The sequence below is a fragment of the Podarcis bocagei genome (assembly GCF_964188305.1).
Source record: "Podarcis bocagei genome assembly, chromosome: 9".
In the NCBI taxonomy this organism is placed as follows: Eukaryota; Metazoa; Chordata; class Lepidosauria; order Squamata; family Lacertidae; genus Podarcis; species Podarcis bocagei.
In genome coordinates, this window is record NC_138134.1 from 21109487 (window position 1) to 21253665 (window position 144179).

General features: G+C 46.3%; 3 protein-coding genes across 4 annotated transcripts; 1 reads left to right on the plus strand and 2 right to left on the minus strand.

Moving 5' to 3' along the window:
- Nucleotides 1-2959: 2959 nt before the first annotated feature.
- Nucleotides 2960-28419, plus strand: BEND4 (BEN domain containing 4). 2 transcript variants are annotated; one of them, XM_081208918.1, is made up of 5 exons: nucleotides 2960-3506; nucleotides 17701-18267; nucleotides 19868-19959; nucleotides 23175-23415; nucleotides 27473-28419. In XM_081208918.1, exons 1-5 carry the CDS (start codon nucleotides 3026-3028, stop codon nucleotides 27688-27690), a joined length of 1599 nt encoding a protein of 532 aa, XP_081065044.1. In that variant the 5' UTR covers nucleotides 2960-3025; the 3' UTR covers nucleotides 27691-28419. The 2 variants fall into 2 exon arrangements, with proteins under 2 accessions (XP_081065044.1, XP_081065045.1); XM_081208919.1 differs by having other exon boundaries at nucleotides 23175-23344; nucleotides 27473-27610.
- Nucleotides 28420-36399: 7980 nt separating this feature from the next.
- Nucleotides 36400-71126, minus strand: SLC30A9 (solute carrier family 30 member 9). Its single transcript, XM_081208916.1, has 19 exons — nucleotides 70832-71126; nucleotides 65811-65984; nucleotides 59879-59926; nucleotides 59043-59142; nucleotides 57746-57838; nucleotides 56813-56895; nucleotides 55327-55385; nucleotides 54492-54559; nucleotides 53653-53755; nucleotides 51081-51136; nucleotides 49075-49210; nucleotides 48397-48436; nucleotides 47456-47527; nucleotides 47002-47109; nucleotides 45118-45283; nucleotides 44757-44886; nucleotides 43279-43392; nucleotides 39978-41357; nucleotides 36400-39685 (listed from the first exon to the last, which is right to left on the minus strand). The coding sequence occupies exons 1-18, from the start codon at nucleotides 70947-70949 to the stop codon at nucleotides 41313-41315; spliced, it is 1713 nt and encodes a 570-aa protein (XP_081065042.1). The 5' UTR covers nucleotides 70950-71126; the 3' UTR covers nucleotides 36400-39685; nucleotides 39978-41312.
- A 4576-nt stretch (nucleotides 71127-75702) lies between these two features.
- TMEM33 (transmembrane protein 33) lies at nucleotides 75703-93199 on the minus strand. Its single transcript, XM_081209107.1, has 7 exons — nucleotides 92900-93199; nucleotides 88350-88444; nucleotides 86290-86477; nucleotides 84294-84361; nucleotides 83595-83728; nucleotides 81866-81949; nucleotides 75703-80669 (listed from the first exon to the last, which is right to left on the minus strand). The coding sequence occupies exons 1-7, from the start codon at nucleotides 92954-92956 to the stop codon at nucleotides 80540-80542; spliced, it is 756 nt and encodes a 251-aa protein (XP_081065233.1). The 5' UTR covers nucleotides 92957-93199; the 3' UTR covers nucleotides 75703-80539.
- Nucleotides 93200-144179: the final 50980 nt, after the last annotated feature.

The following is a 144179-nucleotide window of genomic DNA, read 5'->3' on the forward strand; positions in this document are numbered from 1 at the left end:
CTCTGGTTCGCCAGAAGCGGCTTAGTCATGCTGGCCACATGACCCGGAAGCTGTACCCCGGCTCCCTCGGCCAATAAAGCGAGATGAGCGCTGCAACTCCAGAGTTGGTCACAACTGGACCTAATGGTCAGGGGTCCCTTTACCTTTACCTAAATGAGCAGAATCAATTCTTCCATAAGATCTAGAGGAATCGGAATTAGATGAACCCAAGAGAAGGGCCACAGCTCAGGATAGAATCAATTGTTCCATTCGATCCAATCATAGAACTGGAAGGGACCAACCTCCTACAAATGCAAGAATCTCAACATGTGGTTCCCCCATCCAATTTGAAACCACACCAGTCCCTGCCTAGTTTTGCAAATGTGCTAGCATTGCTGCACCACTAGAATTAGCTGAACCAAGAGAAGGACCACAGCTCAGTGTTAGAGGGTCCCCATTGCATGGAGAATGCCCAGGCATCTCCAGGCGGGGCTGGAAGAGATCCCACCCCTCTGAAAGCTTAGAGAGCCTCCACCATACAATAGTGAGCCAGACAGACCAGCAGTCTGACTCCGTGTGAGGCCACTTTCTACATTCCTATGGGATTCCACCACAGAAGCAGGTTAGCAAACTCCACGGGGCATCACCTGGAACAACACAAGGAGTTGGGCAGCCTGTGGTTTGACTTTCAAAAGCCAAGGGGCTAATTGTGAACCTGATAAATGAAAGCAGTGAAATAAAGGTGGGGGGATGTTGGAGTGTGTAAGTGTAGAGCATAGGAGCCAACTCCTAGGGGCCGATGGGTCTCTTTGGGCCCCCTAATAAAATATTTGAGGGGGCCATCACCCCCCCCCAGTTGATGGCCATTGCCATTCAAATGGTGTGTGTGCACTGTGACATGTGATCGATTATGCAAGGCGGGGCTTCCCTGGGCCCCCCAATATTTTATTCAAGTTCTAACCCCCGTGCAGAGACAGGAAATGATAATGCAGACCATGCACATGAGACTGCGTGGCTGAAAATCGGGAGAGCCTGCGTTTGGGTCTGGCTCCTTTTCTTCCCTGGGCCGTCTCTCCCCAGGCTGGAGCTGCTATGTTGTTGTTGTTTAGTTGTGTCCGACTCTTCATGACCCCATGGACCAGAGCACGCCAGGCACTCCTGTCTTCCACTGCCTCCCGCAGTTTAGTCAAACTCATGCTGGTAGCTTCAAGAACACTGTCCAACCATCTCGTCCTCTGTTGTCCCCTTCTCCTTGTGCCCTCCATCTTCCCCAACATCAGGGTCTTTTCCAGGGAGTCTTCTCTTCTCATGAGGTGGCCAAAGTATTGGAGCCTCAGCTTCAGGATCTGTCCTTCCAGTGAGCACTCAGGGCTGATTTCCTTCAGAATGGATAGGTTTGATCTTCTTGCAGTCCATGGGACTCTCGAGAGTCTCCTCCAGCACCATAATTCAAAAGCATCAATTCTTCCGCGATCAGCCTTCTTGATGGTCCAGCTCTCACTTCCATACATCACTACTGGGAAAACCATAGCTTAAACTATACGGACCTTTGTTGGCATCTCTGCTTTTTAAGATGCTGTCTAGGTTTGTCACTGTCTTGCTGTGGCGAAGGGGCTTGAATAACTCAGAGAAGCTATGAGCTATGCCGTGCAGGGCACCCAAGATGGACAGGTCATAGTGAAGACTTTTGACCAAACGTGATCCACCTGGAGCAGGAACCGGCAAGCCACTCCAGTATCCCTGCCAAGAAAACTCCCTGGACAAAGACAACAGGCATATAAAGAGATCTCCGTTATTCTTCAGCAAACAAATCCGGAGAGCCGATGCTTCTTCTTCTCGGGTCTTGGGAGTTCGGCCTGATCCGGGCGGGGGGTCCAGGGAGCCACGTGTCCCGCCCAGTCGAAAGAGTTTCGGAAGAAAGAAAAGACCAAATCGAAACCCGCCTCGCCTCGCCTGGCCAGGCCAAGGAAGACGAGCGCGCTTTCTTCTCTCCCTCCTCCTGCTCCTTTTGTGCAAACCACGTCGAGCGACGTGATTAATCTCTCGGATTCCTGGAAATCTGACATGCTTGAGTTACAGCCCCGCCGCCTCTCCGATTTCGCCAGGGAACGGCTCGGGCATAATGAGAAACAAAATGTCCTCTGCGCCGCGCTCTCGGCGGCCCTGGCGGTTCCCTTGGACCCCCGAATACTTTTATCTCTCGGCGGCCTCCATCCCATCGCTAACACGGGGGCCGAGGGGCGCGAGATCGAGGCGGGAGAGCGGGGGGAGGAGAGATGAGAGAGACGCGAGAGGCTCCGGGGTGAATGGCAAGTAGGTCGTCGGGAAGGTGCCTGCGTGATCCCAGTCCCGTGAGGGGGAAACGAGACCCGTGTACACCCTCCTCACCACCCATACACGCGTTCATAAGGGGCGGCAGCTGGAGGAGTCAAACTTCCTTTCCCGCTAGAACGCGAAGAAGTGGCGCGCGAGGGCGCGAGCGGGGACCCTCTTCAGGATTCCTCTGCGCCCTTAAAATCTGCCTGCCTCCCCCCCCCCCCCCGCGCGACGTCTCTGAGGAAACGTGCCTGCCTGGAGCGCGGGAAAGTTCCCGCGCTGCGCTAGCCTTGGCGCGCTTTTACGCGGGAGTCCCGCGGAGTTGCCCCAGGAGGCGCCGGCGGCGACGCCCGGACTCCAGAGAGAACGGAGCGGGTTTGTCGTGGTCCGCCCGGCGAGCGCCCCCGCGGGCTTCTCGGGCAAAGCGGCGGCCGCCACCGCCGCCTGAGGCGCAGCCAGCAGCGCCGCGCTCCCTGAGGCGCTCCCGCCTCCCCACCCCGGGCCGTTCCCATTAGCGGGCGGGGCGGGGTGGGGGCTCCCTCGCTTGCTCCTCGCCGCCCTTCTCCCTCCAGGCATTGGCGAGGCCGCCTGTCAATCAGCCGCCAACTCCCCCCCCCCGCCCGCCCGCCCGCGTCTCCCCCAGCGCCGCACGACGGGGCTCCGGAGCGCGAAGGCGGCGGCGGCGGCGGCAGACGGGGCTCTGGAGAGCGCGAGCGAGCGGGCGCTGCCGATGGAGGAGGCGATGCAGGCGGTGGCGGAGGAGGGCCCCAGCGTGGCCAAGATCTACAAGCAGCAGCGCAGCCCTTACAGCGCCCTCAAGACCTTCCCCAGCAGCCGGAGACCGGCGCTGAGCAAGCGCTACGAGAGACCCACCATGGTGGAGATCCCTCAGGTCAGGGCGGGCGTCGGGCAGCAGCAGCAGCAGCACTTCCAGCCGCTGCCCGCCGTCGGCTCGTCGTCGTCGTCCCTCAGCGAGCACCCGCTGCCTTACCAGGCGCACGGCTCCTACCCCGGCGCCAGAGCCTCGCAGGGCCACCCGCCCCGGACGCCGGCTCCGCAGCTGGGACACCAGGCAGCGGCTCCTGCCGCCGCCGCTTCGTCGTCGTCCTCGTCGGCCAGGTACGGCCACGGCCACCAGGGGGCAGCAAGCAGCAGCAACAGCAGCGGCAGCAACAGCAACGAGGGAAGCGGCAGCCTGGAGCTCAGCGCAGGTACCAACTTTGGCCGAGGGGGCTGGCCAGGGTCGTTGGCGTGTGGTGCCTCTTCTGGCACGCCTTCGCGGGGAGAGAAGTTCAGCTTCCTCCCTCTGACACCCAGACGCACACGCCCAAGCTAATTCTGAAGGGCGCTGTGCAAAGTAGCAAGGGTGCCTCTGGGCATGTACAGAGCACACGACAATCCGTTTTGTAGGGGGAGAAGCGCGTTTGCAGTGCTGAGAGTGATCGCTAGCCATCATTTTAACGACCAGGGGTGCCAACTTGAAGGAAATAATCAATCACATGATGCGCATAATCAATCACATGATGTGGTGCAGGCACACCATTTGAATATCAATGCCCATCAACTCGGAAGGGGGTCTGGCCACCTCAGATATTTTATTGAGGGGTGTTGAAGGGACCTTGACCCTAGGCTTTGACTCCTGCGCTTGCAACAGTATAGGCTGGTCCAAGGGTCCCTGTACAGTACTGCAGATCAAAGAGGGAACTGAGAACGAGAGGAATAATTCATTGTTCAGGTGAGATGGGAACTGGAAGTCCCCTAGCTAATGCTCTTGGCAACTGCCCTACACCAGTCCTTATGAGGAACTGGTGCCATTGGTTCACACACCAAGGAGGTCACCTCTGCGTTTAGGCGTCATGTTGCTGCTGAGTTGCATGTTGATGGACATCCCTTGGAAACGGCCTTGCAGCTGACAAAGCGTTAGGCAAGCTGACTATGATCCATCTTGGCTATTGGGCTTTGAGTTGCTTGTCCTGCTATTAAAAGCTGTAGGGTTCTTTGGATATAGCTGCATCCCCACAGCTGGAGAGGGGAGAAGTGTTTATAATTTGACAGAAGGTGCGCGAAAGAGAGATCAGTGAAGCTAAAGGTTCAAAACTGTGGTTGGAGGTACCGTATTTCTCGCTCTATAAGACGCACCAAGACCACAAGACGCACCTAGTTTTTGGAGAAGGAAAACAAGAAAAAAAATATTCTGAATCTCAGAAGCCAGAACAGCAAGAGGGATCACTGCGCAGTGAAAGCAGCAATCCCTCTTGCTGTTCTGGTTTCTGGGATAACTGTGCAGCCTGCATTCACTCCATAAGATGCACACACATTTCCCCTTACTTTTTAGGAGGGAAAAGGTGAGTCTTATAGAGCAAAAAATACGGTAAGTCTGAGTATCCCACATAGGTGGGTTCTTAAAATATTAGAGGGAAGGTCTTCCTCTCCCTCCCCAACTTCATCTCAAACCCACAACCCTTCAGAAGCTCACCCTCTGAACTGGTTTAAAATTTCCACTGCCGGAAGGCAAACATCGATAATATATAGCAGAATGGAAAAAGAGTCTCTGCCCATGCACAAAGCACCTTAAGCCTGCTGATGAATAACCACAGCCTGCATCTTACCCACCCTCTCCAAGAATTTGCATAAAGGGTTTTACGAGCCAGAGAGTCTAGACTCTCTTCCTTTAGAAATGAATAAATTGGGAAAAGCTAGGGAGTAGCCTCTGGGGACTGCAAGTTACCTGTCGGCCAGCCTTCTATTGCGAGGGAGTGTGCAAAACACCCTACAGATTGTGGGGTGCTTTAGATCCTAATTGTGGGGAACATTTCCTGGTGTTGGGATCCGCATCTGGATTCAATCTGCTGTCTTCAGTATCACCATTTTTCCTCTCGTCGCACAGCTGCTAGCCCAGAGGGAAGAAGGGCATGGAGGGCGACTGTAGCAGCAGGACTTAATCTAGAGGTGAGAAAACTCAGGCCAAAAGGTCAAAATGCAGTCCTCCATGCCTCTCTGTCCATCCCGCAGGACTCTCTCCATGCCACACCTTCTCTTCCAAAGCCATGCCCCTCACAGACCCTGCTTTGCCCTCTTCTCTGGCCGAAATGCCTCCTGAACTCTGACAGTGCCTTTTGTTCACCTGTGTGATGAAGGATAGAAAGGGGTGTGTGAATGTGCGTTGAAACTAGCCCACTTGTTGCTCCACCGGTTTCCCCCCCTGGGCATGTGGCCTTAGGAAGGTTGCTGCCCAGGATGGGCATCAGCAGGCATTTTTCAGGAGTGAGAGAGAAAAAACCCTCAAGGTGGGCAGCAGATTTGTTGTTGTCGTTTAGTCATTTAGTTGTGTCCGACTCTTCGTGACCCCATGGACCAGAGCATGCCAGGCACTCCTGTCTTCCACTGCCTCCCGCAGTTTGGTCAAACTCATGCTGGTAGCTTCGAGAACACTGTCCAACCATCTCATCCTTTGTCATCCCCTTCTCCTTGTGCCCTCCATCTTTCCCAACATCCAGGGAGTCTTCTCTTCTCATGAGGTGGCCAAAGTATTGGAGCCTCAGCTTCAGGATCTCTCCTTCCTCAGGGCTGATTTCCTTAAGAATGGATAGGTTTGATCTGCAGCAGATTAGTTTCTCACAAAAAAATTTGAGAATGCTGTGTGCACATTTTGTCTCCTACCTAAAATATTACAAATGCTAGAAACTTTTTCTCTTTTTTTAATGGAAGCTGGGACCTGGGGGATTATGGTTTACCAGTGGAAGGAAGGGACAGTGGGTGCCCATATTCCCCAAAAGGGAGTGTGCCCCCTCAGTTCTCTACCCCTGATCTCCTCTGACCAGTCCTTGCTGCCGTCCACAATACTCCCTTCCACGATACTAATTGCTGAGCAGGATTCTGGACTGTTTTCACTGAGTTTGGAAAAGGCTTTCTTGACTTTGCAAAACAAGTGGTTGTAAGAATTTGTGGCTTGGGGGCACTCTGTGTTAGAAGTGGGCTAGGTGGCCGCTACATGCCCCCATCTGCACTATACACATAAAGCAGCACCAGAACACTTTAAACAGTCATGGCTCCTGGGAACTGTAGTTTGTTACAGGTGCTGAGAGTTCTTAGGAGACCTCCTATTGCCCTCACAGAGCCACCATTCTCAGAGTTCCCTGGGAAGAGGGATTGATAGTTAAACCACAGTTCCCAGGATTCTTTGGAGGAAGCCATGGCTGTTTAAAGTGGTATAATACTGCCTTAAACATATAGTATGCAGGCTGGGCCTCCGATTCCCTCTAAGAACCAACATGGAAAGGAGGCAGGAGAGGAAGAAGGAAGGCAGAAGTCCTCATCTGATGCCTGCTCATCTCTGCTACTTCCCATGGTTAGCAAAGCAGTCTGGGCGGTAGCAAGAAAAGGCTCTCTGTTGGCTGTGTGACTTCCTCCTTCCATGTCCTCCTGTGCGCCCCCTCCAAAAAAAACCCCATTTGCACCTGCCTTCTAGGAGTCTTGGACCATCTCCACGTCCCCAAGAGGACCCACTCACATTTTCAGAAGCACTGCCATAGAGAGCCAACCAGGGGAAAGCTGAAGGACTGGGCTTTTCACCCCATTCAAGTTTATCTCGCTTCCTCTACCAGGATCTACTCTGATGCCTGGGAGTCGCCTCCCCACTCATTCTGATACGTATCAGGTCTGGTCTTGTGGAATCTTGCAATTACAGCATCCAGGTGTCCAGGGTCTCCTTCAGTTTTCCCCAAGAAGGACAACCTACTCTTGAAGTCGCCTCTTCCACTGTTAAATAGCTCTTGCCGTTAGGAAGTTTCTGCTCATGTTCAGCCAGATTCTGCTTCCCTGCAGTCTGAACCCACCTCAGGAGTGACAGATTATGTCTGCTCCTTCAAGATATTTAAAAGCATCTATCCTGTGTCTGCTTTAATCTTCTCTTTTCCAGGCTAAACATGCTCATCCGTTACCAAAAGTACAAACACAAGCTTGCTTGCATATCTTGTTTTGGACCTTATTTAACAAATTAACTCCCCTGGTGCGCATTCGACCTTCAGGTGAGTAATAGGATAGAACTGAAAATATGGATGTAAAAAAAAAGGTCAAAGGGTTCAAGGTGTGGGAGGAGCTGGCAAAAGGCTGTGCTCTTGTAAATGATTATAATAACAGATCTTAAACGGTTCTTGGGAAATAGGGATGAGCTTAGCCTGAATCCTTGGAGAGATGCTACCAACAGGAATAGTCATAGAATCAGAAAATTGTAGAGTTAGAAGCCATTCCCAAGTGTCATCTAATCCAACCCCTTGCATTTAAAAAATCTCAACATGGCCTAACTGTACAGTACAGGCTCATACGAAAGGCTTCTTATATTACTTTTTGTCTCCATCATGCACATATGACTTCTGCCCCCAAAGGGGACTTTTTCTTCATTTTGTAATAACTGTTGTAGATACTCTTGCTAGATAAACATTAAAAAATAAAAAACCTAAGACACCCTCTGAACAAAGTTTTCCATGCCCTGCCTCAACCTTTCTGTTGAAAATGGGTTAGCATTTGATAGAAATTTCTTATTGCCGCTGCTTTGTGATCAAGATTATTGCTTTTTTGTGACCTGATCTTTTGGATGAGAGCGGCACACTGCTTCTCCAATGAGGTGAGAAAAAACACAGGACACAAATGACCATTGGAGTGACAGCTCACTCTTCTGTGACTGGCTTTCTGTAAAATGTACAGACTCTAGATACAGCCCGTTAGCAGAAAACAGACTGTTTAAAAAAATCCCCCCAATAGATGTGTGCATGTAGATTTTGATTTTTTAAAAATATATACATATATATAAATAAATTTATTGAGCCTTGGTGTGGGAGTGTTAACTGAGATGTAGATCAAAATATTTTCTCTCTCTCAAGGTATAACCTACTAAGATGTTAAATGAATCTCTCCCTCTCTCTATCCCTCTCTCTGTTCTCCTTTTCCTACTGATGGCTTGGTGTTAGAGCTCACGTAGTTCTTGATATGCAGCCTAAATTTGGCACCAGGAAATGGGAAATTGCATCTTTAAGCAGACTACAATCAAAAATGAATTACAATAAATCCTATATAATTGCATAGGTCATTCTCTTTAATGAGATTTTATTAACCTGACTGTCAAGCTTTTGAGTCAGGCAGATATTTTATCTTCTTCAACTGATAAAAGTGTCAGCTATAAACCACCGTATAAATATTCATAAATCTACACATCTGTGGCAGCCTATCAGCATCATTCTTTTGGACATTAAAAGCATTCTAATTACTTTCTGTCTAGCAGAGCTGAAAGGCTGACTGTTATAGTATGTGCTTGGCAGGCATGATTGCTTTTGTTTGCCATCACAAATAACAGCATCCCCATTTTATATACTGAGGGTCCAAGAAAATAGTCAGGGTTTGACTGAGCAGGCTGAATACTGGGAGGCAACCATCTGGTTTTGATAGCAATGGGCATCTCAACTCATCTGTTCATTTTGACACAGCCTTTGCTTATTTATTTATATAGGAGAATGCAGTGGGGGGGGGATGAAAGCCTGGTTTGGTCGCTTTGATGGCTGCTTGCCTTTTTCCAGCAAATGCAATGGTTTTTCATTTGTTTTTTTTAAAGGGCTGCTTCCTTCAAATTCATTGCACCCATCAGATGCCCCTCCCTTAGTGTGCAAGCTGTATGTGCTGTGAGCGGCCTCCTTTGCATGCCCCTGGGGAATTTGTGTGAAGGAACTAACCATTTTGGTGGGGCTAATAATATGGAGGAGTTTTTTACTGCCTGACTGGAAGGGAGGTTGACAATAAGCACTCCTGTGATTTGCCTGCCCATGTGCATGCACAAATTGCCCTGTGGTGTGAGACTGCTCTGCGAGGGGGACCACCTCTAACTCTGCTACACAGGTGTACCCCAAACCCTTTCCCATCCAACCCCCGCTTGAAAACTTCCAAGGAAGGAGAGGCCACCACCACTCATGAGAGTCTGTTCTGCTGCCAAACAGCTCTTACCGTCGGAAGTGATGTGCTTCATGTGAGTGCAGTATGTGTGTGTTGTGAAGAACGTCCTAGATCGCTCAGGGTGTTCTACACATGGTAGGACCAAGACATGCAATTCAAAGAGCTGTGTCACATCACATCATCACATTCCAGAGATCTGTGTGTAACCCATTCTGTTGCTTACAGTCCTATCAATTTCCTCTCTTGTTCTCTCAGGGAGTATCTACACCACAGATATAAACTGGTGTAATAGTCGTTCTTTCCCAACAGAATCACAGTTCAAGGGTGATTGGCAAGCATTCTTTGCACTGTCATAATGCTACAGTTCCCAATAATTTTTGCAAAAAGCTGCAAACATTTTCAACAGTTATGAAGTTCATATAGCTCATTGCTTTCTTCAGTTCCTGCAGATCCCATGAAGATCTCTTTGATTTGCAGAATGGAAAAAGTAAATGATTAAAAATGTGATTATTCTTTCTGCCCTGCCAATAAAGCTTTCTGAATATCCGCATTCACTGTCACATCTTCTGTGTAGATCCCCCCATGTACATTAAATAATCAGGTCTTCTAAACTTGTAAATTATTTCTATTCTGCTTTTCATGTCCTCGAGGGAGTTCAGATTGACTGGGTCGAAAGGAAGGATCAGAATATTGTTTCATTATCAAAACACCAGTGCTGTCTTTGCAGAATTGGAATGCCCTTCAGAAGGCATTTAACTGTCTGGTAAATATGATTGGATACAGAATGTCATTGCATTATTAGTCTAAGAGAATGGAAGGTACGCTTAGGTAAGAGATATGCAGAGCTGCTGTGGAAAGTAGCAGCAAAACAGCAGCACACCAGCTGAATATTGAAGTTGCTGTTATGATTTTTCACTTTTGTACAACTGCTGTTAAAATTTTTCAGTGTGTGTGTGTGTCTGAAGGGACACAGATGTTTCAGCATTGCAGGATTGTTTTTCAAGGAAGAATGACTTGTATACAAAACGAGGCTTGTTAACAATGCAAACATTTTAGTCACTTCAGGCAGAGAGTTACCTAATTATATAAAACCATTGCTGGCACCAGAAAATCAACCCACAGGGAGAGTAGTTACACAGACCTGAAGAATAGGGAGAGCTTGGTTTTGGAGCTGAAGCAGGGATACCTTGTGATTTTTTCAGGTGATGGATTAGTGTGCGTTTCAGAAGTTGCTCTCCCCTACCTTCCTTGTATGCATGGTGAGAGGCAGAGATTGCCCTTTCTGTCATTTCCACTTTTGTCCTATCTCCAGCACCTCCAGAACAGCCCATGTCACTGTAATGTTTGCACAGGGTCTGCCTGCACAAAATCCAATGCACGCAAGGCCAAATCACAAGGTAGATTCAAAAATATTTTTGAAGGGAGGAGGGAAGAGAACTGATAGCACGATTTGGACTTGTGCATGAAGACAGAAGTGTCTGGCGCGCTCTGGTCCATGGGGTCACGAAGAGTCAGACACGACTAAACAACAACAACGTTAGTTTTTAGGGTGTGTGACCCTGTTCAAACATTCCACAGAGCTGTTGCACAAAATATGGTTTGACGTTACAGGCCTGTCTTAACGAATGACACTAAGCCACCCCATCACCCAGTGATTTTTATTCCCAGTTTGTTCATCTTGCATTATAGCTGGGTTGCATGTTTTACTTTATATGCTGTTTGCTGTACTATTTGTTTCCTGTCTTTCCAGTGGCCGATGGCCAAAAGCTCGTATGAGATGCTGAGTCAGTTTCAAAAGTGGCCCATATAGGCATAGATCCGCCCTCCTAATAAGGGCCTTGCTTCTTACCTAGAAGTGGGCAGGGCAGGCAGGGCAGTGGCAAAGGTACTTGTTTCATATGCCAAAGATCCCAGATTCAATCCCTGGAATCTCCCAACAAGAGACTGCCACATGAAATTCTAGAGGGGTATTTCTAGAAATGTACAACTCATGAGCTATATAAACCCAATGCAGCCTCTTGAAAGACAGTCCCTGTGGCTGTAGTCATCTCATGTTTCCTTTTGTGGGGTGCCAGGTTGGATTGGGACCAGGAGATTGGGGTTCTAGTTCGAATCCCCCTGCATGTTTGCAATATGGTACCAATGGGAACTTTCCTCTCATTGCAAACTGCAAGCATGCAAGGTAATTCCAGTTGAGATGCTGGGTTAAAGCCTTTCTCTCTCCGTGGTCCTGATCTGGCTTGATCTCTCCTACCCAACTTCTTTATGGCTATTTGTTAAACCACAGAAATGGCAAACCACATGACAAATATCGCCTCTGCCTCAACCCTAAGTTAGTACTCTTACCATACCAGAATGTTCATTGGACACATGGTTGTATCACACCATCTGTCTTTTATGACAGCTTCTGCAGTTGCCTAGTTAACAGGGCTGTAGTGGCATCTGAGGTCAGATCCACACCTTTGCCACCAACTAACGCCATGTAAAATAAGCATGTATGTTGAAAAAGCTAAGAGTAGCTGCACTTCTCCCTATTGCTAGTTAGCCAGGTGTCAAGTCTGAGATGTTGGGACGCGGGTGGCACTGTGGGTTAAACCACAGAGCCTAGGTCTTGTCGATCAGAAGGTCGGTGGTTTGAATCCCCGTGATGGGGTGAGCTCCCGTTGCTCGGTCCCTTCTGCCAACCTAGCAGTTCGAAAGCACGTCAAAGTGCAAGTAGATAAATAGGAACCGCTCCGGCGGGAAGGTAAACGGCGTTTCCGTGTGCTGCTCTGGTTTCGCCAGAAGCAGCTTAGTCATGCTGGCCACATGACCCGGAAGCTGTACGCCGGCTCCCTCGGCCAATAAAGTGAGATGAGTGCCGCAACCCCAGAGTCGGCCACGACTGGACCTAATGGTCAGGGGTCCCTTTACCCAGTGGCGTAGCGTGGAGGGTGCAGGGGGGTCCGGCCGCACCGGGCGCAACATCTGGGGGGGGGCGCTTGCACTCGCAGCTCTCTGCCCCTACCTGGCTCACTCACTCTCTCTCACTGCAGTGCTGGCTGTGCAAATCCGATCCGAGCCGCTGGGTCGCCGTCCACTGTGGAGGGGGTGGGTGCCAGGCGTGCGGTGCAGGACCTACCTCAGTGCAACCACACTCTTCCCCCTTGTTATTCCTATCAGCTGGTGCACAGAGGCATACTGCTTCCAGTACTTCAGAACTCTTAGGTCAAATAAAAGGGAGGGAGAATGATTCCCCCTTTTCCTCCTTACCCTTCTGCTGAACTCACACATACCTTCATGCTTTGTCATTGGGGCTGAGATACTTCATCAGCTGGGGTTCCCTCTTGCTCAGCCCAAGACTGCCTTTTGTTCTTCTGAAGCAACATATGGAGGGGAATACGTACACATTCTCTGCTGCAAGCTCTGTGAGTTGTCTCCATATCTTGACCACATGAGAAACTCACAAGTTCACCATTTGCACATGACCCCCGAGGCTCAAAAGGAGGAAGTGTGAATCTCCAGCTTGCCTTGCCTTCACATGCAAAGCCACCTTGAGCTTATTGGTTTCATGACATCAGTAAGAGACTATTTTCATGAGGTGTTGAGTTGACCTATAGGACTTCCGACCACTATCAAGGCAAGGATTGCCTCTTTGAAAGTCCCCCAGGGTTTAAAAACAAAATGCCACTTTCCTGCACTTGGAAGGCTAGTGAGTTGGGTGGAAGGGTTCTAAGACTTGCTTGATGTATTAACTTTCCATGTGCAAGTAGTTTTTCTTTGATTTGTTAAAGTTTTCAGTTCAAGAAGGAATGTGCCTTTTTTCTGCACGTTTTGAGCAGGGTTGCAAAATGCCTCTTCAGTAAGTGAAAGGCTAACTCTCAGACCTTCTGCTCTGTAGGTTTCTCCTACGTGAACATTCAGTCTCCAGTTTACAGTTTTAGTTTTGGCAAGATAATCCTTTTGAATCAGAACAGTGCACCCAAGCACATAAATAAACACCATGCCTCTTTATGTTCTTTTTGTGAACCTTTACACCCACACAGTTGTTAATAGCACTGGATTTGGAACTGTTATCCAGCATCCAGTTGAGGCTAAGATCTGAGGGATTTTGGTATGTAAAATGTTGCTGAAACTACCCAAGACTGTTTTAAGTTCCGCCTTGTTACCTTCATTGTACCAGCTGGTGCCATTCCTACAGTAGGACAAAAACGTTCCCCACCACAAGCTGTAATTTTGTTTGGGCACCTGCAGTTTTCAGAGAAGATGCACTGGTACATGATTTAAGAGTCTTGCTATAAACAATTGTTCCTAAGAATATCACCCCAGGACCTGTGAGGATATGACACTTAGGGAAATGTTCTGGGTTCCTTTGGTCAATTTTCTTCTTCAAATAAAATCTCTTACTAGCCCTCTTACAAAAGAAAACATGCAGATATTCTACTGGGTTGCTTCATAAGAAATAAACATGCATTGTCTGCCTAATGAATGTAAATATATCAAGCTGCATATAAATATATGTGTGTGTGCGCGCGCATGCTTGCTCTTTTACCATGACTTATGCCCATTAGGTCCATCTACCACTGCAAAATGTATAGCTAGAGATGCTCATGGGTTTTAAGATTTGCAACAGTTGGAGCTGGGGCAGCCAACATGGTTACTTCCAGATGTTGCTGGATCTCACCTCCCATCATCTCCAATCATTTACCATGATGAGTGGAGCTGGTGAGAGATGGGTTCTTCCAGATGCCCTGTTTATTGCACATCCACCCTGGTGACTCTGCAGAAAGGTTTTACAGCATTGCTTATTTCATGAGCATTTATTCTGATTCGTTTGTCTGGAGGTTAGATGGTCTTGTGTCAAAACAAGTGCTACCAACACTGTTCAGTGTGTTTTCCCATCATTGCCTTATCACGGAAAGCCTGATCTTAGGGGAAACATGTTGTTTGTGCAGGACCTCCAGTCAACCATAATGGCGCAGCTTGAATTTGCCAAAATGCGACTGAATACCAGCTGAAAATAGGAATAGGCTGGAAACACCCTTGGAGCCCAACAGTGTCTAGAGAGCGCCATGTTGGTCATCCCGGTTTAAGCTATTGGTTGGAACATACCCAGCATAGTCTGATAGTATAAGTGGTGTCGTTTTTTCAATATGTAAAAAATAAAAGAGACTCAGGACAGCTACAGCTTCCATACTCATTTGGTGTTATATCTCCCCGGAAAGCTGTCTGTGGACAAACACCAGCTCCCTCGGCCTGAAGCGAGATGAACTCCACACTTCATAGTTGCCTTTGACTGGACTTAACCTTCCAGGGGTCATTTACCTTTACCTTTTACCATATCTATAAATTTATCTTTTCCTGATTTTAAAATGTGATAAGTCATTTACATTTAAATTTGCGGCATCAAAAGTAGATCATTCCTACAATCTAGGGGAAATCATAATATTTAACGCAGCATATATAATGTTATTTGAAGTCTCCATTCATATGTTTCTTCTTCTGTGGAATGGAAGGAGGTGCAGGGGAGATACAAAAGGCAGAGAACTTCTGAGAACTTGGGATCATCCTGATTAAAATGTGCACAGTAAATACAGCTTCAGGTCTAGAATCTGATTATAGGATTAAAACGGATGAAAAACTGCTGTGTATTTGAATTACAAAGTTCCAATCAATATCTTCCTTTGATATTTTTCAAAAGAGAAATGGAGTGAGTGAATAATGAGGGAAGGCAACCTTATATTGAGGCTGATACTGATATTTACATTTTCATTATTCTTTTATCATCTGATCATGATGTTAGCAGGAGTCTCTCGTTAGTTTTTTGTTTCCTGTTGTCTCATTCTCTAGAGCTGTGTGACTCCTGTGGAAGCTTCCTTCCACCAAATGGGTCCAGGATGGGTTTAGAGCTGTCTGTTTTCAGGTGGGCTTTGGTTTAGGGTTGGCATTGAGGGAAAGCAGGCTTCTTCTGCCTTTAACAACGGTGTGGCAGGCAGAAATTCAACAGGCTGAGCTTGGAAAGTTTCATTTGTTCACATTCTGTCTGTCAGACATTTTATTAACAGTAAGAGCTGTTTGACAGTGGAATTTGCTGCCAAGGGGTGTGGTGGAGTCTCCTTCTTTGGAGGTCTTTAAGCAGAGGCTTGACAACCATATGTCAGGAGTGCTCTGATGGTGTTTCCTGCTTGGCAGGGGGTTGGACTCGATGGCCCTTGTGGTCTCTTCCAACTCTATGATTCTATGAAACAACTTATTTTATTTTTGGGTCCTCCACACCACCTGCAAAAAAAGGACACACATTTGCATATGACGCAGAGCAAATGTGAATGTTATGCAAATCTGTGTCCTCTTTAGTGAGTGGGTTGGAGGGTCTAAGCTACATACAATGTACTGGACTCTTAAAATCTGTTGGCACCCCTGGACACATTCCAGAGTCTAAAATGACAGCATGCTGGGTGGTGGCCTTAGAGCTTTAGAATCCATCAGGGCTAGAATAAGGAATAGAGTTTCTGCAGTTCCTGGGAGCTCTCCATGGTCCTGCAGTGTCTTACGTCTGGATGGGTACCTGGGCCAAAGTAGACATTACATTCACATGGGGTGGGGTTGATTATGAAGGAAAGGCAGCCTGGAGGAATGACTGGTTGAAAGGGGGACAAACTAGCCATTAGTCATATTGTTCACCCTGCAGGTGTATGTCTCCCTATGGAAGTTTTCATCAGATGTCTGTAGACTAGACTGCTGCAGATGTGTGAGATCTACAGAGTTCTGCATCCGAGTGGAAGACTGACAACACTTACCTCCATTTGTTCAGTAAAATGGAATTGAAAATGACATTTTTGCAGTTGGGTATCTTCCACCTTTGGTCCGTGGTCCCTCTGAACAAGTGCTGGTGCGAGCCAAAATTTACGATCACCACACTGATTGTCAGCAAGGGGATCAGGGCATGCATGAAATATGTTGAATGTTCACGCAGAGCTGCCACTTGGGGGACAGTTCCCTCTCTCATATGCTTCTGTCTACCGCATCTGTGTCCTCTCCTTTTTCTTCATATAGGGTGTGCATAACCTTATTTTGTTTGTGATTGTTGCGGCAAACAAGTTAATGAGGTTGAGTCATAGGGGCTTGCCCAAGGCCACCTGTTGAGCTTCATGGCCAAAGCAGGGATTTGAACCCAAGTCTTCCCAGCCCAAAGCCATCATGTTGTGCAACACATCACTCTGGCTCTCTGGAATGCTCTTTAGATACTTTCCCCAACCAAGTGAGAACTATTTATCCAAAAGAACTGTGTGATCAGCCCTACTTGTGTGGCTGACTTATTTAAGAGTCTTCTCTGCCACACAGGATCTTGTCATGGAGAAGCAGCTTCTGCATGGGCTGAGATAATGTCTTTAAAGTTCCATTATTCCTCTCCAACATGCTGATGATGCAATACACCAGTCGTCTGGATGTTCTGCACAAACATGTCCCTTCCCTACTGAAAGTTAAGATTGTCCTTCACCAAAGCATTGCAGATGGCATGTGTCCCCCCTCTCCCACCCCATAAGAGACCCGCTTGGCTTTTTTCCCACCTTTAGAAAGCAGGCTTCAGACCTCTCCTCATCAAGTATTTGGGGAGTGAGGGATGCCAAGAACACATCCATGCATATAAAAGGCAGGTATAACTGAAAGGGGCCACAAATATCTAAAATGCTTCAAATTAAGGGCCAGTTTCCTGGTTAGAGAAAAATGTGTTTGTTTAGCACCTGAAAGTAGATAGTGATGGTGCCAAGCATAGCTCCCTGGGGAGAGCACTCCATAAGTGGGGAGGCACCACTGAAAAGGCCTGTTCTCTGTTGCCATCATCTGCACCTCCTTCAGAAGGGGCACAAATAGGAGGGCCTTGAGTGCCAGACACAGGGCCTGGTTTGGTTCATGTGCAGAGAGGCAGTAATGATTATTATGATGCTGATGCTGATGCAGGACCTTGGTGAATTCAGTGTGTTTATGTGATGTCTTGCTGTTTTCATCCATAATGTATTCTGGATTTTTGTTGTAATCTACTTCCTCATTCGGGACGCAGATGGCACTGTGGGTTAAACCACAGAGCCTAGGACTTGCCGATCAGAAGGTCAGCAGTTCGAATCCCTGCGAATGGGGTGAGCTCCCGTTGCTCTGTCCCAGCTCCTGCCAACCTAGTAGTTCGAAAGCACGTCAAAGTGCAAGTAGATAAATAGGTACTACTCCAGCGGGGAGGTAAACGGTGTTTCCGTGTGCTGCTCTGGTTCGCCAGAAGCAGCTTAGTCTTGCTGGCCACATGACCCAGAAGCTGTATGCTGGCTCCCTCAGCCAATAAAGCGAGATGAGTGCCACAACCCCAGAGTCGGCCACGACTGGACATAATGGTCAGGGGTCCCTTTATCTTTACCTTTACTTCCTCATTCTATCCAGCTAGCCAACTAGACTGTCTCTACTTTGGGTTTCTGTGATTTGTCTCCTCTTCTGTTTCAGAGAGCCGTATGATTCTGGATGCCTTTGCCCAGCAGTGCAGCCGGGTTCTTAGTCTTTTAAACTGTGGTGGGAAACTTCTGGACAACAGCCGCACTCAGTCTTTGGTTTCCTGTGTTAAGCAGGAGAGCCTGAGCTTTAGTGAAAGACCAGAGCAGTGCCAGATTGGGAAAATGGTCCATAGCCAAGCGTCAGACAACTTGGACCTAGAGCTGCAGTACATGCACAAGAAGCAGCAAACCTCTGCTTTTCTGAGAGTCTTTACTGATTCCCTTCAAAACTATTTGCTTTCTGGAAGCTTTCCATCTCAGAATGCTTCCTCCTTGAGTGATTTTGGCCATTTGGCCGACATGGATCCACTTTCAACCTCTCCAGTGCACACGTTGGGTGGATGGACATCCCCAGCAACCTCCGAGTCCCATGGCCACCCGTCCTCTTCCACGCTTCCAGAGGAGGAGGAGGAGGAGGAGGAGGAAGGTTACTGTCCTCGTTGCCAAGAGCTGGAGCAGGAGGTAATTTCATTGCAACAAGAAAATGAGGAACTCCGACGGAAGCTGGAGAGCATTCCAGGTAATCCTAACCGAACCATTTGAGACATCTAGTGCTGTAGATATATAAGGTGCAAGGCCCAATGACTACCATCTATAAATCCTGTTAACATCAGTTTGTGCTGTTTGGTTTAAGGGTCAAGGCCACCATGGATGTTTGATGTACCAGAATGCAGAGGCATAGTTCAAAATAAACACGTTTCGTGTCAGGATATTGTTACTTGTCACTTTGCAGTAGCGTAACTAACATAAAGTGTTCCGTCCTTAAAACATCATCCTTCATAATTAAATAAATGGGTTAGCATGCTATCAGTACTATTGTTCAACAGAAAGGTTGGCTAGGAATATCTATTTTTTCCAAGTCCAGAGGGCTGTTCCCTCCTTTTCAAATAGGATGGCAGGGCCTCTATGAGTGTAGCACCCACCCTTTGGAAACCTCTACTTAGCTAGTTTCCTTTAGCCTCCTACAAATTCCAGTGAGACAGGCGTAAATATACTCCAGTACATTTCTTTGGTGTAACCTGTGTCCTCAGATGACTTAACATAGACCAAGGGTGGTGGTGTCAGACTCCCAACTCCCATCATCCCTGGTTGCATCAGCCATCCCAATATAGACGATGCTCTGATAACTCTCATCCTTTAGAATCAGTATCTCAAGGCCCCTATTTAATGAGAAAAGGTGTCAGTGGCCAGGTAGCATTTGGTAGCCTGCTGCCCTCTCTCACTCTCCCACCGTTGTTCTAGAAGACCCTTGCCTGAAGCCCTGGAGAGTCACTGCCAACCAGTCTATTGAGCTAGACTGAGCAATGGACTGACCCTGCTAAATTTGACGTGCAGTGATGTAACTCTATCCACCCGCTTGCCATTCACATTTCCCCCCTGCTTCTCCCTACTCCTGCCTCAAACTTCGTCTTACATGTTAGAGTTCCTACTGGTTTATTCATTGTCCGTTCCCTTTCTTGCTCGCAGTGTTTGGGTACGCCTGCTGGCAGCTGGCATGAATAGCCTGCCCTGAACTGCTCACTCAGTGCTTTCCTCACCCACCTGTACTTAGTGACTTGCCCATCTACTAAATTGCACGTAGCTTGAAGGGTCTTGCTAGGTGTAACTGCTCTGCCCACATCCACCCCAAATGATGGAAATTAAGAGGCATGCTTCATGCTGGAGATCGAGGGGCTGCTGTGAGAAGTGGGGGAGGTGGCCTTGTGATTGACACATGGGTGAGCCCATCAAAATCATGCACAGTATGGCTGGCTGCAAGCCAACTTCCCCATGCTTGATCCACATTTCCTGCCACCACATCTCTGACTCTCTCTTTTTAAGGATCTCTGTATTCTCTTCTCCCTTCTCGCCTTTCCTGTATTTTACATTTCTGTCCAATATTTACCCCACCTTTCTTCCAAAGGAGGCATTTCTTTAGTCTTGCAACAATCCCGGGAGGGGTTGGTGAGGGCTGTCCTGCTGAGGGTTTCTTCGCACATCACAAAGGAGCAAACCTCAGGAAGGAAGAGTAAACAAAACTGTTCTGGGGATTTTCTGAAATGGTGTTTGACTCGCTGATATGTTTGCCTTTTTAATAATAAGCAGCAGATGTGCACTCACTTCCCCTCTTTTTCCTACAGTGCCCTGCCAGACTGTTTTAGATTACTTGAAGGCTGTTCTTCAGCATCACAATCAGCTTATGATTCCTCAGCCAGCAGAGCAGCCAGCAGAGGTACTGTACAGGGGTGATAAGAAGTGCCTGGAGCCTGGCTACTTCAGTGGGCAAGTGGGCACAGGGAAATAATGCAATGCTGGATGAATATGCCTTTTACTTTAAAAAAAAAGAAGTGTAACAGCAAAACTCTTGTTTATCTTATGTAGTGCATTACTACATTTACAAGACACTGAGAACCATTCACTCTCAGCCTAGGTACATTGATAATACACACCCTAGTGCAAGATTTGCTGTTTACATGTCCTTCCCCCACCAAGCCAATAATAATAATAATAATAATAATAATAATAATAATAATAATAAATTTATTTATTTATACCCCGTCCATCTGGCTGGGTTTCCCAACAGAATTGAAAGCATAATAAAATATCAAACATTATAAACTTTAACACGAATGATAACATCTCATTGTGGACATTATTGTGTAATAGGCCCCAGCTGATGTTGAAAGTTATACATACAGTGGACAAGCATTAGAAACTTGAGACTTACTCCCTGTTACTGTGGAACCTCGGTTTTCGAACGCAGTCCGTTCCGGAAGACCGTTCAACTTCCGAAATGTTCGAAAACCGGGAATCCAAGTTCGAAAACTTACATGCCCAGTTGATGTGACCATTTCAGCTGTCATCCGGACTTCTCTCCACATAGGATTAGCTGATGGTGTGTTTCTGCCATTGGCTGAATTCATCATTTGAGATGGTCCTACAGAAATGAGCCCTTTTCACTGCAGCTATGGGAGACATCTAGCATGTTAGCACCAGCTAAACATCTTCCATTGCTGTGTTGTGGTGAACAATTGCAGCCTTTGGTCCATGCCCTCTCTACAGGCTAATTTAACAGTGATTCCCTCTTTGTAGGGAATTGTAATTAGGTGAGGGATCTGCAACAGCAAACACTCGGCATCTAACTGAACTTCAGTTCACATGATTTTTTAGAGGAAGCTGTGACAGTTGCTAAAATATATAAGCACTGTAAATTGACAGTGTAGGTGAGGCCTCTCTGAAGCGGAACGCAAGGCACATAACTGAACATTGCCTTTTTTTACATATTTCCACATAAGGTTGTGTTAGAAGGTTTTTCATTCTGTTTTGTAAGTCTCTGTCTGGCTCTGTGGATAGATAGCATCCTATGCTGGTACAGAGGTTCAAACGTGCTTTGTTCAGTTGCTTAACTACATCACATGAATTTCTGCCAAAACACAGCATACTTTTCACAAAGGGTTATTGTGTCCAGAAACACACCACTTACAGAAATCAGTGCCATTAAGTCTAGAGTGCTGTGCAGCAAGTTGTAATTAGATCACTGTGCGCACACTCAACAATAATTGAGGGGTGGGAATGTTAAAAGAGGGAGATATTTGAGTAGCGCCATTTGTAATTAGGTCAACTTTAATATCCTCTCCGAGAAAAAAATGCGGTGAGATCTGAACACCCCTCCCCCAAAAGCCATATGGACATAGGGTTTTACATTACACGTTGAGGCTTAAATGTCCACAGGCGAAGTGACCTAAATTTTGTGCTGACCAGGAGGGCAATTTGCTGCATACTCTTTACATGAAAAAGTTAAGCAAACATCAATGTTTCACACACTTTCCCCTTCCCAAATCGTGAAATATAAAGCTGCAATTCTCGACACCTTCCTTACCTGGGAGCAAGTCCCATTCAACTCTGTGGGTCTTGCTACCAATCAAGCATCCTTAGGATCTTACTACATGTTTGCCACAGGAGATGGTATTGGTTTACTTTTTACAAATATATAGGTTGAACAGCTTTGTATGGGAGTGTAGGAAGAAATGTGCAGGTTATACGAGATTCACAGTAACATAATCTTAGTGCCTCCAACTCCAGTGCCCAAAGCCCACCTATTCATCACTTGCTTTGTACAGGAAACAAAACTCCCAATAAGACTCGAAATGCCACCCAATTCAGCTCCTTTGAGATGAGTGAAACTTTGTTCCAGGTGCTTGGAATATCCTGTTCTCCCTTCAGTGTCCCTCACCTACAGTTAGACCCACACCAGAGCTTCAGGAGATAACTATTTCTCCACAGCCGCATGGCCCACTTGCAGTTAAGCGTTACCCTGAATCATTAGTGTGTGTCAAGATTTACCTTGTTGTGTTTAAGAAAGGGAGGCCAAGGTCCAGGGTAGTTCATGGGGGCCCAGCACCCCCTGGTTTGGTATATTCGCTTTCTACATGGAACCTTCTCTGCTTTGACTTGTCTGCTGAGGAACTAGTTAGCATCCAGCATGGAACCTTAACCTGCTATTGGGGATTCTGGGCTGCGTTCTGAGTCACACAGGCTGTTTGAGCCAGGCCTGGTGGACCTCAGCGTTGCTTCTCTTCAACTGTTCCCTAAGAGTGTGTCCAATAACATATTCATAGCACATCCTTGTAACTGGCGGTTGAATGCAAGCCTTGATTAGGCGGTTGAGTGCAAGCCATTGTACTGATCGTCTCATGGAGGAACCCCACCTGAAGCTTCCATAGAACCCCAGATGTTTCTATCAGGGTGAATGCCTGCTTTTGGGCTTCCTTAGCTGGGCATTCTAAGCCAACAGCAACCAAGAGATTTTGTGGGGCGAATTGTCCACCCCACAGAGCTGTCACCTGCCTTTACGTAGAATTCATTAATAGTCATGCAGCTCTGGGAACTGAGGGTTTGTAACTTTTGTTTATTTGCTTTAGAGTTTCCCCTGCAACTTAACTGCTGTCAGGTTCTAAGGGTGTTAAACAAAAGGTAATACGTTAATTATGTAAATGGAATTATTATAAAAAGTAGCGTCTGAAGTAGCTATCCATCAGCTGCCATTGAAAGGCCTGTTTGATCACACTCTTCAAAAGACATTTTTGCACATTCTAATAGATGAAGAAAGAAAATTATATTTAAATAGCTTTCCCAATCACTGGATCTTGACACTTTTTAACCTACCTGCGAAAGTACATTATAAATAGCTTCTTTCCTCTCAAGGTGTTCATTATACCTCACTGGTTCTTGTTATAGAAAATGCAAATGATTTCTTATTTTTTTTAATGCTCATTCTCAGTATGAGCAAGTCCTTGTTCCCGTCAGCCTATGTTTTCACTGTCAGCATTTCACAGCTGCCTAATTTCTGTTTTATTTTATTTGGCAACTGACTTCATCTTCTCTGCCTGTTAGCCTGCTGAAAACCAGGAAACTGTTCTGCTCTCTCTCTCTCTTTTATTTTTTTAGGGGAGCAAACAGTTGCTTAACAACTATCCTGTCTACATCACTAGCAAACAGTGGGACGAGGCAGTGAACTCCTCAAAGAAAGATGGGCGGAGGCTCCTTCGATACCTCATCCGATTTGTCTTCACCACCGATGAGCTTAAGTACTCGTGCGGCCTTGGGAAAAGGAAAAGGTCAGTGCAGTCAGGAGACACTGGTCCTGAAAGACGCCCTCTGGATCCAGTAAAAGTAACATGTCTCAGAGGTACTGCACCTTCTCACTCGGTGTCCACCATACGCAATCTCCATTTCACCGCATTGGCTTTGGGCTTTTAGGCAAGAAGGCTTAGCTTCCTGTTCTCATGTGGCCCGGTGCCTTCCAAGTGCTTTGGACAACAACTGCATCAGCCCCAGCCAGGATACCTGTTTTGGTTGGAATGGTTGTAGTTGTAGTCCAAAACCCCTGGGGAGCACCAGGTTGGAGATGTCTGGTCTAGAAGGAACAGGGAGCTTCCTGTAAACATGGGGTTCATGGGGCTTAGGTTCCGCCATCAATCGATGGGAGATGGGTTGACTGATCACTTACCTGTCTAATCAGTTTATCCAGCAGTTTTCAGACTGTGCTCTGGGGAACTCAAGGGTTCTTCACTAAGACAATTAGCACAGGTTGGAAAGTGTCTCTGGAAGACTGCCTCCTCCTGCTCCTCCTCCTCCTCACCACCACCCATTTCCCCCTGCAGTGCACAGATGTGAGGATGTTTTCAAGGATGCGTTCTCAGTTGTTGCTAGGTGACAATGAGGTCCCAACTGGCCTCATGTGAACAGAGCATGTGCCCTAGACAAGAATATGCCCCAGAATTTACTGTAGGCTGCTAAAGGGTTCCTCAGTAGACAATGCAAAGTGTTCATAAATATAGAAAGTTTGAGCAGCATTGAGAAGCATTCTTCCCCCTCCCCCGCCGCCAAAACCTCAAAAGAGGTCCTCTTTTGGAGATAATTAGCATTTCCTGCACTAATTTACTATGTAATAAGCCCAAGCAGCTGCTCATTACATGACAAGGCCATCTTTAATATTTTCTTTTTCATTCTCCAACATCGTAGGAAGCCAAAATTAAAACAGCCTCCATAGCAAAAAGGGTGTTCTTACCCAAGCCCCTCTCATCAAAACGCAGTCCAGTTGCTTATAATTGACCCTGCCTAGTCAAATCAACTAAAACTTTAATCAGACTTTAAATTAAACTTGATTATAAAATAGATTCAGGTTGATTAATCTACACATTCAAATCTAATTACTTGGATTCACTGTTTGAAAAAAATTCAGGAGGCTTTTCTTGTCCCGATTAATCCTTGATTGAATGAAAAGTGGTTCTTTGTTGAAATCAATACACTGTCTTCAGAATAAGAGATAGAATTGTTTCCAAAGTCCATTTTTAATGAGATATGGAAACCATCTGTAATGGAATGGAACAGACGATATCCTGGTCTTATGGCCACAGTCTAGCCGTGGCTGCATACAACTCACTGTACACAACAACTAGCAAAAGATGCAACCAGCAATACCAGGGAGAGATGGATGACTGGCATAGATGACGCCCTTGCAGAGGTTTCTCTGCAGCAACTGCTCATGTCAATGTGCTTCCACCCATAAATCTCTCTTGACAGGTCAGGACGTACTGTATTTACTCGAGTCTAATGCGCCATCGAATCTAATGTGCACCTCAATATTCAGAACCTTGAAACAACAACAAAAAGTATTTGCTGGCGGATGTAACGCACTTCCTCTGCAAGGATCTTGCATGTCTTCTCGGTAGCTTTTAAACTGCTCCATTGAGGCCTGCAGCTGCTCACCCCTCAATGGAGACGTGGGACAGAACCTGCACTTCACTGCCGGCTAGTATGAGCTCGCAGTGAGGTACGTATTTACCTGAGTCTAATTCTGCCATTGAATCTAATGCACACCCAATTTTTCGCAGCTTAATTTGGCAAAAAAAGAGATGTGCATTAGACTCGAGTCAATACGGTAATGGGTTTTATTACCTTCAAAGAGCAACGGCGAGATTATTTCAGTGTTGTTTTTGTGTCACGCTATAGCCATGTGAAGCAGCAGATCGTTTCAGAAGAGAGAAAATTCTTTCTCTTCCACCTCCCCTTTATGACATCTAAATGTAGAGGCACCAGAATGGAACTTTTCAAATGCCAAACACACTGGCTCCAGTCGAGCGCTAAGGACTAGTGGCTTTGGCAGGCCTGCTATTAGCACTAGGCATTTGACTGGCATTTGCAGGACCCAGGTATCCCTTGCAGGGCTGACACCTTGTGTGCCCTCCCTCAGGTGACTGCTGTCACCTCAGTTGCCTGACAGACACACTTGCTGCAGCTGTCAAGCTCCTGCTTGCTTGAGAGCTGGCTTGCCCTGAAGCAGCACTGTTAACAGCTCAGGAAGATTAGCACCTGCTGAGCTGCATGGGTTATTGCAGCAGAATCTCCCCTCAGAGGCTTGAGGAGCAGCAGATGTGAGTGCGGTGGCAGCTTGGGCTCCGAATGGGATGCACTTTGAAAGATGCATCCATCTGCTTCAGTGGGGCCCGGTTTGTGGTGCAGATGTGGATCTGCATCTAGGTGCACAACTTGCACTGGCTGCACACAGGCACGGGAGTGTGCTTCAGCATGCTGGTAACCATCCCTTGCTGGATCGAGACCGTCCTTAAATGTCAGCACTGGGGCGCTCAATTGCACACTAAATAAAAATGCAGGTGCCAAGCCTTTTTGCACATAAATTGCATATATACCTCACCAGTCAAAGCATGCAAGCATTAAGTGGGAGAATTAGGCAAAACATAATTTAGAGTTTCGAACACATTTCTGTTGGTTTGGTGGCTACCCAGCATTTGAGACTGTTGAAGGGAGCTTCCACACAGTCCCTGATAGTAGACTTGGTATGGCTTCTGCATGCAATTTTCCCCCTTTTTTGCAGCGTCTGCACAACATCATCTTCATCAAAATGCCACCCCATATTCCCCACCCCACCCTCTGTCCCATTTAATCTGGATTTACTCTTTCTGCGAGTTTTATTTTTACTTCTCAGATTTTCCCAGGAAACAATAATCCACGTTAAATGGGAAGGTGATGTGGGACAGCAATGCTGAGGGCATTGCATGGACACTGAGCAAATCTCGCTCGGCACGAACCCCACAGTAGGGTACTGTGTGGAAGCACCAAACATTTGAAATGGATTATACCTATTGCTCCAAATGGCTCGCTGAGGCTTTTTGTTATTTTGGAGGAGTTTTAATTTTAATGGGGCCCAAGCTGTTAGCCATAGATTATATTTCTAGAACACAAAGTAATCCTACAAGGGGGAGGGAGAAAGCCACCTTTTCCTAAGCCCTGCCAGTTTGTGCAGGCAGAGTAGAAGGCTGTGTCTCTGTGTGGCTCCCCCCCCCCTTTTACAGCTCTTGTTAATTTCATCCTTTATAACTCAATTTCTGGACAACATGTTATTAAAAAAAAAAAATATTGAAGCATTTCACAGTAAGAGTCGTTCAAAATTCTGAAAACTTCATTAAACTGCAGTCACGTATGTACAATGGCTATGAGTAACAGCTGAAAAAAATATATCCAAAGGAGCATAAAATTAAAATGGCAAAGTAAGCACTCTGTCTTGGGAGTGCTGCATAACTCCATCCCACATCAGCAGCAAAACAAGGATCGCAGAATTGTGGAGTTGGAAAGGGACCACAAGGGCCCAGCCCTCTGCAGTGCAGGAATCTTCTGCCCAACATTGTTCAGAATAGCTTGACTTGGTGAATAAGTTGTGCAAAATAAGAAAAGTCATGCCAGTGTGTTCTCCCTGTGTTAATTTTGCAGAATCAAAATGTCCACTTTTCCGTGCAGTATTTTAATTTATTTAGTATGAAATCAGCACTGTCCTGGTCAGTAGACGGTTTGTTTCCAATGCAGATGTTTTCTACCCCTTTTTCCTGCGTTCCTGCTGCTGTTCCTTAACATCCCACGCATCCCATCACTCCTTTCCCTCCCAAACACCTCAATTGCTAACCCAGAAATGCTTTTGGAAACCCACACTGTGCAGCCGTCCAGTACAAACTGTGTTAATTCTCACGGTGTGTTGAAGCCCCTGGTGGGAGCTGGAGAAAGGACTACATGTTGCGGGAGTTAAAGCTATGGGGTTGGCTCTCTTAGCATTGCCTCCAAGAATATATACCCGGCGTATGAATGCGATGCATCCGCATGCCACTGCCCAGTTTGCGAGCGAGCTAATGGTGCCAGTGGGCCGCTGTTGCTAACTCCACATTTTCCTGCAGAATTCATTAGGATGCACTGCACGTCCAACCCTGATTGGTGGATGCCTTCTGAGGAACAGATAAACAAGGTGTTCAGTGATGCCGTGGGACATGCACGGCAAGGTCGTGCGGTGGGGACGTTCCTCCACAATGGCAACTCGTATTACGAAGGGATTGAGCAACATAGTTCGCAAGACGACCTCTTCAACAGGGGCATCCACGATGGATCTGGAGACTGATGGCAAAGGGGAGGAAAAACACACACACACACGTGTGTGTATTGGGGCAGTGAAAGAGACTGTGTGTTTGATGTGCTGTTTGACGTGACTTAAGAACCCAAAGCATGTTCAGAGTCTTGTTTCATCCAAGGCCTTCCTATGAAATCCCATAGTGTCTAAGCCCAGACTTCTCAAACACAATATAAGGACGCAAACCTACTTCTGAGTGGGTGGGTAGCAGAATTCTCCTCCACGCAAAATAATAATAATAACCCCGCCACACACACCTTGAAAGTTGGCATGTCAGGAAACAGGCCAGGCTAGGAAGAGTCTGCCTTACATGTTAGTTTTTTATGTGAAGGATTTCCTCTCCTGTATTTTCCGTATTCGAGTCTCCACCTGCCATCTTAACACACAAAACTCAGATGCGGTTTTATCTTGCCACCTCACGTGTGGCAATGAAAACCAGCCTCACAACTCTATATATCTTCACAGTGGTCAAATGCAGTCACAGCCCCCACTGACACACAACTTTACACTTCTGAGTTCATGTGCAATTTTAGGGATTAGGAATGTGTTAGTGACATTTCATTAAATCTGGAAGGCATCTAAATCAGGAAGAGTTTTGACATGTTGCATTTTATTTTGGAATTTTTCCTACCTCTTCTGGGGGCGGGGGCAGGAATGTCACCTAAAGATGCTGGAACTAGTCTATACTGCTAATAGATTAATAAATGTTCCAAGAAATAACTTGTTACTTTTCAAGCTTTCTCTGTCACTTTAAATGTTTTCTGTATAGCCTTGCTTTTGCTTGTGCCACGCAGTTTTGTGTACAATCACTAATTCAGGAATACACTCCTGCTCTCTGCCAGGTGTGCAGTGGCCCCTACATCCCTAGGTGGCATAATGTTAACATTTCATATTTTAAGCTGAAGAAGTGTCACCGACTCAGTCCCACAGGCCAAGACCAAACAAGTCTCTCTATGAGTGTCCTGCACTCTGGGAGTCCCCTGCTTATTCACCTCAGCCATTTGCTTGTCAGTGGAAGGGTCCGAGGTGCGAAAGAGCAGCTGTCCCCCCCCAAAAAAAAACCCCAAAGAGCTAAGACCCTCATGGTGGTGACTTGAAACACTTCAGAGCTGCTCTGTGTGAAATAAAAGAGCAGTCTAAAAATACGTCAGATCTTGCAATATCAAGTTTGGGAGCTGCTGCTTGGGAGTCTTAAAAGAATAATCTGTAAATGTATAACACTTCTAGAAATAACTTATTTTCGTTATTACTTTGGGGTTTTGTTGTTTCAAGTTCTTCCTCGGAAGTGTATTTGCCTCACAAGGCACTCAGCAGGGGAAAAAACACACTCTTTCGTAGGTGAGGTTGACACCACCACCCTCGATTTGTGTCAAATATCTCTCCCTCTTCTGGCAGCCCCCTTTGCCACATGACAACCAACGCCATTCCAGAGGGTCTCTGAACCCTCATAGCATCATAGTGTTGGAAGGGACCCTGAGAATTCTCTAGTCCAATCTCCTGCAATGCAGGTATCTCGACTAAAGCATCCATAGCTGATGGCCACCCAACCTCTGCTTTAAAACCTTCAAGGAAGAAGAGTCCAGAACCTCCTGAGGGAGTCCGTTCCACTGTCAGAAAGTTATTCTTGGTGTCGAATCAGAATCTTCTTCCTTGTAAATCGAAGCCATTGGTTTGGGTCCTGGTAGGCTTGGGCAGGCTTCCTCCTGGCAGGTTTGGTTGGCCAATCAGCACCAGCCGGGCCTGTTCCCAATGGCAGGGAATAAATTGAGGCCTGACTTGGAGGTCATTCCTTCTGCCTGCCTTTGCTGGACTGCTGCAGGGTTACGGGGTCTTGGCATGAGAAAGCTAAGCGCTTTTAAACCTCATGGGTGTCAAGTACACACTCGGCTCTCTTCCACTGGAACCTGTAGGACTTTAAAAACTGAGCGTAGCTCACATCCTTCGTTTATATTTTTTATTTGGCTACGATGCCATCTCTGCGTATTAACATACAATCAACATTTCAGTGCCGTCCGTTTCTGAGACAAATCTGTTGTAAATCAGCAGGACACCAGGTGGCCTGATGAGAAGAGAAACACTCCCATCCTTCAAAAATCACGGCATTTCTGTCCTATTTGTATAGTGTTGTACGTAACACATCCGCTGCCACAATGCTAACATAGCGCAGGCCTTGGTGTATGTTTCCTGTGGTGACACTTGCTGATCTTTTTGGTGGAAAAAAGAAGTCAGATGGAATGCATGAGTCCACGTTTGTCTACAGTATAATCTCATGATAGTGTATTTTTGTAATAAGCAGTGTGAAATCCAATATTTGTGTATGAATCCAAGTAAAAGTGTTTTGTTCGAATTATGCACACCAGATTCACATAACAGACCTCACTGAAGCAATACCATTTGGGGTTTGCTAAGGCAACGGGTAAGCCTGGCTATTTTAATGGGAAGGGTAATCTGCAGATTTCTGCTTGGGCCCCACTCGTGCATTGGGAAGTGCCACACAGAAGTTGCTTCCCTGCAGCCTAGCTGGGGGTGGGCGAGGAATTGGTTTGAGCTGCTTTTTGCTGCCAGATTTGAGATCCCCAAGCTTCCTGACAGCTGGGAATGCAACCTATCCGTTAGATCAGTGTTTCCCAACCGGTGTTCCGCGGCACACTAGTGTGCCGTGAGACACCGGCTGGTGTGCCGTGGGAGGGAGGCGGGCGAGTCGGGCGCCTAGGAGAGAACAAAACCAAGTGAGCAGCGCGCGAGAGGGAAGCGACCCGAAAAAGAAGCGCGTTCGGAGTCCGGAGGCACTTTTGGGGCTGCGTACGAAGGGAGGGGGGGCACGGACGGCGGAAGGGGGCGGGGCGCGGTTGCAGAAACCCGCCAATGCTTCCACCTCATTGGGAAAGGGAAGGGGTTGGGCCACCTAAAACTCTCCGCCGGGGCCACATCCTGCCTCCCAGCCCCCTTTCCTCCACCCACGGAGGGAGGGATGTTTTTAACACACACACCCCCCCCCGCTCACAACCCTTTGGTAGCGTTTCTCCAATCTGAGGCGAGCGCCCGCCGACGCCCCCTTCCCCTGCTCAGTCGCGCAAAAACCGAAGTCTCCTCCCTGCCCCTTATTCCCTCAAACCCCGTTTCCATAAGGGGGGGGGAATAACCCCTTCCGTCGCGCGCAAAGCCCAGCTCCCTCCGCCCTTCGCGGTCTCCTCAGCACTTCAGCCAGCCGTTTACACTCTCGGAGCCACTGGGCAAAACTCGCTCTCAGAAGCGCTCGCGCGCGGAGAGAAAGAGAGAGGGAAACAAAGTTAACTTGTGGGGAGAGAGAAAGAGCGAGCGGGAGCTAACTTGTGTCCAAAGGCAGATACAAAGTAGCCCCCCCCGCCCCGAAGGCGACCTCTCTTGCTCTGCTCCTCTGGGGTGGGGAAACCAACTCCACCACGCGGAGCAGCCCCGAGGCGGGGAATTTCGCCCCTTCGTAATGTATGCATGTAAATGAGGCGGGCGCAAGGGGTGGGCGCGGAGAGGAACTCGCGCCTCTGAGGCCGCCGCCTCCTTCTCCTCCTCCTCTGCCCCCCCCCTCAAACCCAGGCGGCGGCGGCGGCAGGAGGCAGCAGCGGCAATAACAGAAGCAGCTGCGCTGACAACAACACGTGTTCGCTCGGGCACCATGGAATTCGAGGAGCTGGGGATTCGGGAGGAGTGCGGCGTGTTCGGGTGCATCGCCTCCGGCCTATGGCCCACGGAGCTGGACGTGCCCCATGTGATCACGCTGGGGCTAGTGGGGCTGCAGCACAGGTAGGGGACACGGCGGTGGGGGGGGGGAGACGGTCTGGGGAAGCGGGGGGAGGGTGGGTTGCTTGCGAGACAGCGGAGGAGGAGGAGGCTGGCATGTCCGGGCAGCAGCAGCAACAGCAGCAGCAGCAACTCCCGGCGACGGCTCCTCCTCCGCCCGCTATTGCCGCCACCAGCACAACAGCCGCCGCCGCCTCAGCTGCCGCCGTCCCTCAGTCCCTCGCTCTGCTGCCTCCTCCCACCCCGGCAAGGGGAAGGGAAAAAACTTTCACTTTTGTGCGTCCCTCCCGGCGTGACGCTGCGCGCTGACGTCACGGGGCGGGGCTTTAATGGTGGTGTGCCGCGAGATTTTTTTCCGGTAAACAGGTGTGCCGTTGCCCAAAAACGTTTGGGAAACACTGCGTTAGATTATGCACTTCTCTGAATTTTGTGTTGCAGCTTTGGTCCCAAAAGTACAAAAATATGCATCTTCAACAACGACGAAAAGAGAGGATACATATTTTAGGAGGAAATACATTTAAAGGGTTGTGGTGCAATGGGGGAAAAATGCACATTTGATGGAAGGAGTGCATGCGATTTACATGCAGGTATTTTTGTGTGTGCAGTCTTTGCAATATCCATAAAAATGGAAGGGAGCAGACCTTGGCCTAGTGTTAGTGTAACTGGCACAAAACTGACATAGGTTGATCATTCATCCATCCATCCCTAGCCTCATAGTAACATCTATAAAGAGGAACCATTTGGGTCAAGTCAGAGAGATGGCTGCGTCTCACCACAGGGTTTTCACTCCATGAGGGCAAGTGATCTATATGATGCATGTGAATACTCTCAACAGACATTACTTTTGTGGGCAAGGCTAGAGCAGCTGCTACATCATGCTGGCAACACAGTAAGATCTAAAGGATCCTTTAAGTGTTACTTTAGCAGTGTGTGCTCCTCCCACAAGGCTCCAGTGATGTCAGCAGAACTAGGCCACGTAAATGGAGCCAGATGCAGCTCCTTTCCATCCCTTCTTGGGAACTGGGTCCATGGTGTGGTGTTGGCAGGTTATCAATCAAATAAGCCTATGCTATTCCAGCCTCCACACCATTGAGGCAGCGCAGGAAGGCACCCTTCGTTTGGACAGTAACCATGCACTGCCGCTTCCAGCATTGCAGAAAATTGTAGCGATAAAACCTATTGCTTGCTTCCCAAAGCCTCATTGCAGCAATGCTAGCCACTCCATTCAAAACCTTTTGAAGGTAGAATGCCTACAATATTTAAATTGGCAGCATAAGCAGTGTTTAATCCAGCTGAATGATTCAGTCGTGAAAGTTTGAAAATTCAGCACAAGTGACAGACCTCAGTAGGAGAGCAGTTTCAAAAGCCTTACTGTCAAAATTGGCCATGAAATCTACTTCTCTCTCATTTAAGGTGCTCCACCCTTTAAACAGTTTGCCTGAACATTGACACTTGTTCAGCTTTCTTAGCTGTGCTCTTTTAACATTAGTGTAAACATGCACACACTCAGACATGGGGAAATACTCTTTTGGAGCTCATCTTGTACAAAACCACTCTTGCCTCCTTATTCTAACCACAGAACATATTCTCATTCACTGTTAAGGCCTTGCACTGAGAACGCAATCCCAATGCCTCAGAGCTCAGAAATAGTAATAGGATAACTATGGAGCCGATCATTTGCTGTCACCAGTGACGTAGCATGAGTTGCCAGTGCCCAGGGCACCACTTGCCAATAGACTGGAAAGAAGGGCAAAAGCTTGGTGACCTACGCTAGTGGCAGCCCCGTGAGCATTAAGCACAGTGGGACGGGGGATTGGTTGGGAGCAGGTATCTTTCTAAAACCTTTGCAGAGGATGCCCTAGCAACTGGCCCTTGCCCAAATCCTCTCCTCAGTCATATGTGCATTTGCAATATGGAGGAAAGAATGAAAGCCCCCCACCTACAACCTGAAATGATCAGTTTTACCACTTACATAATGCTTGGCAAAGTCAGAACAGCTTACAGTGTTGAGCTGCTGTTTTCTCTCTGTTCTGCAGCATAATAATAATAATAATAATAATAATAATAATAATAATAATAATTTATTATTTATACCCCGTCCATCTGGCTGGACTTCCCCAGCCACTCTGGGCGGCTTCCAAAAGAATATTAAAATACTGTGATACATCAAACATTAAAAGCTTCCCTAAACAGGGCTGCCTTCAGATGTCTTTAAAAGTCTGGTAATTGTTGTTCCCTTTGACATCTGGTGGGAGGGTGTTCCACAGGGCGGGCGCCACTACCGAGAAGGCCCTCTGCCTGGTTCCCTGTAACTTGGCTTCTCGCAGTGAGGGAACCGCCAGAAGGCCCTCGGTGCTGGACCTCATTGTCCGGGTAGAATGATGGGGGTGGAGACGTTCCTTCAGATATACTGGACCAAGGCCGTCGGTTTTACCTCAGTTAAACCACATTTAGCCTTCTGTTTTACAGCACCGCATCTGGTTTGGGCTTTCTCACTAGAATAGGGATAGCCAGCATACCGTGGATACAACTCCCATCAGCCTCAGCCAGCAGCTAGGGATGAGGTGAGTTGTAGTCCTCAACAGAGCAAGATGGCTGCCTCTGCTCTAGGACCTCTTCGATTATCAACAGACTTTAAAAAAATAATAATATAAAAAACCCTCAAATTACTTCCTCCCAACCCACAACTACCACCTTTCTTCCCAGTACATTTGACTGATTGCCCAACCCTTTCATGGCAGCCTCTACTGTACATACAAGCGACAGCAATTCATGGGTTCAAATGCCATAGCAATTCCAATGGCCTCTGGGGAAATATGTCATTTGCCTTATTCTTTCTGAATCTTCCTCCCATTTCTGTAGCAGCTTTTGAAGCTTGTGTATCACTTCTGCACGGACCCCAGTGCCGACATGCCTTTGCTCTATTTTCTATGACAAAATATTTGTGGCCATACTGTGACCAAGAACTCATTACTCCTAATATTCCTCTCGTTCTCGTGTCGTCGATTCTATTAACAATTTGTCCTGTGTCAAGTAAATGAGACCTAGGGATAGACAAATTCCTGATGCTGTACAAAGTGAATAGTGTAATATAGGCTAGTATGTTTTGGTGAGGATTTCTATAGGACGTGTGAATTGTTTTCTATGTGACATCAGGCTACACCTTTCTTTTAAGGAAGTAAGTGCATAAAAGTTTAGACAACTTTTTAAAAACAGTGAATATTTTTTGATTATAAAGAGACATTTGTTACTAGAGTTTACTATTTCAAGTGTTAACTCTTATTTAAATATTGGGTTTTTATTACTACATGCCTCCATTTGTTCTGTTGCATAAGAGTGCACAATAATAATAATAAAAATAAAAACAGCCTCTGCCTTGTGTTTGGTGTGCAGAATGTTTATCAAGCATTCCACAAATGGGGAGACACCGCAGAAATGGCCCATTTTTGTGCTACCACCTTCCGGACCTCACTTGGAGGAGCCACACAAAGGAAAGCCTCAGGTGATGATCACAGGGTTTGGGTCGGTTCACATGGGCAGAGGCAGTCCTTGAGGTATTGCAGTCCTGAACCGGCTTTATAGGCCAAAAGCAGCACTCTGAATTGGGCCCGGAAACTAATTCGCAGCCAGTAAATTTGGGGCAGGATTGGTGCAATATGCTCAAACCATCTTGCCCCAACCTGGTCTTCAAATTGAGGTTTTCGAACCGTCTTCATCAGAGGCAGCCCAACGTTGTCCAATTCACTCAAAAGTGGTGCCAAACACCTGCAAGGTCTGGCAGTGCAAAAATCTAATCTAGAAGTTACCAGAACATAGACAACAGAAGTCAGGCTATCCCTGTCCAGATACGGGCGTAGCTGGGCCACCAGCCGAAACTGATGGAAGGCACTCCAGGCCACTGAGGCCAACTGAGCCTTGAACGACAGCAAAGGATCCAGGAGGACCCCCAAGCTATGAACCTGCTTTTTCAGAGGAAGTGTAACCCCATCAAGAGCAGGCAACATCCCACCCATCTGGTCTAGGGAACCACCCACTAACAGGGCCTCAGTCTGATCTGGACTGAGCTTCAGTTTGTTGATTCTCATCCTATCAATTGCCGAGGCAAGACTGCTGGGAGTAAACACAATAACAGTCTAAAAGTGTTTTTTAAAGGTACAGACCCCCACCATCTCCTTATGGGGGTGTCTGCATATGTCCTAAGTACCACATACTAATTTTGCTATTCAGTTCAATATACAATTTAAGGGGATTGCCTCAGTAAGCAAGTTTTTGCAGAAAGAGGGAGGTTTCTGAGCTCAGGTGGGCTCAGGCTATTCGCTGAAGCCCAAACAGAGGCTGCCACAACATGAGCAAATCAACTGTCAGAAATGCTATTTCATTACTCAAGCATGAGTTACGCATGTGCATTGGACTCTGACTAAACCCATGGTGAAGTGGGGTGCTTCTGAGATATCTAGGACTTGGCAAAGGTCAAGTGGCATCCCTCCAAGGTGACACAAGTCAAAATGAGGAACCCTGAGTTGTTCATAGCACAGTGGCAATCCAGACATAGGAAGAAAATGGTGCAGAAAAGGATCCGCTGGAAGCAAAAGCAAGCTTAATATAATGCCATTTGAAAGATACCAGGGAGGGACAGGTCAAGAGAGTGATCCAAGGGGAGTTATTTGATTCAGAAAGTTAATCCCTTAGTTGTTCCCAGGTCTGCATAAAGTGTGTACATGCTAATTTTTATCTGTATAGGTGCAAATCTAGGTTTCCCCCAAATTCAGCTCAGAAAGACTGTGCAATGCTGTCCAAACTCACCGTCACAAGTACGGCACAATTACATTCAATGCAACCCCTTGGAAAATGAACGGGACTTCTGTAAACGCAGGTGTGAAGCACATCAGACTTGCGGTCGATTTTACAACATAAAAATATATCTGCAGATTCACCATTTTATTCCATGTCTTCAGTACACCAGATGAAGCTTGTTTGGCTAAAAAACATAAATACATATCCTGAAATTTGGTCTGGCTGCCATGATTGGTACACAGATGGGAGAAAAAGGAAAATCAAGGTGTGTCTTCATAAAATACTTTTGCATAGAAACCACATCGAATGCATTCATGAAAGCAAACCAAAAATGTGTGATGAAGTGGACTGGAATCCATGAAAGGGTATGCCATTATAATAATGTGTTTTAAAGTGCCACAGGACTCTCTGTTGTTGTTTTCAAACCAAAAGCACAAAAACTTGTCAATCTAGTTAACTATACTAACTACAATACTGCATGAAAACCGTCGTTAACAGTTTTCACAGACGGTTGGGAAATATCTTGTTAAAATATTGTACCCAGGAAATTACGCTGTGACGTGCAATATCAAAAATTTCAGGTATCATCCATCCAAAATCTCCAGAACTGCTCACAAGGTGTCATTCAAAAACTCATGGCATTGAGCCAGTATTTATGCTGTTTAGCTGCAGTTGCTCATAGCCTTCAAGATTCCAATTCTCAGGTTCCACCATTGCCCCACTTGACATTCTGCTGCCTAACCCAAGGCTCTTCAGGCTTCTATAACAGAGATGCAGAATGTGTGGTTCTCCAGATACTGCTGGATTACAGCCCCTTCATCCCTTGCTATTGGCCATGACGGAAGGGATGATGTTTTATTGGCAGTCTGCGACATCTAGAGGACCACAGGTTAGCCTTGCTTGCTCAACAACATCAGAACCATCCATGGCATCAATAAAAAGGTAGGCCAAAAGGATCACACCTTAACAGCGCAAAGAGCTAAGACCACAAAGCACAAGACAAACATACGAGTACCAAATACAACCCCAGTTCTGCATACAGTCTATAAAAAAATATTTTGTAGATCTTGGGCCAGTGCTCATTGTGCATCATAAAGAACAACAACTCAGAGAATCCCGAATAAACATTCTTTCCATTATTATGCTGGTACACAATTAATTCCATGAAAAGTGGATTGCCAGTATGACTGGTCAGCAAAACTATGTGCAAACTTCTATTTCACAGTGGTTTGGACATGAGACGCATGGCCATCAGAAGATTACTGTTCACAAATATCAGAGGGTTCCCCCCCTCCTTGTTGTTTGTTTCATTCAGATGTCAGTACCACATCAACAGTCTCTTCCACGGTGAGGCATGTGCAGATACCTAAATGCAGTTGTGTGCAACTTTTTACTGGAAGCAAGGATTTGTGGAGTGGAATCTTTACCCAACAGATTAGAATAGGGATAGAATGAGCAGGGACACTTCTACCCAAGCAGACTCTCTTCTTCCCAAGGCAGGTTGAGATGTTGAGACAAGAGATGAGCATTTATCCCATAATCCCAATGAGAGTCAAGGGTGGCCCTCATTTCAACAGCCATTCAGCCCGCTCTAGTCTTGGCCTATGCAAGGAGGACACTCCAGCTCAGGGGTTTCCCAAACTTGGGTCTCCAGCTGGTTTTGGACTACAACTCCCATCAACCCTAGCTAGTGGTCAGGGATAATGGGAACTGTAGTCCAAAAAAGTTGCAGACCCAAATTTGGGAAACCCTGCTCTAGCTGCTTCCCAATCCTATCCCCTCCCAGGCACTTTTTACACCCTTGCTCAGGCATATAACTAAGAACGACCTGCCCCACACTTGGAGAACCACTGAAGAACCAACCTTTACAGATCAGAACATGCTGTGCTGGCTGGGCCAATGCAGTTCAAAACATCTAGAGGGCATTCACAAGCGCAGGAGAAGACCACTCACCAGCAGGAGATCAAAGGCCACTGCTGATTGATTACAGTGCACTACAAATAAGAATTCACTGTCTATTAAAGTTTATACAGATATTTACACCTTACCTTTAAACAGAGCACTAAGTTACATTTTTAACAATCACATTTGTAACTGTATTATTAATCTAGTATGAAGTCTAAAGCTAGCCTTGCAAGTAAGTCTGCAAAGGGTAGCAGCCCAGACAATTCATCCTGGTCTGCCTCCATTTACTTGGAACCCAAAACAAACAACTTTTAAGTTTCCCTGCCCATTTGCCTAGAGGAGATTCCTACCTGCCACGTGTAACCAACTGAGTGACCATTTGCAAACCCACCCGAAGCACACTTTGCGAGGAAACGAAGCTCCCCTTGAAATAATGTCCCTATACTTCTCTTGATCCATAAGACGCTCTCAGCAGACAGAACCATTCAATAGATGTGCATATGTAACTGAATGTTACATCTCTGTTTTAATGTGCATACCTCTTTAACCTTTGCTTCTACCAGAGGTGTGTGCAGAGAAGCTCCTTGTATGCTGGAAAATGCCTGTTTGAAGCGCAAATGATTGAAAAACAGGTTGCCCGTAATATAATTTGGGGGTGAGGAGGACACTCAGCTGCAATTAAGCATTTACTAAGAAATTGCCCTTGAGAAATCAAGATTTAAAAAACCAAAGAGCGCCTTTACTTCTAAATTTATGTACTAAAGTTATCGTTATGTATTAATTACAATATGTACATTTCTGAAACCTAAAATCCAAAACAGTACCATAAAAATGCATGCTGTTGTTAATTTTCATGTTGTCAAGAGGCATGCTAGTTCAAAGTTACATTTACTTTTGTCATTGGCCTTTATTGGCATAAGTTACGTTTACTTTAAAAAGCGACATTTTAAATTTAGAAAGTAAGCCAATGCTGATCCATTTTGGTCTCCAGCACAGTTAAAAATTATTATTATCCATATATCTTGCTTTGCACAGCAGGTTTATGTATCATTGTTCCACGGCACTAACAAGGCCACTGAATCTGGGGATTCAGCCTTCGGGCCAAAGTCATTCCAATAAGCAACTCCTATTTTTTAAAAGTACCTCCCTTACAACGCAACTTTACCACTGAAGTTTCGCTTACTGAGAGCTGGCTGTCACATGTGTGCACATCACATTTGCAGACATCAAATGGTGACACATTTCTATAAAAGTCATCACAGATCCAGGACTAAAGACGGATAAAATTGCATGACATTACCTAGCAACAAAGTCAGCTTACACACCGAGTGCTGAGTGATGCATATATGCCTATGTGAACCAGCCCCAAACCTGCATGATTCATGTTCAGTTTTAGCCTCTGCTAATGATACAGGTTACAGCCCTCTTATACCACTTACCTTCAGAGTACATTTCCTCTGACTTTTACAAAATTCGTCCAAGGTAAATAGTGCCAGGATTGTCATCCAGCCTGAAGAAGAAGAAGAAGAAGAAGAAGAAGAAGAAGAAGAAGAAGAAGAAGAGGAGGAGGAGGAGGAGGAGTTTGGATTTGATATCCTGCCTTTCACTCCCTTTAAGGAGTCTCAAAGCGGCTAACATTCTCCTTTCCCCTCCTCGCCCACAACACTCTGTGAGATGAGTGGGGCTGAGAGACGTCAAAGAAGTGTGACTGGCCCAAGGTCACCCAGCAGCTGCACGTGGAGGAGCGGAGACGCGAACCCGGTTCCCCAGATTACGTTGACTACCGCTCTTAACCACTACACCACACTGGCTTGCAATCTGGAGTCCCGCTTCTTCCTGACTCCCATTGCAAACAATATTCAAAGCCCCAGTACTGAACTTTCTACGTTTAAGTGAACTGTCACTGTTTTATTCCCCACAGAAGTTTCATGTTATAAACCATAGCTTGCCATTCAGAGCTACATAAGCAGTGCAAGTTATAAATAAATATTCTAGCTGGAATCCAAATGGTTGCTTCCAATTCTGCTTTGTGATGTTTTAGAGGGATTTTGGACTGTGTCTTCTTTAAAAAGCAGAGGCATTAAATTATTGTGAAGCTGTTGTGTTTTTTTTTATAAACTACCCTCTGTTTTGAAAACAGTTTGCTGTTTAAGAAACACAAGTCTAAAGTCATCTTAGGTGTATGGAATTGGTTGCACAGTTGTTTGGATTTTGGAGCCTCTTTATAAATAGCCTCAATGCATTTTAGAGCATGCTAAATGTTCTACAGCAAATGGATGATAAAACAATACTACCCTAAGATTCTGAATAGAAGGTGATGCCACCCCACAATTGCCCCCCACACCATTCCAAGTGAAACCTGCAACTTTCATCCAGGGGATTGGGCTGAACTATTAGGGAGACGCAACACAGCAGTGGCTACAAAACAATGCCATTTCCCCCGATTCCACAGGTGGAATATTTGCAGGCTTTGGTGGGAGCAACTATTGGACCACAACGCTAATGTAAGGAAGGAGCCATAGGACAAGTTTCTATTTACTCATACACTCTCTGCACGTTTGCTCTAGAACAACGAATGGGATCGCTCGAGTGGGTCTGATCAAATTGTCAAGGACCATCAAAACACTACAAGGAGGAAGGTTACCAGCTCATGATACTGGGGGAAAAGGACAGAATTCTCATTACGTTCATAACATGAAAAGCCAGAGAAGGCGACAGAATTGGAACACAGCCATTTGACTCAAGGAGGGGCGAAGCCTTTAAAATTGGGCATGGAGCTCTAATATACGCTTAAGAATAGCAGCTGCATCAGAGCTAATGTGCAAATGAGATACAAAACCTTGGTCTAGGGCAGCAAATTATATAGTGTGCATTTTCAGAAACTGACATTTCAATAACTTATTTAAATTAAAAGTTTCTAGTCCCAAGTATTCCTCTCCGCTACGCTTTCACGCGGCAACCAGCTGTCCTGGAAAACCAGTTCAAAGGAAGCCGTTCACTCTGGGAGGAAAACCAGCACTGAGAGAATCGGAAAGCTGAAATGTGATGACATCTTTTGAGATCCCGGCAGTTTCAGATGCTGCTCCGTTCCTCAGTTTGGCCGATCCGGAAGACTTTAAAAGCTGCTTCCGTGAAGACTACAATATTTCCAGATCCACGTGGCGCACCTCAGGATTCAATTTCTGAAATGAAAACCATAATGCTTTTAAACAAGCACGTGGGAAGAATGTCAACACCGCACAATGGATCAAATCTTGGATTTGAGTTGAGGCAAGGACCCGAGTTCAGAGCTCTGCTCAGAGGCTCTCTTGGCAGCCTGGAGTGATTCATTTCCCCAGGCTGAGTGAGGAGAGGATAAAAAGGGAGAATCCCATATACACAGTCCCGAGCTCCCTGGAAGAAGCATGTGATCAGTACTGAACACATGCAAAATAAATCATTCGGATTTAACATTTTATTATTCCATCCTGTCTCTGAGCAGCTCAGGGTGCTTTCCATGGTCTTCTCGGACTCTCATGATACCATGAAAAACTGCCTGCGAGGTGAAGAGATAACAACTGACCAGAGGCCATATAACACGTTCCACAACTGAGCAGGGACCTGAATCCAGGTCTCCCCTTCCAAATTCAACACTCCACTCACTGCTCCACTTTTGTCCTCGTGGACTTGCTGATTACGTTTCTGGGCAAGTAGAATCATAGAAGAGTCGGAAGGGAATCTAAACCAAAGCATCCATGACCGTGAACAACAAATTCTTGATGTAGGCATCCTCAGCTACTTCTTCTGAAGTGCTCCCTTCCATCGCAGTGGGGCTTCTTCAGGAGGCTGTTCCCAAAACGAGGGGGCCAGAGAAGCCAAGCCAAGAGCCTTGAGGCCAGTCATGGGGAGCCTCCAGCCTCTGGGCCTCTCACATTCTGTACCTTAGGGCTCTTCCCAGGCCACACACCATCCCTGTACTCTCTGCCTGGCTGGAAGGTGTCCCTGAACTTTGATCATGCATCTTTCTTTGCCTGGCTTTTGGAGGTAGGGCAACTACCATATTTATCGCTCCATAAGACACACTTTTTTCCTCTTAAAATCTAAGGGGAAATGTCTGTGCGTCTTATGGAGCGAATGTGTGGTCCCTGGGGCTGGGGGGGGACGACCTGGGCTTCCCCCGCCAGCTCCGACAAGCTCTGGGAGCACTCACTGAGCTGCTTTTTGGGGCGGGGGGGGGCGGGCTTCCCCCATCAGCCCCGACAAGCTCCTGAGCAGCTCTGGGGTAGCCTGCGAAGCCTCCGCAGGGCAGCGGGGAGCCTTCATCTTGTTGCCCTGTGGAGGCTTCGCACAGCTATCCTTGGCTTTTGCGGGAGGTGGGGGAAGGGACAGAGTGAGGCTCTCTCACTTCCCCCACCTCCCGCAAAAGCCCCCAAGAGCCGCGTTCCCTTTAAAGAGCTGCGCGGAGTGTGTGTGTGGCTCCTGGGGGCTTTTCCCTGAGGAGGGCTGCCCTTTTCCCTCCACGGGGAAAAGCCCGCAAGCGCCGCACACACGCTCCACGCGGCTCATGAAAGGGAGCGCTGAGCAGAGCCTGGGATGCATACAGGCTCTGCTCAGCGCTCCCTTTAAATAATTTCCCCCCCCCTTGAATCCCCCCCCAAAAGTAAGTGCGCCTTATGGTCAGGTGCGCCTTATGGAGCGAAAAATACGGTAGCTTGCTTTTGCATCTAGCCCACCACCAATGTGCGGCCCCCAGAATGTTGTCCATAAGGGAATGTTCGCCCCTGGACAGAAACAGGGTTCCCATCCCTGCTCTGGGTCTTTGTTTACAACTTTTTAACCACCCGTGAACCTGAAATGGGCATATTCACCTAACGAAGCCTCAATTATGGAAGGAAATCATTTCCTGCAGAGGCCAGTTCAGCAAAGAAGTACATAGAAGACACACAGAATCACTGAGTTGGAAGGCACCCTGAGGATCATCTAGTCCAGCCCCCTGCAATGCAGGAATATGCAACTGTCCCTTGCGGGGATCGAACCTGCAACCCCAGTGTTATCAGTGCCACACTCTAGCCAACTGAGCTATTCAGCTGATTCCTTCTCCCTTTTCACCAGCCAAACTCTTACCTTCAGCTCTTTCTCAAGCCGGTCGACTTCTGCCCCTAGCGTGTCAATTATATTTTCGCCATGTTTCAGCATGAAATTCTCTAATTCTTCAGGAGTCGTCACCTGCTGGATTTCCTGCCGTGAAGTTAAGCAAGCAAGCTTTAAAAAGCGGCAAGGGGGGAAATAACAAATATGCTTTCCTATCTTGTAAACGCAAAGACTTTTTCACGTAACGAGTAATGCCATGCCTCAAAAAATGGAAGCACGAACCTATTTTCACTAACTGCTTAAACTCAAGTGTTGGCACAGAACTGGACTGTCAGCTGGCAGTGATATCTATTAACTGGCTACATTCATGTTGTGTGTATTCCAAGTTTGTGAGCAGGTGCAGAAAATCCACAGAGCTAAGGACCCTTGAGAACCTCAGGCTTTTATTTACTTTTTTTTAAAAGCAAGTTTCTAATGCTTACAGGTGCAAGGTTAAGCTTCAAAGCATCGCCTGGTGAAATCTCCAAAGCCAGAATTTTATTTGAACTTTTGGTAGGGAGGTGATAAAGCATGGGCAGCTTGCTGTCCTTCTCCAGAAATGCAGAAACATGCTTACAACCACTAAGGAGAGGAAGACAAACTTGCTTAAACTGCACTACTCACTCAGGCTGCAGAATCCCCAGTGCAGAATATGAATTAGCTTAGCACAGCTTTCTGTTTAACTAGATGTTACAAGTAGACCCCATTATTATACACCGTTCACAATATCCTTCATTTTTAAGAACACACTTCTTAGAAGTTAATAAGGCTTCCTTTTAAAAACACACACACAAAAAAAGGATAAGTTTTATGGTAATGAAAACCATACCACGTTAAAAACTGAATTATCAGAGCAGAACTAAATACAAAGGACACGATCCAGGCAAAAGTTAGCCTTTTACATTCCATTTGTTTTAACTTTCCTAGAGCTGAATGTTTGTGAACATTCTAAGGCATCACATCAGCTCAGCCAAAAAATAATCCCCTTCTCATTAATGTAGGATTAAACAATTCCTCATTTATGTTGTTGTGAGCTGTGAAGTAAAGCTACATTGTAAATAATTCCCTGTTGTATTTACAGTGGAACCTCGGTTGTCAAACATCTGTTGACAAATGTTTCGGCTTTTGAATGCCAAAACCCCATAACTGCTTCAGTTTTCGAACGATTTTAGGAAGCCAAACATGCTCCCGTTTTGAGTTTCCCTATTTGTACTGAGGCTTCCGCATTCAGTTTTCAAAAGTTTCGGAAGTCGAACGGTCTTCTGGAACAGATTATGTTCGAAAACCGAGGTTCCACTGTACTTGTCAAAAGTGTTCTACGCCAGCTTGGAAACCCACAAGGCAGATTTGTATACAGCCTATAAACTTTAGAGGAATTGTGTATAAATACAAAGTACATATACCACTGATCTGGGGGTTTTAAGTGCACTTAAGAAAAACTACTGAAAACAACCACACGTATTTATGCATACTTGTAGCAGCTGTTCAATGTCTTGTTTCTCCAGGTAAGACCGAGTAACAACCCGTCCATCAAAGTCGACTTCTGCTTTGAATCTCACTTTACTCATTCCCATATCTGTGGCTTTAACATCATGAATGGCTCTGAGATAAATATTTTGTAGGATGTGGTGGGACAAAGCAAAAACAATTAGGCATTTCAAACTGCCCAAGCAAATGGCCACATGACCCAAAACTGACTTTCTTCCCATAAAAATAAATAAATTCCAAAGTTAACTTGAAAGAAGAACTCATCATTCCACCCATTACATGCTCTGTCTTTACTGTTGATGGTTTTTGCCATCAAATAGGTCCTTCCCCACCCAACTCTCTTACCTTACAGCAGGATCACTTTCCAGTAACTCTGTAAGTTTCTGTAGCTGGTCAGGTTGGATGGATCTTCCCAGCAGAGCTTCAGTGTTGGTGTAAATAAGGAAGGCTGATACAGCTCCCAGCAGTGTCCCCACACCAAGGGACCCAAGACTGTCATAGTATGGGTTACCTGAAAGGATACACACAGACACAAATTCATTTCTCAAAAGGGATTCCTGTTGTGTGCCTTCTCCATTTCTCTCGGTGGAGATGATCACTTAGGGATGAAGCTAGCCACGCTATGCGGCACTCACACTTTTCGCTAGGTAACCTGATGTCGTGGATTGGTTGGGTGCAGAGGAATGATGGGAAGAACCAGCTGGGGAAACACCAAGGGAAGAAGGCTCAGAGCCCGGGGATTGGTGGCGGGAGAACGATGAGTGGGCAGATGGAGAAGACTGGGGAGGGAAGAGGTGCTGGAAGCTGAAGAGGCAACAGGGCTTAGTGAGCTGGGAGAGTATGTGGCAGAGAGGAGCCCAGAATCAGAGGCAGAAGCTGAAGCAGAGGAGGAGGGAGGCCAAGAGGCAGAAGGGAGTCTGGCTGGTGAAGACTCACAGGTGTCTGCAACAAGCTCCCCTCCCCACTTATCTCCCAGGACCAGAAGAGGCATGAAACGGGTGGAGGAGAGGTTGGCTTCATATAGGCACAGTCTCCAATTGCTTGGGGGAACCCTGGAGAGGAGGGAATTTAGACGGCTGCGTGGAGGTGGAGACTTTCACTCTCAGCAACTGATCCTACTTGCCCAGTAGGGGCAAGACTGAATGGGGATGAGCTTCTGTGGTCATTAAAAGGTAAAGGTAAAGGGACCTCTGACCATTAGGTCCAGTCGTGACCGACTCTGGGGTTGTGCGCTCATCTTGCTCTATAGGCCGAGGGAGCCAGCGTTTGTCCGTAGACAGCTTCCAGGTCATGTGGCCAGCATGACTAAGCCACTTCTGGCGAACCAGAGTAGCACACGGAAACGCCGTTTACCTTCCCACCAGAGCGGTCCCTATTTATCTACTTGCACATGATGTGCTTTCGAACTGCTAGGTTGGCAGGAGCTGGGACCGAGCAACAGGAGCTCACCCCATTACGGGGATTTGAACCGCCGACCTTCTGATCGGCAAGTTCTAGGCTCTGTGGTTTAAGCCACAGCGCCACCCGCGTCCCCTCTGTGGTCATTAGACTCCAACAGGTCTGTGCAGACTGTATTCTTGCTAAAAAAAAAGTTAACTCCAACTTGCCCAGTGTGATTTACTGCCGGCTTGCTCCCAACGCCACTTAATGGATGGGACAAGAGTGAAAAATGTAAGTTACAGTATTACGCAATTCACACATCACTAACCAGAATTGTGAGGAGGGAGTTAAGGATGTAGGAGCAGAAATGGCCAATTAAGGTCTCCATTTAATTAAAATTACTCTAACCCGCTCTTCGGGAGAAAAAGTTGTATTAATCATGATCAATAATCATGCTTAAAAAACACACACAGCCAAGATAGCCCCTGCCCGCAGACTTACAGTCTAAAAGTCATGACGAAAAAGGAAAAATGCATGAGAATGGAAGAGCAAAACTAGAATGCTGTCAGAACATTGCACAAGATCAGTGGGGTTCTAGACTAGCCTTGACCCCAACATGCAATTTTTCTATGTGCAAGGGTTTTACAGAAGCAGGATTCAAATCTCCAACCTGCAGCACTCCAGTCCAATAAAGTTTTGTCTACTTATCCTCAGTTTGTTTTAAGCACTTGACTATTACTGGGGGTTTTTTTGCCAATTGCCTTAGAAGAAGATTAGCTTCTTCTAACTTGCCCTGCTTGCAAGTTAGAAGAAAGTTCTGCCAGGACTCAAACTCACAGAAAGGCTTACCTGTAAGAGAAGTCAGACCCATACAAGTAGCAGCTAATGTCACGCCCAGAACGGCTGCGGTATCTTCTAGCAACACAACATTTGTGCTGGGATCACGAGCCTGCATGACTGAAGATTGAACATGGGTGCAATAGTGAGGTGCTAGCATAGCCACACAAGAGTTAAACAAATGAAAACTTGCCAAAGCTTTTAATAAAGTGTTTGCTGCAAAGTAGAGTTAAATGTTGATAATGTTTTAAAATATGATTCTACGGACATCTCAGAGTTCAACAGTTATTATTTCCTTGGTAGCAACAAATTCCAGGAAGCACTAATGAACGAAAAGGCTTTTCTTCCCATTTATGAGCAATACAGGAGACATTTAGCTGTACAAATTCAAAATAAGTAAAAATGACACCAGAACAGCTTCTTGCTATGTTTTACAAAATGAGTAAATTCATCTCATGTTACGTACCATATTGGTAGAAGGATACATCTCTGGCCCGAGCACTCCTTCGAATTTCATTTATAGCTACAAGAAGAGTAGCTGGAATAAAAGCGGTGAAATAATTGTTTCAGTAAGAGAAAGAACACAAGGGAAACATTTCAACTCCCGATGAAAAGAGAATGATACCGGGTAAAACAGCAAAGAAAATACAATATAAGAAATAAAAGAAGCAATGGAAACACGAGTAAAAAATCATACAGCATACAGTGTACTGCAATTGCTACAACAGGCAAATAATAATAATTAAGTGGTCCACTATCAGCAAACTTTCAAATGAGGAGGGGGGAGTTGGGGAACCACTGCTCTAGACTGAGTTAAGATATACAGCTCAGACTGACTGAACTGCCTGCAACTAAGGTTCTATATCCAATTCCTGCCTGTGACTTGACGACCGACTTGAGATGAGCCTAAGAATTTGGGGGAAACAGCCCTTCTTTATTCCTCTGAATTGCAGATATCCATGCCAATATCAGAGACTTGCTTTTTTCATCTGGTCTCTTTCAAAAGATGTTTGCTGTGCAATCCAAGAAGCTCATCAACAAAAATCCCCTCTCACAGCACCAGCTGTGCGTTTCTTTGCGTCAAGTTCTTTAACTTAAGTGATTTGATCAGCCCACCTAGATGCCAAATCACTAGTTTTATTTATAGATTTAAAAAACGCTCTCCGTGTCAGAAGTTAGGTGGGTGAGGCAAGCAGGAGTTTTATCCCCCAGCACACACACACACACACACACACACACACAGCACTTTAGCTTTGCATGCTAAAGAGTTAAACTATAATAGCTTGAAATGTTATGTGCTTAATTTTGTATGCTCACTTAGAAGCATGTTCAAGCCTTAAAAAAATTATTAATGCATCAGCAAAGTAATGGCAGAGTAATAATGCATTTTCCCACTGGAATACATACCTCCTTCAGACACCAGTGATCCTGCTAAAATACAATAAGCCTAGAAGTAATAGGGGAGAATGTAGTTATACAGTAAGAGAAAACAGTAGTTTGTTTTTTTTCAGGAATAAAAAACAACTTCCTATATTGTGAGACGAGACAGAAGCAGGAGAGCCAAAATATTAAAATTGTGGTAATCTCAAGAAGCACTCTAGTCTCCTGACTCATAGGCTAAAGGCCAGGACTGTGTTTTGCCAAACTGGTCAGACTATTACAATGGTGATACTCTGTAGCAGTAGTGACTTCCTAGTTCTGAAGCACACGTAACTCAGGCATACCATAATATGCAACACTATTGACATACTGCATCCAAAATCAAAATGTTATTGCATCAAAAAAAGAGGAGACCTAGCAGTAAGGCGTGGTCTCTGTCTTTACAGCCTGAAAACATGCCCTACTTCTTGCAATACTTACTTCAAGACCAAGATGGATTGCTTTTTCTGCAGCCTAAATGCTGCCAGTTTACCCATTCCCCTGCCTTCCCCCCCAAAATAAAAGAAGTTATCGAACACAGCAAGGCGAGCCCCGCAAAAACTACCCACTGTCTGTGTCCAACACTGCTGTTCTGCTAGCACAGCAGGCTAACGAAACGAAACTTCACTAAAGCATTGCAATTTTCAAAAGACGGCGACAACTCACCCAAAGAAGAGATTCCATGGGCTGAGGATTCATCAGACCTATGATGCCGTGATACCATGAAAGCCCTGCGCCCATCATGAAAATGCCAACGCCACTGATCAGGGATGCAATGTAGCGCATGTTTGTGAAGCCATATCTGGGTGGAGATTTGGGAGAGGGAGGAGAGAGAGAGAAAGAAAGCATGCAATATTTGCGCACAAAATTCCTTTGTATGGAGGCAGACTGTTGGGTCCACCTAAGTCTGGGCTGTCTCTATACTGACAAGCAGCCAGCTCTCTAGGGCATGGGTAGGCAAGCTAAGGCCCCGGGGGCCGGATCCAGCCCAATTGCCTTCTAAATCTGGCCTGCAGACGGTCCGGGAATCAGTGTGTTTTTACATGAGTAGAATGTGCCCAGTCCCAGACACCAACGCACCCAAAATCACTATCTCCGTGATGCCATTCTCAGTCATCTTGGCTGCATCACAGTCGCTGTGGGGGGTGGGGGGAGGCTAAAGAGTGTGTCTGTGCAAGAAAGGGGGAGGGCGAGTTTGTGTGTACATGCGCAGAGGAGGAAGGTATGTGCCCGTGTCTGCATTTCTGTGTTAAAGAGTGTATGTAAATAGATATCCGATGGACTCCAGCGAAGGACTTGCCCACTGCTTGGTCTGGCTTGCCCTGTGGCATGATCACCTGCTGTCATATATCGGCCTTGAAAGCAACGTGGCTGTCTGTCCCTGTCTTACAAGAAAAGGCAGAAACCTGATGTCTCCCCATGGTTTGGAGCCCGCTGGGTGGCTAAAAATCGTATCGGCTCTCATGTATTTTGAGGATGTTTAAAAAAAACAAAAACAAAACCCTACTTAAGTGGGGTGTGGGGTATTCCCTGGTCCTGAATGGGGTAACTGTGCCCCTGAGGTGCGCAGCCTGGGAGTCAGTCTGGACTCACAGCTGTCCATGGAGACACAGGTCAATTCTGTGTCCAGGGCGGCTGTCTACCAGCTCCACCTGGTACGCAGGCTAATACCGTACCAGCCCGCGGACTGTCTCGCCAGATTGGTGCATGCTCTAGTTATCTCCTGCTTGGACTACTGCAATGCACTCTATGTGGGGCTACCTTTGAAGGTGACCCAGAAACTGCAATTAATCCAGAATTAGAATTAATCCACCAGCTAGACTGGTGACTGGGAGTTGCCACCGAGACCACATAACACCGGTCCTGAGAGATCTGCATTGGCTCCCAGTGCGTTTCCAAACACAATTCAAAGTCTTGGTGCTGACCTTTAAAGCCCTAAATGGCCTCGGTCCTGTATACCTGAAGGAGCGTCTCCACCCCCATCGTTCTGCCCAGACACTGAGATCCAGCGCCGAGGGCCTTCTGGTGATTCCCTCATTGCGAGAAGTGAGGTTACAGGGAACTAGACAGAGGGCCTTCTTGGTAGTGGTGCCCGCCCTGTGGAATGCCCTCCCTTCAGATGTGAAGGAAATAAGCAGCTATCCTATCTTTAAAAGACATCTGAAGGCAGCCCTGTTTAGGGAAGTTTTTAATATTTAATATTTTAATAGTTAATACTGTATTCTTTTTAACACTCGATTGGGAGCTGCCCAGAGTGGCTGGGGAAACTCAGCCAGATGGGCAGGGTGTAAATTATTATTATTATTATTATTATTATTATTATTATTATTATTATTATTATACAAAAGCTAACACAACCTAAATGGAAAACCTCAAAGACCGTAGTCCATCATTGAAACACAATACTTTAGAACTTGTCATTTGCCACAAATCGCTTTCCAATATTGGCAGGTGCCAAAGAGAGGCGCACATGGACAAAACTGACCTTACATGTGAAAAGCCCAAACTACCAGCTGTTTCCATCAAACCTGGAACCTGAACATACGCAGCAATACGTCGCAACGTTAAGTTGGAAACACTGAAAAGGTGTCCAATTTGGGCTTCGAAAGACATTCTAAACTACTTTAGAAGTTAGGGACTTTTAAAACTAAAAAGGAAAAAAGACAACATACGGATGACTGGGATCTGGCGTCCTCACCGACTGACTGATTCCCAATGCTAGTAAAGCCTGGATATGAAAAGAAAGAAGAAGTGGACAATTTCGAAATCATCAAAAACTTTTGAAAAAGATTAAACAGAGAATGCCACTCTCTACACCGAAATGGCAAATATGACCGTGAGGATCAGGCACCAACATGACAAGAAATTCAGTCAAGAGTGGAAAAAGTTTATAGAATATCTTAAAGACCACTGTATATAATTAAAAACATTAGCAGGACTGTTGTGACACTTATAATGTAATATGAGTTAAGGTAAAAAAGGAGATTATTATTCATAATAATGAAAAATTGGAAACTGGGGGCGTGGGGGGAAGTCCAAGGGATCTGAGTAATCCCAGAAATATAGAAATTGAAAAGGATGTGAATATTGTCTTTAAAAAAATAAAAATCAAACTTTTTAAAAAGAGAGAGAGAGAATGCCACTCTAGTAACTCAGATTTACCGCAGACAAAAATAATACCAATTTTAATGTTTGGGGAAGAAATCAGGAAATTTTAGTTGAAACAGAACCTGGCAAAAACCCATCAGGAAAATGCTCATAGGAAGTATTTCAGATCTTCATTGTGAACCATTGTGGTTTCAAGGCATCAAGAACATCATTGGTGGCACGCTACTTTGTCACTACGTAAAGAAGACATCCATCTCATTCAGAAGAGCAGGCACAGGTGGCCTGCACCACATGCTTGCCAGAGGCCTCACACAGCCCACCAGATGCTTCAACAAACCTCATTTCTACCTGCGCTCAAGGCAGAACGTCTCAGCAAAAGCAAAAAACTCAGCATGCATGTGCGACGCCATAGAAATGTCTCTCCACTACACATGCTCTTTCAAACAGCAATCCATCACACCAGCAATTGGGATGTGAAGGGGCTTTGCCCAAGCGTATTTTGCTCCCTGCAGCTTGGCAGATAGTGTCAGCACCAGTCACTGTTGGAAAGCTGGGCGGCTCACTAGAATACGTCTGCTGATGCCAAATGAACTGGCCTTATAATTTTACAGCCTAAGGAGGCTATTCTTTTTTAATAGAAAGCGCAATGTTTCAAGCAAAAAAATGTTAAGCCACCCTGGCGGGTGTGCAAATGTCTCAGTTCCAGTAAATAGCAGATTAGCTGCGAAAGAAAGTGTGCTTGAAATCCTGAAGGAAGCTGTTTGTAGATTCGCAAAAAAGCTTCAACCTCGGCCAGGCTGCTGCTAACCCAAACACCCCACTACTTCAAGGGCCAAACCCATATAGAGAATTAAACCAAAACGTTGTGAAGACAAACTCAAATTCTCAATTGTTTGAAAGAATGAAATTGCCTTAAAGCTTTAGATGTTGGGGGTTGTTTTTCATTATTTAAAACTGTAGGGATGTTCTTATCTAAATTTGCAAGCCAATTCGCCTTGACTAACATATTTGAAAAGGCAAGGCAGTGATTTGTGTTTTCCCTGCTATCTTCAGTTACCCTTTCCTATTCGTTCTAGCCCTATTTAGGGCATGAGGGAGTGGCAGGAGGAGTCGTGTTCTTGGCCCCGCCCCCAGTGTCTCATCTTATTCTTTCAGCAACCAAAATATATATATAAAAAATTGTCCAGTAGCACCTTAGAGACCAACTAAGTTTGTTCTTGGTATAAGCTTGCGTGTGCAGCAACCTCACGTTGAATGCAGTTGTGGGAGAAGAATGAAATGGTTTTAGAATAAAATACAGTGATACCTCAGGTTACATATGCTTCAGGTTACAGACACTTCAGGTTACAGACTCTGCTAACCCAGAAATAGTACCTCGGGTTAAGAACTTTGCTTCAGGATGAGAACAGAAATCGTGCAGCAGCAGGAGGCCCCATTAGCTAAAGTGGTGCATCAGGTTAAGAACAGTTTCAGGTTAAGAACGGACCTCCGGAACGAATTAAGTACTTAACCCGAGGTACCACTATAGTTGCACTGCCCTTTTTTTACTATTATTCATTGTAAACGCTCTGTTTTGCCATGCACCTTGGAAGATATTTCTGTTTTGAAAAGTGGCCTGGACACAAAATTTTATTAAATACAGTGGTGCCTCGCAAGACGAAAATAATTCGTTCCGCAAGTCTTTTCGTCTTGTGATGTTTTTTGTCTTGCGAAGCACGGTCCGTCGCAACTGCGCCTCTTCAAGCGGCTTTTTAAAAAAAGCGCAAGACGTTTTCGTCTTGCGAAGCAAGCCCATAGGGAAATTCGTCTAGCGAAGCAACGCAAAACCGAAAAACCTTTTCATCTAGCGAGTTTTTCGTCTTGCGAGGCATTCATCTTGCGGGGCACCACTGTACTTGACAAAGCAAGCATAGTTGCTGCATATAGACCACCATTCGTAGAAGGAAATACAAAATACTGCAAAGCGCAATGGACAGGCTCCAGCAACCCGTGGCCTGTTTGCACTTCCTGGCAAGTCTCCCGGCCACTTTATGCTTCACACTTTGCTGCGCTTATAGTGGGAAGAGCAGCCAATGAACAAGAGGGTCAACATATAAGTCCGACACAGAAACGGCCAACAAAAAAGAGAATACTCACTTGATTGCAAGTGTCTGCTAAAGAATGGATGGCTTCGGAGAACATGCTTGCAGAACCCGTGTAGACCCAAGCAAGGAGCTTAAAAAAGAAATTCAAGCCATTTCTGAGGATAGAGAAAGGGGGGGAAGTCTTATTGATAATGTGTTGACAGTTTTCTAAGCACCATACTAAGATTAAAATGCTACGATCGCTGCCTTTATCGTATGAGAAAGAAGGGAATGAAGAAACAGTCCAAATTACCAGGCTATCGGGGTTAGTTTGGGGTGGGGGTAGCCGATACAGGGAACAGTACATCAGAACTGAGTGTAGGGGACTGGGAGCATGTTGCAAGCTCCCTCTCCCTTTCATGTTTTGCTTTCATCGTGGTGTAGCACTATGTCTGCATCAGCATTAACCACAAATGGTATTTACAAGATTCCCCCATCATCAAGCTTAGAATAGCTAGTTATGGGTCTGAGAGGGGTGGGGGTGGGAGGGGGACTTGTTGGCAGACACCAATGCTAAACCCTGGAAAGGTCCAATCTGTGTGGGAGAGGGAAGGATGAAGGGCACATCTACAGCACACATCCCTGATGTCCAAGCGGAAAGTTACAGCCAGAATGGATCACGGCAACTTTGCAGTCATGAAGTAGAAATTGACTGGAGACCCCAAATTTAAAAATGTACATCCAAGCTGGGCATACTACTAGCAAATATGCTAACTGAGCTCTCCTTATAAAAGTGAAATTCTGCTTTCCAGGATATGACCCACAACTGAAGCAAAAAACCCCACCAATTAACCTTAATATGCATGCCGGAACCTAGAAACATGTACGCCTAAAAATTAAATAAAAACTTACATGCAAATAGCAACCATGACAACTTTTCCTGGTCCACTCAGAAACATAGTTGACGTGCTGGAACGTGGCTAAATTAAACACAAGTACACCGCTTAAAATTCATTGATTACATTATGAAAACCATATATGCAGAATGCTAAGTTCTACCTCTGTAATAATAGCTAGTCCTACAAGATATAAACCAGGTTAAATAAATTTTAAGCAAGTTTATGTGTGAGTTGCAATTAATTATGGCTATTCAATTAAGTCTAAATGTATCCCCAACTGAATTTATTTTATATCCCACCCACACTTTATTTACAGATTCCCTTTAGTTTTAGATGAATCACAGAATCATAGAGCTGGAAGGGTCATCTAGTCCAACCCCCTGCAATACAGAAATCTCTTGCCCAATGAGGGGCTCGAACCCTGAGATTAAGAGTCTCATGCTCATGAAGGAACGCAGCATTTTAGAAGTGACATTCCTTCCTGCAAAGAGAGAGAAAGGAGGAATGCTTTTTCTAAGGAGATGCCTGTCACCTCAGTTTTTGGGGAATACTTGTGTTTTGTAAAATAAACCTGGCGCCTGGCTCAAGGGCACATTGCAGTGAGGCAAAAGCACTCGAGAAGGGGGTGGAGCAAGATGGTGAGGGGAGTGGCCTGGCAAGATGGCCGGACAGAGGCCTGTAAGGGTCAATTTCAATCTGTTTGAGGTTCCCTACCCTCATCCTAAACCAACTTATCCCTGCTCGCCAGGCTATTGTGTGTTTTTCTGTACTCCTGCAAAACCACAAGACGCACAAAACTGCAGCTTTTGCCTATAAAGGAACAGCAAAGATGGAAAACATTCACCCACCTTAGTTTCTCCTAGGAAATCTTTGTATTCCTTCAACAACCTCTGGTTTCTAAACAAATCTGAAAAGATAAATAATTATGAAGTGGGCACTGCGAGCGGAGAGAGAAGCAGAATATAGACCCATTTCTTCCTGACACAATACACAAAACTATGCAGCATCCCAAGGCATCTGCATCAGGGCAAGCCACACTCCTCAGCCCCCTTCTTCCTCTGCAACCTGTATGGCCCTGATAATTTCTGCAGAGTTTTGCACTATGTTCTATAAACCCTGGCTTGTTATGTACAAAATAGGCACCATGGCTTTTTCAGTGACTGGGGGCGGCCGCCGAGACCACATAACACCGGTCTTGAAAGACCTACATTGGCTCCCAGTACGTTTGCGAGCACAATTCAAAGTGCTGGTGTTGACCTTTAAAGCCCTAAACGGCTTCGGCCCAGTATACCTGAAGGAGCGTCTCCACCCCCATTGTTCTGCCCGGACGCTGAGGTCCAGCGCCGAGGGCCTTCTGGCGGTTCCCTCATTGCGAGAAGCGAAGCTACAGGGAACCAGGCAGAGGGCCTTCTCGGTAGTGGCGTCCAGCCTGTGGAACGCCCTCCCATCAGATGTCAAAATGATAAACAACTACCTGACATTCAGAAGACATCTTAAGGCAGCCCTGTTCAGGGAAGTTTTTAATGTATGATATTTTAGTGTTTTTTGGTTTCTATGGAAGCCGCCCAGAGTGGCTGGGGAAACCCAGCCAGATGGGCGGGGTACAAATAATAAATTATTATTATTATTATTATTATTATTCAGTTAATTTGTTTTTGTGACTGTGTGGAACTCAGTTCAGCTACTGATTGATTGTGTGACTGCGGAAAAGGATAAAAGCCCCCGATCCAGACAATGACTATCATCAGTGCAGGTAAGAAAAAAAATTAATTAATTTTAATTTTATCATCTACAATACTGTCTTATTTGTTTCATAGTACAGTACATTAATTATTGCTTTCATTGTGTGGATCAATGGTCTCGATAGATAGTAAAATTCATGTTAAATTGCTGTTTTAGGGCTTGTTTGTAAAAGTCTGGAATGGATTAATCCATTTTGCATTACTTTCTATGGGAAAGTGTGCCTTGGTTTTGGAACACTTTGGTTTTGGAACGGACTTCCGGAACAGATTAAATTTGAGAACCAAGGTACCACTGTACATGAGGTACGGCATGGAGACTGACTGCTGGGCTCTGTCAAATGTACACTTGGGGGGGGGGGATGCATTGCAAAACTTTCCACAAATACTTCACAACCACACTGAAACCTGAGCTGAAAATAGAAATGTTCAAGACTTTGTCCACCCCCATTATTCGTGATGAGAACACACAACTAACTTCAAGCCCAGAGGTGACATTACAGAACGTGCATTGATCAAATATACTGTACAGGAGTCAGAACTCTTACACTCTTTCCCCCCCCCCTTTTTTTTTTTGGTAGCATTCCACACTTACTCTCTCTGTATTGTATTTCTGCTTCTTTACGCCTTTTTCTTTCACGTGCAAGAGCTTCCGGGCTCCCCCAAACTTCTAAAGACCTGTACCAGGAGGAAGGAGAGAAGGAAGAGAGAAAGTGATAGGAAGTGAAGAAAAAACTTCATTTAACTTGCATGACAATGATGATAATAATAATATGTTGTTCTTATATTTATACCCCACCCATCTGGCTGGGTTTTCCCCAGTCACTCTGGGTGGGTTCCAGCACAGTTAAAAGATCCTTTATGAAATAATACACTTTGTTTTCTATTGCTTTTGACCCCAACCTGTAGTTTGGAACTGCAACTATCATCAGCTCCAGCCAGTAAACCAGACCAAACCATCTGCCCCAAGTCAGGGAAGCCAGCTTTTGACTATGGAAAAAAACGAAACAGCAAAGAATTTGCATTTTCTGCCTCTTGCAATTCTAAACACAGGTCGGTGTGGAAGTATGACACTACCCCAAGCTGAACTGAAGAGAGAGGCTTTGCTGATTCTGAAAGTTCTTGTTGAAATTAATTTTCTCATAGTAATATAGCATGAGGTCTTACTCATCTAAGCCCAGGTACCCCCAGCAACACAGGGAATGGCAAAGGCACTAAAACCAACTATAATATATGGGAAAGTGTTAGAAGTTAAATACAGTTGTACCGTGGAAGTCGAACAGAATCCATTCTAGAAGTCCATTCGACTTCCAAAACATTCGGAAGCCAAAGCACAGTTTCCGATTGGCTGCAGGAAGCTCCTGCAGCCAATCAGAAGCCCCGGAAGCCCCGTCGAACATTTGGGTTCCAAAAGAACGTTCGCAAACCGGAACACTCACTTCCGGGTTTGCAATGTTCGGGATCCAAGGTACGACTGTATATATTTTGGATAGCCAAACCCAGGAAATGTTGTCAGACTCGCCCTTACTTTGCCTCCACGTCCGTCCTCAAAAACACAGTGAAAGCCTCTGTGTCGTCATGGGGGCTTCGTCGCCTGATTTTCCTGAGCTGATCTAGGTCACTGTTGGGAAAACAGAAACAGTTTTGCGGAGAGGAAGGCAGTATTACCAGCAGGCATTAATCTACTTACTGAAAAAGTAAAGTGATCGTCACAATATGCGATTTCTGGATCACTAACATCAGGTGGCATTTTTTCAACCTCACCACGTTCCAACGTGCGGCTTGCTCTCGTATTAAAAGTCAGAAAGAGATACAGACCAATTCTTTTCATTCCCCGTACCAACCTGCCAGCTGCCTACGATCTGGCGAAGAGGCTCTTCTCTGCTTTGGCAGAGGCTCGGTTGACAGGGAAGAGAGAAAAGGCGTTCTCTGTAGCCACATGGCCAGTGGTCAGGGATGATGTGGGCTGTATTCCAGCAAAATCTGGAGGGCTACAGATTCCACAGCCCTGCTATCAAGTAGTGCTGTTCACATGTTGCTCACATTCAGGGCACAGCACTATCCAAGAGAGGCAATGTGGTGTAGTAGATAGTGTTGGACCCTGAGAGATCAGGGTTCGAATCCGCACTAAATCATGACACTCCCTGGGTTATCTGAGGACAGCCTTACCTGTCTCACAGGGTTGTTGTGAAAATGAAATGGAGGTGGTGGAAGAGCCATGTTGAGCTCAGGGGAGGGAAGCTGGGACATAAATGTAATTTTTGAAAATATGGCGGTGGAGCAGGGCCACACTTTTCCTCCCTGCCACTAAGTCTTTTTTTCTGCAACAAGTGACAGTCAAATGTGAGCACCTACTCGTGTGAAGGGGCTCAATACAATGAGTCACTGTGCCACCAGGTATCCCGGAAACCATGCACACCACAGAAATACAGACACGGAGCGCTAAACCATTGTTTGCTCAAACCGTGGTGAATTCTTCATTATAGTTAGCACAAGCCATTGTCTGGCATGATAGCTGAACTGAGCCTCTCTTCTAGAACGTCTACATAATATGGAACTGTGCTCACAGTACCCATTAACCGTGAAGTCCTTAGGTGGTGTCTCTACTTTATTATGAAGCTGACCACTCTCAACCCCAGTGAAAAGTATATGGTAACCAAGAGAACAGAGCTGTCCCCCAAACCCAAAATGTTACCCATAACCTCTGGTATCATGATCCTCCTCACATTCCTCTGGCTACTTCATATCCTACCGGTTAGCTTTGACACACTGCAGCAGTTCTTACAGAATTTCAGTCTAATTTTTAAAGAAAGAAATGATCATACCTGGACTTAAGGCAGAACTCATTTATTGCTCTGACACCAGTGATGAAGTTATTCTTCATGTATTTTGGTCCATATTCTCTCTTTTTAAGTACAGCTTTCACTTTAAGAGGGAGGAAAAGGGCGAGACTCAGTTACGAGCGCCACCAAAGGACCTCTCTACCGCGGGGAAGCCAGTATGCATGAAAATATACAGGCGTTCACCTATTCATCTCACCTCAATTGAAATCTGGTAGCGGACACCCAAACATGACAAAATCATTGCAGAAACAAAGCAAATGGTAAGCTCAAGAAGTGAATGGGAAGCTGGATACATACACATAGTAACTGGAGATGTGGGAATTATAGATAATTACCCGTTAAAGCGGCAGATTATAGTGTGAACATTAAATCATTTATAAAACAGACTTATTTGAGAATATTTCACTCTATGAATGCACTACATGATCTGATCACGCAGAATAAAACAATGGGAGGCATTCCATGCTAGGCTAATGGACATGATTAACTTAGGTTTACTGATTTCAATGGGCCTACTCTGTTTAGAAAGGAAGTATTTTGGAACAAGGAGGTCCCCACAGCAATGTCTCAAAGGCACTGCTATTCCTCACTGCCCAATGGCCTTGCAGCTCTGGCTTCTCCCGCCTCCATCTCCTGCTCAGCCAATCACACTGTTCTCAGAGTAATACTTAGTTGACTACAACCCAATGACTCTAGATGCTGGCATGAGAGCAGTTGATCCAAACAGGTGTCTGTCTTCAGCAGCTGCTCCATGGAGGCTGCAGCAACCTCTATACACACACCCACACCCCAGTGCAAAGCTATGTCATAATAATTACCTTTCACTTGAATCGGAGTTTGCGGCAAAGGTGGCGTTGGACTGCTAGCTGTTAAAAAACAACAATTAATTATTAGTCGAAGTTAATCCTACTTACTGCTTTCCAAGACAAAGACAGAAAGCCGGGGGGGGGGGAGTACATATTTGAAATTGCCACTGTTGCTTAAAGGAGGGGAAATAATACATGTGTTAGCCCACTGCTTAAATTTGACCTTTTGTGACATTTGATTTTTTAAAAAATATTTTTTATTGAATGATTTTATGTTACAAAAAAAATACAACCATACTACCACTAAATATAGTTAAGAAATAAAAATTATATACATCAATATTTAGTTTGTTATTTGTTATTTGCCGTCTTATTTCCTCCCAAACGTTTCATACAAAAACACACATATGTGCAGACACCCACACACCCGCACACAAAATGATAATAATGAAAGTAAGTATTTTTCCTTTTATCTTCCAAAATCTTTTCTTTATGGTGGAGACGGCTCAATTGAAAGGGAAACTCAAAGCAAAAATTTGCGGAAAAATTGGATGGTTATAGAAGATATGTTCAAAAATACAATAATAGTTTTGACTCCGTGCTAGCATTTGAGTGATAAAGGAACTGAAAGGAGGTGGATAACAATTAAGGATTTATTTTTTCAGAATGTATTGGAAAATTTATATAGAAAGGTTTATTGTTTTGTGTACATTCGATTGCAAGATAAAATATATGCAAAGGGACTCGACAGGAAGTCAAAGTTGTTGCTTTTGCGACATTTGAAACAATTTAAAGCAGACACCTAACTTCTGGTTTTCAAAAAGTGTTATAAATCCGAACACATTTAAGCTAAAGATTTTATTTAGAAGGATTTACATCCTGCCTTCCCTACAAGGCATTCAAAGCAGTTCAAAGTGGGTTTCCCCCACCTCCATTTAATCTCACAACAGCCCTGCGAGGTGGGTGAGGCTGAGAGACAGCCATAGGTGTTCCCCACTAGGAACAGAATCTGCCATGCCTGCAGATGGTCTCGTGCACATCTCTGTCTTAATTAAGTATATCAACGGAATTAAGTTCTTATGACTTCAATAACAACAGCCAATATACTGAAGCTTTATTCTCTGGCGTTTGGATGCTCGCCAGACATCCGCTACCAGTAAAAGAGAAGCTAATTTTACTGAAACTGAAGACATTAGGATTAGCCTTCAGAACCTGACAACGCTACAAAGGGAGCTGTGTTTTATTAAGAGAAGGCTTGGCAAGTGGCTTGAATTATTCAAAAGTTAAGTATTATTAAAGCACTCTTGGTCTATGCAACTTTTTTTAAAAAAAGAATCAAACAATTAGTTCCTCCTGCCTTAATTTACAAAAAAGGGGGGGCAGGGATAAAGTAAATTGCTTCCTTAAGAGAAGGAAACTCTGGATAATGGCTTTCCATTTATAATGTATACAGAGAAGGCCTAGTGAATACACAGCAGCAACTTTTTTTTGATACACTTAAAAACAGACTCCAGCAAAAACTGTTTCAAAGTTACGCCTGTCTGCCCCCTTCCTCCTTATCTTCAGAGCCCTGGGCTGGCAGGCTGTGTTTATACTGATATACCTTGGCAAGGTCACAGTTTCTCCAAGGTTTGCCGAAAGTCGCTGCCTGTAGCAATGATTCCTCCTTTCCTTTCCCCTCCCGTCGCCCGTTGTAAAATGGACACACAGTGACATTATTTAATAAAAAGGTTAAGCCATAAACTTTCATCAGGGGAAAATAATCACATCTCAAATGTCAAGATTTACTACTGAAGATTCAGGCAGCGTTATGTGCCCTTTAAAAATATATATATATACTGGGTAACAGTGGCCAGGAGGCCTGACGAAAACACGGTGCTTGGAATTAAGCAGAAACTGACCTATTCTCTGTTCTGTGGGTCAAGATGATACTGTTTAAAGCCTTGAGCAAATTATTCTGTAGAATATGGATATACCATGGCAGGGGCTGGGAGGACAAGCCATAGTTCAGTGGTGGTATTATTATTAAATTTAGGAATCACGCTTCCCACAAAGCCTCTCAAATGACTTCGCAATACAATAGAGACATACAGTGGTACCGCGGGTTAAGTACTTAATTCGTTCCAGAGGTCCGTTCTTAACATGAAACTGTTCTTAACCTGAAGCATCACTTTAGCTAATGGGGCCTCCTGCTGCCGCCACGCCGCCAGAGCACGATTTCTGTTCTCATCCTGAAGCAAAGTTCTTAACCCAAGGTACTATTTCTGGGTTAGCGGAGTCTGTAACCTGAAGCGTATGTAACCTGAAGCGTATGTAACCTGAAGCGTATGTAACCCGAGGTACCACTGTATATAAAATAAATGCATATATAAAAGCAATTTCAACGACAAACCCGCTGACATGCCGTGGGCCACCTGAATGAAGCTTGTGGCCGAAGGGTCAGTGTTTGGGGAGCTCTGCTCTAAAACACACTCAGCTCTTCCTTGAAGTTACCGTATTTTTCGCTCTATAGGACGCACTTTTTCCCCTTCAAAAATGAAGGGGAAATGTGTGTGCGTCCTATGGAGCGAAGACGCCATAGCCCCGCGCGCGCTCTCCCGGCTGGAGAGGTGACGCGCGGCTATGGCAGGAACCTCTACAGCCCCGTGTCACCTCTCCAGCCGGGAGAGCGCGCGCGCGGGGCTAAAGCAGTCCCCCGCGACCCTCTCTATGGCAGGAGCCTCTATAGCCGCGCGTCACCTCCCCAGCCAGGAGAGCGCGCGCGGGGCTAAAGCAGCCCCCCGCGACCCTCTCCCGGCTGGAGAGGTGACACGCGGCTATGGCAGGAGCCTCTCTGCTGCGCCTTTCCGCTGCTCCCTGACCTGCTCTTTGGGGCTGGTGGTGGGCTTCCCCCCGCCAGCCCCAAAGAGCAGGTTGAAAGGAACCTGAAGCCTGGAGAGCAAGAGGGGTCAGTGCACACCGACCCCTCTCGCTCTCCAGGCTTCCAAGGTAGCCGCCTGAACGCACCTTAAACGGCACCTTGTTTTAGAGGGGGAAAACAAGAGGGGGAAAGATCTCCCCCTCTCTGTGCATCGCCTCCTGCCGCTTCACTGAAGGGGCCCTGGGCAGAGAGGGGGAGATTTTTTTTTTCTTGTTCTCCCCCCTCTAAAACAAAGTGCGTCCTATTGTCCGGTGCGTCCTATGGTGCGAAAAATACGGTATATCAAGGAAGGGCTTGATATATCACTGAAGGGGAAAGTTGGGAATCAGGGAGAAGTTGGGATTCATACCCAAGACTCTTGATCTTCTCTTCTCCTTGAAGAATTCTGAAAAGGTTTAGAGCAGGGATGGGGGAACTGGTGCCAGAGAGAGGCTGCTGGACTCCAACTCCCATCAGCCCTCAGTTGGCGTGGGAACTGGGGCTGATGAGCACTGGGAGTCCAACAGCTGGAGCTGGGTGATATATTGGCAAATTGCCCGAAACTGGTATGGGGTTCGGATCACGATACCAGTTTCGGACAAGACATTACGCCAGCTCGAATTGCCTGCAGATGGTATTGGCACAGGCAAGCAGGCAGGCAGATCCTGAGAAGGTTCTAGGTGAGGACCTTCTTGGAATCTGTCTGCTTGCCTGCCTGCATCTTTGAGGAAGCCCCCAGCTCATGCAAGCCGGAGAGATATGGGGGCCTGCTCAGCTGAGGGGCAGGAGGCGTCCCACCCACCCACCCAGCTGAGCTGTTTCACAAAGCCCCAATGCCTCTGCGGCTCATGTGAGCCAGAGAGGCATTGGGGCTTGGACTGAGCGATGTATCTGGGCTGCTGCTGCTTCCTCCAAGGGGGCGAGGAAAAAACAGCCAAGATACATTCTAGACATCATGCTAAATCAGCATATTGCGGTATTCATCTGACTTTTAGAAGACACCTGAAAGCAGCCCTGCTTAGGGAAGTTTTTAATGTTTGATGTTTCATCGTGTTTTTACTATTCTGCTGGGAGCCGCCCAGAGTGGCTGGGGAAACCCAGCCAGATGGGTGGGTATAATAATCATCATCAACAACATCATCTGCTGATATAACACGATGTTGAAAACCAGATATTGCCCACCTCTACCAACTGTTAGAATTTCCTGCTCCATGATTGCAGTCATGGGATTGTTGTCTTTCACATGACGGTATATGTGTTGACTCCACAGAGTGGGAAATGACGGAGACAGGATGTTTGTGTTACTGTGTTCCCTGAAGTGGAACTATTGCCCTTTGTTCTTTTTTCTCTTTGCTGTCTGATGCTACAGAGAGAGGGAGCCATGTTGCAGTGCTGTGTGTGTGTTTATATGTAAATTAAGTATATTAGCCAAAATGCTGAGTTGCTGAGGTCTGTCACACATGTTGCGCAAACTCTGCGGATCCCTAAGTGTGCCGATGTCAGTTGGCATAGGTCGCTGTTATGTTTGGGCTGAAGAAAGCTCCTGAACAATTGTCCAGGAGGGAGGGAACATGCCAGTCAAGTGTAGGCTGAACTCTTGACACCAACAACATCGGGGGCCATAGGTTGTCAATTCCTGCTTCAGACCTGTCTTTTATTTACGCTTGTTTATTTCTCTTCTGTTTCTATAGCACTTTGAGTCATTTTTATGGGAAGCAACTAATAAATACTACTACAAATAGAACTGTGTGTTTCCGTGGATCGCATCTCAACTAGTCTTTTATTTGTGTTTGTGTCCATCGAGTGTACATAAAGAAGGGCCTCAGATGACGATCGTAGGGTCCAGGTCAGTTCATGCTGAAGAATCTTGGCACACAGCAGAGGATTCTGGGACATGTTCTAAAGCAGCCTTCTCCAACTTGGTATTCTCTAGGTCTTTTGTATTATAGCTGTCTTGGCTAGGACAGAGGAGAAGGGTAGCCCAACAATTGTTGCTGGACCTTGGAAACAGAGTACAGCCAAGATGTTGCAGTCCAACCACTTCTGGGGACTCAAGCTTGAAGAACACTGCTCCAGAGGATGCACCCAATTTATGTGGGAATTGGGCAAGAGCTCCTTATGGAAGCCATTTCCTTAATCTGCCGTTTTACCTTCAAAAACAGCTGCCTTGCAAGAACTAATTTAAACCAGGGCCAGAAAAAACTGAAACCAACAAGCTTTAATTCCAAGCAAGCACATTTAGAATCTGAACATTTAGAATAATGGGGGATTCTGGAACGCCCATTTCAAGCCAATCAACAACATAACAATACTTAAGCAGCAGCTTTAGTAGCTTTTGTTCTCACTTGGCAATCATCTTCACATCAAGCTGTGGTTCAGCAACAGACCGTGGCTTAAATGCCTCGTGGAATCATTTGAATTAATCGCACACATACAGCAGATGTGTGAGGTTATTACAAACTGTCTCTACAGTCATTAGGTTATTTTGATCTGATTTTTTTAAGACACTCGGAAATATAACCAGAAATATTGCCACTGCATGAACAAATTAATTAGAGGTACACACAGAAGGGGGGGAAATGCTTTGGAACACTTTGGTAATTCAGACAGGACGTCAACTCACCCCAAACCTCTTTGGGAACAACCACTCTCCAAGATTTACTTCAGTAAGGTGCAGTAAACAGGCTGCTTTGAAGCGAGATTCATCCCTCGCAAATTTACCCCCTGCCCACACCCCCAATTAAAATCTACAAACCATTAAAATACCGTATTTTTTGCTCTATAAGACTCACTTTTTCCCTCCGCAGCGATCCGTCTTGCTGTTCTGGCTTCTGAGATGCAGAATTTTTTTTTTTCTTGTCTTCCTCCTCCAAAAACTAGGTGCGTCTTGTGGTCTGGCGCATCTTATAGAGCGAAAAATACAGTAGCTCTAGTACACTATCCCGCAGGGGAATTAAAGGTTGAAACCAAAGCAAGCTCAGGGCTGAAAGCTGGCAACTCTGCTAATTTCTGCAAGAAGAAATGTTAAGCCAAGATGGTGCCTACCTGTTGCTGTTTTCTGCGCACTGCCTTCAGCAGCTGAGGAGCTTGCATCTTGTGCCCGACTGTGGTCCTTCTGACCATCGGAGGTATAAACTCTTACTTGGCTTGAATGAACCGGCAGACGACTCCCTGGCAGCACAGGCAAGAGACTGCCAAATTTAAGGGGCACTTGCCACCCTGAAGGAAATGGGAAAGAAAACAGCTTGGGTACTTTGAGATGGCAACAGCAGCAGCAACAAAAAGCACCAAGGAAAAAGCACAGAGAACAGCCAGATAATGGTTTGCAAACTGTTCAGGACACATAACTCAAATATTCCGCTGAAAAACTAAAATATTCCTCAAGTAGATCCCTTAGACTGGCATTCAACTAAGTTTTAGAACATCCACTGAAATTAATGGACATGACTCAGTCAGGTCCACTATTTTCAATAGGCCTACTCTGAGTAAGACTCAGCTGAACACCAACCATAGAACATAAAATTCCATACAACATAGATTCCTTTATTATACTCTTACTAAGAGGCTGCTTTGAGATTAGCTGCTGCCACACTAAGCCCTGCTGGAAGGAATTATAGGTTTGTAAATAGCCACTGGACAAGTAAGATGTACCTATAGACAAACAGGATCAGATGTTTTTAATTAGCTGAAATAAGGTTGGTCCTTTTATCTTCCAGGCCGCTGATGAGCCCCCAATGCCTAGCATTGGTATGAGTTGCCCAGGCAGGCTAGTACAAATTGATGTGCACTAATAATGTCTTTGGATTTCCTTGCAAGGCTGGGGTATTGTCATGAACTTAAGGGGAATATAGCAACATGAGGTTAATTGGGATGCTGGATTCAACTCAAAGCAGCTGGACTCCCTACGCAAAATTTCAAGACTTCATGGCAAAACAGAGCAGTCAAGTGACTCTTCTATATATCGTTCTTGACAGAAATTTAGAACTTGAAATAAGAACATCGCCAGGAGCCTAGCAAAGGACTGCTAAAAGCCAGGCCTTTGGTTAATCCGATTGACATCCTATGCCTTTCAAAAAATGTGGCTCTTGGGGGGGGTATTTGGTTGTTGTTTTTATTTTGATTATATATATTGTGGTTTTTTACGTTGATCTTTTCTGTGAAGTGCCCTGAGACCTCCAGGTATAGGGCGGTATATAAATTCTAACAACAACAACAACAACAACAACAACAACAACAACAACAACAACAACAACAACAACAACAACAACAACGAAGCTCATGAAGGACCAGAAAGCAATTATACACATGACACAATGTAAGCCACAGGAATGTGGCCTGAAAATAGGGTAAAGGGAGACATTAGCAACTAATATAAGTATTAGGCTCTTCAGGAATGCAATCTAACTGAGATGCAACAGAGAAAGCAGTATTATACCAAGTCAGAGCAGTGGTCCAACTAGCTCAATAGCATCTAGACCAGCCTTTCTCAACCTGTGGGTCCCCAGATGTTGTTGAACTACAACTCCCATCACCCCTAGCTAGCAAGGCCAGAGCTCAGGGATGATGGGAGTTGTAGTCCAACAACATTTGGGGACCCACAGGTTGAGAACCGCTGACTAGACTGACTGGCAATGGCTCTCCAAGGTTTCCGGCAGGGGCCTCTCTTAGCCCGACCTGGAGATGCTGGGGATAATAATAATAATGATAATTTATTATTTATACCCCGCCCACCCAGGACCTTCCGCCTGCAAAGCAGATGCTATAACTGGGCTATGGCCTTCCCCCAATATAACATTACATTTTTAAACTCAGCTACATTTAGAAGGCACTGGGCCACAGGGTCTCAGAAATAGCAAAGCAAGGCCATTGACTCAGATGCAAAGGGCAAAATGCAAGACACCTGAGGCATCCACATGCAAAAGCCCCTAATAGGGAGGACTGGCCAATGTGTCCGGAGGAATAGCTAGGGGGCTGGTCCCCAGCATCAGCTGCCCGAGGTGAATGCCTCACTCAGCCCAGCAACGGGGACAGCCCTGTCTATGTGGGGCTGCTACCTACCCAGACTTTTAAATTGGGATTACCAGCTGATCCGCTGGCTCCTTGAGTGTGCACACTAAACAAACATACAGCTCCTGTCCCTCTCAGTCTCACTCTGATATACCAGTAGTTTATTAAACAGTTTAGTACAACATTTGATTCAGAATATTTTTTCCCTGTTTTCCTCCCCTAAAACTAAGTGCGTCTTATGTTCAGATGCGTCTTATGGCGCGAGAAATACGGTATAAACTGCTGTCGAAACTCAACCTCAGGGATAAGTAGCTACCACCTCTAAACACACACACACATTTACCTATTTATTTATATTAGAATTTGTATTCTTCTCTCCTTCTGATGCTTACACACCTATCACAGTAGCTTGCAATAATTTAAAGCTAACCATAATGCGCAGTTATTTTTGTTTTGTTTTTAAAGAAAAACCAGTGCTGAGATTAAAGCAAAAGTATAGGATAAAAATGTATGCATCCACTAAAACAAACACTATAGAGATGGAACACAGAGAAGAGCCTCTCTGTAAGACTGTAGGGTGAAGGCAGGCTGGCATGCAAGATAGCAGTCCCTAAAGTTTCCCAAGCCACTCAGAGCTTTAAAACATCATCGCCAATGCTTTTAATTGTGCCCCAAAACAAACAGGTAGAATAAACAGATTGCTTATGTACTGTGTACTACATATGAAACTTAATGCGCCACTGGGCAAGCTATTATAGTTATTTATTCTTCTTGTATTTACATGAAAACCAATAAAAAACATTTGGACCAAAGAAAAAGATATCAGGGTTCTAGCTTGCTAACAAGCCATGCTCACTGTCTGCTACCCTTTTACTCTCAAGGGCACATATGTAGCTGCAGTTACTCAATGGGGTTAAATAGGTCCATACTGAGAGGGACTTCCACATCAATTATAGGTTGCACTAGTGAATTTTGGGGCTTGACAGACCTGCTGAATCTGAACTCAAATTGAACCCGCTGGAAAAATCTAAAGTGACATGCCATGATGGGTGCAGAGAAATCTCAAGCAGCTGAGGGTAGGGTAACAACAGTGGATTAGACTAGTGAAACAGATGTAACAGATGTAGGGAAACAGAAACACTGATTTATTGCAGCCTAATACAGTGGTACCTCAGGTTAAGTACTTAATTCATTCCGGAGGTCCGTACTTAACCTGAAACTGTTCTTAACCTGAAGCACCACTTTAGCTAATGGGGCCTCCTGCTGCTGCCGCGCCGTCTGAGCACAATTTCTGTTCTCATCGTGAAGCAAAGTTCTTAACCAGAGGTAATATTTCTGGGTTAGTGGAGTCTGCAACCTGAAGCATATGTAACCTGAAACGTATGTAACCCGAGGTACCACTGTAGTACAACGCGGGTGGCGCTAGGGCTTGCCGATCAGAAGGTCGGCAGTTCGAATCCCCGCAATGGGGTGAGCCCCCATTGCTCGGTCCCTGCTCCTGCCAACCTAGCAGTTTGAAAGCGCGTCAAAGTGCAAGTAGATAAATAGGTACCGCTCCGGCGGGAAGGTAACCGGCGTTTCCGTGCGCTGCTCTGGTTCGCCAGAAGCGGCTTAGTCATGCTGGCCACATGACCCGGAAGCTGTACGCCGGCTCCCTCGGCCAGTAAAGCGAGATGAGCGCCGCAACCCCAGAGTCGGCCACGACTGGACCCTTTACCCCTTTAATAGTATAACAGGCTTACATACAAAAGTCAGCCCCCCACATTCCTTCACACACTCACATGATCAAGAAAGTGAACCCAGGATGCAGCTGCACAGATGAAGAAGCAGGACTAGGCAGGCAGGAGCAGAATCCACTCACTATGGCTGGAGTGACCAAGCAGGGGGTGCAGGTTCAGCCCCCTACAATCAGAGAAGGGACCCCTGAGGGTCATCTACACCAACCCCCTGCAATGCAAGGGGTTCACCACTTCACTATCCTATGTGAAAGTAAAAGGCTGCTATCCACCAGTGGAAAGCACTGCACACGTGTCACAGTCCTCTGTGCCTCCAGCCCAAACACTGGATGGCCCGGTCCTTTGCTGACAGAGACCCCAAAAGTCCTCCCTCTGCCCACCCCACCTTGTGCACCTTGTTAGTGAGCGACAATGATGCTATATCCCCCTCACAAAAAAATACATTTAAACCACTTCATATAACTTAACCTCAGTAATCATCACAACGACTCTGCATGGTAGATCTGCACTGCTCACAGCGTTAACAGATTCAGGACTGGCAGTGCTGATAACAACAACAACATGCCATCATCGCACCCTGTTAAATGCCGAGGGCAGCCAACAAGCCCCAGGACCATAGCTGTCAACGTTTCCCTTTTTTTAAGGGAAATTCCCTTATTCCGAATAGGATTCCTTGCAAGATAAGGGAAAAGTTGACAGCTATGCCCAGGACATGAGCAGCTGATGTAGGCTCTCTCTCTCTTCACACACACCAGCTTTTGGTGGATGAAGAGGACAGTGGTGCCCTGTTAAATAAGTTTCTAGTCCTCATGACTACAAGAGGATGCAGGGTCCACCAGGCTCGGGGAGCGGAGCAGGGGTGACCCAATGACAACTGGAATAGCTCATTCAGTAGAATCTTAATCTCAAGGTCGTGGGTTCGAGCCCGACGTTGGGCAAAAATTCCTGCGTTGAAGGGGGTTGGGCTAGATGACCCTCGGGGTCCGTTCCAATTCTATGTGGCACCTCAAACAGACTTTTTAAAAATGGCTATCGCGGCCCTAGAGCAGCAGCCTCCTAATCTCAGGGTCTTGGGTTCGAGTCCCATGCTGGGCAAAAATTCCTGCGTTGAAGGGGGTTGGGCTAGATGACCCTCGGGTCCGTTCCAACTCTATGTGGTACCTGAAACAGACTTTTTCAAAACGGCTGTCGCAGCCCTAGAGCAGCAGCCTCTTAATCCCAGGGTCGTGGGTTCGAGTCCCGCGTTGGGCAAAAATTCCTGCTTTGAAGGGGGTTAGGCTAGATTACCCTCGGGGTCCCTCACAACCCTTCGAGCCTACTCACCGCGGCAGCCTGCCCGGGCGAGCGATCCCCCCGCCTGGCCTCGGCCCCTCCGCCGCAGCAGGTGGAGCTGGTAGAAGCAGCCCCAGCCCCTCCGCTGGGCGGCCAGGGCCGGCAGCATCCTCCGCGGGGTCCTCCTCCTCCTCCTCCGGGCGCAGCGAGAGGCGCGAGGCGACAGGGAAAGAGCGGCCGCGCCGAGCTCCTCATTCACGCGCCCGGCCCCCGCCGGACACCGGCTCCGGAGCCGACTCCATCGGCCCAGGCTCTGAGCGGCAGGATCCGGATGTGGAACAGGGCCGCTCTGTAGTCTCGTCGCGCGCCTCTATGGTCCGTCCTCCGCCGACGGGCAACAGGACGCATGCGCTACGGGGTAAAGAGGAGAAGCGGAAGGGGGGGGAATCAAACGATCCACCGCGCACGCGCAACCTCCACGTGGGGAAAAGGGGGCAGGAGGAGGGAGGGAGTCCCCGCCTTGCGCTGCAGTGAACGTGGGAACGTGTTCGGGACGGTGTGGAACAGGGCGGCCCATTCTTCCTCTTCTATTGCAATTAGCTGTGTTTTGAATAGATTGTGTGTGTGTTTATTTCCTAAAATTTATACACCGCTTGTGTAAAAAACAAGAGGCTTACGAAACATAAAGCAGTAAATCAAGAAAAAAATATAATCCTACTTTAGACCAGAAAAGTTAAAATACTAAAAGAGATTCAAATTACTTCTGCATATATTTTTTACATTATTGAGGTTTTTTTCATAAAATGTATACACCGCTTGATTGTGTAAAAAACAAGAGGCTTACAAAACATAAAGCAGTAAATCAAGAAAAAAATATAATCCTACTTTAAAACAGAAAAGTTAAAATACTAAAAGAGATTCAAATTACTTCTACATATATTTTACATTATTGGGGTGTTTGATGTGTTAGCAGAGGGGTAATACCTCTGGAGGGGGAGACACCATGTTCCTTCTGGGGTAAATTCTGCCCCTTTGGTCCCCACCCTGCACTCTGCTCTCACCTGTGGCTCCTAGAAGCTATCAGCATGCAACTGCAGCCGCCACCCCACCAGGAATGCCCTTGGTCAGCAAAAGTAGGTGAGGGTAGCCTATGGGTCTCAGACCCTCTGTAAGTTAGGGACTTCCCCTGCATGCGAAGACAGGTTCCGGCAGATTGAGCAGATAAGACCAGTGGTCTGCCCATGTATTGGAGGGAATAAGAGGCAGCTGGGGCTTGTCAACCTGAGAAGAAGGAAACCTCTGACCCTAAACATTTAGAAAAATGTTTTATTATGTTTTTACATATGTTGGAAACTGCCCAGAGTGGCTGAGGCAACGCAGTAAGATGTGTGGGGTATAAATAGTAAAATTATCATTATGGGATAGGACGTCCTTGTTTTCATTGGAGAAATGTTGGGGGGTATGTAGGACACATTATACTGCTTTCACACTGTGGTTGTAAAGCGTAAGTATTTTAAGAGGAGGTATCAGGCTTGATAATAATATTTTGTTTGGTTTTTTTATAATAATTTTAAAGGTATCAGCAGGTTTGGGGGAGCCCCAAGGTTTCCAGAAGCGCGCACACACACACACACAAATATGGATGGAGAAAAATCCCTAAAGTGGGAGACCGGGCAAAACAACTCAATGAACATGCTCAATGGGAATGTAGTACTGACTGTAAAAGCAGGAGGAGTGTGGAAAACTAGGGGAATGGGATGGAATGGAGTAGCTGAAATCCTGAACAGCCACAGGATTGTTCTGCTCCTACTTGAAATACAGTGGTACCTCGGGTTAAGTACTTAATTCGTTCCGGAGGTCCGTACTTAACCTGAAACTGTTCTTAACCTGAAGCACTTTAGTTAATGGGGCCTCCTGCTGCCGCCGCGCTGCCAGAGCACGATTTCTGTTCTCATCCTGAAGCAAAGTTCTTAACCTGAAGCACTATTTCTGGGTTAGCGGAGTCTGTAACCTGAAGCGTATGTAACCTGAGGTACCACTGTAACATGAATACCTGCAGTGCTATAAACCAGCCATTTGTGATTCTGATAATTCCTTAACTAGCCTATTCAAAATATAATAGGGTCACTGTGGCAATTTGCAAAATCCTTAATAAATTCAGACTGGGTGCACCTAAGTTGCTCCTTACGGAGTTTCACTTCCTTTTCCCCATGGTATCCCCATGGGATACCAAATTCCTATTCAGAAAGGGGCAGGTGGGAGAAAAGTGCTCATCCATGCCCTCCAAACTCGGCTGTTTTTCTCTTAGTTGGGATTATGGATGATAATAGTTGGAAGGGACCCCAAGAGTCATCTAGTCCAACCACCTGCAATGCAGGAATCTCAAGAGATGGCCCCCCATCCAATTGGAAATCATACTAGACCCTGCTTAGCTTTGCAAATGTGTTAGCAGTTTTATTTCTGCACCACTAGGGAGAAAAACAATTGAGGAGGCACAGTTGGGAGGGGGGAGGCAAGGAGAGACAGGGGAATGCACAGGCAAACGAAAGGTTAAGCGCCTCTGTCCTTCCCACTCCTAATACATTTCACATAATTCACCACTCACTGAATAGGGATTCTCCGGCAACCCGGTTCTTATGCCATTGTCTGCCAACATTGGATCCAAGTGTGCCACACACCCTGCTCTGTGAAAATGCTTCAGGGCTGTTTCGTAACTTAATTATTTCAAAGTGCTTTCCACGGACAGATAATCCTCAATAATGTTACCGATTCAAAAGTCGAAGGAGAAAAACAGTCCTTTGCAATATGACTAGGGAAAGCAGAGATACATGTGATAATGTACCACCAGAGGGCAGCGTTTGGGAGAAGAAGAAAATGATTAAGTTTTCTCAAAACATGCAGCCCCTACTCTAAATGAAGCGTTGCTTAGAATTGCAGGTAGGGTAGCCATTTAGGCATTGCCAAAAAAAGAGGAGATGCAGCCTCAAAACAGTAGGGCAAAAGAAGGCACAGATTTGCAAGAAGGAGGAGGAGGTGTGAGTATGGATGCAAATTTAGAAATAATCAGCTATGATTTAAATAGAAATACATTTCACTATAGTAGGGAAGATTGTGACCTAGACGGCAGACTGTGATGCCCAGGTCTTTAAGACAAACATATTTCTCAGTCTCGGTCTCCATCTCGGTCTCTGTCTGACTTGGACTGGGCAGCCCTTCAAAAAAAAAGTCCTCTTACAGCACTCCAATTAGAGCATTGTCCAGGGGTGGGGAGAGACATATACCACCCCCACAAAAAAATACAGGTTTCTGAGAAGGCATTATCTAAAACAGGGGTGCCCAAACTTTTTTCAAAGAGGGCCAGATTTGATGAAGTGAATATGAGGGCCGACCAAAGTTGTTGAGCTTTTTTTTACAATTTTACTCCAAAACATGTACTGCCACAGGGGCCAAATTGGGGCTCCAAATTGAACTTTGGACATGCCTGACCTAAAACAAGCTTGTTCCTTGGCTCAATTGTCACCAGATGCAGGTGGCATTTCAGCAGAGGCTGACTTCCATCCAAGGTAGTTAATTGCAGCAATGCTGCAACATCAGACCACATAAGGGACCTAACTATGTCCCTTCTTCAAATATATACAGTGGTACAGTGGTGCCCCGCAAGACGAATGCCTCGCAAGACGGAAAACTCGCTAGACGAAAGAGTTTTCCGTTTTGGAGATGCTTCGCAAAACGAATTTCCTATGGGCTTGCTTCGCAAGACGACAATGTCTTGCGAGTTCCTGCTGTGTTTTTTTCCTCCCCCCCTTTTTCTAAGCCGCTAAGCCGCTTATCAGCTGATCCGATCAGCAGATAAGCCGCTAATAGCGCTAATCCGCTAATCTGTCAATGGGCTTGCTTCGCAAGACGAAAAAACCGCTAGACGAAGAGAATCACAGAACGGATTCTTTTCGTCTTGCGAGGCACCACTGTACCTCGCAAGACGAATGCCTCGCAAGATGAAAAAGTTTTCCGTTTTTTGAGTCGTTCCACAAGACGAATTTCCCTATGGGCTTGCTTTGCAAGACGAAACGTCTTGCGAGTTTGTTTCCTTTTTCTTAAAGCCGCTAAGCCGCTAATAGCCGCTAAGCCGCTAATAGCCGCTAAGCCGCTAATAGCCGTGCTTCACAAGACGAAGAAAACCGCAAGACGAAGAGACTCGTGGAACGGATTAATTTCGTCTTGCGAGGCACCACTGTAGAATAATATTTACCCAGGCGTAAACAAAACTCTGAGCAGACACAGAGTTCCTTTCCCCACCACCACTTCCACTTGTATTGTAATTAAGGTGCAGGCCTAAGCCATGACACCTTTTCGGCAATTAAGCACAACTTTGGCAATTAAGCACAACTCCCAGCTGCTTGAAAGCATTCTAGCAGCACCATCCAAGAATGTTTGTTAATATTTAGAGTGCTTAGCAGCATTCTCCTGCCGCCACTAAACCTTAGGCCAGTACTTTGTACCTGACCACATCCCCTCATTTTCACCACCTCTGTAGAGATAATGGGAAATGGAGAGAAGGCTTGTTTGGAGAAGAATGTGCCAAAGCTCATTGAATTGTGTCCAGAATGTAGTAAGAAAGAAGGCATTTCAGGATATGTGTATCAGTGTACATCAGTACACTTACATCAGCTGTGAAGCTAGTACTATGCCCTTATCCTGATTCACTGTCCTTTTACTTCCCACTTCTACAAGGCTGTTCCAAAAAACCATCACAATGATTCCCGCGTCTTGCATCATCCAAGCAGCAAAGGGAAACCAAACTCTAATAACAGATGCTCCTTTGCAATCTAAACTGGTGTGACTATGACTGCTTACAATTTGGGGGTGAGGAGCGTATGGGGGAACACAATTTGATTTTGACAACATCAATAAAACCAGAGATGTGACAACATAGGAGGGTGCAATTTAATTTGCGTTGAAATAAATATTAGGCATACAGAGCGTCGTGAATGAAAGAGGGTCACAATAAATTACGAGCGGAGACATTTTGCACAATCATTGCAGAAAGCCCTTGGTATTTCCAATTTCAGACCATCGAATTTATCATTTTTGCTGATTTAAGCAGAACTCCAAATAAATATGGATCTCGGCGCTTACTTTCACAGGTACTGGCATGGATAATTTACGGTTGTGATCCAATTTGTAAATCAGCAGGGGCCACTAAATTGCAGCATAAAAAAGAAAGAGCGAATGAGGTCCTTTTTCCTTTGTGTCAGCAGGCTGCGATGATTATGTTTATTAGATTTCCTTGAAAGGGTTTCACATTTTCTCAAATATGCAGGAGAACTATTTCCCCTCTGAGGCCGGCATTAGCATTTTGTGCCTCAGTCCTCGAAGACAGGGAAAGTGATGAATTTCTCAATTGGTTTTTTGAAATGTATGCTCAGCCCCTGCCAGCCAGGGTACAGCAGCAATCTGCCACCTAAAAATGGCGCCGTTACCAAGGAAGGAGCAGGTCTTCTGCATGGAAATATACGGAATGTACTATGTGAACAGACCGGTATAACTTGATTCAGCTAAGCGCTGTGCACATCTATTCTTAGGTGGGCCCAATCTGACATATGGCGCTGGGCAGGAAGCTAAAATCCTTCTAAAACAGATGCTTGAACTGGATTCAATACCAGTGCAGCCCCTTTCCCTGCCCAATAGCTGACAAAGGACTTTTTTAGCACCCATCTGTTTCCTGCACCAGCTAAGGCCCCACATGCACAGGCCTAGATGATGCTCTGCACATGTTCTCTTGGATCTGGTCCGTAGTATAAACAGAGTCACCCATTTTGCAGTGCTGGCAGGTCAGTCCCCCATAACGAATACCAGAGTTATGAAAAACAGCCAACACGTTCGAGTTACTTGAGAAATTATGCAAATATACTCAATTTGCATATGTTTCAGAGGACCTCACATACGTCTTTTGGGATGCAAATTTCTAGTTTTAGCAGAGAGTATACACAGCTCTGGGCACAGGGTAAGAAGGAAGGTTTTTCATTCTCCCAAGGCCTTTGGCTAAGATTCAATTACCACAAAACAACTTCTAGGAGCCACGGGGAGGGGCTGTAGAAGATTAGCTCTGCCCCTCAACTGCTGCCCCCCTGCTGCTCAGTACACCACTTTGAAACTGGAGGGGACTTTTAGAAGCTGTTTGTAATAGACCTGCAAGACCCTTGGCTGGAACCTAAACAGATCTTTGCACCCCAACTTTTATATAGAAGGCTATAAAATATAGAAGGCTAATGGAATTGAGTTAGCTGTAAATCCCGACATTCAAAATCATATTCAGGAACCAGTTGTCTTGATTAAGTAATAGTTCTGGGAGGGGTATAAACCTGAGATCTCTGAAAAACAGTCTTCCAAGAGATCCAACGATAGATAGATGATAGATAGATGGATAGATAGATAGATAGATAGATAGATAGATAGATAGATAGAGATAGATAGATAGATATGGCATACAAACACTGACTTTGCAAGCGTGATCACTGACTGAGCATTGTGGGTGAGGACTGGATGTTTATTGAGATTCATAAGAATGCAGATGTACATTCCTGAGTGACCAGTTATGTGTGTTTTGTTGCCTGCAGTTGCAGCTGGATTGGGGTGAGGACTCTGTTGTGTTTCTTTTCCTCTAATGGAATTATACTCCAAGCGTCAGGATTCAACATACAACTACAAATAACGTTGAAATAGGTTTAGACATTTCATTCCAGGCTACCACCACAACAGTCACTTTATTGCTGTAGAAATTTTTATAAAATCCTCAAAGCAAGAGAGCCTAGATGAAAAAACGCATGAAGCATTCCTGCACACTAGTGTGCGCCTTCCCTATAAGTAGATGTTTATGGGCCAAAAAGCTAAAAGGAGTGCAATCAACCAGCCATACCAGCCATTTTTAAAGCTGCATTTGTCCATACCCGGAAGTTTAGCAAGCAATGCACAGGGTGGGCTTCGACAAGCTAATGAATGAGTTCAATCTAAATGACATTCACATTTAATCAAAAAGAAATAAGGTAGTTACAAGGAAACATAGTTTTAAAAACAGCGGCAAAGTTGCAAATTATTTAAATGTATCATTCGGTTCATGCAGTTGTTAAGACACTAAATCATGAAGTGGCTTAGAAGAATCAATGAGTAAGTATAGTGCCTGGGCAAATTCCTCAATTCTAAAATGCAGGCACTCAATGGGAAAAAAATAACTTAATCTTCATAAATAGCAACAAGCTGACAGCACAGTGCCTTCCATTTAAGGAGAAGATGCACACACACAAACACACACGTTTACATATCTTCCCAGCGCAAGTTCCCCATCAGATATCATAGAAGACTATGGCTGTAACGTACATACTTCCTGGCCCTTTTTAGGATGCCTAGGTCTTACTATCCCTGGCTCAAGGAGGGCTGAACACATTTAAGAGTAAGCCTGGAACACTTAGTGGGGATTTATCTCAAGGAACCACCCAGACTGGGTTGCGCGTTTAGGACATGTGTTCGCTAAACCATCAGCTATCATTATGCAAAACCTCTCCCGAGTATTTCTCAGGAATAGGTTGTATTCTGAGTGGTCCAAGTAATATTACGTGATTCGGACCAAACAGCTCGGCTGGGAAATATCACACAACTGAATACTCCTGCATAGTTAGGAACTGGGAAAGTGGGGGCAGGAGAGCAATGAAAAACAGCAACCTGCCTACACCAACCCCCAATCTCAAGTCCAGGAAGAATTTTAATAAACACCAAGGTGTTTGGTTAGACACAGATGCCTAAATTGATTGCCCTCCGCCCCCAAACCCCAACTTTTTCTGGCTCCCCAAAACACACCCACACTCATATTTTTCTGGGGGGTGACATAAAAAATGAAAACAAACAAAAAAAAAGAAGTCGTCACAGCACTGGGGTGATCAGAAAGGCTTAAATTTCTCTGCCCAGACTCTTGGTGGATATGCAAATAACCCTTCCCCAGTTACCATTTCAGAAGCAGAGAGGGGCTAACAGCCCTTTTCTCAGCAGATCTGCAAGGATCAACTGAAAAGGGATGGGCTATGTACATGTGCATATACGAGTGTGTACAGCTCCAGGTGGCTTGACTACAGGAATGTAACCCTCAGATCAAAAATTTTACAAAGTTGGTCAGCTCTGCTTCAAGAAGAAGGCGGCAAGTTATGTACGTGTGAAGCAACTCAGTTTAAAATGCTCTTCAGTCCTCAGGACATTCAATAACCGGCTTATCATGGGAATCAAAACTATTAGGTTGCTGAATCTGTTAAGTGAACCAGTTTGTGCAGTTTTTTCCCTTCTTGGTATGCTGAAATAGCAAATGACCAGACTTCCAATTACCTCTGCTTTGTAAGACAACAGCCCCACTTCTACTGAAATAAGGCTACAATTACTGGAAGAGCGCTTCTTCTCCAGGGAAGAAGTACTGCAATATTATTTTATTCCTGTGGTGGGAAACTTGCAACCCTCCAGGTCTTAGACTAGCAATCCCATCATCCCTGACCCCTGGCCATACTGGCTGAGGAAGATGTGAGTTGGAGAGCAACATCATCTGGAGGGCCAGAGTTTCCACACCTCTGCTTTATAAAATAATTCCTCTAGTTTGAGCAGGATGCTTCCCTGTGCAGGCGCAGCACCCACAGAGACAGAAGTCCTATGAGGTCGCAACAGAGCTGTGTTCCTGACCAATGTGTACATGAGAAAGGGATGGGGCAGGAGACACATGCCCACGCCACATTATGGTCCAACACATCTGCAGTTGTGCCCATGCATATAAACTGAAGGTAGAGGAAGAGAGAAGATTCATGCTCATAACTTGAAAGGCAGACCTATGTCATAATGAAATTTACAGCTACTGCCATGTTTAGCATTGCATCATGAGTATGCAATGGTGTTTGGAGCTAGCCTAACTGCAAGAACTTTAAAAATTACCTCACAAGGGCAACACTTCCAATGTATATTGAAAATTAATGTAACATCCATCTTTATTATTCAGACGTTTCAAAGACTGGTATTTTAAGAAGCCTGCTTTTTGGGAGACAGGAAAAAAAATAGGGCAGTCAGATGATCTAGAGAAATATTTACTTTACAAAGAAATAAAGTGCGTAGGGAAGGGTGGAGAGCTTTCCATTTCAAAAGCATTAAATAAATCAGAACAATGAAATTTGATGCTTCGTTCTACAGTTCACATTTGAAGTAGATGCCAATTGATTTGTATTGACCACAATGATTTACTCAATTGACTAAACCTGTCTCATTTACTGAATGGAAGGAATACTGACTCAAATGTACCGCATGGGTAGAGATTTCAATAGGTACCCCTAAGAGGCTACTAGTTATGTTGCAGCCACAGCTTGCAGCTTGTTAGACACAATCCAGCTAGTATTGCCTGGACATTATTATTATTTTTTGAATAAGTATTTTCATTCAGTATCAAAGAGGACATACATGACAGCACAAAAGCCATATTGTTCAAGGCAGGGTTGTCGCCACTGTTTTGCATTGGAAAGTATTCTGTCTAAGATGGCAAGCGTTCATCTTCCACAAAGCACGGAAACATCTTGAAAAACAAGACTTTTTAAACATATAGGATACAATTCACAGAACAGGCTCTTGGAAGAAAACATGTTTCCATACAACCTTGACTGAGATCCAGAATTTATAAATCACCAGCAGAAATACCAGCTGCTTAGAAAGTTCATCAGACAAACATACGCATGTTTCCAGCGTTGACTATGCAACTGTTGGTGCCAGTCTGCTTATAAAAGAAATGCTGCTGACACAGAGCCTTCGTACAAACGCCGGGCACGACGGTTTCATGATGACATGCTCAACGACAATCCGAAGTTCCGTGAAGAGGGTTCTGAAAATAACAAGGCACTTTTTACAGAAATATCTTTGCAACAGTAGCTCCTACATCTCACTCAAACCTAAACCTTCATCAAAATCAATAATAACGAGGAGGAGGAGGAGAATAATAATAATTATAATACAGTAATTATTATTATTATTATTATTATTATTATTATTATTATTATTATTATTATTATTATTAATACCCTGCCCATCTGGCTGGGTTTCCCCAGCACCTCTGGGCGGCTTCCAAGAAGAGATTAAAAATACATTAAAACATCAGTCATTAAAAACTTCCCTAAACAGGGCTGCCTTCCTTACTAGAGCCATATTACCATAGCCAGAGAGATTCTGAGGTTTGCAGAAGTACAAAAACATTTAAACACACATTACGGGACGAAACCATTCCCGTACCAGAGAGGGCATTGTGTAATTTGATTACCAATGTTTCTAAAATTAAGACAACTAATGGGCAACAGAGGATGTCCCTGTTTTGTTCTATGACTAAACATTTGGGGTGGGGAGCAATCTGAATTATTTATTCTAATCTATATCTATATCATCTATAGCTATATCTATATCTATATATGCCTTCGAAAGCTTTTACAATTTTTTTTGGCCAAAATCACATTTCTTAACTATTTCCATTAGATAATTTGGTTCTAGACAATCAAATAGTTTTAAAATATCAAGCGAGAGGCTTGTTAAAGGTTATGATTTTTTGTAATGAAATAAAAATGTTCAATAATTTCCTTATTGGATCAGTAACTCTTCACCCTGGAACAAACCCAGATTGGTCTGTCTGTATACAGCTGCCAATAAATGTTTTTAATCTATTGACCAGATTGGCCATAAAGATTTTATAATCTAGATTTAATAAAGAGATTGCTTGGTATGATATTGGTGGAGTCCTTGTGAGGTTTGAGAATAACTATGATTCTTGAATGCTTCCAGGTTGCAGGAAGTAGGTTACCGGCTAAAATATCATTGTATAGCCTGGCCATTTGTGGAAGTGTTTGTTCCTTAAATGTTTTGTAGAAGGAGGCTGAGAATCCATCAGAGCCAGGTGACTTTCCCATCTTCATGTTTTTAATTACTTCCTTTAACTCCTCTTCTTAGTCCATGATATGGCAACACAAAGGAGCCAACTGTTTAAGCACTGTATTTACAGACAACAACAGCTTTAAATCATAATTGGTTTCTTACCGGCAATATGGATTTCGGCGGGAGGAATAACGGAGTGTAAGAAATCTGTAGTAAATAAATGGCTGCAGCAAGCTTCCCTGCCCACTGAAAAGAACAGAAGAAAAAAGGTGGGGTGGTGGAGGGGTAGATTTATTTAAAAGGAGACAGTGTAGGATTTGTAGTAAGACACCATCTTATGTTTGTCTTCACACATAGTAACTGCTTTGACCTGCAAAAGACCCTTACAACTAAATAAATGTTTTCACGCAGTATCTGACTTGCACACACAGTGATGAATGACAGCCGCGACAGCCGCAGATCATTAAATAAAATGCGTCAAGATGGCTGAAACATTAAAACCTTATAAAGGAACTAGTGTTGCCCCTCCTGCCATGAAATTATGTAACTTTAGTGTATGTTTACTCAGAAGCAAGTCCACTGTGTTCAGTAGACCTTTCTCTTGGGCAAGCATGCACTGGAAGGAGCTCCCTTATGGCAGAATTCTGTGCATATTTACCTGTACTTAGAAATAAATTCCACTGAATTCAATGGGACCTGGAAGTTTGCAGTGGCTCCCCGTCTGTGGAATGCTCTCCCCAGGGACATTCGCTGCCACTTTCATTATACACCTTTAGGTGCCTTTGGTTGATTGACATCCTATGCCCTTTTAAAATGTGGGTTTTTTTGGGGGGGTATTCTTTTTATTTTCTTGTTTTATATATTTTGTGGTTTTGTATTTTGATTTTGTTCTGTGAACGCCCCTGAGACCTCTGGGTATAGGGAGGTATATAAATTCAATCAATAAATAATAAATTACGGGTATATGCCATTCTTCCCCCAGTGGTCTGCAAGGTGGCTTAGATACAAAGGATGGTATTTAAATAAATAACTGTGCAAGGGGAATGGGTTTCGCTTGTACAACAGACTTCACCCCTCTCCTCCGCCTGTGCACACCCTGTTCCACCCCCTAATCTGCTCTAGAGGGCTGGGGGAACTCCAGAACAGAATTAGGGGTGCACAGTGGGAGGAGAGGGTCGGAACATTCTGTAGAACAACGAGAAATTATTTCACTGATAGAACATTTTGATGCTACTTTGAATATAACCCTAAATTAAATACAATGCTACAAAATAACATGGGATGCGGGTGGCATTTCCGTGCGCTGCTCTGGTTCGCCAGAAGCGGCTTAGTCATGCATGACCCGGAAGCTCTACGCCGGCTCCCTCGGCCAGTAAAGCGAGATGAGCACCGCAACCCCAGAGTCGGCCACGACTGGACCTAACGGTCAGGGGTCCCTTTACCTTTACAAAATAACAGACACTTAAAATGCAATATTGTCTTTTTGGCATCTGAACCAGAGCTTTCTTCATGTACACGAAAGTAAAATTTCTCCAAAATAACAAGAACAGACTATGCTGATCTTTGCCTTAAGGATCATACATGAAAGTAAAATTTCTCCAAAAGAACAAGAACAGACCATGCTGATCTTTGCCTTAAGGATCAAGAAACCATCCTTACATTCGACAGCAAGCAAACCCTGTGCATCTTAAAAATAAGGTTCTCAGTGCAGCACAGCCACAGGGTCAGGAGATGGTGAGAAAATCACAACCCGACCTTAGTTTTCAGACTGCAAGGACGGTCCCTTATAGGGACATTGCAATGATAAACAAGAAACAGTCTGATTCTGTATTCCCAAGCAGTTATAGAACACTATCCAAATAAAAATAAAGGTTAATGTTTCATCTCATACCTGAAAAGCATAAACACAGTAGCCGGCATCAAGAAGATCTCATTGCAAGCTATAAATTTCAGGATGTTTTGCTGATTAGCATTTAACTTGTCCAAGAGATTTCTTAGGAAAAGAAGACTATTTGAACCTCGTGCCTTGAAAAAAGGGAGTAAAAAAGCAATGTCAGGAAACTTTGTGTGATGTATACAACGTCAAACCTTGGGAATACTTTCAGCTATGCTATAATTATTTTATAAACCTTGGATGGCAGTCTAAATAAGCAGGAAAACTGAAGAATTTTGCAAACCTTGCTACAATGTTTATTATGCAGGAAACGGTCAACCTAATATTCAGTTTCAGTTCCCCACTGCCACCATTTAACCCAAACAACCCTGCGAGGGAAGTTAGATTGAATAATGATCAAGGTCACCCAGCGAGCATCACAGCTGCATGGGGATTTGAACCCAAGTCTCCTCAGTCCTCATCAAACATTCTGGCTCTCCACGCGTATCCTTTTCTTTCCTACTTGCTAAGCCTTTGATAGAAGCAGCAGCACTGGATGAGCAACAGCTGTCCCTTTAAACTGTGGCAGAAAATAGCCAGATCCCCGTTCTCAGTTTGCCCCTTTAAAAATCCATGTCTCATCTGAATCCTGCCCTCCTTACAAAGAGCAATGTGGCAAGTAAAGGGCACAAGATCATACACTAACAACATACTTACATCAAGAACCTTCTTTGTGTAGGTGGCAGCGTGAAGCAAAGAAAACAACAGAACTGGGAAAATACTCACTGAAGTGAAAGTTAAGGAGAATTACAACCTCACGCATGTTATTTCACACTATAGTCTGAATATTCAAGCACATCGTCCACTTGTGTCAGCATGCAAGCTTGCAATCTCTTGCTTTAAATTCAGATTCTTTTGTATGAGAAAACGTTTGGACCTTAAGATTCAGGTGATTAAAGTTAGGCAGCTTTATTAAACACTTAGTAATCATGGAATGGAATTTGAAAATGATGGTTAGCAGTATGCACTTGTAGAAGTATAGGCATCCAGCAGTTTGTGTGTACTTAACTTATGTAGGGCCAGGGTTGAAATCAGTAGATCAATGTTTTAGAGTGAAATCCTATACAGGTCTTCTCAGAAGCAGGTATAGGATTGCAACCTTATTAAATAAATTGATGGGGCTAAGAAATATGAGCTCACTTGTTTATTTTGATTCAGATACATTACGTCGATAGGTAATAAATAAGAGTTAATAAGGGTGGTGCTTCTGTCTAGGGTGAGACTAGAGGTGATGAGGCCTTAATTTGTGTGACTGCCCTATACATATATAAAGCAGGAAGTGAGGTGGTAATTTCACTAACAACAAAAAGCACACATAAGGCGGGGGGGGGGGAGAGGAAGAGTACAGCACCCCTCTCCCCTGAGCTTTACCTCCTTGTAGTTGATTACTCCAGTCAGCGGCGGAGGAAGCTGCTTGGGCGCCTGGGGTGGCGCGCCCAGGATAGAGGCAAGCCACCCATTGGGGTGGGGAGAGGGCAGGGCGCACCGTGGGGCCTCCAGAGTCTGCCTGCCTCCTCCCACTCAGCCGCCCTACAGCTGGGGGGGAGGTAGCGGGTGGACCATTTGGGCAGCATGGAGCTTGTGTGCGCTCAAGCCACCGTGTCTCTCCCAGGATAGACATGTGGCTTGGGCGTGCTGCAGGCTCCATGGTGAATGCCGCCTGGCATTTTGTCACCCTCCTCAGTGGTGACACCCGGGGCGGCCCGCACCCACTGTACCCCCCTCCCTCCACCTCTGACTCCAGTCCAGTGGTTCTCTAACCTTTTCCTGTGGGCCACACTTTCAGAATAAAATTTTGCTCCCCCCACACCAACATTTTTATTTATAAGAAGTACACTGGAAAATAATATGGGGCTACCTTTGAAGGTGACCCGGAAACTACAACTAATCCAGAATGCGGCAGCTAGACTGGTGACTGGGGGCGGCCGCCGAGACCACATAACACCTGTCTTGAAAGACCTACACTGGCTCCCAGTACATTTCCAAGCACAATTCAAAGTGTTGGTGCTTTCCTTTAAAGCCCTAAATGGCCTTGGCCAAGTATACTTGAAGGAGAGTCTCCATCTCCATCGTTCTGCCCGGACACTGAGGTCCAGCACCGAGGGCCTTCTGGCGGTTCCCTTACTGCAAGAAGTGGAGTTACAGGGAACCAGGCAGAGGGCCTTCTCGGTAGTGGCACCCACCCTGTGGAATGCCCTCCCACCAGATGTCAAAGAGAAGAACTACCACCAGACTTTTAGAACACATCTGAGAAGCAGCCCTGTTTAGGGAAGCTTTTAATGTTTAATAGGTATTTTAGTGTTTTGTTGGAAGCTGCCCAGAGTGGCTGGGGAAACCCAGCCAGATGGGAGGGGTATAAATAATAAATAATAATAAGAATTATTATTATTATTAAAAGAAAGAACTCCTAGCGGTGCTTGATTTATAACAAAGAACACAACTACTTAATATTATGATCATGGGACATCCCGAAAGTAAAAAACGCAGATACGCAAGAACGTGAATCTGGCCCGTCATCACCCTGTAGGCTTTGTGGCTGAGCTAAGGTATGAGCTGGAGTAATCCCTGATTTAAGTCTAGCACTCTATGACAGCAAAAGCACAATCAAACTATTACAGAACTGGAAGTATTACAAGACTTGTAGAAAGGATACTTGTAACAGGGTAGGAATTGACAAAGATGAGGGAATACAAAAGGTAGTGGCAGCTGTCCTCCAGCAAGGCTTGAGCCAGGAACGCCCTGCTTAGCTGAAAATGTGGTAGCCTTTGGTGAAGTCGAAGGGCGCTGGTGAGAGCATTTGCCAGCAAGGCACGTTGATAAAAGCTAGCTGCTTCATGCAACCTTGAGAATTATCAAAGGAGAGGTTACCATACAAACCGAGTTGTGGCTTCAAGTCTTCCTCCCAAGAGAATTGCATCATCATTTCAGTCTCTGAAGCCCGCCCTGCTAAGCTCTGCCAAGATGTAACTGTTACTCAGTCTGAGAAGCATTCCTGGTGCTTGGCACTGAACTCTACAGGTGTGCCAAGTTTGGGAGAGTGGGGGGGAGGGGAAGAATGTCATTTAAAAGTATTTTCAATGCAGTTATCTATTTGACGTTTCTTTGGAGAGAAAAATGGCAGAGAAACAATAACGTAATAACTGGAATCTAGTTAAACGACAATATCAAAACCTAAACAATAAATGACACTCACTTGAGCTGAAGGTGTATAATGTACAGATTACTGAACAGGTGTAAAGTTGGTTCTTAAACAGAACCAAATATCAAGCACTGATATTTGCAAAATATTGGTCAAAGTCCAACCAAAGTCAGTGATATAGGTTTCCTGGATTTTTTCCTATGCAAATTTAGGCTAATTTGCATTGGAAATCTTTCAGTCACCATTTAAACATTTTCTGATGGCCTAGAGAGTGATCTAATTTAGCATTCAGTAAGCAAAGCTACAAACTTTGAAATTGCTAAGCTTGCCTATTACTGTAGTTGAAATAGGCATCCTTTTGTTGTCACTAATGAACTTAATGAAAGTTAAAACTCCCACATAAAAATAAAGCACTGGAAAATCTTCTGCCCCATATCACTGACTGCTATTTCGCATCTATACACTACATTGATTTCCAATGGACAGCTAAGAATATAGAATATAGAATATAGAATATAGAATATAGAATATAGAATATAGATATAGATCTGCTGTCCCGGGCGATCTTAAAATGCTGGCGGGTGGCAGCGAAGGCTTCGCTGCCGACCCCCAGCATTTTAAAAGCCCCCGGGGCAGCGGAGACTTCTCTGCTGTCCCGGGCGATCTTAAAATGCTGGCAGGCGGCAGCGAAGCCTTCGCTGCCGACCCCCAGCATTTTAAAAGCCCCCGGGGCAGCGGAGACTTCTCTGCTGTCCCGGGCGATCTTAAAATGCTGGCGGGTGGCAGCGAAGGTTTCGCTGCCGACCCCCAGCATTTTAAAAGCCCCCGGGGCAGCGGAGACTTCTCTGCTGTCCCGGGCAATCTTAAAATGCTGGCGGACGGCAGCGAAGCCTTCGCTGCCGACCCCCAGCATTTTAAAAGCCCCCGGGGCAGCGGAGACTTCTCTGCTGTCCCAGGCGATCTTAAAATGCTGGCGGGCGGCAGCGAAGCTTTCGCTGCCACCCACCAGCATTTTAAAATCGCCCCGGGACAGCGGGGGCTTTTAAAATGCTGGCAGTCGGCAGCAAAGCCCTCCTGTCCCCGGAGCTTGCGGGGCGGGAGGTGGGGAGAAGGGCTTTTCTTCCCACCGCCAGCCTTCAGAACAGCCTTCTGAAGGCTGGCGGTGGGAAGAAAAGCCCTTGTCCCCCCCCCCCCCCAGCCTTCAGAAGAGGTCGGGGGACAGACTGTCCCCGGACCTGGTCTGAAGGCGGTTTCCCTAGGAACGCATTAATTGATTTTCAATGCATTCCTATGGGAAACCGTGCATCACAAGACGAAAAACTCGCAAGAAGAAAAAACTTGCGGAAAGAATTAATTTCGTCTTGCGAGGCACCACTGTATCTCATATTAAAATGGATGGGAAGTAACAAAAGCTTAACTTTACCTGGATTAGAACAACTGTATATGCATCTAAAATGTGATAGAGCTTTTAAGCATAATGTATGTTTTCTGTTTCATTCTGTCACTAAAAAAATCAGTGTCCTTTCTAAGGATATCAGGGGCACTACTGCTTTAAAGAACATTATTATACATACCCTAGAAGAGGCAGGACAAATAAAGCCGAACAGTAAACTGTGAATATGCGGGAAAGCCACATTGCTGTATCCAACTTATTAGTAATCAAAAATTGCTGTAATGAAAGGAAAAGTAGTTAGTGAATAAACATTTATTTATTGTTTTTATTTATTAAATTTCTATCCCATCCACCCTCCCAAAGCAACCCACTGTTTTACCAACTGTTAAAGAACAAATACCCACCAAACTGACCAGATCCAGAACCATCATAGATAACAGGCAATATGAAGAACACAAAACTTTGGCTTTTTCATAAATGCAAGTGTAAATAACAGATAAAAAAGCAATCACCACACAGTTGCTCTTAAATTTGGAAGACATAATTATGAGACTTCTAAAGACCTATGTTTCGTGATTGCATTTTTGTAACTGTAAATTTTAAAAACTGTTTTTAATGTCACAGTTTAAACTGTTGTAACCCCCCGGGGATCATAGGGTGAAAGTCAGGCAATAAATTAAAATAATAATAATTAAGAGGGTTTACTTTGAAAATCTGCTCTTTGAGAACCACGAGGATAACTCAGCTGCTCTCTGCTAGCACCCATGGCAGATAGTGGCTAGGAAGCAGTTCTGGTGAACTTCACCACCTTCTGGAATGGAACAGGACATCCCAAAACCAATCCCTACTCAGTCTAGGTTCCAAGGAAGCCCAGTATAGCCCTCCATTGCTCACAGAATGAAGATATCTACTTTGCCTCATGGCTAGGACAGGTGGTGACTAACTGAACTAGCAATCCCTCCCATCTCTGAGCAGTCAGGGCAACAGCAGTGGCTGCAGTCACCTATAAGAACTCTCAGGGTATTTTCAGTAGTGCAGGCATTTACCATATAAAATGCCATGGGAGCAGTTCTACAGTGGTGCCCCACAAGACGAATGCCTCGCAAGACGGAAAACTCGCTAGACGGAAGAGTTTTCCATTTTGGAGGTGCTTCGCAAAACGAATTTCCTATGGGCTTGCTTCGCAAGACGACAATGTCTTGCGAGTTCCTGCTGGTTTTCCCCCCTCCCCCCCTTTTTCTAAGCCGCTAAGCCGCTTATCAGCTGATCCGATCAACAGATAAGCCGCTAAAAGCCGCTAATAGCGCTAATCCGCTAATCCTTCAATGGGCTTGCTTCGCAAGACGAAAAAACCGCTAGACGAAGAGAATCACAGAACGGATTCTTTTCGTCTTGCGAGGCACCACTGTATGTAGAAAATGAAGTCACCACCATATTGTGGGACAGTCATTAAAAACAAACAAAAACAAAGAAAGTTTCTTCTGTTAACCTGCTAGCAGATAAAACTTTTAGGCTGTATGTTTATGGAAGATAAGGAAGCTATCAGAACTCAGTGTTTCGTGTTTTCCCCAGAAGTCCATCTAGCATCAGGTATGATTCCTATCTGAAGGTCCAATTCAAAAATTTCCTGCAAGAGGATAGAAGTAGCTATGACACAGTCTGCTAATAGTTTCACCAATGCAGTACTGCAAAGTGTACTACAACTACATTCTATCAAGGCAAAGCACCTGTTGAAGGGCCACATGTTGTGCAAACCTATCAAGCCAAATGCAACCCCATCAGCCAGGCAGCTCATAAAAAGCTTTTGTTGTTGGTTCCTGCTCAGGATTGCAAAAACAAATAGGCTGTTAAGTATTTTGTGAGTGCAAATAAACAGCTGGTGGTCTGCATCTGGCTTAGTGGATCACAAGTTAAGCAGGCCCAGCATGAACTACCACCGGTAGCATGAAACTGCTTGTGCATTTCACCATGACTAATACAGTGTTGCAAGTTGTTATGTGTATGTGGAAATACCACCTAACCTGAACATTTTGCCAATGGCCCTGCCTGCCTATAAACTAAATGGGGAAAGGTAAATCTGGTTTCCAGGGAGGCAGTCACACCCATCTTACATAGACAAGAAATGAATCAAATTGCCCAGAACTTGACTGTTCCCAGTTCCCTGCCCTTTTCCAAAATATGCTTTTAGTTCATCGGTTTGCAAATTTCCAAATGCATTCACATTCAGCCCATAAAAGAATTTACTACATGGTTTTGGCATCCTATTGCCACTTCATTCCAACCTTTACACTTTTTTTCTTTTAGATCCAATGTGCATATACACCTGACAATTGAGGAAACAGCTGGTGAACTGGACTCCAACCCACAATAGCATGTGCTGTAGGTAACATTTTTTAGTCTCTTTACCAGTCAGTGTGGAAAGGGAGGGAAATCATTTTGGCCCAGTGAGTCAGATTTTTACCTCCGCATACACTACAGACCACTTTTGAAGGTGTGCTGGGCCACCCAGTTGTCAAAGTTTGCCCACAGGAGTGGAGGGAGATAGTGACCCAGCAGGATTTAACTCCCCATGTGTCAGCTGATGCACAGGGTGCTCAAGCCTGTTTTCTGCACCAAAAGCAAGCAGGATTAAACTGATGCACAGGGAGTTTATTCACGATTTCTAAAAGGATCCAACCATATTTCTACTTGCCCCACAGGTAAAGGACTCCTGGACGATTAAGTCCAGTCAAAAGCAACTATGGGGTTGCGGTGCTCATCTCACTTCAGACCTAGGGAGCCGGCGTTTGTCCACAAACAGCTTTTCAGGTCATGTGGCCAACATGACTAAACCGCTTCTGGTGCAATGGAACACCGTGACGGAAACCAGAGAGCACGGAAACGCCATTTACCTTCCCGTGGCAGTGGTAACTATTTATCTACTTGCACTTGGATGCTTTCGAACTGCTAGGTTAGCAGAAGCTGGGACAGAGCAACAGGAGCTCACCCCGTTGCACAGATTCGAACTGCTGACCTTCCGATCAACAAGCCCAAGAGGCTCAGTGGTTTAGACCACATCGCCAGCCGTTCCCATATACTCAACATCACATACGGTGCTAGGCATGAGACAGGTGTCTGTGGTTTGGGGAAAATGGCTTGGCAAGCCAAATGTGGCTCACAAGCCGGGGCTCCCCATCCGTGGTACAGTGGTACCTCGGGTTAAGCACTTAATTCGTTCCGGAGGTCCATTCTTAACCTGAAACTGTTCTTAACCTGAAGCACCACTTTAGCTAATGGGGCCTCCTGCTGCCACCGCACCACGATTTCTGTTCTCATCCTGAAGCAAAGTTCTTAACCCGAGGTACTATTTCTGGGTTAGCGGAATCTGTAACCTGAAGTGTATGTAACCCGAGGGACCACTGTATAGGCAATACAGAACTAAAGACACCAATGGTCTTAGCATCAAGCAACTTCCTAAATACCTATGTACTAGTGCAGTAACCTAAACATCTGTTGTATAGCCCATGTTTCAGAAAACAGCCAGAACAACTTAGGATGCTTGACACTGAGTCGGCTCCTTCAGCCTGTTCCACAAACCTTTGCCAAAGGCAGCAGTGGAGAGGAAAAGGCCAAGCCTGGAAGCTTTAGATTAAAAAAGTTAAGAGGAACTGAAACTTCTCAAGGGCAATTAAGAGGCAAGAGAGGGCAACTTCTAATGGAGATGTGAAACAGGGGACACTGTCACGGTGACAAAACTGCCTCTGCAGACATCCAAATTCCCTCCTCTACACAACTATCAGAGATTCAGAAGAAACCCTCAATGGAGGTGAGGGGGGAGGCGTGTGGTTGTGTCGATCTGCTCCCACATGTGCCCATTGATCCATGAACAGTTAAAGCATTGGGACTATGACCTGGGAGGCCACAGTTTGAATCACCACTCAGCCGTGAAGCTCACTGGGTGACCTTGGGCCAGCCACCATCTCTCAGCCTAACCTGCCTCACAGGGTTCTTGTGAAGGATGAAAATATGGAGGACAACCATGTAGACCACCTTAAGCCACTTGGAAGATAAAGGCGGTGTATACGGTAACTTAATCAATTACTGCCTCATTCGTAGCCCTGAAAACTGGGCTTAGGGGGTGAGCTACAACACCCCCAATCTCAGAATTTGAGCAGATTTGCCCTGCTACAAGAAGGGGGTACAATACTGGAGACAACCCACAGATTTGAAACGACCTGAAATCAGAGCTCTCCCTATGAAGAAAACCACATACGGCTCTCCATGGGAGCACATGTATAGGCTCACAGAAGGACAGAATTGTTATTATTAATTGAATTTATATCCCGCCCTATACCAGGGGGTCTCAGGGCAGTTCACAGAGTTGGAAGGGACCCCTCCGCACGGTCATCTAACCCAACCCCCTGCGACATGCAGGAATCCTTTTCATAGCTGTCAACGTTTCCCTTTTTTTAAGGGAAATCCCCTTATTCCGAATAGGATTCCTCGCGAGAAAAAGGAAAAGTTGACAGCTCTGCCTTTTGCCTGATGTGTGGAACTCGAACCCACGACCCTGAGGTTAACAGTCCCCGGCTCTACCGACTGAGCTACCCCAGAGGCTGAAGAGGCGTGAGGCCGGTTTCGAATAAAATAAAATATAATCCTCTCAGGCGGAGCGTTGGGATGCCGCCCCGCCGTGGGTCGAAGCAGGGTCGCGAAGGCCGCGCTAGGCCGCCCCCGCCGGACTCAACTCACCACGGCTCCGCCGCCCGCGCCTCCCTGCATGGGCCCGTTCTGCGCCGTGTCCGCCATGGCCGCGCCGCCCACCGGCTCCGCTCGGGGCGCGAGGAGGAGGAGGAGGAAGAAGAAGGAAAGGAGAGGATCGGCGACGAGAGGATTAAGCGGAGAGCGGGTCCTGCTCGTGCCGCGCGCGAGGGCCGTATCTGGCAGGCCGGAAGCGGGGAAGGAAGAGGCGGTGGTTGGCGGCGGCGGCGGCAGCAGGTGCGCGGAAGGAGGCCAGCGAACGAGGGACACTCCTCAAGGCAGCCCCGCCGCTGAGAATCCCGCGTCGCGCAGGCGCAGAGGGGCGGCTTCCGGGTCGCTCGGGTACGGGTGGCGGTCATCCGGTGGAGCATGCTGGGTAATGTAGTCTTCGAGGCGCAGCCGCCTGACTTCGGGTCAAGGTCGCCTTGGTATTTACTTTTGGAACCGGGCAGGGTGCTTTTCATGCATTTCTTTTCCCTCTCATTTTTATTTTATATATGTTTTATATATTTATAATTTAATAAAAATTATACATATATATATGTGTGTGTGTGTGTGTGTGTATAATTAAATCTTATGTTTTACAATTTAGAATATTCATTGAAACAACCTTAAAACGTCAGTGACCTCCCTTCTTTTCTTTCTGTGGTTCATTTTACATATCATAAATCCCTGCATATTTTACATAAACTAAACCATTCAGTATTCCATTTTTACATCTATCAAACTTGTTTACACTGTTGAATTTATCTTAATGCTGCCAACGTTTTCAAGTGTACACAATTTTCCTCCATATATGCAATAAGCATTTTCCAATCTTCTTGAAACATATATCCTTCTTGTTCTCTTATTCTATATGTTAAATCCGCAAGCTGCAATAATAATAATAATAATAATAATAATAATAATAATAATAATAATAATAATAATAATAATAATTTATTTATACCCCACCCATCTGGGTATTCTGATGTTCCATCAGTTTAAGTTTCCATTTTAAGGTAACAGCGGGTATACAATTTAAATAAACAACTCAGCGCCCGCAGCAGAAAAGCCTGTGACGCTCTGGCGGGCTCTACTGCTCTCGGCAGCAGCTGTCGGCTGGCCTGGCTCTTCAATCCCTGGACTCCAAATATCAGCCCCAGATTCTCGGCCTAGCGGCCCTGAGAGCCTGGCGCCCGGGTGCCCCGCACCCCTAGCACCTATGGGTAAGCCAGCCCTGAGGAGATGAGTCTGACATGAGAAGTCACTATGGCATACAAGTGGTAGGTACATTAATTTTAAAACAGATGCAGGTTGAAATCCAAGAATCTGTGGAGCAGTTGATCACAGTCAACCAACATTGATCTTGCATAAACACACACAAAGATGTGGCTGAGGGAGAATGGCATTCAACGTAGTTCAATCATAGTGCGCAGTGGTGCCGTCAGGCATTTTCAGATCCTCCAAGTGTCCCTATTTTCCAGGGATGTCCCTGATTTAGAGAAGCCGTCCTGGTTTCTGATTTGATCCCGAAACGTCCCACTTTTCCTTAGGACGTCCCTATTTTCATTGCAGAAATGTTGGAAGGTATGGAGTTATTCAACTCCCAAGCTGTCTGAAGGCAACCCTGTATAGGGAAGGTTTTTTAAAATGTTCTGTTATGTTTTTATATATTTTGGAAGCTTCCCAGAGTGCTGGGGCAACCCCATAAAATGTGTGGGGTATAAATAGTAAAGTTATTATTATGGAATGTGAACGTCCCTATTTTCATCGGAGAAATGTTGGAGGGTATGCTTTTTTTTTTTAATGGTCTTAACACATACATTCAGACACACAGAGAGAGACTTTAGATGCTAATCAGTGGCTTGTGGTCAGTGGACTAGGGGGACTAGGTTAGTCTCCTAAATGTTCCTGGTAAATTAGAGTACAGTGGTACCTCTGGATGCGAATGGGATCCGTTCCGGAGCCCCGTTCGCATCCTGAGTAGAATGCAACCTGTGCATGTGTGGGTCGCAATTCACCGCTTCTGCGCATGCGCGTGACGTCATTTTTGAGCGCCTGCGCATGCGCGAGCGGCGAAACCCGGAAGTAACACATTCCATTACTTCCGGGTCACTGCGGAGTGTAACCTGAAAAATGAAAATGCTCAACCTGAAGCATATTTAACCCAAGGTATGACTGTATTTGATCACCTCATCTGTCTCCTGAGAAATCTCTATGTGGGACAAGAAGCAGCAGTTATAACTGGATATGGAACAACTGATTGGTTCAAAATTGGGAAAGGAGTACGACAAGGCTGTATGTGGGGCGGGGATTGGTTTTGTTTGGGCATAATTGTTTTGGTTGTTTTGTTTTCTATTTGTAAATGGAGGTTAGTATGAGGCTTGGGATTGCGACCGTGGAGGGGCGAGGGAGGTATGGCGGTGGGGGCAGATGTTATAGGCGAAGGGGATCGAGATATGGATATGCTCGTACCCCTTCCAATCTGCGCCCCATCCCGAGAGACGAGGGTAGGGCGAGCAAGGATTACTCACCTCCTTCACTGGTGTTGTGCAATGCCAGGTCTATAGGCAACAAAACTACTACCCTGCGAGATTTCTTTATCTCGCAGGGAGTTGACCTGGCTTGTGTGACGGAGACCTGGGTGCGCGAAGGGGTAACTGTTACCTTACGAGAGATGGCGCCCCCGGGTTTCTCCGTCCTCCACCAGTCACGGACCGTGGGCCGGGGGGGAGGGGTGGCAGTATTAATCCGGGAAGATTGTTCTTTCAGGGCTCTACCATCGCCATCGATCCCCGGCATTGAATGTGTTGGCCTAGTGTGGGGCTCCGAGGAGAGCTTGGCTGTCTGGCTGGTGTACCGGCCACCTAGCGCACCAGCAGCCACCCTGTCAGGCCTGCTGGAGGCGGTGGCCGGCTGGGCCTTGGAGTTCCCTAACCTATTGGTATTGGGAGACTTCAACTTCCACGCTGATGCCACTCCCTCCTCACAGGCTCTGGACCTGGTGTCTTCCATGGCGACACTAGGGCTCTCCCAGTTTGTTTCGGGCCCCACACATCAAGCAGGCCACACGCTGGATTTGATCTTTGGCGCCGGTATAGATGTGATCATGTCTCCTTCGATGAAGGTGCCATGGTCTGATCACTACGCTCTGAAAGCCAGGATTGACTTTCCACCCCCACCCTGCTTAGGTGGCGAGCCGATTTGGGCTCGCCCGCGGAGGCTGATGGACCCGGATAGATTCCGTCAAGCCTTGCGGGACCTTGCTCCCCCTGGCGACTCATTGACTGAGCTTGTTGAGGGCTGGAATACCCAGCTCCTGGCAGCCATTGATGAGATCGCACCTAAGCGCCCTCTGCGACCCCGCAGAAACCGGGCTCCCTGGTTTACCGAGGAGCTTCGGAAAATGAAGCGGGACCTCAGACGGCTAGAGCGAGTATGGCGGGGTGCCCGTGACGGAGCCTCAAGAACATCTTATAGGGTTTTTATGAAAACCTATGAGATGGCAGTGAAGGCTGCTAAGAAGTCTTACTTCGCGGCCTCCATTGCATCCGCTAGCTCTCGCCCGGCGCAATTATTTAGTATAATTCGGTCTTTAACGTCCCTTGAGGGACAGCCAAATTTAAATAACAATCTGACACACAGCTGTGAGGCATTTGCGAGCTTTTTTGCGGAGAAGGTCTTGTCGCTCCGCCATGACCTCCCTGCCAATTTGGATACAATAAAGGAACTGGAGGCCCCTCGACTGTCCTCGGGTCCAGTATTGGACCACTTTGACCGGATATCTCCAGCCGATGTGGACAGATTCCTCCAAGCTGGAAAGCCCACCACCTGTCCTCTTGACCCGTGCCCGTCATGGCTGATTAGAGCGTGTCCAGACGAGGTGCGGGGCCCCCTGGGGGATATCATCAATTTGTCCCTTGGCACCGGGATATTCCCAGGGGAACTGAAGGAGGCGGTGGTGCGTCCGCTCTTAAAGAAAACATCATTAGATCCCTCAGATCTATCCAATTACCGCCCGGTCTCGAATCTTCCATTCCTGGGTAAGGTGATTGAGAGAGTGGTTGCTGAACAGCTTGGTAGGTTTCTGGATGAAACATCTGCTCTGGACCCATTCCAGTCCGGCTTCCGTGCTGGTCATGGGACCGAGACGGCTCTGGTCGCCCTAACAGATGATCTCCGTAGGCAGCTGGATCGAGGCGGGTCAGGGCTGCTGATTCTTCTAGATCTGTCAGCAGCCTTTGACATGGTCGATCACGAACTCCTGGACCACCGCCTTGCCGACGTGGGGATCCAGGGCACAGTCCTTCAATGGCTGCGCTCGTTTCTCTCTGGTCGGGGACAGAGGGTGGCGCTTGGGGGGGAATTGTCATCACGCCACTCCTTGGTGTGTGGAGTGCCTCAGGGTGCAATTCTCTCCCCGATGCTTTTTAACATCTTTATGCGCCCCCTCGCCCAGCTTGTCCGGAGTTTTGGGCTGGGTTGCCATCAGTATGCTGATGACACCCAACTCTATCTGTTGATGGATGGCCATCCTGACTCGGCCCCAGACACACTGACCAGATGTCTGGAAGCTGTGGCTGGATGGTTACGTGGGAGCCGGTTGAAGTTAAATCCTTCGAAGACAGAGGTCCTCTGGCTGGGGCGGGACGATATGGGATCGAGGGGGCAACTCCCATCTCTTGCGGGGGTGCAATTAGTGCCAGCACCGTCCGTTAAGAGTTTGGGTGTAATCTTCGATACCTCCCTCTCTATGGAGTCGCAGATTACAGCTATAACAAAGGCGGCATTTTTTCATCTCCGCCAAGCTAAGCAGTTGGCCCCTTATCTCTCTCGTCCTGACCTAGCCACTGTGATCCATGCGACGGTCACCTCCAGACTGGATTACTGTAACTCGCTCTACGTGGGGCTGCCCTTGAGACTGACCCAGAAACTCCAGCGGGTGCAGAATGCCGCGGCGAGACTCCTTATGGGGTCTCCGCTGCGAGAGCACATTCATCCGGTATTATACCAGCTGCACTGGCTCCCGGTGGAGTACAGGATCAGGTTTAAGGTGCTGGTTTTAACCTTTAAAGCCCTATACGGCCTAGGACCCTCGTACCTACGGGACCGCCTCTCCTGGTATGCCCCACAGAGAAACCTACGGTCTGCAAATAATAACATCCTCAAGGTCCCAGGCCTCAGAGAGGTTAGGCTGGCCTCAACTAGAGCCAGGGCCTTCTCGGCTGCAGCTCCAAACTGGTGGAATGCTCTGTCAAAAGAGACTAGGGCCCTGCGGGACCTGACATCTTTCCGCAGGGCCTGCAAGACAGAGTTGTTCCGCCAGGCCTTTGGTCAGGGCGCAGCCTGACTCCCTCCTCTGGCAACCTACACATAATTCTGCTTAATTGGTTGCCATCAATTTGATTTAATTAATTTTTATAATGAATATTTTTAGATTGTGTGATTATTTTACTGATTATTTGGTTGTTGTTAGCCGCCCTGAGCCCGGCTTTGGCTGGGGAGGGCGGGATATAAATAAAATTTATTATTATTATTATTATTATATTGTCTCCCTGCTTATTTAACTTATATGCAGAATTCATCATGTGAAAGGCTGGGCAGGATGAATCCCTAGCTGGAATTAAGATTGCCAGAAGAAATATCAACAACCTCAGATATGCAGATGACACAACCTTGATGGCAGAAAGTGAGGAGGAATTAAAGAACCTTTTAATGAGGGTGAAAGAGGAGAGTGCAAAATATGGTCTGAAGCTCAACATCAAAAAAACGAAGATCATGGCCACTGGTCCCATCACCTCCTGGCAAATAGAAGGGGAAGAAATGAAGGCAGCGAGAGATTTTGCTTTCTTGGGCTCCATGATCACTGCAGATGGTGATAGCAGTCATGAAATTAAAAGTCACGCCTGCTTCTTGGGAGGAAAGCAATGATAAACCTAGACAGCCTCTTTAAAAACAGAGACATCACCTTGCCAACAAAGGTCCATATAGTTAAAGCTATGGTTTCCCCAGTAGTGATGTATGGAAGTGAGAGCTGGACCATAAAGAAGGCTGATTGCCGAAGAATTGATGCTTTTGAATTATGGTGCTGGAGGAGACTCTTGAGAGTCCCATGGACTGCAAGAAGATCAAACCTCTCCATTCTGAAGGAAATCAGCCCTGAGTGCTCACTGGAAGGACAGATTGTGAAGCTGAGGCTCCAATACTTTGGCCACCTCATGAAAAGAGAAGACTCCCTGGAAAAGACCGTGATGTTGGGAAAGATTGAGGGCACAAGGAGAAGGGGACGACAGAGGACGAGATGGTTGGACAGTGTTGTCGAAGCTACCAGCATGAGTTTGACCAAACTGCGGGAGGCAGTGGAAGACAAGAGTGCCTGGCATGCTCTGGTCCAGAGGGTCATGAAGAGTCGGACATGACTAAACGACTAAACAACAACAACATGACTGTATTAAGGTATTAAAGTCTTGTGCCTCCATCCCAAAGCCTGGGAAGCTTCTGTCCTCCTTAGGGAGGGAGGATAGATGCTCATGCACGGCGTCAGGACGTCACAATGTTGCCCCCCACCCCATCGCCCTCTCAAGCTAGCACCTCTGGCCCTAACTGTTCCCCTACCAAAATATTCACGCCTGGTTTAATGTGTGTTATTTCACCTCCCTCAAAACGTAGTGTGCCAGTCCAGCTATGTTTGGGGACTCTGCTACTTATTCTGCTGAGCTGAGCCCTGGACACCAGCCCCAAAGTTTTGCCTGATGGGACAACTGCACACAACAGAAAAGCGAGCTCCTGGACCGTTTTCATTCATAGTTGTATTGAAAAATGAATTTTGGTCTATGCAACTTGTCGTGCAGCAGGGTAAGAAAAGCTGCACCTGGTGAAATTTGCACTCAAGTTAACAGGCCGCTGTTGTCCATGGCATCTGGTCTCCGTATTTATTCCCCTTGTTCCACCAGGCCGGGTCAGGAACTTACATTTCTGCATTGCTGGCCTGCTCCGCAAATATTCCGATGTGGCTGTTTGAGGTTGCAAGGGAGACAAAAGGGATGGGGAAGCAACTTTAAGAAAACGTTCAGATGTTAGTGTCAAACCCCTGACAGAAAAAGGCCAAGAAGACAAGCGAGGGGGGAAGTGTGAAGAAACGGACAAAGCTGCCTGTCAATTAGACTAGGTGAAGCTGAAGCTGATGTCTCCTCTGCCAGAAGAGATGAAACGCCGAAAGAAAAGGGCCAGGAACAAGCAGCACAAAGGGGGCGGACGTTGATTTGTGCAGCTAAAGCTCTGGGCGCACGTGGCCCTCCCTTGATCGCAAACAGAGCCCATACAAAAAGCTGCCATTGCTATCCACCCTTGTGACGATGCAGCCATATCACACCTTTTCTCCAAGTATCTCCAGGAGGCGAACATGGCTCTCCTCCCTCTCCATTTTATCCTTTCAAGAACCCTGTGAGGTAGGTTAGCCTGAGAGTGAGGGACTGGCTCCAGCATGCTTCATGGCTGAGTGGGGATTTGAACCCTGGTCTCCTAGGTCCTACGCGGGTGGCACTGTGGGTTAAACCACAGAGCCTAGGACTTGCTGATCAGAAGGTCGGTGGTTCAAATCCCTGCGACGGTGTGAGCTCCAGTGGCTCGGTCCCTGCTCCTGCCAACCTAGCAGTTTGAAAGCACGTCAAAGTGCAAGTAGATAAATAGGTACCACTCTGGCAGGAAGGTAAACGGCGTTTCCATGCGCTGCTCTGGTTCACCAGAAGTGGCTTAGTCATGCTGGCCACATGACCCGGAAGATGTACGCTGGCTCCCTCTGCCAATAAAGCGAGATGAGCGCCGCAACCCCAGAGTCATTCACGACTGGACCTAATGGTCAGGGGTCCCTTTACCTTTACCTTTATCTCCTAGGTCCTAGTCCAGGGGTCAGCAACCTGCGGTCCATGGGACACAAGCAGCCCACAGGGTCGTTTAAACGGCCCACAAGCTGCCCCCCAACTGAGCCACCCACTTGGTGAGTCCCCGCACACTGTGCTAAACCGGCACAGCGCGGAGCCGGGACTCGCTTCCGCAGCACCAGAAATCACATCTGCACAGACGCCAAAAATGCATCTGCGCAGACATGCTCCAACCCAGGGAGCAATCTCCGCTGGAGTGAACCGGCCCAGGCGAGGTAAACCTTGCCAACCCCTGTCCTAATCCAACACTGCACTACACGGGCACCTCCCCTGCCTCTCTACAACCTGGTGTAAGTCAGCTTCCAAGGTAAAGGGAAGGTCCTTGGCACATGCCGCTTCCCTTGGCAGTTGTAGATTTTCACCCTTCGTTGAAGGAAGGAAATGATTGATTAGATAAAGAATCCAGGATGGCTTTGCAGAGATATGAGCTCTAGAAGATAATTATAGCCTTGGGGTGAAATTGCATTAGACGCAACCACCAGCGTACCCTGGTCTCTCCCTCCCTCCCATTTAAAGATATGATTAATTAACAACAGACACTCCTGAAAATGGGTTCCCAGTTCATGTTGTTTAGCAAAATAATGTCCTCATCTTAAAAAACACTGTACAATTGCAGTCAAAAACATAGCTATTAAGACACTTTCCCCCATCCTGACCCCCCCCCACACACCTTGGTTTTAACTGCATCATCATCATCATCATCATCATTATTATTATTATTATTATTATTGAAAGTGGTGAGGCTACATTTCTATGTACCCTTCCTCAGAAAGAAGTCCCATGGAGATGATTCAGATTCACTTTCAAGAAACGATGGTTTGGCGCATGGAAGAGAATGCCACAGAAGTACAGTGGTACCTCAGGATGCGAATGGGATCTGTTCCGGAGCCCCGTTCACATCCTGACTAGAACGTAAGACGCAATTGTGCGTCTGCGTAGGCTGTGTTTTGCCGCTTCCGCGCATGATGTCACGCTCCATTACTTCCGGGTTGCCGTGGAGCGCAACCTGAAAGCGCTCAACCTGAAGCACATTCAACCCGAGGTATGACTGTATGACTCTCCAAGGGACAGTGGGAGAGTCAGGACTCAGGAGAAGATATTCCTGGTAAAAATAGTTGTTCTGTGTGCAGATTAGACGCGATGGAGGGCAGCTCAGGAGCAGAGCTCTCATGAGGATGTGGTCCCATCGCCACTTGAGAGGAACAGGTAGAAGATGAAGGCAAGAGGCCTCTCTGCTTGAGGTCTTGGAGAGACCCTGTCAGATCGAGAAGACAGGGAAGCTCTCATGTGCCTGAGGGTCATCCTGCTTATGCTGATGCGGAGTGGCCCCAAACTCTGTCCGGATGGTGCCCCTGGTGACAATATTGAGCATGATGGACCATTGACATATACACAAGAGTGGTCCTCCAGATGTTATGGATGACAACCTTGGACCCTCCAGATATTATTGGACTGCCATAGCCACCAAGGGATGTATGCGGTGTTAGGAGGGGGTAGTGGGGGACCTGTCCTGCTCCTTCTGGGGTAGTTTCTCCACCTTTGGTCCCCAGCCTGCACTCAGCTCTCACCTGTGGCTCCTAGAAGCTGTCAGCATGCGACAGCGGCCACACCCCAGGAAACAGCTTCGACTGGTTGTCTAAATCTGGTGAGGGTAGGGTCTCAAGCCTTCAATGAGTTAGGGACAAAGTCCGAAGGATTGAGCAGATGAGACCAATAGTGGGTCCAATGTTTTGGAAGACGGGCTGTAGAGGGGGCAGGAGATGGGGCTCATCAACCTCAGAAGGTAGCCTATCTAGGAGAAGGGAAACTCTGACCTTAAACCTCTGCTACCTTGTGGGATACATTTGGGAGAAGAAAAGGCCAAGGAGGACATCCTACACAAATCTGGAATGAAGACCCTAAGATGGTTGGACGATACTTTGTAGGCCTCCTTCCGGCAACTCCTGCACCCAAGTTGGTGCCAAACATATTGTTCTGCTTTCCTTTGGAGGCTGAGAGGAGGGTCTTGTCATCTGGCCAGCCCAGGACCTCCATACGCACTGCCCAGGTTTGCACCCCGAGGGAGGTCAGTGCTGCTAATGTAGCCGTTTGACTTCACCCCCAGAGGTGCACTCCATTGTTCCTCGAGACACACGGATCTGGAGAGCCACAGTTTCTGCTCCAGGGGCGTGGTTTGAATCCCAACTCAGCTCACTGGGTGGGCTTGAACCAGTATTTGTCTCCCAGCCTAATCTACCCCAATGGGAAGATAATATGGAGAGGGAAGAGAACCATGTTTGCCACCTTGAGCTGCCTGGAAGAAATGTGACTTATAAATGTTAGGTAAAGGTAAAGGGACCCCTGACCATTAGGTCCAGTTGTGGCCAAATCTGGGGTTGTGGCGCTCATCTCGCTTTATTGGCCGAGGGAGCTGGCATACAGCTTCCGGGTCATGTGGCCAGCATGACTAAGCCGCTTCTGGCGGACAAGAGCAGTGTACGGAAATGCCGTTTACCTTCCTGCCAGAGTGGTACCTATTTATCTACTTGCACTTTGACGTGCTTTCGAACTGCTATGTTGGCAGGAGCAGGGACTGAGCAACGGGAGCTCACCCCGTCGGGGGGATTCGAACCGCTGACCTTCTGATCGGCAAGTCCTAGGCTCTGTGGTTTAACCCACAGCACCACCCATGTCCCATTTATAAATTTTACAATACAGTGGTACCTCGGGTTAAGTACTTAATTAGTTCCGGAGGTCCGTACTTAACCTGAAACTGTTCTTAACCTGAAGCACCACTTTAGCTAATGGGGCCTCCTGCTGCTACAGCGCCGCCGGAGCACGATTTCTGTTCTCATCCTGAAGCAAAGTTCTTAACCTGAAGCACTATTTCTGGGTTAGCAGAGTCTGTAACCTGAAGCGTATGTAACCTGAGGTACCACTGTAATAATAAAAAGCAAACACAAGGCCGCTGGATTCCACCATTGGTATATGCTTTATTTGTGTTTCCATTGCAGTTCTTTAGTTCATCACTTTTTGGCAGAGAAAATAAAAATGTGGACCTAATGCCCATTGAGTGTAGCCAGTGGTCCTCCATTTCTCGAAGAGGCATTTCCCAACTTGGGGAAAAAATGGCTCCTTAGTTACCCTTGCTTCTTGCTACAATCGCCATCAACAGAACAGAATAAATCTTGGGCTCAGCTCTGATTATAAATCGAATTTAAAACGCGTGCCTTTTGAATCTGCATCGCAGCAAGGGAGGCTCCCGCGATGATTAATCGATCCATTCCTTCATCCCACATAAACAGGGAGATGTGTTGTTGGGGATAGCGACTCCGGGTCAGATCTCAAAGGAACAGCCAAAGACTTGAAGAGGATCAATGCGCAATTGGGACGAATGTCAGTAGGATTTGGTGTTTATACCAAAGCAGACGTCCGCCTTTTCTGAGAGGTGATATTGATCTACTCGCATGCCCGATGATTAAAGGAAATGATAAAACCCTATATCCTAATTTTCATCTCTTTCCATTTTCTCTACAGATCGGAGAAATTATACCGTCACTTTGTGTATAGCTAGCTGTAGAGCAAAATCGCGAGCAAATTAAAAGGTCGTATATGCTTGCGATCCTATACGCGCTGATATGGGAATAAGAACTCCCTTAGAAATCAACTGGGTTTACTTCGGAGGAAGCACACAATAGATTGGGCAGCAATCTTACGAATGTTGTGTTTATTCAGAAGAAAATCCCACAGCGGTCAATGGGACCTTATTCTCAGCTCAGGTTTACATCATATATACATGAAAGTAAATTTCAATGATTTCTATAGCTTAAACGGGCTTAAAAGTGGAGAGAGAGAGAATAAGCACCGAAGAGGGGGGGAATGGCAATTTTATTAGTGGTTTCAAAGACGTTCGGTTGCTCTGGTTTTCTCCAGTATTTAGGCTGCATTCCTGCACTAAATTCCCTGAGAGTAAATCCCGGTGAGCTCAGTGGGACTTACTTCTGAGTAGACCTTCAGAGGATCGCCTTATTAAATGCCATTTCTCCCAGATTTTCCTATAACTACCCACCCACCCGCTTGTGTGGGGCTTCCTTTCCCTTCCTATGAACCTCAAAGATCTTCTCGACAACAATTGCCCATCTATTTAGTTCCGTGCGGCGCCCCTGCAACAAACCAAAATGGAGGTGGTATTGTTATAGGACCTAACCACTGGGACCAGAGCCTCGCACTCTTGTAGTATATTTCTATATTTATAGCGCATCTCGATTTTGAATAACAGTCAGGTCGTCCGAGTTTCCGATCGCTTTCCAACTCCTGTCCGCCGATAATCAGACTCACGTCCATTTTACATGTTATTTGCTTATGAACATTTTGCAGAACGGATCCTGCTCCGGCAGGTTGCTGCATGTCTCCGCTCAGCCGCTAGAGGGCGCCGCTCGCCTCTCTTCCGGGCTGTGACTTGATCAAGGCAGAAGCCCCAGATAATTAGTTTTAGGTATAAAATATTCGATCATGGAAATATTCTTTGCCTTATCCTAGGATAGGGAGCCTGTAATATATGTTAAAACGGTTAATTTTTTTATTATCTCTCCGAATTGTTTTACCAGCCCTGGCCCCCCAAATTATTGTAGCATCCACTGAAAATGCAGGCAATGTAAGCAAATGTTAAATCTAATTTTTTCCTGTGCAAAACCTAATTAGCCATTAAAAAAAAAGAGGAGAAGGTTAACGCCAGCGCCTGAGACGGTTTTTGTTTAATAATCCTATTACTGACGGCTCATCATGTATAAAATGGTGCTGTAGGATGCAAAATTTTCCACTTGTTTGTGGGGAGAAATGTATAAGCGCAGGAGGCAGGCCGGGGCGCGGTGGAAGGCAGGCAGGCAGGCAGGCACACGCCTCAAATGTAAGTAGTCGTCTTCTCCTCCTCGCATCCTCTGCTCTTATCGCAGTCAAAATAGAAATGTTGTCTCTGCTCCGGGAGAAGTTGTCTCCAAATATCTTGCCAGGAACCGCTGTTGGGTCTTTGGGTCGTTGTTGCTGTTTCCCTGCAGAGAGTAAAAGGCGATACCTTGGAGAATTAAAGCGGTTTCTCTTCGAGGTTGTTTCCCCCCCTGGAAAGGGGACTAAATGATGCGCAACTCCATCTCTCTGCCCTGCACCCCACCCAGCGCCAAGACTAGAATTCATTGCCCTCTGATCGGCGCAAAGCTGCAGCGATCCAGAGTTTTTAAGGCTGCGATCCTTTAGTTTCAGGGGAGTCGGCGGGGCTTGCTAAAGAGTAAGCTGTCATGCTTTGGGGAATTTGGCTTTTCAGTTCCCAGCGACTAGGAACAGCGAGCTTTCTTTTTTTAAAAAAAAATAACAACAATAATAATATTTATTAAATATTTTCTTGGGTTACAAAAGTAGGTGCGTGGTCTGTATTTCCAGGTCGTAGAGTCTTCTCTACAGATCAGTTACATTCGATGTGAGAGAGTGAGCTTTTTAAAAACAAAAAAACGCCCTCAGGTCTATCCAACCTGATGAGTTCAGTACTTTAGGGAGGGGTCTCTCCCCCCCCCAAAATAGATCTCTTTTAAAATTTTAAAAATAGATCTCTTTTAAAATTCCATAACCAAGATCCCGAGCAACAGAAAAGAGATTCGTTCCCCTAAATCGCCCAGTAAGGGATAGGCAGCCCGCTTGATATTTTGTAAAAAATAATAATCTGGGGGTGTGGGGGTGTGGGAGAATAGAAGGGGACATGGATAGTTAGTTAGTTAGTTAGTTAGTTTTGAAAGAGGGATTTGCAAGGATAATTGAAGCGGGAGTTAGAAACAGGTTTCGTTTTCCAGAGAAATGTCCGGAGATCCATTGTACCTCCCCACCACTTTTTGCCCCGCGGAATGCGAGGTAGCGAAGGATCACAAAAGCGCGTTAGCGGCGGCCAGACTCCCGCCTCCCCCGCAGACAAAAGACAAAAGACATTCCATCCGATTGTTACGTCCGCAAACAAACGCGGCGTGATCATTAGGGAGGGAAACTCCTGACAGATCGCCCTGTTTCTCTCCCTCCCCCCCCCCCTTGAAGTTGACCCGGCTCCGCGTTTGAGAAAATGGTTTGGGGTTTGTTTTTTAACAATGCAGACATACCGGCCGATATTTTATTTTATTTTATTTTATTTTGTTTTGTTTTGTTTTGTTTTGTTTTGTTTTGTTTTGTTTTGTTTTGTTTTCGCCTTTCTGCGGCCCGATCCTAAACGCATTATAGCGAAGCGTGCGCGCGGCTTTATTCGTTTATTTTAAGCTCCCTGAAAAATCCCTTTGGCTGAATTTCTCTTCTTCGCGTTCTCTCCTCACCTCCGACATATGGAAGAATTGGGCTTCGCTCTTTTAAAAACCTCTTTCCCCGTGAGAAGGAAGAGATCTGCATTTTCCACTCAAACTAGAGCAACTGCTTAGGAAACGCGGATCCCTTCGGATCCTACTTTCGCTTTCTCGCTTCCGGCCCCTTCGGAAACCGATCCGTCAGCGGGGACCCGGCATCTAAAGGAGAATTTTTATTTTCACCACTTTTCTTTCTCTAAGGGACTGTGAAAGGGAAACAAAAGGCTGCCATTCACACGAGAAGTGAAAGGCGCTAAAGGAGGAATCCGGGTTCAAACGGGCGGGCGTGTGGGGCGTGTGTGTGCGTGTGAAATACATAACAGAACCTGATTTATTTTCGTCTTTTTTAAAAAAAAAAAAAAGATGAAAACTCCTAAAACAAACAAGTCGAAGAGAGAACAAGGGTTTTTTGTGTGTGCGTGTGGTGGTGAGAAAGGTGAATATAAAAGAAAAGGGAGAAAGAAGCTGTTTTAAAAGAGACGAACTGCAAGGCAATAGGACCCGCAGCTTCCCGGGTCTTTTATAAAATCATAGAATTAGAGAGTTGGAAGGGACTAGCGAGTCAGCTAATCCAACCTTTCTGGCAACGTGGGTTTGGCTTGAGAAGCGAGAACAGAACCCCTTGACGGAGTGGTTTGCCGATTTTAAAAATAAAAATAAAATATTTTAAAATATATTAACTGGCCCGCATTTTAAAGTGCATCCGAGTACGTTTACATCCGTTTCATGGGCGGGGGAGTCCACTGAGGATCAGGGATTAAAACGTGCAAGGCTCGGCTTTTATTCAAAATACAATAAATTAAATCCATTGGGGCGCTGGCCTTTTGGTATTCACTATGGCGGGTCTGCGAGGAGCTTCGAGGGCTCTCCACAAATAAAACAAAAATTAACCGCACTTTGGAGGAGCGTGTGCAGGTCACACACTCTGTTTAAAAAAAAGCGATTAAAGTTTCCTGTAGATTCGAGGCAGCGTGCAAACGCTTTTTAAAGCGTTGTGACTCCGACGCTGCACTCCTCTTCGGCACCGTTACTTGAACTTGCTTCCGAGTAATTGTAACAATGGTTTTATTATTTATATGCCGTCCATCTGTCCCATTGAAATATCCTTCGTTGCAAAGGTCCCGTTTTAAAAAAATCTCATTCGGATTGTGCAAATGCATTGTTGGATCGGGGCCGCCGCACTTCCCGGCCGACGGACAACTCTGGCAACTTTCTTTTGGGGTGAACATAAGTCTTCCCCGCCCCCCTAAGGAAGGAAGGCTGCTCAGTGACTGGAATGGACTGCAATATCTTCCTTCCACCAGGCCTACCGCCGCCTTTGAGTCGCAGAAAGCGTCCCCGCGGATCTTGCGCGCGTCCTGGCTTCACACGTTCATTTCAACACGGGAGAGGGGACCTGACCGAAACAATCGCTCGAAATGCCACGTCGACAGCTTTTAGGAGGCCGGGTTTCAACCAGGCGCTTGGCGATCTTCGTTTCGACCCTTTGCGCGAGTTCTCTGTTTACGCGGAAATAACTAGGGTTCTAAGCAGCTAGTCCCGTGTGAGGTTTAAAGCCAAGCGCAGCGCTGCAGCGGAACCTTCTAGTTGAGGATCGGGCTGATCGTTGGTACTCGCGCCGGAAGAGAGGTTTCTGAATCCAGCCTCTTCGGAAAACTGGATTTATTTCTTCCGTTCAAACAGAAGACAACCTCCCGGATCGCATTCCCTTGCCAGCCATCGCGGTCCCTAAACAGACTGCGGCTTCTCTTCAGTTCCCTAAACTTACATGCAAAAGAAATGTGTCGTGCAAAAACTAATTTCTGGCCAGCGCATTGGTTGGCATTTTATTTTATTTCTGTCGGTTCCTTTTTGGGTATTGTCTGGGTTGATTCCGTTCAAACTGGGCAGCCGGAATCGTTGGATTTTAAGCCCATCCAGTCTAGATCGAGGAACGAATCTGCGCGGATGGACACGATCCCGGAGTGGAAGGAGCAAAAATGCCCATCAAATAAATCCTGCAGTAAAAATAAAGGTAGCTGGCCTCGAAGAAAAAAGGAAACGGGGAAAAACAAAAACAAAATCTATCTCAGGGCAATGCCTTTTATTAAGCCGATGAAAAGCTGGGGCATATTTTTAAGGACCATGAAATCGCTATTTTATTTTATTTTATTTTATTTTAGTAAGGGGAGAGGTGATGACTGGATTTTGAATGGGGTTGGCGGGATCAGGCGCTTCCTGGATCCGAGAAGGCCTCTGGGCACCTTTTCAGGATGCGCTGCAGTTTCCGGGAACGAGTCCGCTCCTTGTCTCCCTCCTCCCGGTTTTTCCTCCGCCACCCCTTGGCCGGATCAAGCCCCCTCGGCAAGGGAGGGGAAGGCCGTTTTCCAGGGCAGAGGCTCCTCTTTGCTCTCAGTGTGTGTTCTGTAAAGTTGTGACAGATTATTAGTCAAGGGAGGGGATTCACAGTTTGATGGAGATCTAACACACTCTGGACCATCCATCCTGCGGCCTCCTTCATTCATTGCGAGGAGGAAAGACAGAAGCAAAAAAACCAAGCCAGCCGCGGGGAAACGCCTTTCCTCCAAAGCGATTCATCACCGCAGGCTGAATTGAGAAAGCTTTTTTTTCTGTGCTTTCAGCCAAATTCCGCTTTCCTAACCACCTCTCCGCGTGCTTAGCTCAGAAAAGAACCATCATCACTGGGGGGGGGGGGGCGATCTTTATTTAACGTGAAATAAAGATCACGTGTGCGTAACTGATTTCACACGTGACGTCTTCCCGACACCCGTGTACACCATCACGTGTGAAGGACACTCGGGAGGCTGCTTTTGTACGAAGCGGTCAGAAAGGTTACATCTTTCATCTTTCTAAGGAATGACACACCCGCGGTGGAATATAGATAACCATGACGTATATCTCTCTGTGTGTGCGGACACGTGTTCCCCGACTAATATCTTCAGTGAAGGGAAAATTGAACTGCATGCCGTAAACACTCAATGCCATCTAAAGCTCGCCGTAGAAAAGAGCTCAGGCTGCGTAGAATCATAGCACCACATAATTGGAAGGGACACCCACAGGGTCATCTAGTCCAACTCCTGCAATACCGGAATCTACACTAAAGCATCCATGACAGACGGCTATCCACCACCTCCCGATAGCGAAATATATATGATTATATTATATTATATTATTATTATTATTATTATTATTATTATTATTATTATTAAATTTGCATACCGCCCTATACCCAAAGGTCTCAGGGCGGTTACAACATAAAATCGTCATATAAAAAACAACAAAATAAATAATAAAAACATAAACAAACGCTGTAAATCGCAAGTCTCAGCAGCCCTGACCATCATCTCCCTTACTTCTCCTCGGTCGTTTCTTTTCGGTGCTGTTCCTCGATTCTTAGCCTGGAAACCCCATAGAAATCGGCCTGGGGCGGGGGTGTTGCTCACTTCCAAGAAGAAACATGGAGGTGAAATCGTTGGGGGCGCTTGCGTGAAACACGCAGGCCAGGAACGTTTATACGGGTGGCATAACCTTTGCTTTTATGCGGGTGGCATAACCATTCCTTGCTTTTCGAAGCTCCGGTCGCAGGGTACGTCAAACGGTATTAACTTGGGTACGTACTCTACCTTTCATGCGCATTTGTTCGCTCTGCGGCAGTTTCACCCTTTGCAATTCTCAGCAACGCTCAGAAAACGGCAGTTCCCAGAATTCTTTGAGAGGGGACATGTGTTTTGAATGTGCTGCCGACTTCAAAGTTATAGGATTGCGCGCAGGCCTGTTAAAGAGGACTTTTGCTTTGCGCATGGGAGAGCACGACAAAGGAACGCGTTTCTTCTGGGTTGATTCATTCATACATAAATTTAGGATGCCTCTCTGCATCCCTTTTGTTGTTGTTGTTTAATCATTTAGTTGTGTCGGACTCTTTGTGACCCCATGGACCAGAGCACGCCAGGCACTCCTGTCTTCCACTGCCTCCCACAGTTTGGTCAGACTCATGTTGGTAGCTTCGAGAACACTGTCCAACCATCTCTTCCTCTGTCGTCCCCTTCTCCTTGTGCCCTCCATCTTTCCCAATATCAGGGTCTTCTCTTCTCATGAGGTGGCCAAAGTATTGGAGCCTCAGCTTCACGATCTGTCCTTCCAGTGAGCACTCAGGGCTGATTTCCTTAAGAATGGAGAGGTTTGATCTTCTTGCAGTCCATGGGACTCTCAAGAGTCTCCTCCAGCACCATAATTCAAAAGCATCAATTCTTCCGCGATCAGCCTTCTTTATGGTCCAGCTCTCACTTCCATACATCACTACTGGGAAAACCATAGCTTTAACTATACGGACCTTTGTTGGCAAGGTGATGTCTCTGCTTTCTGCACCCCTTTACCTGGGCGTAAGCCCTGTCGAACTCCCTACTTCTAGATCCGTGCAGGATTGCGCTGTGAATTCGAATGAATGGCTCGAGAATAATAAACACGAGCGAGGTCACTTCGGATTCTCTAGACTAGAGAGAGGTAACCGTTCGCAGGCTTTCTTCTTCCAAACATTTCGCATCTCCCCAAGATTCCTCTCTTAATTTCTTGTATACGGAGATCCCCCAAGTTTCCTCTCTTAAACTTATTTGTTTCGCGGGGAGATCTCACTGCGCACCTCGGAGGCATTGACTATTTTTGGATTTTGAAGCAAAAATGGTTTAGACACAAACGGTAAAGTGACCCCGAACCGGAAAAGAAATAAATCCGAAATCCGCCCCCCCCCCCCCAGCTCTTAAGAAACGCTTTGTTTTAGGGAGAGATCATCACCAATTTCAAGACACGGCTCATCTGAAAATTAGGTTGGTCGATTAAGGAAAACTGTGGGGGATCATCAATCTGCGAAGGGATTTTATTGCTGGGAGAAAGAGAGCTATGGGCACATTTCTTCATTTTCTGAAGCTCGTTTCCTTCGGAGATGCTATTGTAAAGGAAGGCAAAATGGTAATGACGGTCTTCTCCAGCAGCGTTTGTTCCTGGTTAAATCGCCGCGTCTCACACAGCCTCTCCCCGCTGACCAAACTTCCCAAAATCGCCTATACTATAGTGAAATTTTGGTAACTCTAGAATTGTTACAATGAAATCGTTAATCCAAGTGGGGTTAACGGACGAGGGTTTTTAAGAGACGTAGAGGGCAGACCCACACCATACCTGGAAAAAAGCACATCCTATGTAAATTAAAAGCACAAAACGTCCCCTCAAAGACGTAGTTTAACCCATGGATCTACAATTCCAAGCACCCCGAGAAACTACAGTTCCCAGGATCGGGAGGGAAGCCATGTGTTTAGAGAAAGGTTTCTCTACGGGGCAGAGCAGCGTCCCCTGATCTTGTTGAGATTGAGACTGCAAACCTTTCACCTGGCTGGAACATACCTCGGCGTCGTATCCACAGATTTGCGCCTTAGGGGTATAACTTTGCAGCTTGGGACGGCGATCCTAAGCAAGCGGTCCTTTGAAAGTCAGTACACCGAGAATTGTGTTGCGACGCGCCCCCCCCCCCCCCGTTTCTAAAACCGTGTTAGGTGGAGGCAGTGCTTTTTTCCTTAAAATAAATGTTTAGGGGTACTCTCATTTTCCTACTCATATTTAAATGCTGCCCCCCAATGAGGCCAAACTTAAATTCACAAAATGTTTAGGGGGACGCGTCCCCCTGCCTCCCTTCAGAAAAAAGCACTGGGTGGAAGTAAATATGTAATAGATTTTCTGTTGTTTAGGATGGGGGAGCGATCCTCCAGGTCGTTAATCCGGCTTAGTCCACTTGGCTCGAAGTGGAAACCCTCCGGGAAACATGGTCTGTAGCGACTTCACTGTCGTGCGCGAGAGTCGAATTGGCACCCCGCCTAACACAGCTAAACTGGTTTAAATCGGGTACATTGCGGCTGCGCCTTTAAGGCTTGGCCGCTACACTTGCGATGCTGTTGCTAATGGCTGCTGAAAAACAAGGCATCCCTTAAAAAAGAATAAAGAAAATCGAATGTATGCACTTTCCAATCAATGCTGGCTTTATGTATTCGAAATGATTACAAAGAAGAGGAATGACACCTACACTCGCGAAAAAAACGGTTTAAACATCACTAGTGAAAAAGGAAACCGGACTCCAAACCAGGGAGGGAGAGACTATTGCTGGACCCACAAACTGACCTCACTCCCCAGGTAGTACGTCCAATGGCCAGGAATGACGGGACCCAGTAGTCCAGGGGGCTTCTCCACCAATTTAAATTAATTTTTAATATTCTACAGCTTTTTAAATGTGTCTCTGGGAAGGGGACATTCTTGTTTTGATGTTTTGTTTTACTTATTTTCATGTTTCCCCCCTGCATTTTATTCTATGAATCAGCACCCTGAGATCTTAGGATGAAGGGTGGTATAATAATAATAATAATAATAATAATAATAATAATAATAATAATAATAATAATAATAATAATAATACAATCAAAACCTGGGGGAGGATCGCTCTGAAACCTGAGAGCCATAGCCATCCAAACAATCTGGAGACGCCATAGATTCAAAGCACACTATTTCTCCCGAGAATCCTGGGAAATGTGGTTTGTTAAGGGTGCTGGGGGAAAGTAAGGGGTAAACTACAGTTTCCAAGATTATTGGGGGGGGGTGTGTCACGTGGTTTAAATGTGCGGTGCGTAGGCAGTCCTATTTAGGAAGGGGAAGAGAGTCAGAGCTTTGGCTTGGCCATCTTGGCTGCAAGCTTCTCGGGGCAGGGACCTCTCTTTGCAGTGATGGCGGTGCTGATGGTAGTTTGGGGATAACAGTATAAAATGTGATATAGTCCTCTTGCCTACCTTGGGGTCCTGGTGGGTGCTGTTTGTCAGCGAGGGCGAAAGAGGGAAATTAATTGCAAGCAATTAATAATTAATCCCTTTTTAAACAGCTTTATTATCTTCTCCTCCCTCCACCTCCCCTCCTCCTCCTATCCCCCCCCACCCTGCACGAACCAGAGGGAATTTCGCCTGATAACCCCCCAAAGACCAAATGTCAAGTTTAACCAAATAGTTATTGCTTTATCAAGCCGAGCCTGCAAATAAATTAATCAAAAGCAAATATGTCCTGGGCGAGCCTCATTTGCCCATAATGGATGGAGAGGAAGCTCCGCCGATATTATTGTCTGTCATTCAATCTAACAAAGTGAACATTTATTGCATATATATTAAAAATTATCCCTTAATCGAGCGGGGGAAAGGGGGGGCAGTTAGGCAGTTATTGGAGTCTTCCCAGAGGTGAGGTCTCCCTTGGATAGAATTTGGGTGGAAGTGACGGGGGGGGGGCTTTCTCCTACCGCCACCCCCCCAAAGAAATAAATGTGAAGGACTTGAAAATGCATTGGATCTGCAGTGACACTGAGCTGCTTTGCTAAGCGACCCCAGGAAAATGATCAAGTTGAAAAAGGAGGGTCTGAGAAGCACCGTGGGCTTAAGGAGGTGTAGAAGGGGGGGGTATTCCCCCCCAGGAAGGGGTGGCTGGGCAGCCTAGCCAGCCAGGGAGAAATACCAGGTTCCCTTTGTCTCCCTTTGTGGGATGCATCATTTTCTAATTAGGCATAAAATTGCCTTCATACACTGGGATCGCCGGCTTCATAAACATAACCATTATGGTTCATAAAGGAGTCCATTGTGGCCGCCTCTTCTCAAAATAGAAAAGAAATTTGGAGAGGTTCAAGAAAGGACCTTCTCTCCTCTCTCTCCCCCTCCTCATGCCCGCTTTGTTTCCCTTTTAGGGAAGATGGATGGCCAGTGTCTCCCCAGATGATGACTTTGGCCCAGTACATTGTCCAAAAGGAAGAATATATCTCATAATCATCACAATAATAATAACATGGAGAATTATAGAGTTTTCTTCCAGAGGAGACAGATCGGTTCCCGGGGCTGGGGCGGGGGGGCGGGCAAGGGGACAGTGTGGAGACGAACAGGAGGGCGGAGAGAGGGGCAAGTTGAAGAGGATTAATGAGGATGTCTAAGGGAGGAGACGCGGTATGGGACGCGGGTGGCGCTGTGGGTTAAACCACAGAGCCTAGGACTTGCCTATCAGAAGGTCGCCGTTTCGAATTCCCGCGACGGGGTGAGCTCCTGTTGCTCGGTCCCTGCTCCTGCCAACCTAGCAGTTCGAAAGCACATCAGAGTGCAAGTAGATAAATAGGTACCGCTTCGGCGGGAAGGTAAATGGCGTTTCCGTGCGCTGCTCTGGTTCGCCAGAAGCAGCTTAGTCATGCTGGCCACATGACCCAGAAGCTGTACGCCGGCTCCCTCGGCCAATAAAGCAAGATGAGCGCCACAACCCCAGAGTCGGTCACGACTGGACCTAATGGTCAGGGGTCCCTTTACCTTTAAGGGAGGAGAAGACTGGGGAAACTGGAATGAGCTAGCCAGAGAGGCTGAACTAGGAGAGACGGCGACTGGGAATAGCTGTGCAGGCTGGAAGGAGCTTCAGGCCTGGTGGCTGATGAACAGGCATCAGAATTAGTGAAAAGACGAATGGGACAAGGTTTGGGCAAAGAAGTAGCTTATGGAAATTGTGAACACTGCTCTGTCGGATGGTTAGGGTCTGGTGCTGATAACGCCAGTGTTGCAGGTTCAGTCCCCTTATGGCTCAGCTGCAGATCCCTGCATTGAAGGGGGTTGGACTAGAATCAGCAGTTCTCAACCTGTGGGTCCCCAGATGTTGTTGGACTATAACTCCCATCATCCCTGAGCTCTGGCCTTGCTAGCTAGGGGTGATGGGAGTTGTAGTTCAACAACATCTGGGGACCCACAGATTGAGAAAGGCTGATCCTCAGGGTCCCTTCCGACTGGACGATTCTAAGATCACGGCCACCCAGCTCAGTATTGAGACCCCCTCCAACTGGGGATTTATTCAGTGTGTGCTCTGCGACGCAATGTGACGGATTTATTCTGCTTTGTTAGTGGTTCTGTGGTGCTTCCCCAATGCTGCTACTGTCACATGTTGGCTGTCTGGAGGCACATTTGTGGCATGAGAGAGTTAGCTTAATATCAGCAGGAAACGACAGGGCATCTCACTGGTTGGAACCGAAAGCAGTGCGGCCGTGGCAAAACATTTACAGGTGCAAACAGTATTAAAAGTGTGATAATGTAAGAACCGGGTTGCGGGTGGCCCTGTGGGTTAAACCACAGAGCCTAGGACCTGCCGATCAGAAGGTTGGTGGTTCGAATCCCCGAGACGGGGTGAGCTCCCATTGCTCGGTCCTGCTCCTGCCAACCTAGCAGTTCGAAAGCATGTCAAAGTGCAAGTAGATAAATAGGTACCACTTCGGCGGGAAGGTAAACGGCGTTTCCGTGTGCTGCTCTGGTTTGCCAGAAGCAGCTTAGTCATGCTGGCCACATGACCCGGAAGCTGTACACCGGTTCCCTCGGCCAATAAAGCGAGATGAGCGGCGCAACCCCAGAGTCGGCCATGACTGGACCTAATGGTCAGGGGTCCCTTTACCTTTTAATGTAAGAACCACCTTGATACCCAAATCTACACTTGACTGGCAGGGTTTCAGTAGCTATATACAACTGATGTGTAGAAACACACACACACACACACACACACACACACACACACACACACACTATAGACAGTCGAATCCCATTGACTGTCCGTCCTGCTATATACTGACTGTCACCTTTTAGTCACATTGATTTCAATGAGAAGGAGCTGAATACACATGTCACTCAGAAGTAAGCTCTGCTAAATCCAGTGGGGCCGGAGGCTGCAATTCTGAGTAGGTTCGTATAGGCATGCACTACTCAATGTGCTGCACTTCATTTGGTTCATGTCCAGAAATTTAAAAGGCAAGCTTAATCTTTGGGGATTGTAGATGGCCAGGTACTCAACAGAAGCTCAACACATTGACTTAAAAGTGTATCTGTGTGATAGTTTGTGTACTCCAGGATAAAGTCTATACATAAAAACAGAAACCAGAGCTATTAAAAGAAATCACTGCTCTGTCCTTTGCTGCTTGCTCTGTTACAATGTCTGACTGCATTTCAAAATACAGTGGTACCTCGAGTTGCATACACTTCAGGTTACATACACTTCAGGTTACAGACTCTGCTAACCCAGAAATATTACCTCGGGTTAAGAACTTTGCTTCAGGATGAGAACAGAAATCGTGCTCCGGCGGCATGGCGGCAGCAGGAGGCCCCATTAGCTAAAGTGGTACCTCAGGTTAAGAACAGTTTCATTTTAAGAATGGACCTCCAGAACAAATTAAGTTCTTTACCTGAGGTACCACCGTATTTGACATTTTTTTGAAACTCTTCCTCCACCCCGATGATTACAGAGGCTGGGAATGGATAACTGAGGAGATGCTATGAATTCCTAAAGACAGGGAGCTGTACCCCTCCCCATGTAACTTTGTAAAATACCTTTTTAAAGACCTTAATTTCTCTTTCTACATTTGTCACATCTGTATCCTGTTTTTCCTAGAAGGAGCTCAAGGCAGTTAAATGGTTCTGCTCCCTCTTATTTTTACAACAGTCCTGCGGGGTAGGCTAGGTTGAGAAGTAACAAGTGGCCCAAGGTCACTCAGTGAGCTTTGCGGTGAGCGAAGATCTGAGCTAACATCTCCTCAGTCCCACACAATCCGACAGTCATATCACTAAAAACATGGGAATGAGAGAAGTCAGGGCTTCTGTCTATCAGGAAAGACTAAGCTCTGATCTGCAAAGCATCCCGGGAGCCCAAGGCTTTGTTGCGCTTACAGATTGTGAAGGATTATTGTTTTGCGATGAATAATTGCCCTTTCATAGAATGATAGAATTGCAGAGTTGGAAGGGAACCACCAGGGTCATCTAGTCCAACCCCCTGCAAGGCAGGAATCTTTTGCCCAATGTGGGGCTCAATTCCATAACCCTGAGATTAAGAGTCTCATGCTCTACCAGGTGTGCCAGTATTTAAAACACATGCAAAGGCTCAGTTCTGGCACAAGGTATTACACTAGACTTCTCTAATAGTTCTCTCCCTTTTCTGAGTACCTCGGATTACAGACGCTTCAGGTTACAGACGCTTCAGGTTACAGACTCCGCTAACCCAGAAAGAATACCTTGGGTTAAGGACTTTGCTTCAGGATAAGAACAGAAATTGTGCGGCAGTGGCGCAGCAACAGCGGGAGGCCCCATTAGCTAAAGTGGTACCTCAGGTTAAGAACAGTTTCAGGTTAAGAACGGCCCTCCAGAACGAATTAACTTCTTAACCTGAAGTACCACTGTATTCGGCCCCAAACACAGTCAGGGACTGCACTGTATTTAGCCACTAGACCAAGGAGCCAAATATACTACTATTGCCAGCCCCTCGCTCCTGTGCACTTTTCTTCATTTCCTGCGCAACGGATGAATAAACGGTCAAGGGGTTTTCCCCCCCTCCTCTCCTGCCTAGGCCAGGCCAGGCCGAGCCCTGCTGGGAGCACAAGCACTAAGTGGATGGAGATGGATGGAGCCACTCCAGTCCCGCAACGTGGCGTCAGGCCTGGGACAATTACTGTCTCCTGAATACTGCTGGACAGCCTGGACTGCCACTGACCTCGGCACGCTGGCCCACTGGCAGCCCCGAGGAGTTTCTCCCCTGCAAATTGCCGGCTTGCTCTTACAATAAGCCGATTTGACACAAATAACTCTCATGCTGTGTCTACGCTTGTGTGACCTCCTGAACTGGGGCAGAGACCCTTCTGCCTCTCACGTCCACAGGCACAGAGCTGACTGGAGCTTCTGTCTATCTATCTATCTATCTATCTATCTATCTATCTATCTATCTATCTATCTATCTATCATCTATCTATCTATCTATCTATCTATCTATCTATCTATCTATCTATCTATCTCTATAGCTATAACTATCTTCTATCTATCTATCTATCATCTATCTATCTATCTATCTATCTATCTATCTATCTATCATCTATCTATCATCTATCTATCTATCATCTATCTATCTATCTATCTATCTATCTATCATCTATCATCTATCATCATCTATCATTTATCATCTATCTATCTATCATCTATCTATCTATCTATCTATATCTATCATCTATCTCTATCTATCTATCTATCTATCTATCTATCTATCTATCTATCTATCTATCTATCTATATCTATCATCTATCTATCTATCTATCTATCTATCTATCTATCTATCTATCTATCTATCTATCTATCATCTATCTATCTATCTATCTATCATCTATCTATCTATCTATATCTATCTATCTATCTATCTATCTATCTATCTATCTATCTATCTATCTATCTATCTATCCATCTATCTCTATCATCTATCTATCATCTATCCTATCCTATCCAATCCATGTATCTACATCATGGGTAGGCAAACTAAGGCCGGGGGGTCAGAGCCGGCCCAATCGCTTTCTCAATCCAGCCCGTGGATGGTCCGGGAATCAGCATGTTTTTACATGAGTAGAATGTGTCCTTTTATTTAAAATGCATCTCTGGGTTCTTTGTGGGGCATAGGAATTCATTCATTTCCCCCCAAAAATATAGTCTAGCCCCCCACAAAGTCTGAGGCACAGTGGACCAGCCCCCTGCTGAAAAAGTTTGCTGACCCCTGATCTGCACACACACACACACACACACAGAGAGAGAGAGAGAGAGAGAGAGAGAGAGAGAGAGCTGCTATTATGTCACAGGAGATCCTTACTGCAACCAAATGTATAAGGAATTAAGGCCAATTGTCGCTACCTTTCTTCACTTTGCAGAATAGTGGCAGGATCCTGGAGGTTTCTAAGCAGAGGTTGGATGGCCATCTTTTCATGGATGCTTAGCTGGGATTCCTGCATTGCAGGCGGGTAGACTAGAAAGATGACCCTTGTGGTCCCTTTCCAACTCTTAAGGTTCTATATGAAGCCATAGGTTAGCCACGATGAGAACCAGACTTCTGCCACCACCAGACGGGAGCTCCTATCACTGAAATGGCCAGAGAAGCCCATCTTAGAAACCCTGCCTTGCTCCAATGACTCTACAGCCAGCCCCAGGCCTCCACAGGTGATGTGGTCCAAAGAAGACCACACAAATGACTTTCTCTGGCACTCAACCCAGTTTTGGTGGCAGCAGTAAAAGGACTTTCAAAATGGACGTGCCCAGCTTACAGCATGCTGAACATGTCTGCTGTTGTCTCTGTGGACCAGCGGTCCTTTTCATCAAATGATGCTGTCGAAGGCACCTCGGACTGCCTGTCCAGTTGCAGAGGCTGGCAGTGGAGCTTGGTCATCAGCCTCCACCTGCCTACCTTCTTCCTTACAACCAGTCAGGAGGAGGCTCTGCCTGCCATTGGCTCCACCTGCTGGTGGTCTCCCCACCGTCTGCCGTTCCACTGGGTGCTGGTGGTACTTTGAGCCTTCATCACGGGCATCTCCTGAGCCATGATGAACAGACACATGACAGATGCGATCTTTCGGTTCATTATGGACTACATCATGGATGGGGAGCCTGTGGCCCTCCAGATGTTGGAGTCCATTGTCCATCAGCCCCAACGAGAATGGCCCATGCTCAGAAATGATGGGCTACATGCAGTATGGCATGGTTGATCATTTACACCAGTCAATGTTCCTGCCCAATTCATCTTGTGGAGTCAATACAGTATTACTTAATACAACCTTCACCTCCCTGGTGCCCTTCCGATATGTTAGAATACAACTTAGATCAGCCCCAGCTGGTCCTCTGAAAGCTGTAGTAATGGAAGGGTCTAGTTGTGTACAAAACCAGTGAGTTAGCCAGAAATAGAGGTGCTTTGGGGGAACAATCACATGCAATCTGAGACATTGCACACCAAAATAATGGCCCTAAGACACAGTACTAATAGCCATAGCACTAGGGAGTAAAGGCAGTTGTTATAAGTAGTTTTCAAGCTCCCAACATCAATGCTGATATCTGTCTCACAAATCATTTAACGTTTTCTTCACAGATATCCTCAAAAGTGGCTAAAAACAAATTAAACAGAAACATTGTCATCAATAACAACCAACAACACACTTTTTAAAAAATAATCAATATGGTTATAGCCCAATCCGTTTCATTGCCCAGTTAAACTGAAGAAGGAAGCCTAAAAGTGCTGTGCATTTCAGTATCTGAAGCCTATTTACTCAGAAGTAAGTTCAGTGGGACTTATGAGAGTTGGACGCGGGTGGTTAAACCACCACAGAGCCTAGGCCTTGCCGATCAGAAGGTTGGCGGTTCAAATCCCCGCAACGGGGTGAGCTCCCGTTGCTTGGTCCCTGCTCCTGCCAACCTAGCAGTTTGAAAGCACATCAAAGTGCAAGTAGATAAATAGGTACCGCTCCAGCGGGAAGGTAAACAGCGTTTCCATGCGCTGCTCTGGTTCACCAGAAGCAGCTTAGTCATGCTGGCCACATGACCCAGAAGCTGTCTGTGGACAAATGCCGGCTCCCTCGGCCTATAGAGCAAGATGAGCGCCGCAACCCCAGAGTCGTCCGTGACTAGACTTAACGGTCAGGGGTCCCTTTACCTTTACCTTTAAGTTCAGTGGGACTTACAAGAAAGTAAGTGTGTTTAGTATTGCAGCCAGTCCTATGTGAGTTGAATGGGTCTGAACTGGTCAGTTGCCAAACCCTCCAGCTTAATGGGAGCATGGATTGAATCATGGATTCTTTAGATAAGGAAGGTAAGTTTCAAGCAATTGGGTTTGACATTGGGATGTTGTACCCCATCTTGAAGGGGCAACATGTACACCACCTCAAGATCGCCCCAAGGAGATCGCTTTGGTGCTGCTAATGCAGCAGTTTGACAGACAGAGAAATGTGGGATGTGAAACACAAGAGCAGTCAAGTACAACATCCCTAGAGTGGACATAAAAGGGGATGTCTGGACCAGCCAGTTGGGACTTCCTGTTTCCCCTGCCTGGGACAAACTTCCTCTACATGTGACCAGAGGTGGGTGTGGCCTCACCTGTGCAGGTAACAAAAGCATAGGACTGGCCGCCATCTCTCTCTCTATGACTACTTTCATCGAAGAAGCAACATCTGCTTAGCCAAAGATGCTACCTTGGCCTCCAGCCAAGAGAGGACAAAGGGACTGTCTCTTTATGGGATAGTTTCCAGGTGTATATTACTTTTCTAAGCTAAGTCTGCCTTCTGGGATCGGATTGTGAACACTCTTTTTATACTTTTATAGAAGACTGTGTCATGTCTTATCTTTTATGAGGGAATAAGGAGAAAATACCAGGACAGTTATTATAGAGGCTTTAACGAGCCTGAGCAAACGCATCCACTGTGAGTTTAAAAAGCGGGGGGTGTTACTCTGCTAAATTGTGAACTTGTTAACACAAGTTGGAAAGGCTATAATCAAACAATATATCCTCTCCTGCATCCCTGAACATTCCCACAACAAAGGCCAGTCAACAACATGACCTGGAAGCAGCCCTGCGCATTCACTTTCTCAGCATGCATGCACCTGAGATCCCATCTACCTTGGAGCCAAAGACTTGCATCTCCCCCTCTGTAAAGCCGGGTTCCTGGATGTAGCCCTCATGCTGGGCATCCTATCACAGCAGCCTCCCTTCTACTGATCCGAAAGCCATTCGGAAATGGCCCTGGCTCAGCGCCACCAGGCCCCATCCGTGCCTCGCTCCCTCCGAGGGGGGTCGCCTTTTCTTCTGCCCTTCCAAGCCGTGCGGCCCAGGGGGCTTCTGCGGCTGACCTCCTTGGGTGTCTATTGCTGGGGGAATGTTGACTCGGACGCTGTCTCCTTGTCTGCCCATTGGGAGCCAGCAGATTTATGGATTTTTGATATTAAATCCTTGCCATCATTAAGCCTGCTCTCCTGTTGACTTTCATTGACCCGCTGCCCTCCGCTCCCCCTTCCTGCCTCCTCCTTTTCTCCCGGCATGGAGGCCCGATCTCGTCTTCTCCCCTCCTTCGCCATTGTGGCCTCCGAGTCGACTGCTGTTCCTAATGGCCTTTGCATGTTTGCTCTGTTCTTGAACTTGGTGGGGGTCACGGAGTCTAGGCCCGGGTTACCCTCTGCCTGCCTGCCTCGCCCCGATCCCTAGCTACCAACTTCCTAATGACTTAAGCAAACACCTTCCCCTCCACTAATGATCCCCCGGGCTCCCCTGCGCTCTTTGGGCGGTTTTGTTCAGCTGCAGGCCTGCCTTGGCCTTCGGATGCCTTGGCCTCTCTGACCTGAGTCATCAGCCGCTCTCCCCTTGCCTTGTCCAGTTCCCCCGGGCCAAAGGCCAACGCCGTGGGAGCCTTGCATGCCACCAGCTGCCTGGAGGTGACACCCCAGTCACAAAGGGAGAAAACCCTCTGCTCCCAGGCCAATGAATGTGCCCATTGATCTTCCCTCCCACCAGTGATGCTTGTTTATTTTTTCCCCCCTTGCCCCCTTTTAAATTGCTGCATGCAGGAGAATAGGAAGCAATAGCCCCCTATCTCCGGAAAAATTGGCTCTCTCATATGTCTTGGGGGTCTGTTTAATATCATGGCAGTCCATTTTGTCCTCTCTCTCTGCCACCAGAGCTGCTTGATGGGCTTTTCGATTCCGCCCTGCGCTCGCCCGCCTGCCTCCCTGTGCATTGGCGGCCTAGAGGTCCCCTTCCAAATGGATACTAATTGCAGGGGCTGCACACTGCTTGGCTGCTGCAATCGCCCCGGGGCTCCCAGGGCCTGCTCTTCAATGGCTTAATTGACAAGGGCTTGTCTCTAGTTAGGAGCAGCTGGTCCAAAGCATTGGCACATCAGGGCCCGCTTAACACAGCAGCCTTGCTTCGCCTGGAGGAGGAGGAGGGGAGAAAGGGAGGGTTAATCGTGGTTAAAATGAAGAAAGATTTATAGTCGGCCCCTTTGGGGAACATGACAGGAGACAGCTCCCAATATGCCTCCCTGCCCCACTTTTCCTTAAGAGAGAGATTTCATTCATCAAATACGAAGTCTTGGCTACACATCCAGGAGCCTCATTCTGGCCACTATAAGGAGCTGGAATCTCCAGCCATCAGGCAGGCAAGCATCTTCCACAAGGTTGCTGCAGTCTCGAGCCAGCCTCCCTCCCCAAAGATGGATCTGTTGCTGAACAACTCTGTTCAGATGAGCCCTGCCCAGGCTTTGGCCTCCATTTCTCCTAAAAGACCAGCTCCCAAATTCCAGGTGTTTGTAGGGACAAGCTGCAGTTGCTCAAAGGCACATGGTACATGCTCAGAGGCACTTTTTATGATCTAGGTAAAAGGTAAAGGTAAATAACCCCTGGACAGTTAAGTCCAGTTAAAGGCAACTATGGGGTTGCAGCGCTCACCTCACTTTCAGGCCAAGGGAGCTGATGCCTGTCCACAGCCTTCTGGGTCATGTGGGCAGCATGGCTAAACAGCTTCTGGTGCAAAGGTGCACCGTGACAGAAACCAGAGCGCACAGAAACACCGTTTACCTTCCTGCTGCAGTGGTACCTATTTATCTACTTGCACTGGTGTTCTTTTGAACTGCTAGGTTGGCAGGAGCTGGGACAGAGCAGTGGGACAGAGCAACGGGAGCTCACCCCATCGCATTCAAACCGCCGACTTTCCGATCAGCAAGCCCAAGAGGCTCAGTGGTTTAGACCACAGCACCACCTGCTCTCTTAAGATCTGTTATAGATCTTTATGATCTATTACTTCCTAGTTGCTAGGGGCCTGACCACTGGTGGGAGAGAGTGTTGTTAAATGGCCCCAATGAAGAAACAAGGGTCTAGACCTTATTGCTTTCATTGGGGAGTGGAACATTATTTATACAGAAAATTGCCTCTGTGCTTTCATTAAGGCTATAGTTTCATGTGCTAACGGAAAGGAGAATCAGGAAATGAAAGGATATGTGACTCACATAATAAATTCAATAAGAAATTAGTGACTTAAAACAAGCACATAGGCATCACCTAGCTAAGTAAGTTTACTTCTCGGTTTCAGTCAGAGGAAGTTGAGCACATGCTTAATTCTCCCAGTGATTTACTTTCAGGTAAACCAACATAGGATTGGGCTGTACAGCATGTGCTTATGTCTGCCACGGAAATTAATGGGATCTAAGCTTAAATTTGACTGAATCAATCCCAAGGCCCCCTCCCTTCTTTTTGGACCTAGATTTGGTTTCCAACCCTCTGTTTAATATTTGATTTTAACATGAGAGTCACTTCCCTTTCTTTCCTGCGATGGCTATTTAGCTTTTTACAAAGCCAGCATGGTTGAAAAGCTGGGTTTTGTTGTCCCCATGTGTGGGAAATCCCTGGGACGTTCACCCACTTCGCCCCTGTGTGAATAAGGATAATGGTTTTCGGGATTCTCATTGAAATTTGAAGTTTTCTTAAACAGAAATTCCCTAACTTTTGCTCATTTTCTCCACTTTTTTTCCACTCTGCAGGAACAATGCCAACATTGAAGCCCTCGGTTGGAGTCTGCACAGTTGGAGATCTTTGGTGCCATTTTAGACATCTTTGGATTTCATCAATCAAACTGACTGCAATTTTCCATAAAAAACCCTGAATTTGGGTCAGAAAGTGGGCAAAGCAGATAAAGATCATTGGAGCTGTCTTATGAGATGATAAATAGATAGGCTTTCAGGCCAACAATGCAAGAGAATGCATTTTTTCCCCGTTTTGCTAATTCACCCCCAAATGGGCCTGAATGCAGTGAGTCTAAACAATTTCTCCATGTTTTCCCATGGTTTAGAAGATGTCTTCACAGACTTGTCAATAGTAGCTTGACCTCTTTCCCCCCCTACAGAGTTAACTAAGTTTTTTCCCCCAGAATACAAAAAAGTCTTTCCCCCCTCCCTTCGGGAACAAAAACAAATAATAGAACATTTTTCCTTATCTTAGGAATAAAGAGATTGTAGGTAGCTGGAATGTAAAACAAAAACAAAAACCTATTCTAGGTGCCACTGACAGTTTGCATTAATGACTGCCGCCTGAGCTTGCTGTGCTGAGTTTTAAAGCAATAGGAAAGGGCTGGACTTGCTCTTGAACTTGACAAACAGCCTTTTAAATAAGGCAAACCTAAAAGGTAAGCCATAGCTCTACCCACAGCCCAATATGCAGCAATGATTAAAAAGGGCTGAAGCTTTTAGATGCTGAAAAGTGGAGTGCGGATCTTAGGCACATGCACTTAGGACTGAAGCTCCCCCTGCCCCCCCCCAACAAAAATATATAGTATTGGGATGTATGCCAATGTACTTTGGATATATTGCAAGATGGATCCATTTGCAAATCCCAGAATGAATCCTTGTAGTACAGGGTTGCCATCTTCTAAAGTGGACCCATGTAATTCTGCCTTTCTCTGGAGCTTGCCACACGTGCAGCAGCAGCCAGTAATGCTTAATTATTCCCATGTTACCTCCTAGTATTGACACATCAAACTGCTACTAAAGAGACAAGAGCTGTGTGCGTTCTGGTCAGTTGGCAATCCCTCACCTCTCCCTGCTTGCCTATTAATAATCCTAACTAAAAGATTTGTGCAGTTGGAATGAAAAAAAGAAGCACGGATATTGTTGTTTCCAGAAAAGCAACTGTTCTCTTAATTTAGTAATATCAAAGGTGTCACACTGAGAAAATTCACAACCATTCACCTGGACTTCTAAAATGGAAGGGCAAAAAGCTTTCAGGAGGGGTACTTGGGTTTTGGTTTTTCCCCAAATTCTCAGGAGGACCCAAATTTCTAGCCAACTCACTGGTTCTGTATGCAGACGAACTATTTGGTATGAAAACTGTTGGGTCCAGTTCCCTTTGCTTTAAAAAGTGACTATTTAACCTGAACTAATAATGTTCTTAAGACTTGAATATTAAAACAACCGTGAACATACACTTAAAATGTGCTGCTTTTTAAAATTTATTTTTTACAAGTAAACTTCAAACATATCCAACAGTGAGCTTTAGACCACGGATGGGAAAGCTGTGGTCTCTCTGTGTTATTGAACTCCAACTCCCATCATCATTGGCCAGACTGGAGTTGGAGTCCAACAACATTTGAAGAGCTGCAGGTTCTCCAACCTTTCTTTAGACCACGTAGAGAACCATGTCTGCCCCTACCAATATCTTTTGCCCGTTACACTGAAACCTAAAACACCTAATACACCTAGGATGTACTCTAATCAATGTCCTTCAGCTTCCTGTGGTTGAACGCCTGAGATTTGTACAGCATGGTTACTAGACCTACTGATGACTCAGCTGTGTGACTCATCAAGTTAGCACATACGTCTACTTCAAGGAATTATGGATTGGCATGTATATGACCACTGATGACAATATGTTCCACTAAGTAACGTGTATATATATGAATGCACTTAATAAAATGTAGGATTGTCAGAACACTAGCATAGCATTTTCATTTAGTGTTCTTCTTGGATTCTTCATGGCTGGAGCTCACTTACCATTGTCACCGTGTGTGTCACAAAAGATGCAGTTCTTTAAGCATGCTTAGCTGGAATTAAGTTGCATGGGACTTCCATCCGACATCCTAAGACCTCTCTTGAGGCATTATAAATACCTTACTGTGTCTGAAGCGTTCCTGATCTCAGCTGCTGTCCACCTTCTCAGGCTTCAGAAGCTGAAATTGATCCCACAAAATTAGGGCAGACCATGCATTGCATGCTACCCCTGGATCTGTTACAACAACAGTGTTGAGGAGAGCAATTTCACTCCTAGCAAACATGTCACAGCAGGCTTCCAAGGGGTCCAGCACTCCATTCGCCAGGGTAGATGCTAATAAGACTTGCACCAATAGCTCTGCTGGGTAGCTAGTTGAGAATGTTAGCGGAGGGAGCAAAACATACTTTATTTTCTACCAAGCAATAGGCATGGTCAATGTGCTCTAACTTATCTTATAGTGAGTTCTATGCTATTTGTGCTCCATCCATTATCTGACCTGTTTCGTTGTCTGCAGCTCTCTGGATTACCAAGGAGCCCTGTGGACTCTGTAGTGCTGGTGAGGGCACTCAGGACTGATGGTGTCAAATACCTGTCACATTTCACCATTCCATGATGAAACGAAAGGCTTGACAAAAATCACCCGCTCTGTCAGCCAGAAAATCCCCCAGGAACAGACCATCTTAAGGGTGGGGAAAATGGAGTTATCTCAATTATTCCGCCTCACGCCACAACTCAAAGCCATCCCTCCTACATTGAGACAAAGGGTGTGTCCTGCTCAGTGTGTTGTGATGATGACAAACTGAGGCAACCCCATAGTTGTCATGGAGGCCATGTCCTGAGCTGGCCCATTTAATGCAGCTTCGGTGCAAATGTCACCCAGGACAACTGCCTTCAGAGTTCTTCAAAACCGGGCTCGAAACATTAGCCAGTTCAGTCAGTCAGGAAGCCCACTGGGTAGCAGGCCAGTCTGTATACCATCAGCCTCCCTAGTTTGTCTCTTTGGCCCAACATCATTTGTAGGCCCTCAAAATCCATTCCAGGGTGAAGAAGTCTTTTGATGAGATGAAAACTTTATGGACCACAGCAATTCCACCAAGTACCCAGACAGCCACAGCTGAGCCAGACCACTTATGCCCAACTAGGTCTAATACATGCCAAGTTGGAGCCATTGTTTATTGTCAAGTTCTGTATGAATGTGATCTTATGAATCCACCTGGCATTAAATAACAGTAGCACTAGGCTAGTGGGCTTGGTGACATAACAATCAGAATCTTGAGGGACAAATAGATGGGCAAAGGAGGAGATGGCCTGCAAGCATCTATATTCTCCTTTTTGTAGATGACTCATCCTTATTTTCCACTGCCTGTAATCACTGCTATAGAGGTACCACACCCTGACAACTCTCCTTAGATGTCAGGGTCCCAGATCTGCTCTGCATTCTGGAACTCCCTTGTTCATTCTTCTGATGTAAGGTAAAGGTAAAGGGACCCCTGACCATTAGGTCCAGTTGTGACTGACTCTGGGGTTGCGGTGCTCATCTCGCTTTATTGGCCAAGGGAGCCAGCGTACAGCTTCCGGGTCATGTGGCCAGCATGACGAAGCCGCTTCTGACAAACCAGAGCAGTGCATGGAAATGCTGTTTACCTTCCCGCCAGAGTGGTACCTATTTATCTACTTGTATTTTGACGTGCTTTCGAACTGCTAGGTTGGTAGGAGCAGGGACCGAGCAATGGGAGATCACCCCGTCACGGGGATTCAAACCGCCGACCCTCTGATCAGCAAGTCCTATTCTCTGTGGTTTAACCCACAGTGCCACCCTTTCCTCTGATGTAGATGATCCAATTAGCATGGCCAGTAAGGATCTCAGGAGATGGGGTCAAGTGTTTAATAGTCTCCCCTTGTTTCCTTCTCCCTTCCCAGTGCCACTGCTATTATTTGCTGCCTTAAAGGAGTTCCTCCACTCGACATAAACAAAATCCTGTTAAACCACAGGCACAGAGCGAATCCATTCTGAAAATGCATTTACTTTTCTTGAGATTAATCTCACTTCCAAATAAATGTATGAAAATGTATATATCCCCTTATATAGACGCACAAGGTCAAAACAGATGTGGCCAGAGGTAAAAGGCATCCCCATTATAAGAGTTCCACATGCTATATATACACAAACATTCATTATAGGAGAAGGCTCATCCATGTTTAGAATTAGCATATCAGCAAACCGTGCTCTGGCCAGGTGAGCTCCTGACATGCTAACTCTATAATCAAATAGCGTACAGTGAAATGGAATCTGTTCTTGAAGTCCGTTCGACTTCCAAAATGTCTGAAAACCAAGGTGCGGCTTCCAATTGGCTGCAGGAAGCTCCTGCAGCCAATCACAAGCCACAGAAGTCACACTGGACGTTCAGGTTCCAAAGAATGTTCGCAAACCGGAACACTCCCAGGGTTGCAGCGTTTGGGAGCCAAAATGTTTGATTCGCAAGACATTCGGGATCCAAGGTACGACTGTAGATTGATTCATGTGGTGGTAATAATAATAATAATAATAATAATAATAATAATAATAATAATGTAATGGAAAGTATGTTTATCTCTTACACAAGCAAGTGCTTTACCTATGACAACTATTACATGTTTTGGCTTAATGTAGAAGGGCTTACATTTGAGCAAGCACTCATAGGATTAGACTGCAGAACGATTTCTGTTTCCAGCTAACCTGGATCGAGGCTGGTGTTATGTATCACTCTTGCTTGCTTCTTCTCATGCACACCCACACACAGAATGTTCATAATGTTTTAAAAAATAAGATGGAGAAGTAAAGGCTGCAGGGACAAAATTACCCTATTTTTTGCTCTATAAGACTCACTTTTTCCTTCCCAAAAAGTAAGGGGAAATGTGTGTGCGTCTTATAGAGCGAATGCAGGCTGCGCAGCTATCCCAGAAGCCAGAACAGCAAGAGGGATTGCTGCTTTCCCTGCACAGCGATCCCTCTTGCTGTTCTGGCTTCTAGAATTCAGAATATTTTTTTTCTTGTTTTCCTCCTCCAAAAACTAAGTGCGTCTTGTGGTCTGGTGCGTCTTATAGAGCGAAAAATACGGTACTTACAGACTGACAGGGTAGATGGGTAGACGTTTGCTGTTGGCTCCCATTCTGGTTAGTCATGGTGAGATCATATCCTGAACATATCTTGTCGTATTCTAAATACATTTACTTAAAAGCTGGTCCCAACGATTTCAATAAAATGTCCCCTACCATGTAACAAGAAAGACAGAAATGTTCTTCTTCTTTAGCCTGCTATCAGTAATCCAACAATGCCAAGTGCTAAACGCTATCAGTTAATGGATAGTACAGTAACCCATGACCTGCAGAATACAGCTTCCTCTCGCGGATCTAGTGAAAGCTGCTCTTACTATTAATTGAATTTTGTAACCCGAGCTGAAACAAGTTTCTCCATCTCTGAGAAGTTCTGGAATTAGAAATATCAATTATTCTATTTACTTTCCCCCTTACAACCTCACCCCTCTGGCACAAGGGTAATGACAAGCACAGCGGCGTTGGGCTAGCCAGAAAAGGGTAGGCTTGGCTCCAAAACCATCACACCACAGAATGAAAGACCAGTTTTTATCCACCTGTGTACTTAAGGCTAAAAATGAACAAAAGCAACTTGACGTGCATGAAGTTGGCGCTTTGAGAATCAAGTGATACAAGGTTTGCTGCAGCCACAGAGAAGCTGCGGGCGACTAAGCGGCAGGTCCTACGGAACTCAGCGAGACTTCCTTCCCAGCGAAGAGCGCGCAGGATTGCGCCGCGGCGGAAAGGATGGGAGAAGGAGACAGCGGGGCCGTCGGGACCGTCCAGGTGGCTGAGCCCTGGAGGCGGCCTTCCTCGCTTCCCTCCCTCCGGCTACTCCGCGCGCATGCTAATGGCCGCCCCGCCGCCCCGCGCAGCCCTGGCGGGGCACTCGGTGCCACTCAGGCCGGCAGGGGGGCGCTCGGCTCTCCGCGCCGCCGCTCACCGGCCTCTCAAAGCGCCTTTCAGCCGCGCCGCGGGCTGCTCTCCGGAGGAGTCTGGAGCCACATAAAGGCGCTTTATGCAGGAGAAGAAGGAGCAGCAAGCGGCGGCAGCTTCAGCTGGGCCGCTTGAATTCGCGAAGGCGCAACAGAGAGGCTCTTTATGCGCCGGGCAGCAGCAGCAGCAGCAGCACCTCGCTCGCACCTTGGCGAGGGGGAAGGGAGAGCCGGCTGGGAGCAGCGCCGGAGACCTGGCGCGCCCAAGCAACGCCTCTCTCCAGCAGGGTCCCTGGGTCGGGCTGCCCCACTTCAGACGGCAGGGACGGGAGAGGAGGCGTCGTCGTGCTGCTCGGGCCTTTCTCTCGCGAAACGAGCCCTTCTCACTTGTAAAAAAATTCCAATATATGAGCTGATAAGCGGTGGTGCAAGCCGTCACCCAGTTAGAAGGGGCGCAGGCGAAGGCAGGCTGGGCCTTTGGGGGTCTTGGGCGGTGGAAAGGAAAGGAAAGCTGGCCAGTGAAAGGTGTCTTTGCAACCTTTCTAAAAAAAGGTAAAGGACCCCTGGATGGTTAAGTCCAGTCAAAGACGACTATGGTTGTGACGCTCATCTTGCTTCAGGCCGAGGGAGCCGGCGTTTGTCCACAAATAGCTTTCCGGGTCATGTGGCCAGCATGACTAAACCGCTTCTGGCACAACAGAACACTGTGATGGAAACCAGAGCGTACGGAAATGCCATTTACCTTCCTGCCGCAGTGGTACCTATTTATCTACAGTCCTACCTCGGGTTACAAACGCTGCGGGTTGTGCATTTTCGGGTTGTGGACCATGCTGAACCTGGAAGTACAGGAATGGGTTACTTCTGGGTTTCGGTGCTTGCGCATGCGCAGAAACACAAAATGACATCAAGCGCATGCGCAGAAGCGCCAAATTGCATCAATCGCATAGCGCTTCAGGCTGTGAATGCTGCAGGTTGCGAACGTGCCTCCTGCACGGATCACGTTCGCAACCAGAGGCATGACTGTACTTGCACTGGTGTGCTTTCAAACTGCTAGTTGGCAGAAGCTGGGACAGAGCAATGGGAGCTCACTCCGTTGTGGGGATTCGAACCACCAACCTTCTGATCAGTAAGCCCAAGAGGCTCAGTGGTTTAGACCACAGCGCCACCCGCTGCCCTTGTAACCTTTGTAAGCCTGCTTGGTTTGGCAGGTTGTCTTACCTTACAGGGTGGTGCAACTTTTCACACCAAGTGGGCCGCTGTAGTACTTTAACACAGAACCTGTGGGTCATGCACTGAATTAAATTGCAGATATTACAGATGTATGTGCTTTCATTAACAATGCATGGCACAATTTTTTTATAAGAAATAATAATATTGCCAGTGGCCACTGTAGCATGGGGGGTGCCGGGGGTACCGTGGCCCCAGGCACAATTTTGAGAGGGGGTGCAAACAGGCACCCCCACACCAGCCTCCTTCATCAGAGCCTGGCTCCATGCCAGAAGGAGCTGCGCCTTGGCTGTGGTGCTTGTGTCTGGTGCAGCTCCGCCCCCCGGGTCAGGCCTGACCCAGAGGAGGAAAGCAGGTGAGTGGGTGACAGAACTGCCGCCCACCCTCAGCTGTGGCACACCTCACGCCTGGTGGCAGCAGCTCTGTCACCGGGTCACTTCTGACCTGGCAGCCTGCTGCTGCACTCAGGTATGCCAGGAAATAAGCGCTTAGCCCTAGAGCAGAGGTTTTCAACCTTTTTGAGTCCACAGCTCCCTTGACCAACCACATTTTTTTTGCAGCACGACTGTGGGGCTCAGGAGCCCAGTTTGGTTGACCCTTTCCTGCAGAGCTGGCAGCCCCTCACCCTTTCTTGAACACCCTCCCTTGCGGAGTGTTCCCTCAGCCTCCTCTCCCCTCTCCTTGGGAGTCCTCTGGGCAGCCGCTGCTGCTGCCCCTGATCTCTGAGCTGCCCTCCTGCCTCCTCGCACTGCCCCACATGGCCTGGGACTTGTCTGCCCATTCCCATCAGCAAGGGCTGGTGGAGTGGCTGGCTGGGCTCCCTCGCCCGCTTGCTTGCTTACTTACTCCAAGGCCACCTTAGCTCCTGGCAACCAGCACTCCCCTGGCCAGCCCAGAGTCACCATTCGCCTGGGGAGCCTGTAGCCAGGGCTGCTGCAACAAACAGCTGTGCAAGCCTTTGGGAGGCAGAGATGCAAGAGGGTATAAGAAGAGGGGGGGAGAGGAACAGAGGCCAGTGTTGCCTGTGGCACTCATTCAAGGAGCATCTCCACCCCCATCGTTCTACCCAGACACTGAGGTCCAGCGCTGGGGGCCTTCTGGCGGGTCCCTCACTGCAAGAAGCCAAGTTACAGGGAACCAGGCAGAGGGCCTTCTCAGTAGTGGCGCCCGCCCTATGGAACGCCCTCCCATCAGATGTCAAGGAAATAATCAACTACCTGACTTTTAGAAGACATCTGAAGGCAGCCCTGTTTAGGGAAGCTTTTAATGTTTGATGTATTACAGTATTTTAATATTTTGTTGGAAGCCGCCCAGAGTGGCTGGGGAAGCCCAGCCAGATGGGTGGGTATAAATAAATTATTATTATTATTATTATTATTATTATTATTATTATTATTATTATTATTATTATTATTATTATTATTATTCAAGGCGCCCCAGGGTGCCACACAGCACACTGGTTGAAAACCACTGCCCAAGAGTCATGGTATGTGCCTGTATGAAACCTTGGTACACATTCAAAACTTTCATAGCTCTCATTACCCCAGCCACAAGCCGCCTTCTATGGAGCCACCCATTCAGCAACGACTCGCCAAGAGTTAAACTATGGAATTCATCCACCAAATGACCTTATGGTCTTCTCACTTGCTGACACCTCAAAAGCCAAAGTTTCAAAATAACAACAGTTCAAACACTGAGCAGCGTCCAGTCCTAAGGGGCACACAGTCAACTGATCAGAAATCAAGTACGGTAGGCATATGTGTGAACGAGCCCTTCGTTAATTTGTTGTTGTTTTTTAAATTGCCATTGAACTTCTAAAAACGTAAGCTGAAATTAGCAGCCCAAACCTAATGAAATTGAAGTGCTTGGCACCTCTTCAATTCCAGGGGATTGGTATTCCCACATCATGAATACATGTAGCTAGTGTTGACTCCTATTGTTTTCAAAATATTTCATTCCTAAGGGTTTATAACTGGGACTCAGAGAAATACGTCAAGTATCTTAGTTTCGACTCTGTAAACAGGAGAATAAAAACAGGCAAAACGCCTGTGTGTTTGGCATTACAGTGCATTGTCATATTTTAACCCCCCCCCCACCCAACCAGAAAGAAAGAAAAGGCTTTGGCAGATATGATATATGGGGGCAGATGAGCTGGGCTGGTATTCAAAATATTACCCATTGTGTTGTTAATCGCCCTTAACTCAGACCCGCTTTATGACTATAATAAATCCTTTAATATTAATAAACAAAGCCTCCATTTTCTGTGCTGGTTGTGCAGGTGTCCTTCTGAGCAACCTGTTCACACTGAGATCTCCTGATGTTTCTTCTGCTCTTGGCTAACTAAGCAGGTGCTGGTTTTTTAAAAAAAACAAAACAAAAACGTGCACACAGCCAAATAACAAAAGGCTTGTTTAAATTTGGATCTCTGAGCAAGAAGAATTGGCTAATTTCTGAAGCGGGGGTGGGGGTGGGGGGTGGGAGGTTGGAAATGGGGGAGGGAAGGGACCGGGCTTTGCTTGCCTGGATATGACATTTCCTGTGGTGAAGCCTGCATTGGCTGCTAATAGAGATCTAATTGATGGGTGAAGTCCCATTTCCGCACTCTCTCCTTTATTGCTCCATCCAGTCTGTTGCAAAATATAAACCTTAATCTGATTGAGCAATTCCTCCAGGATTCAGTGCAAGCTCACAGCCCAGGAAAAAGATCGTTATTAAAAAAGTTAAAGCACCAGGCTTGAATCCCAGAACCTTTGCATGCTTCAAGGGATGGGGGTAGGGGTGGGGGGGAGGCCTTTTTGACATTTTAACACTTTCTCTTTTTGCAGTCATTCCCTCTTTATGATTATTAATATTGCAAACTCGGGTGGGGGTGCAGATCAGTGACAATAAGACCTGGCCCACCTCTTTCTTTTCAAATAGGATTGTCAAGTGTTGTTGGTGGTGTGTTTTTTTACTGAATTGCATCACCTAAAGCTGCTTGCAAGCTGGATTTTTTCCATCACTCCTAAGACTGCCCCCACCCCTCCTCATCAGCGCAGATGCTTCATTCGGTATGATAAACCTCATCACGCTATTCCTTACCATTTCTCCCGCTGAGGAACTCATTCTGGCAGCTGTAGGTCAACTTAAACTACCTGGGATGCCAGACAGCTCTTAGTCAATTTCATTCTATTCTATGGGGCTGTACATTAACAATAATAATTCTGAATGCATGATCAAAAAAATACCCTTTATTCTAAATATACCGTTTAGATGTGAATTCAGATTGCATTCATAAATGTTACCATGTTTTCCACCTCCATCCTAAAAACATTTACTTGGAAGTAAGTAACCTTGATGGACGCGAGTGGCGCTGTGGGTTAAACCACAGAGCCTAGGACTTGCCGATCAGAAGGTTGGCGGTTCGAATCCCCGCGACGGGGTGAGCTCCCGTTGCTGGGTCCCTGCTCCTGCCAACCTAGCAGTTCAAAAGCATGTCAAAGTGCAAGTGGAAGCAGTTCAAAAGCATGTCAAAGTGCAAGTGCTCCAGCAGGAAGTTAAACGGCGTTTCCATGCGCTGCTCTGGTTTGCCAGAAGTGGCTTAGTCATGCTGGCCACATGACCTGGAAGCTGTACGCCTGCTCCCTTGGCCAATAAAGCAAGATGAGCGCCGCAACCCCAGAGTCGGCCATGACTGGACCTAATGGTCAGGGGTCTCTTTACCTTTTAAGTAACCTTGATAGGATTTACATTGTATTGAGTATAGGAATATTTGAGTGAAAGCTTCAGTGCTCTTCTAAAAAGACTGGGGCTGGGACTGAAGGAAAGAGAGATGCAGGGGCTTAAGTCGGTCTGGAAACCATTAATCGCAAATTCCGTATTTCTCATTCCAAACGCGAGATGCACTCTGCACATGCTCATGTATCACTACTGTGCAGGTTTTAGTTCTGAGTCGTAGCATGGGAACAGGTTCCAGGTTTGAAGCCTTGTCTTAATATGCCCCACTCCCACTGCAGAACACTTTATGATTTTAACAGAACAGTAGTTCACCCTCCTAGGGACGCGGGTGGCGCTGTGGGTAAAACCTCAGTGCCTAGGACTTGCTGATCGTAAGGTCGGCAGTTCAAATCCCCGCGGCGGGGTGAGCTCCCGTTATTCAGTCCCAGCTCCTGCCCACCTAGCAGTTCGAAAGCACCCCTAAGTGCAAGTAGATAAATAGGTACCGTTTTGTAGCGGGAAGGTAAACAGCGTTTCCGTGTGCGGCACTGGTGCTGGCTTGCCAGAGCAGCTTCGTCACGCTGGCCACATGACCCGGAAGTGTCTTCGGATGGCACCGGCTCCCGGCCTCTTAAGTGAGATGAGCGCACAACCCTAGAGTCGGTCACGACTGGCCCGTACGGGCAGGGGTACCTAGAATCATAGAATTGGAAGAGACCACAAGGGCCATCGAGTCCAACCCCCTGCCAAGCAGGAAACACCATCAGAGCACTCCTGACATATGGTTGTCAAGCCTCTTCTTAAAGACCTCCAAAGAAGGAGACTCCACCACACTCCTTGGCAGCAAATTCCACTGTCGAACAGCTCTTACTGTCAGGAAGTTCTTCCTAATGTTTAGGTGGAATCTTCTTTCTTGTAGTTTGGATCCATTGCTCCGTGTCCGCTTCTCTGGAGCAGCAGAAAACAACCTTTCTCCCTCCTCTATGTGACATCCTTTTATATATTTGAACATGGCTTTACCTTCTGAACATTACCTTTACCTTCTAGTTCACCCTCCTATGCTGACTGGTTTATTTACAAGAATGCCATGTTCACACATGAATTGCATGGTGAGGCCCTAAGCCCTACCCCATTTGTTAGATAATGAAACACACGGACACCAATATTTTGGGTTAATGGGGTATATAAGGCCACAACTTTATTTGTTACAGATGTGAGCGGTATTGGCTTAGGCACTGGAACTGAACTGTCAATATTTGACATCTGCCCATCATGCAGGTAGTCTCATAAGGTCAACTACCAGTAGAGTGAGCCCTGTTGATGTATATCAGGCATGACCAACAGGTAGCTTGTGATCTACCGGTAGATCACTGGTAGATCACTGGCTCCCTCCAAAGAAGCTGAACAACTGTGGCTCCCCTAAAAAAAAGCTCAACATTTTACCTCCTCCCTGAAAAAACTCAACAACTTTGATCTGAATCCCCCCAAAGGGGGTAGATCACTGCCAGTTTTTAACTCTGTGAGTAGATCGCAGTCTCTTGGGAGTTGGCCACCCCTGATGTACAGCAACTGTGAGCTCCCCCAGGGTCACCGATGGGGTCATGGCACAGCCCTAGCCCATACTCGGGCTTCGGATAGGATCCACACCCCCAGATCCCTTTAATGGAATACCTTTAAAGAGGAGGGGCAGGTGAAGGCCACAGCCTCCCCTCCCATCAACCAGGTTTACCAATGCCTAAGTGCCTAACCTTACAAAGTTGTGACGATTGCTACAAGGCAGGTGAACACCACATGGCTGGTGCCAATTTGGCAAGTGGGAAAATTCCTACATGGTCCCCTCAACAGGCGACCAACCGTAGTTCATAGCAAGGCCAAGATGGCGCATGAAAACAGGGCAGGAGGGCAGGAGATCTGATGCAGGAGGAGAAAAGGAGACTGAGCCCCCAGGGATGTTTAGATCAGGGAAGCCACACCCCGGTCAACCAGATTGGTTGCCCGTGCGGCGTGATGCGGCTGGGACTCCCAAGGATGTGGGCGTGGCTTACCTGATTTTGTGACCAGCCTGCAACTCCGCCCCCTGGGAAGGTGAGCGGTTTAACTTGATTGCTCAACACTCTAGGATGTGTGACCTGGTTCCATTGGCAAGCATTGCCTAGGGAAAGGTGATGTTTTTTCTGCTGTTGTGTTTGACGAACATGTGTGTAAACCCGATTCTTTTCAGGTTCTCTTGGAACTGCACTATATTGTGTTTAGAATCCAGATCACAGTATTTAATCTGCTTTGATTAAGGGGTGTCACATGGGGATTTATTGACTAATGAAGCTACGCCAAAAGAAATTCAATCTACTGTGTCAAGTGCATAACATTTTTCATTTTTTAAATCAGCCAGGTAAATCCCCTGTCTAATCCTTCAAAAGCTGCATTGTTTACAAGGCTTATTGAAATGAAATGAGTGTACAGGGGCAGAGCAGTTTCAGAGCTACATTTTTCTTGGTATTTCTTGTATACTTGCCTGTGAGTATACCTCTAAAATGGTACACTCCCACTCCCCATACAGCTTTGGGTGCTACGGGGAATGTAAAGAAATATAAAGCCATTCTTGACACTAATATCCAATATAATCTGACATACATTTTATTGAAATCAGATTTTCTAAAATACCCATGCCTGAAATAGCTTACCTGTGTACTGGTGCCTTTCAGTGAAAAAATATCCACTGATATGAACTGACCCAAATGTTTGTCAATTAACCATTTGACTTTTAATCAGTTTGCTAACATGTTTGAGGTAAATGTTGAGGTGGCTACAGTGATCTGCCTGAATTACACGCACACACAGAGACTGCCTGCAAGCCCTGCAGCAATGATCAGATGTGATTAAAATCCAGTTTAAAACTCCCAATCCAAATTCACGATTAATGACACTCCTGGAAAGATGAATGTTTTCAGCCCCTATTGATGCTTCTTTGCAGTCGTTCAAGAATAAGCCTTTAGTTCAGGACCCCCCCAACCCCCCCCTATTATTAGTGTGACGAGGTTTAACAAGATAATAAACCAAGAAAATGCCTACAGGAAACGCTGTGATTGTGTGTCACGACTGGAGAGGTAACCTAGAATCTTTTGTAGTGTCACTGAACATGTTGGGAGCCAAATCTCTGGATCCCAGGGAGTCACAACCCAGCAGCAGGCTTGTGGAGTAGGGCGGATGTGATTACTTCTCAGGCTGGTTATCCGGAGTGACCATTACTGTTACAAACAATTGAACTGCGCAATCCACGATCGGCAATATGTTTGATTGCATCGAATGGAGCAGCTTACTGCCATGTGAATGTGTTTAGGGTTTGTATCCTGAACAGGCCTATCTATGTGAGGGTACAAAGACTTTTTAAAAGGAGGGGGTGCAGAGTTTGTTTGGCATCTTTGATAACATTATGAGATCACACACAAAAAAGCCACAACTTAAAATCCATTGGGTGTTTTGAGTGGTTTTTTGCAATGTAATCTACCACAGTTCTGAAGAACTCAAATCAAAATTTCTCATTATTTGGTGACATTTGTTTGGCCATTAAAAAAAAGTACTGTGTGATGGTGTTTTCCAAAAACAGTGGTACCTCGGGTTACAGACGCTTCAGGTTACAGATGCCTCAGGTTACAGACTCCGCTAACCCAGAAATAGTACCTCGGGTTAAGAACTTTGCTTCAGGATGAGAACAGAAATTGTGCAGCATTAGCTAAAGTGGTACCTCAGGGTAAGTTTCAGGTTAAGAATGGACCTCCAGAACAAATTAAGTTCTTAAGGTACCACTGTATATCCTCAAAGCAGGCCTTTATAGTTTAAACTGGAGAATGCTCACCTCAAACCAGCACCCAAAATTTCCTCCATCCTCTCCAGCTTTGCAGCGTTCTCTGTGACTTTACAAGGGACATCTCTGTGATTTTCTGCCACGTCAATGCCCTTCTTAAAAGTTCCACCATTGGATGATTAATTCTCTGCGTGTCCCTTACTTCTCTTTTCACTCCTCCAAGAGCTCTGTAGTCTTCTACACATCCACATTTGCACCCTGAATCCGGCCCTCGCTGCTTGCCACCATGAGCAAGTCTTTGTCATGGCTTGATTCCTTTAAAGGTCCGATTAAAACTGAAGCTCACTGGATGACCTTGGGACAGTCTTTGCCTCTCAGCCTAACCTACCTCCCAGGTAGGACAACTGGAGGGAGAGAACCATACAGGCCACCTTGAACTGAGATAAATACATAAACCCCATGTACAGAAGCTAGCCAGAGGGGTAGCTGATTCTCCAGCTTTAACACGGTTCCCCACCATATCTGAGGACGAGAGGCTAGCTTAGGGCACAAGGGCAAGGCTGTGCACAACACTCCAACACCATGCGACTGCCACTCAGAATCTGCCGCCTGAGGCAGCTGCCTAACGGTAGGGCCGGGCCCACCTGAATGTTTGGGTCTATAATAGACTCTGCGAAAAGTCTGCTCCTTCCTTTGTTATGCCACACAGGATGCTGTGGTAGAGGACATTTTGGATTCCACGTTGACATGTGTGTGTGTGTCTGTGTTTCTCATTAGAATCCTAGAGTTGGAAGGGACCACAAGGACCAAGGAAAGAATATTTCGAACCAGTGAGAGTAAGAGTCTCATGCTCTACCGACTGTCATTGTAATCTTGCATTTGGAATGACGCCTTCTTCCTTCAAAGGGGCAGTTTGTTTATTTAGGGTCTGGGTTAAAGGCGGATCTACATGGATCCTCCACTTTTTTAAAAATAACTCCAACAAATCCAGTGTCAAATCACATCTGGAAGGCATGCCTAGTGCAAAAATCATGAGGATCCGTTTTTTTAACCATGTTTTTGCGCCACGAAACAGTGAATGCTTGATTTTTTTTGATGCTGGCTACAGAGTAAGACATGGTCTACAGTATCAGGGTGGTTGTATTTAGTTTGAATGAAAAAATCATATGAATTCATGAGGATCCGTTTAAAATCAGCTGGATCCGCCTTTTACCCTTTCCCGTTCATTTACTCCAAGATTAGCTCCAGCTCATAATCAGTAACGCCCGGCTTTCAAAGCTTCTCCGGGATTAACTTTCTTCAACCCTTCACCCTTCGCTGGCTGAGGTGTAAAGCTGTTGGCCTGGCTGCTCTCTCCCTAAATGTTTGGGGAGGGCCCTCTCCGCCCCTGCGATGTCGACAGCGAAGCGTCCTTTCTCTCATAAAGGCCCTTTTGCCTTTATGCTTTTCTCTGGGGCCGTTTCTCTCTCTTTTATTTTTCCCTCCCTCCCCCCGCCCTTTCCCCCCCGAATCTCGGAAACACCAGGAAAAAAATAAATAAAATAAAAGCGGTGTGTGCAGGCATTTTTTCCCCGGAGCTTTACAAACCTCTCTTCACTTTCGCCCCTCGATAGGTTAAATGAGGCGGAAGGCTATGAAGGGGATTTGAACCGGTCTAAATGATTGATGAAGCCGGGGGCAAAGCGGAGCTTTTTCCGGATAAAGCTCCATACATCCAGGCATAATGGCCGGGTAGTGGCAGGGCCGGGCCGCTTCAAAAGCCGTGGCCCAAGCGCATTGAAGGGAAACAGCGAGGGAAGGTGCTCTGTTGTTACCTAATCAGTTTATGCGCTGAGCCACCAGCCGCCCGGAGGCGCGCGGCGCGGCAGAGGAAGTGGAGCGGGTGGAAAGGGGAGGCAGATCAGGCCCAACACACACACAAACACAAACACAGGGCCCGTCGCCGCCGCCTGCCTCTCTCCCCCCCCCGTCCCCTGAGCTTCTCTCTCAGCTCCGCTCAAGGGCTGAGCTCGGCCCATGCAGCTGCCTGCCTGAGAACCCAGCATGGGGCAAGCGCCGTCGCTCCGGGGAGCCGAGCGAGACTGGCAGGGGAAGAGAAAGGAAAAGAAAGTGAAAGTGTCAATGGAACGCTGGCGCTCGGCCGTAGCGCTGCGCCTCCCACGCGAGAGCGTTCCAGGGAGGCGCGCCGGCCAATGGGACCCTTTCTCTTCCAGGCCAAGCCTCCTTCTGCACCTTTGTCATAGGTAAAGGGACCCCTGACCATTAGGTCCAGTCGTGGCTATTTCCATGCCACCCCAAATCTCTCTTTCCCTTCCATCCATTATGGAGGAGATCAGACCAGTCCAAGAATAGTTTTTCATCCCAGTCCTATGCAAGAGCTGTTATGCCCATACCCTGCTTGACCTCTTAAGGGCAGTTAGGATCCCGGTTGCAAATTTGCAATTTGGCAGGTGATATAGAAGGTTACAGTAGCCTCAGATGAAGACTAATCGAAGTAAATAGCTGGTGGCCTTCAGACTTTATGCACTGATAGCACACTGAGGCAGTAGAACAGGCTTCCTCAACCTCAACCCTCCAGATGTTTTTGGCTTACAGCTCCTATGATCCCTAGCTAGCAGAGCCAGTGGTAAGGGATGATGGGTTTTGTAGTCTCAAAACATCTGGAGGGCCGAGGTTGAGGAAGCCTGCAGTAGAAGTATGGATTATGCCACTTTACACTACGGGTGAAGTTGCTTCAGTTGCCTTGCTTGAATCCAGCCCTGGAAGCTAGTTTCATTTTGGTTGCAATAAACCTGAACTTAAGTTGTACAACACTGTCAATCAACAAGGAGTATTTTATACATGTTAATTCAGAAGTAAATTTCACTGCATTGGGGTTTACTCCCAGGTACAGGTGCACAGGAATGTAGTCTTAGATATCGATTTGATTCAAGGCAGAATATTTGTGGGTTTGCCACCCCCTTACCATCTCAGAGTATGACTTCAGCAGTGTTGAATGTTGACCCATATTGGTGAGTGGAGAATTGAGTTGTACTGTATTCAACATATTTGGAGAAGACTAATTAAAAGCAATGGACTTGGCTAACTTGATTATAATAGATCTCTCCTGATTACGATTTTGTCACTTTGGGTTGCCCTGGGCAAGATAAAGCGACAAACAAATTTGATAAGAAACACAACCCACCACTCCAGCAGTATGACTTTTGATTTGGTTGAACTTCCTTTGAGGTCAACCATTTGAGTTGAGTAAACTGGCAGCTGCATTTTCCTACGTGCGTTTTAGAACATGTGTGCAGAAGTGTTCAGGAAATGCTGGTGATTAAACATTTAATTTAAATTACGATGACGCGGCTTACAGGCTTTAATCGGTTTAGTAAGAAGATGCTTGCTCAGAAATTAGAATGTAAAAACAGCCTTGTTGGATGAGAGCCAAGGCCCATACACTCCAGCAGCATCTCTTGTCTGGTCGAGTCCAGTCTGGTCTGGCGGAGGCAGCACCATGGAGAGCTCCGAGTCAGCCACTTGCTCCAAAAAAGGATGGAGGTAGACTGAAGCCTTTTGAGTTGCTCACTCAAGTCCACTTCTCCAGGGCTCAACTCCTATTGTGAGAATTGCTATCCTTAAGGGGTGAGCCCCCTGGTCTTCAAATGGGTGCTTCTTCTGGGCTCCCTAGCCTCCTGTCTTGGTACATTCCCTGCACCACTGGATCACCAAGGAGCTCAGTTCCTTGGCTCTGAGAGCTCTGGTGCTGAGCGATTTAGTCCAGCGGGTCCCTGCCAGCCTTGGATTTAGTGGGCCCCTGGTCAGCAACACCAGGCTCGGAGTCACATACCTAGTCTGACTCCGTACCTGGTGAATCTACAACCTCTGCCTCTGTGTCTTGATC

Bases quoted from the DNA above. Each gene is read 5' to 3' on its own strand.
- BEND4 (XM_081208918.1), top strand. From the start codon at position 3,026: ATGGAGGAGGCGATGCAGGCGGTGGCGGAGGAGGGCCCCAGCGTGGCC. The intron at 3,507-17,700 runs GTACCAACTTTG...CTTCTGTTTCAG, and splicing joins CAGCCTGGAGCTCAGCGCAG to AGAGCCGTATGATTCTGGAT. The intron at 19,960-23,174 runs GTACTGTACAGG...TTATTTTTTTAG, and splicing joins CAGCAGAGCAGCCAGCAGAG to GGGAGCAAACAGTTGCTTAA.
- SLC30A9 (XM_081208916.1), bottom strand. From the start codon at position 70,949: ATGCTGCCGGCCCTGGCCGCCCAGCGGAGGGGCTGGGGCTGCTTCTAC. The intron at 59,143-59,878 runs GTAATTATTATG...TCCCTCTTAAAG, and splicing joins AACTCCGATTCAAGTGAAAG to TGAAAGCTGTACTTAAAAAG. The intron at 44,887-45,117 runs GTAAGAGAGTTG...TATTTATCTCAG, and splicing joins GAAAGTGATCCTGCTGTAAG to AGCCATTCATGATGTTAAAG.
- TMEM33 (XM_081209107.1), bottom strand. From the start codon at position 92,956: ATGGCGGACACGGCGCAGAACGGGCCCATGCAGGGAGGCGCGGGCGGC. The intron at 88,445-92,899 runs GTGAGTTGAGTC...CTTTCATTACAG, and splicing joins GCGCGGGCGGCGGAGCCGTG to CAATTTTTGATTACTAATAA. The intron at 80,670-81,865 runs GTAAGAAACCAA...TGTTATTTTCAG, and splicing joins CGCCGAAATCCATATTGCCG to AACCCTCTTCACGGAACTTC.